The 144,179-nt window shown below is 37.9% G+C and overlaps 1 protein-coding gene across 1 annotated transcript; it reads right to left on the reverse strand.

Moving 5' to 3' along the window:
• Nucleotides 1-2,748: 2,748 nt before the first annotated feature.
• Nucleotides 2,749-77,944, reverse strand: SPIC (Spi-C transcription factor). Its single transcript, XM_044087195.1, has 7 exons — nt 77,933-77,944; nt 77,579-77,606; nt 47,080-47,173; nt 36,542-36,729; nt 32,903-33,011; nt 24,079-24,312; nt 2,749-4,024 (listed from the first exon to the last, which is right to left on the reverse strand). Exons 2-7 carry the CDS (start codon nt 77,579-77,581, stop codon nt 3,597-3,599), a joined length of 1,056 nt encoding a protein of 351 aa, XP_043943130.1. The 5' UTR covers nt 77,582-77,606; nt 77,933-77,944; the 3' UTR covers nt 2,749-3,596.
• Nucleotides 77,945-144,179: the final 66,235 nt, after the last annotated feature.

Genomic DNA, 144,179 nt, shown 5'->3' on the forward strand with positions numbered 1-144,179 from the left:
TATTGGAGTAAGGTCTCCACTCTCTCCTCTGCACATTTGGGGTGAAGGTTCACATCCACAGGTTTAAGGATTCGCTTTTCCATTGTAGATCTGAGGGAATTATCAAACTCAGGTCCTAACAGTAAGGAGCCTTTGAAGGGTGAGTCTATAAAGAATGCCTTGACATCTTTATTAAACAGGATGAGACAGAGACAGCAATGTTGGAGTATAGCTAAGCTAGATCATGCCATTGTGCCAGAACCATCTACTGAACTGTATGCTGTTCAGACCATCAAGATTGCCATCTGTGAATGCCATGGAATCATAGGCCTTAAGTATCTGCTAAGCTCGCTGTTAGCCATCTTTTCTATACCTCTCAACTGTACAGATTTTTGCAGAATGTCCAGATTTTTGCCTCATAATTTTAGTCTATTTCTCATAAAATCTGTTGTTTTCTGCAAATCATTAAGGACTGAATTCACTAAATACTGACAGGCATTTGAGTTTCAGGCTTCATAACTTCAGAAAAGGCTTGCTAACAAACACGTTTTATTCTAGCAGCTTTCTAAGTTTGCAAGAGCAATATTTAAAATTTGTCCCTATTTTGGGGCCTTTGTCTCTCCATTAATTCTGGCTTTGTCCAGATATCATGAGCTAAGAGATTGAGAGGTATTAATACTATATTTCAGCTAAAATGTTATACTGAAAGTATAGCACTTGCATGAAACAGTATAATGCTCTTATAATTAGCATGCAGGATATAAATACATGCTTTATTTGTCTACCGATCAGGGATGAATATTTTTATTTACTTTTATTTTATTTGCATTTGTTTTCTGGAGATGAGTACTAATTTCCATGGACTTTTTTCATATGCAGCCCAGGATCTGTATCAGGTTAAGTGACTTGGTCAGAGTCACATAATTAGGGAATGGAGGTAGAGGGAATTGAACCTTACACCACTGGATCACAGGAAACAGCTTGTTAACAGCTCCTTAATCCTCTAAGCCAACTGCCAATTTGGCAACTGAGGAGTAGAGTTCTCCATCAGGGCCCCTGCTAATACAGTGGCATCTGGCTTGGGGGCCTCTGCCCAGTACATGTACTCCTTGAGTGTCCAGAATATCCAGCTTGCCTTCTAACAGCAGAAGCCACCATATCAAGGGCCATTCCCATGTTTAATTGAATATGTCCTGAAGGGTATTCAACAAAGCTGCAGCCACTCAGGAGGACTTTTCTGCAGTTTTGCTTGATTTCTGTAGCATCTAAAGGAGACAGAGACAAAGAGAGTCATCTGACCATCTTCCTTTCTCCTAAATGAATTTTAAGCTCTCCCTAAAGTTTGTATTTCCTTGTGATGAAGGAAGGGATAGGTTCCCATCTACATCATCTGCCTCTATGAATATGAGTTCAGATTTCTGTGGGAACTCCGGGTGCCTGTTTTTAAAGCTGTTCCTGCTGTTGCAAGCCATGAGAAATTCTGATGAAAAGGTCCCTGAAGGCCTTTTCATTTGGTTCTGAAAATCAGGCGTGAGGTGGAGTAGGGAAGAACTACATTGATGGCAACTTTAAATGTGGTGGTGAAATCACTTGCTGAAGTGAGGGAGCTACAACTTACCAAGAAGAGGCTAGTGTATTGCAGAAGACTGCACTCTGCATTGCATGACCTTATCCTGTCAACTCAGTCTCCTGAGGTACCATGGAAATAGAGCTAATCCTTGCACAGGTAAGTAAGACTGTGGGAAGATGCACTGGTTCCTGAAAGTGGGATACCTGTGGGGCAGGTATCTGTCCAGCTGGAATTATTAGAGCCAACATCAGGTAACCTACCATCGGAAAGGCTTACAGCTGGTATACTGATGTTGAATAGATAGATGTCAACAGGGCCAACATTAAGTAAGCAGACAGTAAAGGGGGATGATACCACATAGGCAAATATAATACTAGGGCCAAGACCTACTAGATTGACATCAGCTGAATGCACAAATGAGGGACAGGTTAAACATCTGTGAGTAGATATAAAGTAAGAGAGAAACTGGAGTTTCATTCTTAGTATAAATGTGCTATTCTAGCTTTTTAATGCCAGCCATCCACTTATTGTAATCAATTTTTTACAGGGTAGGGGCTCACTGGATAGGAAAAGTTGAGATCACTGGCATCATGTGATAAACAATGTGACAGAGAAGAGAAATAGAGACAAACATAAGCTCAAAGATTTCTCAAAATATCTGTGCAGGGGATACAGTAACAACCAGTGATTGTAGTTTATGGTTTAAATATGCCTTCTTCTCTAGAAGTCTGGGGAGGGGGGTTCTCTAAGTTTTCAGCTATGGTGGTGCAAACTTATGGCACTTCTTACTGATCTGATGAAAACATCCTTAGTATCTACACTGAGATAATTAGATTTAGAATATGTAGCAGAAGAGACGGAGAGCCCTTGTTCCAGCTTTTCCAGGCTTCATGATGTGGATCCTTGAAATAGCCTTCAGGGGATGGTGTATAAGCCTCCCAGCAGGGAGGAAAAATGCCACTAGTAATACCCCTTTGGAAGCAGTGCTGAGGTGGTACCGCAGTGTAACAGAGCTTTTGAAATGTGGTGCACCCAAGAGGGTGCTTATTAGATGCAGATTACTGTTTCCAAACAGCAAACTCAGAACCAAACCCACACTACTCAGCTATAGAATGTGCTCTCAGAAGTGCCCACACCAACCCTTGGTTGGAAAACATGGATTCAGCCAAAAAAACAAAATGAGCACACAAAGAAGAAGACAAGAAAGATGCAGTCAGAATCTCATAGGAAGTCCATCACGTTTATCCGAGCCATCAAAGCGCAGTTCCAGATAAACAAGTGAAGTTCCAGATAAACAAGTGAAGTTTATCTGGAACTGTATCAGAAGCAAATAAGGTGTTAGCATTGTGTTTTTGTATGGCTGGCTTATCATGTGACTGAATTTGTCCTTCTATTTAAATGCGGAGAATGTTAGTCTGATTATGTGCTGATGAAGGGTGTAGACCTGAAAGCTTCCTAATAAATTTTAACCTGTGGTGACATCGGAGTTACATAAGAGGTACCCAAAAAAATTCAAAAAAATTTAGATGTGTCTCTGCAGGAGGAATTTATTTGCATTAGAACATTTATTGATAGAAGCCATAATGCAGTAAAGTTGAAAGCCCAGCCAAGGCACAGTTTGACAATGAAAAAAAGACTTAGAATAAGATAAAGAAATAAATAATATTAGAGTAATAAGTAGAAGGGAGAGGAACAAGCAACTAGAAGCATGAATGAAGCTCAAAAATGAAAATGTTTAACTCACAGCTAAAGAAAATAACATCAAAGCAGCCCTGGGCCATTCACTGCAAGTAGAAGCTTTCATAGTGGGGGAAAAATGTGTGTTATTTGCTAAAACAGTACATTATTGTGGTTTAGAGTCGGGTTAGTATTCTGGAGTGTACTGAGCAGTTCTAATGTCTGCTACCTCAGACCTAACTGCACTATGAAGTCAGGACAAATATTAATTTGCATGTAGAAAATCTTCAGCTACCATAAAATGTCACTATAGCATAATTACAGCTTTCACGTGTCCATTTAAAGAGGTCAGTCCATCTACTAGTTATTCTTAGTGGCTGATGTAACCTGTTTCATATTCTGGATTATACATAAAATTGTAATTGCAGTTCCAGGAATCACTGTTATAGAACTCCTGTTCTGTTGAAATGTGTTGGCAAAACAGAGTTTCTCTTCCCTGAAAATGTCCTGGAGATAGTTTCTGCAAAACCACAGCACTGAACTGGTATGTAAGTTTTCTTTTGATTTTAATAATCTCTCCTGTTCTCCCATAGTTCCTCAGTGCTCTTGCCATCTTCTGATAGGTCATGGTTTTGCGGTTGCCTTTCCTTTTACCCCAGAGTTCTGCTAGTTTCTCTTTGTTCTTGGAAATAAACTGAAAAATTCCATTTGTTTTATCAATCCATTGAATGCAGCTTGCCATATCTGAATCAAGCAAGGCTTCATGCAGATATTCATAGAGACGCAACTTTTTTCTTCCTATAAAGAGGGGAAAAGAGAAAGATTACATGAAATGGCAAAGATATTCAAATACATCGGGGGGCACAAACTGAGATACAAAGCAATATTATTACTATTAATTTATACTTCATGATGGCAGTGATACTGTGAAAGTTTGACGTAAGTTGAAGAAGACAATTAAAATATTAGGTCATCATAGCTGTAGTCCCATCAATAAGATCAATATACCTGTTAAATTTTCTGCATTCATTTTGCCCCCATTGTCTCACTGAATGATATATTGTAATTTCCTAAAACCAGAGAAATAGTTTGCATATTAAACATATACAAGTGTCTAAGTGTATTTATAGTGTATATATAAGTGTATATGTGTCTTCTATCCCTAGCTGACTCTTAAGCAACTTTCAAATCACTTTCTTTATACTTTAACTCAAAACTGAATATTGGATTAATGTTATATTACCCTGCAAATATTAGCTTTTGCATGGGGATTATTGTTTTAGTACTAACAATACCTGCTGTTCAGTGACATCCTTCTGCAGTGTCAGTAGTTTTGGAGTATGTGTCACTTTACATGTTTGCGAAACTGGTAGCTCCTGAAATACAATGCCATCCTTGTCCCATTTACAATACAAACACATTTTTCCATCCATTTCTAATCTATTCCTATATTGTTTTTGCATTCTGAGAACTGACTTTGTGACAGGCATTACTGCTAAGCCATAAATGTAGTATCTGCATTCATTAATCAGTGTGGATATTACAGTCCTACACGATCAGTATTTGCAAGTCTCAACTCCTGCCAGCTTGACCCCCTTCACCCCACCCTAGTTACAGCTCTGACGACAATTTTACTAGAAAGTTTGTCTAAGGATGAAACAGTTTTAAACACCTTGGCATGTCATAATAAGACCTTAAATGCAGAAGTAAGAAGCTAAAAGAAGCACACATGCAGACATACACACACACACACACACACACACACACACACACACACACACACACACACACACACACACACACACACACACACACACTAAATAAATCAATAAAAAATGCATGAAACTGCAATGTGGGTTTTGCACGTGCAAGGCAAAGCATGGAGTTGGGTGTATTGTTAATTAAGAGATAATTAGGTATGTTCTGAACTAAAGTAAAGAGGATTATGTCTGTGAACCATTACTAAATTGTTTCTTGTAGTCCAGGGTTTGATTCCCTGAGACTCCATTTGCCTACTGTGTGATTCTGACCAAATCACTTAATCTGACATATGCTTCTACATCACCTCAATAAAGGGACATTGTGTCCAGTTATGCTGCTTGAAGGAGACATTTTCTGTTAGCGTACATTTTCTGAAAAATATGAAGGCTAAATATCAAATGTCTGTCATTATTTAATGACTTCAACCCTAGTGGCTTGCTATTAAACTATTTTTTTTTATGCGGAGAAGAACAAAACTATGAGGCAAAATTCTAGGTGGGACGCAAAAAAAAACTGCAACAGAGGTTCTCTTTTCTCCATTGTTTCCCTTCAACACTGATGCACTGTGCAACCATGGGAACATGTGTAGTGAATTAGAAAATGCAGAAGAATAAGAAACAATGCAGAGGAACACTACAAATTATTTACGAAAGATAAGCAATGTCATTCTTAAATAATGTCATTGTACAATAGCAATAACCCAAGAGTGGGTGTGGGTATATTAGGATTGACCCACAGTTGGTTTTGTTTAATCATAGGTTCATAGGTTCATAGGTTGGTACTAGGCTATTAGCCCTAGGACCTATACAAGCCTAGCCATAACAATTCCCTGGCTATTTCTTCCCACACTATTTACTTCCCTGGACGCCTGTCTAACAGGGCGACTGATGTGATCCCCTGGGTGAATTTCCTTTCTCCCATCCAATCATCAAGGTTCCTTTTGAAGAGGGCTAAAGAGGCGCTCTGCTTGACATGTATGGGCAGTCTATTCCAGAGTCTGGGGAGTCTCTGGGTCAGGAACCTATCCCTCCAGCATGTTTTGTTTATTGTGATGACAAGGTTTAGATCCCTGGAGTGTGTGGCTCTGAGGGATTGGGATTTCTTTAAGTGTAGCATATCCAACAGCTCTGGGTTTGACATGGCCTTGTATTTTAAGCAGAGATCGCCTCTGAGTAGACGATATGCAACAGAGTATAGCTGGACTTTTTTAAGGCGGTCAGCATAGGGCATCTGCTTTAGGCCTGTGATTCTTTTAGTGAGGTATTTCTGTGGCCTTTCCAGTTGTTGCAGATGTCTTGAGAGGTACATACCAAACTGGGCATTGTATTCTATAATGGGTCTAATGAGGGATGAGTACAGTGGGACAATGACCTCCTTTTTTCTGTATGAAAAGCCCTTAGTAATGAGGTGTGCCACATAGGATTTCCTGACTGTTGTGGCAAAGTGGTTATTGAAGGTGAGACCACTCTCCACCTGTGTCCCTAAGTCTCTTATCACACTTTCGGTGTTTAGTGTACTGCCACCTATGTGGTAATTCACAGGTGCATGTTTTTTCCCAAAGGAGATAACTATGCATTTCTTGGCATTGAGCTTAAGCCCATGGCTCTGGCACCAAGCATCTTTTTCTGTAAGGCCTTTTTGTAGAGTATCCACATCATTTGGGGATTCAGTAATGGCTCCCAGTTTGCAGTCTTCTGCGAACTTTGTTAGCCAGAGTCGCTTAGTGTTGGCCTGTACTTCAGAGAAGTAGATGCCAAACAAGAGCAGTCCCAGGACTGAACCCTGAGGTATTCCACTTGTCACATATCTGGAGCTGGATTTGGAATCGGCTACTTTCACAGTGTGGGTTTTGTCAGTAAGGCAGTTGGCAACCCATCAAGTGACGTAGGGATTAATGCCCAGCTTAGTAAGTCTATTTATGATTCCAGAGTGGGGGATGGTGTCAAAGGCCTTGGCGAGGTCCAGATAGGCTGTGTGGACTGCCTTACCTTTGTCCACGGCTCTGGAGACTGATTTGATGAAGTCAATCAGGTTCAGGAGACAAGATCTGCCCTTCACGAACCCAAACTGGGTAGGGTCCAGTGTTTGAAGGTTGCCAATGTCTTTGTTTATAAGTTCCATGATAATACATTCCATGGCCTTGCAGATCAGACTCATCAGACTGATGGGTCGGTAGTTCCCAGGATCCAAGGTGGATCCCCCCTTGTGGAGTGGGATACCTGTAGCTGTGCACCACTCAGTGGGCATGAAGCCTGAGGTGAGGCTATGATTAAATATGACACTTAGGTGAGGTGCCAGTTCATTTTGTAGTTCATGTAATACACAGCCCAGGATGTCATCTGGTCCCATGGATGCTGTATTCTTAGCTTTGGAGAGTCCGTTTTTTACCTGTGTGGCCTTTATTACCGGATTATCAACTGTGGCTAAATCCTGATATACTCACTCTCACTTGTGGATTATTGCTTAACTAGCACATTAATCAAACATAAAGCCATTCATACATGTATTTGGTATCACAGCACCATGGAGCAATGACCATTGATCGATCTTGTAGTCAGGCCATCAGACTATGTTTTCTGGACACTCAGGTCAAGACCTGAGCTGAACACCAGTTCGTTCTAACTTAGCTGCACAGAACCAGGAAACTCAAATGCCTGCTGTGGTTGCACTTGTAATGTGGATTCAATGGTTCAGGGCAGAATGAATTTAACTCCCATCTCAGAAAGAGCTTCCTTATACCTGAGACATGGGATCTAAATGGACCTTGCTCAAGATATCAATGATTTAAGCAATGGTAAGGCACTGTGGCTGTAAGATGGTCAGTGCTTGTCACAGCAGTGAAATAAAGCCATCGATTTTATTTATTTATTTAACATTTGTTGACCAGGTTCATTTGACTGGGCAGATGCCCATTTTCAGCAGAGACCTGAGGAGAAAAGCTCCAGAAGATAATTACAAGTAAGACGTAAAAAGTACATAAAGCATAATGGTGCTAGCAGACAGTTTAATGGTAATTACTAACAGTTTCATCCTAAAACATAGTCACAGTGGAAGTATAAACATACAGTACAGCAAAAATTACAATACAGTTTCATCTATTAAATAGTCAAATTTACAGCTTCCAACAGTTCAACAAAACAAGATAGTTTTAGTATAATAAAATGTAATAAATTTTAGGGTACAATGGAGGATAAGAGATGGTGTGAAACAGAATTTTTGGGAGGAGGGGATTAGAAAAGGGACAGGTAGATTAAACTGGGTCAGTGCAAGAGTAGGTCCAAGATTTTAGTAGATAGTCTTTTAATTTTTTTTAAACAGTTTGTTAGAGATTGATCTTATTTATTTGTTTATTTATTTATTTACTTATTCATTATTTTTATTGACCAGGATATAATCAATATATAAACAAAGAGGCCTTCTATGAATTGATTGAGGGAAATATAGATTTTGGAGTTGACTAATAGGTACTGGCAGGCCAGAAAGGTAGAAGCTGCGACAGTCACCAAACTGAAGACTCTAGTTCATAGGTTCATAGGTTCATAGGTTCATAGGTAGGTACTAGGCTATCTGCCCAAAGGCATTTATAAGCCTAGCCAGAATGTGTTGGCTTTCGCCACCCCCTTAGATTAGTTCCCTGTGCCTCTGTCCAGCAGAACCACTGATGTGATCCCTGGGGTAAACTTTCTGTTTTTAAAAAAACTCTTTGTCAAGCTACTATTTGCAGAACAACACACGAATCACTAAAACGCTCAAATTTAATAAGAAGCTTTTGGGCTATCCACCCTTCATCAGCATATAAAACAATGAATATTCTTTGTTTTAAATAGAGGTTAAATTAAAAACACATGATTCAGCCAGCCTACCAATTGCTTATTCATACCTAACAATTAAAGCAATAACATTCAATTCCTATTTACATTTAAAATATCTAAATATCAAATACTTTAAAAAACATAAACTATAAAGCATAATTTATGTATAATATATAAATAATTCACAAAGAACATCAGATGAATTATAAACTTCCTTCAAATATTGTCTCTGTCTTTTTACCAGTATTGGCTTTAAGCTAACAGTGCTATTTAAGCCTGGTGGTGAGTCTGCTTGTAGCCTAACAATCCATTCATATTCTCTTAAATCAAGTTCATTATTTGTGTCACCTCCCCTTGGGTTAGTAGTTAATACATTTACCCCTCTGAATTTGAAAGTATGCGCCCTAAAATCCATAATGTGCTTAAATAAACCATTATTTGGTACCTTCCTTTTTATTTCTGACTTGTGCTCAATAATACGATGATTTAAGAGAATATGAATGGATTGTTAGGCTACAAGCAGACTCACCACCAGGCTTAAATAGTACTGTTAGCTTAAAGCCAATACTGGTAAAAAGACAGAGAGACAATATTTGAAGGAAGTTTATAATTCATCTGATGTTCTTTGTGAATTATTTATATATTATACATAAATTATGCTTTATAGTTTATGTTTTTTAAAGTATTTGATATTTAGATATTTTAAATGTAAATAGGAACTGAATGTTATTGCTTTAATTGTTAGGTATGAATAAGCAATTGGTAGGCTGGCTGAATCATGTTTTTAATTTAACCTCTATTTAAAACAAAGAATATTCATTGTTTTATATGCTGATGAAGGGTGGATAGCCCGAAAGCTTCTTATTAAATTTGAGCGTTTTAGTGATTCGTGTGTTGTTCTGTAAACTTTCTGTTTCCCATTCACTCATCAAGGTTTCTCTTGAAGAGTGTTAGTGAGGAGCTCTGCCTAATGTAGATTGGAATCTTGTTCCAAAGCATGGGAAGTCACTGGGACAGGAATCTATCCCTCCAGCATGTCCTATTTATTGTTGTGGTGAGATTTAGATCCCTAGAACGTATGGCTCGAGGGGATAAGCTTTTCTTTAGGTGGAGCATGTCCACCAGTTCTGGTTTGGACATAGCCTTGTATATCTGGCAGAGATCACCTCTGAGTAGGCGGTATGCAACCGAGTACAGCTGGAGTTTCTTCAGTCGAGCTGCATAGGGCATCTGTTTGAGGCCAGTGATCCTCTTGGTGAGGTACTTCTGTGGTCTTTCCAGCTGTTGCAGGTGTCTTGTAAGATACATCCCAAATGGGGCATTGTACTCTATGATGGGTCTGATGAGTGATGAGTAGAGGGGCACAATGACCTCTTTTGATCTGGATGCGAACCCTTTTGTGATAAGGTGGGCCATGTAAAAGGATTTTCTAACCACTTTGGCAATGTGATTATCAGAGAAGAGTTTACTATCTACTTGGGTCCCCAGATCCCTTATTATGTCTTCCATATTTAGGGGACTACCACATGTGGTAGTTTGTGGGTACTTTGCTTTTTCCAAAGGGGATGACTATGCACTTTTTGGCATTTAGCTTGAGGCCATGATTTTGACACCAGGTATCCGTCTCACTGAGACACTTTTGGAGGATGTCTGTGTCAGCTGGAGAGTCAATTATAGCCCCTAGTTTGCAGTCGTCTATGAACTTGGTCAGCCATAGTCCTCCTGAGCTTGCCTGTACCTCTGAGAAGTATATGCCAAACAGGAAGGGTCCTAGGACTGAGCCGTGGGTAATGCCACTTGTAACCGGTTTAAAGTCAGACCTAGCTCCCGCAACTCTTACCATGTGGGTTCTGTCCATGAGCCAGTTGGCAACCCATCTTGTGACGTAGGGGTTTATGTTCAGGCTGATGAGCTTGTCTATAATACCAGAATGGGGAAATGGTGTCAAAGGCCTTTGCGAGGTCTAGGTAGGCTGTGTGTACCACTTTTTCCTCATCTATAGCCTTGTTAACTGTCTCAAAGAAGTCCACCAGGTTTAGGAGGTATGATCTGCCCTTAACAAAGCCAAACTGGATAGGGTCCAGTGTTTGGAGGTCCCCAATGTCTCTGTTAATGAGTTCTATGATGATGCACTCCACAGCCTTGCAGACCAAGCTAGTCAGGCTTATAGGGTGATAGTTCCCGGGGTCTGTTGTGGCTCCACCTTTGTGGAGTGGAATAACCATTGCTGTGCGCCACTCTATGGGTACATAACCTGTGGAGAGGCTGAGTTTGAACAGTGTGTTTAGGTGAGGGGTTAGTTCATCTTTGAGCTTGTGTAGGATGCAGCCTGGGACACCATCCGGTCCCACTGATGCTGTGTTTTTAGCTTTGGAGAGGAATGTTTTAACCTGAGTGTCTGTGATTTCAGGAGTGCTACATTCTTCTGGTATGGATATGGGCCCTTTTGGGGGTGAGAGGGGGATGATGTTTGCACTGAACCTGTCTGCCAGGATGTTGGCAATATCGGTCGGTTCACTGTATTTTGTACCATTCTGCCCTAACTCTGAGCAGATCTGAACATTGCTACTTAGATTCTTAACATAGCTAAAGAATGCCCTGTGGTTATCTTTGGAGTCCTTGGTAAGTTTTCTTTCGAAACTCGCCTTGGATGATTTTATGAGGGATCATAGTTTCTTGCTGATACTGATCAGGGATGTCTTCCCTTCTTGGGATTTTACTCTTTTCTGTACTAGTTTCCTCCTTCTATAGTATAGCTTGTTTATGGCAGGAGTCCACCAGACTGGTTTCCTTTTCTTGGAGGAGTGAGTCTTGGTTTTGTTTGGGATAGCACGATCCATGCATTCTTGTAGGTGCCCATAGAATGCATTAGTAAAGGATTTTGCAGCTTGGACAATGTTATCCTTTAGCATGGGGGCTTTGAAACTTTCCACCTTGGTCTTAAGTAATGTGAAGTTTGCTTTTGAAAAGTTTTTCACTGTGGTTTCCATGTCAGGGGGTGAGGTCGGAATATGGATATCCAAAGTGATTTGTTTATGGTCAGATCTAACCAGCAAGGGGTTGACCTCTGGTGTGGAGCACGGGTTGCCCATGTTGGTGATGACCAGGTCCAATATGTTGTCACCTCTGGTGGGAGTGTTGACTAGTTGATCCGGGGTATTTGAGTTTATAAATTCTAGGAAATGTTGGGCAAGGGAGTTAGTACTTGAGTAGTTCTCCCAATTAATGTTTGGGTAATTGAAATCACCCAATGTTAGGGTGTTTGGTAGGACCTTTATATTTTCCAGTGTTTCCAGAAATGTGGAATGGGAGTCCTTGGACATGGTGGGTGATCTGTAGCAAGCTGCAATCTGAATTGCAGTTTTGCCTGTTGTTAGTTGCATGTGGATGATCTCTGAAGCATCATGCTGTGCCACTAACCTGGAGGTGTGGGTATCCTTGATGAATATGGATACACCCCGCCTTTTGTATTTCGGTCCGGGTTCTGTGGCCGAAATGTATGGCATGAGTTGTAGCCTGGTAGTGCTGGGGTGCTCTCTGGAGCCTTAAACCAGGTTTCTGTTGCTGCACATATATTGATTTTCTCCATACTGAGGAGTGCCTCGAGTGCATGCATTTTGAGGTTTAGACTTCTGGCATTGAGTAGCATTACCCTCAGTTTTTTGTTACTTGTGCTATTTATGGTGGTGGGTTTGTCTTTTGAGCCTTGCCTAAAAAAGGCACTATGGGGGTGGCAAGAGCACTGGCCAGTATTTGAAAGCCTAAGGGTGACAGGTGCAAGCCATCTCTAGCGAAGTAGAGTGGCTTGTCGAGCATGTCATCCCAGGCAGACAGACACTGGATCCCCTTTGAATGACACCAGAAACTTAACCAATTGTTGAAATTGATCATTTTTTCTTTATACTGTGGTATCATTCTTGGTGAGGGCAGGATGCTACTCAGGGTCAGGGTCATACCGGCCTGGGCTACAAGATCAGAGAGCTCTTCCATGTATTTTTTCATGTAGACCAGGGAGGTAAGGCTCAAGTCATTCACACCAACATGGACAATGACAGAGTCATATTTGTACTTGTGCTGGAGTGACCTGAGTGCTTGTGTTATGTGGCAGATCCTGGCACCCGACAGGCAGCTAACAGTAACCTTCTCCTTATTCAGCCTAGTGAGAGGGACGTCAGTGTGCCTGACTATAGAGTCATCTATTACTAGTATATTGGGTATGTTCTTTTGCCTTAAGGGTTGTGATTGCATGGCACACTGGTTTTGTGAAGCATGTGTTTCATGATTTGTGTTGGGCAGGTGGAGGTTGCTTGGATGTCTGCTTTGGAGGTCCCTGTTGCTTTTGCAGATTTTTATTTAGAGCCTCCAAGTATGTTTTTGTGTATTTATGTGTGTTTTTTGCTGGTGCTGGTTTAATGGGTCTATGTGAGACTGGTGGTGTGATGCAAGTATTTCCCTTCTCCTCTTGACTGTCTGATCCAGCCTTGGGTTGAGAGAGCTTAGCCTCCAGTTTGGCTGTATAATTGCATCTCTCACATGTATTAGTGTTTGGTGGTAGGAGGAGAGGGTTGTCTGTGTACATGAGGCAGTTGTAACATTGCCTCAAAATGCCCAGATTCACTAGTTGGACTGGAGAGTACGCTTGAAACTGCCCTTTGGACATGCCTGGATAGGTACAGTGAACTGTTTTACTGAATGGCTGGTAAGGTTGAATAGAGAGCCTTGTCCTTCTGTACAGTATAGGAGGGTCTAGTGTTAGGGTTTATAAGTGCTTGCTATGAGTTTTGAGCAAGTGCTGGGCTGAGAAATGAATGGCTTGAGTGCTTAAGTTGAAAGTTTGTCTAGTTCCAAGGGAAAAATTGAAGAGGAGACTTTGTGGAGCTGGGTATAGTTATACCCTAGCTAACTGGCACTGCCGGGCGTGCAAAACCGGGCAAATGCAGTATTTATAGCAGGGAAATGAAAGAGATAGAAATTAGCCTAAAATGGCCAATAAACTACTAATTTCTGGGCCTTAAAGGGGTTCTCACAAACATTTTCCAACTTAGGCTGATCTTAGCAGCTGTGCAGAAACATCAAATTCATGTAAGGACATTGCTAGGGGTAAACGGAACATTCCAAAGACTTCTAAATCCAGCAGACATGTCCTTCTCTGAGGAAGTAGTGCCAAAATAAGGTATTATGATGGGATCCAATTTTATAAATAAGGTTACTGCAGCAACCAAACAGTTCCACTGTAGCAAGGCTGAAGAAGTGGATAAGATCCAGCTTTAGATGCTAAAGGCGATGGACATTTTTCAGATGCCATGATTAATTTTCATTTTAGAATGCTGGATGGAATAGATGGAAGATGAGGAAAGTACACCTGGATTAGCAAATTTGGGTGGTAGTCTCCATTTTCAAAAATTGGGATAGGATGGTGTGTTGCAGTTCTAGCAGGATCAGTTTCCTCAGCCTTCCTGAGGACATCTATACCAGGGTGATAGAAGACATAATCTATGAGCCAAGGTTCTGATTCAGGAGGAGCAATGCTGTCCATCTTGTCCACGGAACGGTGGATCAACTCTTTGGCATCACACACATACTGGATAAGTCATGGGAATTTACCAGTTCTATCTGCACATGTGCCCACATAATCTTAAGGAAGGTGTTACAACAGTACATAGTTCCAAGACCAGTATTAGATGCCATTCATTCCCTGTATCTGTGGGGTCAGAACTGTGCTCACATTTCACAGTGGTAGGTGTAGGATTCTACTAAACGTGTGTCAGTCACCCCTCCTATTTGTTGTATTTATAACAACATAGGAAGGCATAGCTTAGGTATGACAGCATCCAGTTTAGAGACTTGAGGAGTACGCTTTATTCTATCCTGAGATGATGTTTCCCTCTACCCCTCAAATGACTGTTGTGATCATGAGCTTCCACTAGAGTGGTTCAGTGCACACTGTGACATGGAAGAAATGAAAATCAGACCCTTCAAATATGAGGATGTGGTTTTCAGAAAGAAAAAAGCAAATTACTTTCTGTACGGGAGAGGAAATAGCTACATCATGTAGAGGAGTTAAGGGTCTTGGAGTCTTGTTCAGCTCTAAAGATAAAGAAGATCTAGAGACTGAACAGTGGCTGGGGAAGAAATGAGTAGTGCTCCAGACATTGTCCCAGGTGGTGGAGAGAGAACGAAGTCAGAAATGAAGCTTCAAGTACTAGTCAATGTTCTCATCCCCATCTATGGCAGTGGTATTTGGACACTGGCTAAAAAGATGAAATCTCATACACGTGAGAAAAATGAGGTTCTTTTGCTGGATAGCTGGAGTCACTCTCTATGACAGAGCTGCAAACCTGACAACCCAGCAGGATCTAAATAAAGCCACTGCTTCTCACTGTTGACAGTAGTCAAAGGAGATGGTTTGGGCACTTAGTGAGGAGAATGTCCTCTGGATATCTCTCACAGGAAATGTACAAGGCACTGTCTTCTTGTAACAGGACCTGGGTCATACCAGGACACACTGGAAGGATTGTATCTCTCTCTCAGCTTGCCTATGAATGCCTATAAACCTTGCAGAATTAGTTGGAGACTGTTCATTGGGATAGGGAAGTCTAATCTAGCCTGCTCAACTTGTTACGACTGTGACCTTCACCAGGATAAATAGTTTATACGTTAAAGGGTAAGTAATCAGCAATCAGACTATTACAACCCTAGCCAATAACTCATATTCAAAAGTTCCCTGCAACCTCAAGAAGTCCAGTACAAGCTAGACATAGGGAGGATTTTAAGCTGCCCATCCAATTATCTAGGTTGACCTTGAAGGTGGCAAGGATGCTAATCTGCTTAACATGGAGCAGAAGTTTGTTCCAGAGGTAGTTGATATGCATGTCTTATTTATTTATTGATGAAGATTTAGTTCCTTTAACTTGGTATTTGAGGAAGCATTTGTTCTGTTAAGGAATAGAAGGCCAAGTTGTATCTTTCATGGTTTAGAAGGCTAGACACAGATCTCACAAGAGGAATCTATGAAAAACAATCTGTCCTGATAACTAAAATATTTGAGGCTGCTGATTTTTTTTTAGTTAGGAATCTCTGAGGTCTCTTAAGTTGATTTATATATTTAGACAAATATATACCAAAAGGGACATTATATTCAATATTCAATTTCATAAGATATAAGTAAAGGAGATTTAGGACTTCTTTGGATCTAGATGAGCTGTCTTAGCAATCAGATAAGCCAGATAGAAGATTTTCCTAACTACTGTGGATACATGAAGGTCAAAAGATAAAGAATTATCAGTAAGAATGTCTAGATCTAGAGTGATGTATTACCTATATTGTTTGGGAAACTGTTTGGTTTACCAAATTTAACTTTACTACATTTGTCATTGTCCTTGCTGCAATTGTTAACATGGTCTAAGCCGTGTTGGAGCACTGTGAGTCAGTGGAAAATCGAATGACAACTCCCAATTTACAGTCATTTGTAAACCTAGATAGCCATAGGTCAGGAGTGCTGGCTTGAAGGTCTGAGATACAGATGCCAAATAGGAGACGACCCAACATCAAACCCTGTTGCACATCACTGGTAACTTTTTTTTCCTTTCAGGAGTGGCAAATGCAACTCTAACCACATAGGTTTTGTCAGACAGCTAATTAGCTGTCCACCATACAATGTAAAGATTTATATTCAGATTTACGAGTCTGTCAATAATGCCTACATGAGGAATGCTACCAAAGGTTTTTGCCAAGTACTGATATGGTGTATGTTCTATGTAACCAGTATCCACTGCTTCAGTGTCTTTTTCAAATACATTAATGAGGTTAAAGAGACAGGACCTTCCTTTGACAAAACCAAATTGATGAAGATCCAGGGTTTACAGATTTTCAATGTCCAGATTAATGAGGCCTGAGATAATACATCCTAGTGTTAGATATGAGGCTAGACTAATGGGACTATTGTTATGAGGGTCCATGGTAGGGTGACCCTTGTGTAACAGCATTACATTGACTATTTTCCAGGCTTTAGCAATGTAACTAGAGGACAGTCTTAGATTAAATAGGTTAAATAAAGGTTCAGATAGGCCATGTTTGGCAATGATAATCAGGCGACTTGCTAGGTTATTTGGTCCCAGGGATGAGGTATTCATGGCTTTTAGATGGCTCACATGATTTGTTCCACAGTAATTAAAGGAGGGTGGGCTGTGACTAAAAAATCTGTGGAACAGCAGCAACTGTGGACTGGGTAAATAAAATTTGCACAAAATTTGTCATGATATTAGCTATTTTAATAGGATCAGAGTGGGCAGCATTATTTTGGACAAGCTCTGACCGTTGTTTGCTGTTAGTTCCTAATTTCTTGACATAGTTAAAAAAGTGTTATTTTTGATTTTAGTGGCTATTTTAAGTTCATGTTCAGTTTGAGGTTTGTTATAGTTCCTTTAAGCTGTTTACTAGTTTGCTTGAGTGTGCTATTAAAGAAAGGAGAAAGAAACTTCTTATAAGCATTAACAAAGATATTTGTCTTGTTATATAATGCATTGATATGGATATTCTACACTATGAGTTTGTTTTTAAATTTAGTAATATATTTCCTTTTGGTAGGGACTGTGTTGTTGATACAACTATTTAAGTGGGAGTTTAAAAAATGGATTGAAGGAAATGTATGGAGAAAAGATAATGACTACATAAATGACACCAACGTTAGCATATCGGTTAGGGTGGAGCAAAGCGGACACAAGCTGCCCTGGGCACAAGCTGCTAGGAGTCACAATCAGCAACTCTTTGATTTGACAGGACTGCAGTAATAGCTGCAGATGACATCACAGCTACTTAAATGAATGTGTTTGAAGTAATAGCTGCAGATGACATCATAGCTACTTAAATGAATGTGTTTGAAATAATAGCTGCAGATGACATCACAGCTACTTAAATGAATGTGTTTGAAGTATGATGTTAGTAAATACAGCAGGGAGTTAGTATGAGCACTTTGCTATAGTTTTTAGAATAACATTTTTAAAGTCTTCAACTCTGGAGGACTTCTCTAGGGAGTCATCAGACTGGGAATTGCCCAGTACAGCAACTGACTTAGTCACAGCTCTGAGAAAAATACCTGTAGAGCATATAGTTTAGTGAGGTATTCGTTTGTGAGAAGTGATAATGGAGCAATTCAATGCTACATTCTATGAGGCCTGTGTAATTGTATCTTCTGTTTGATATGTCAGTGTTACATGTAACGTACATGAGTTCAGAACTGAGCTGGTTTTATTTATTTTATTTTTCACTATTTGTTTACGGGGTAAGTGAACTGGTCTGTTCACCCTTTTCAGCCACAATCAAGCTCAAACAGCATAAAATACATCACTGTCTTTCAATCAACAATATTATATAAAAATAAGTACACAGCAAAATTCAGAACATAATGGTTAAGACTGAATGGTAAGACTGAATGCAGATAGGGTAAGATTCAAAGATCTAGACAGAGTGCATCGAGAAGAAAATATATTCAAAGTAATTCTCATTTTCATATGCAACATCGGCTTAAAATAGGCATGATTTCCTATCAGAATAAAACTATTTTAATCTGTTTCACACTCTATCAGAATACCTACTGAAGGCTGTCGTAAATACTTTGTGTCACAGACATATTTATGGGAGGAGCATCATTGTCTCATCCTACTGAAGGCTGTCGTAAATACTTTGTGTCACAGATGTATTTATGGGAGGAGCATCATTGTCTCATCCTACTGAAGGCTGTCATAAATACTTTCATTGCATGTTCAGTAAGGATGTTGCAACTGGGTACAAAGAGTTTTATTGAGTGCAGTAAACTGGTGATTTGGTACCACTAAGAGAACTGTGCACCAAGCTGAGGACCAGTATAAGGGAGCCCAGTCTTCTAACCTTTAGCACGCTAAACTTGAAGGTGATTATGTTAAGCAAGTGGATGAAATTCCCTGCATGAGTGGAAGGGTGAGGGGATTTATCCCACAAAAAAAATGTTGTTTTAATAAAAGCAGTCTTGTTTTTAGCAAGGTTATTTGCAAAAAAGCTTGTCTTTCACATTGCAGGTGCTGCAGGCTTGTCTATGACAGCATGATTTTTTGCTCTTGCAATATGGATCAGTCTCATACACGTTATACAAACACAATGAATGCAAAAATATCAACAACAGCAACAGCTGTAGGTATAAATGTCATACTGTTTGGAGCCATCTATGTGATATTCTTAAAGCTAAACTAGGAAAGAATCAGTCAGCCCTTATGCAGTAGATCACACCTGAGTTCCTCATAGTAAAGATATACTAAAATTGCAAACAGAAGGAGAATGTAACCCCAATATAAATGCCATATGTCAAGGCTTACACTTGAAGCATGGCAATATAGCCAGACTTTAAAGAACAACATAACCACAAATATCCCATAAAAGTTCCCTTGTCAAATTCTTCTGCTTCTAATATGCCTTCATAATAACTCAGATTGGCTCCACTTTTTTATTTAGGGTCATCCTTGACTCTTGGAACTTTGGCTGATGTTGGCTCTTCCTCGGCTCCTGCTTCAAGTGTAGGTTTCTCAGAGCGGGGTGGGACCACAGTTCTGAGGTTGTCCTTCTCAGTTCTTGGCTCCCATCCCTCTTCAGGGAGACCTGCCTTCCAGGTTATGGAGAGGGCATTGACCTCTGTAGGTTCTCGGCTGGGCCCTCCCATATCAGAGTATTATCCCGGGACCCCCTCTCACCGAGAGCTGCCACCAACCTCCATGCCTGGGCAGCGAGCACTTAAGCTTCAGGATACCCTGACACAGGGCCCCTCTTTTTCTGAGTCCTCCTCAGAGATTCCCATTGAGGAGACACCCTGGAAAAAGATGTGTAAACACTTAGATTCCCCTGAAGAATCTGTCACAGAAGATACGGACTTCTATGATGGGGAGGGTTCCCCTCAGTCACCCCTAGAAGATGTCTCCTTTGGAGGCATTATAGAAATATTGAAACAGAGGGATAATTGGAACCCCAAGACCCTACCTCTGAGGAGTCAGTGTACCTGCAAGCCTTTGGTGCTCACCCATCTACTTCTTGGGTAACTCCTCCTGCTGACAATCCTACTAAATTGATCATGCAGTGAGCTTGGAAGGCCCCTGATTCCATAGAGCCAATCCCTAGGAGACTGGACAAAATTCTTTTAGATCCATAGGACCACCAGCATTGGGCTAAGGGGTTAACAGTACATGCCATGGTGGTTGCTGCAGCCTCTAAAAAGGAACAGGGAAAAGAGAGTTCCACTGTTCTTCCTCCTAATCGAGAGACCAGGGAGATGGACAGATTCAGAAAGAGAGTGTATGCATCATCAGGCTTTGCTTTAAGGTCCTTGAATTTTATGGCACACATTACTAGGGTTCAGCGGGATTTGATCAAGGAGTTATCAGATACCCTTGCAGAAGCTATGTCTGAGGATGTCCAAAATAAAGCTGGCTACCCTGGAGTCTATTTTTAACTCATCCATGAGGCTCATCACACATGCAGCTGAAGGGATAACTAGGGTAGTGGGTCCCGGTGTTGCCATAAGGCGACATGTAGGATGCACTTGTGTGAGTTTGCAGAGTCATTTAATTCTTATTTTGTCAATGCTCCTTTTGAAAGATCTTCCTTGTTTGGACCCAAAGTCAGAGAAACATTAGCCAGGTGCAAAAAAGATGGAAAGACCCTATCTGAAGTGGGCATACATTTTTCTGCTCCCCAAAGGTCCTACTCTAGGAACCAGATGAGTGGCAAGATGTGGTTCAAAAAATCCCAAGGGCCTTTTCAGGACACACATCGAAGTGGCCCACAAAACCAGGGTACCAGAGAGTCTTTCTCTAGGAAACCCTATCAGTGCTCCTGAAAGGGGGCCTGATTGTCTACCTCTGAAAGCAGTCAGGGAAAGATTCTCTTTGCACTTGAGAGCCTGCCTGCAAATAACAACAGATACATGGGTGCAAAGGGTCATTGCCAAAGGTTACCATTTCCCCTTTACTCTCATTCCAATGTCAAGAAGAAGACTCCCTGATGTTCCACCCAATCAGAGGGATCAAGCAGCTCTGGAAATTCAAAGGTTGCTAGAAAACAAGGTTATCCAAGAAGTCCCACCAGACCAGAGAGGATCCAGGTTTTACTGAAGGTTCTTTTTGGTGCCAAAAAAAGACAGAGACTTGAGACCAATTTTGGATCTCAGCATTCTAAACAAGTTTGTTCAGCAAACAAAATTCTGGATGGTCACAGTACAGTCTATCCAACCCTTCTTAGAGGAAGATGATTGGATGTGCTCTATAGATCTTCAGGACACGTATTACCACATAAAAATGTAAAGCGCTCCAGATGGTCCCTCTGCTTTCATCTAAGAGCCAGTCATTTTCAGTTCAGAGTGCTGCCCTTTTCACTACAGCCCCCAGGTTGTTCACCAAGTGTTTGGCAGCAGTGACAGCTCACTTGAGACTGTACAGATTCCAGGTGTTTCCCTATCTAGACGACTAACTCATCACTGCTCCCACCAGGACTCTACTGCTTCAAGCAACAGATTTTGTTGTTCACCTGTTTGCTCATCTGGGCATTACAGTGAACCACTCAAAATCTTGACTAAGTCCATCTCAAGATCTAGAGTTCATAGGAGCTCATCTAAATACCACCACTTGTACAGCTTCCCTTCCTCTTCACAGGCTACAGAAGATAAGTTCCAAAATACAAGCCATTCTCTCCAACAACAAGGTACCTGCACTCTTAGTACTTCAAGCTTTAGAGTCCATGGCAGTAGCCATTACCTTAATTCCGTTAGCAAGATTTCACATTATACTACTACAGTGGCTTTTAGCATCGCTGTGGTCCATCCTGACCCATCCAGTAACTCATCCCATTTTAATCATCAGTCATTGCAAGAAGGACTTATCCTGGCGGATAGAATCTGAGGAAATCCTCTTAGGGTGTCCCTTCATTCCTCCTCATCCCAAGCTCATATTGACCACGGATGCCTTCCAGATGGGGTGGGGGGACATTATCTGGGAAGAACAGTCCAAGGCACTTGGTCCCTGATGGAGACCAATCTGCATATCAGTGTTCTGGAACTGAGGGCAGTGCTCTTAATGTTGCAAGCCTTCCAAGATCTCCTTCCTCCAGGCCCAATTGCAATTCAACTTGTAAAACACACAACGGCCAGCAATAGATGTCCCAAATGTTTTTATTACGAAAATCACATAGGATATAAAGATATATCCCCAGCTCCAAACCGGTTTCGGTTGCCCCTTCTTCAGTGGAGCATAAAAAATAAATAGAAAGCCAACAAATACACATGATACTATTTATAGTATCTGTTAACACCAGACCATCCAATCAGAGTGCAGTATAATTGTCTAATAAGACCTTAAACACCAGAAAGTTACATATATGCATTCAAAAATGGAAAAAGAAAATAAAAATAAAAATAAAAATAAAAATAAAAATAACAATGAAATACATAGTCAAAAAATTACATATTATATTAATGTGGTACTATATAGTGCAATCCCATATATAGGGAAATATATGTAGGCATATGTATACTGGTTGGTCAACAAGGTACAATAACTGTAAAAATAGGCTAGAGGTGATCATTAATACCAGGGGGAAATAATGCACCCAAATGTACAATCCAATATTTTTCCTTTTGTGTCAAAATATTCTCCCATCCTTGTTGGTGACTTCTGTCACCAACTATCCGATCAATAATAGTGAACCTAAATTTGGCCGTAGGATGTTTAACTGTGTGTTGGTAAAGGGCATTGGTGATTTTCTTGTTTCTGATATTACTCCTATGTTCCCCAATTCTAATTTTTAATGGCCGAGAGGTTTTTCCTACATAAAACACGGAGCATTGACAAGTGGCAAGATATATCACACAACTCATCGAACAGTTCCCAAAAAACTTTAAATCATATACCTTGCTAGTATTAGCACTACTAAAGGATTTTGTTTTATTTATGTCACTGCATGACATGCAGTGACCACAAGGAAAAGTGCCAGTCAATTCTTTACCCGTCATTGTTAATTGTTTATACCAGGCACCTCCACTACCATGATGTTTAAAATGTGAAAAAATAGAACTTAAAGTTTTGCCTCTTCTGTAAGAAAATTGACAACGTGTCCCAAGATGTTGTCTGAGAATCTCATTAGCCATCAAGATATTCCAATTTCTATCCACAACTCCTCTGATGATCTGATTATTTCTGCCATATGTGGTAACTAATCTCAAGACCATATCACCTTTTTTGTTTTTCTGACGGTCCTGATATTCTAGAAGCTGGTTCCTAGTTAGTTTATCAGACCAATATTTGGCAGATCTAATATCAAAATCAGAATACCCTCTATCAAGGAATCTATTCACAAGATCAGAACTGGCTAGCTCATAATCATCCTGACTGGAATTAATTCTTTTGATCCGGCGAAACTGAGATTTAGGGATGTTCCGGACAGTGTGGCGGGGATGCATGCTTGAGGCATGTAGCAATGTATTGTATTCAGGATATTTCCTGTATATTTTAGTGCCTAGTGTGTTATCAGGCTTCCTATACACATTGACATCCAAAAATTCAATGGTAGTCCTATTGCTATTAACAGTAAATTCAATGCCCCAAATGTTACTGTTTAGATAATCCACAAATTCTTTAAGATATTCCGTATCTGCCCGCCACACCATCCAACAATCATCAAGATATCTACGCCAGATATCCATTTCTACAATGTAAATGTTATGAGATGTATCATATATGAGATATTCCTCCAAGTAGGCCATGAAGAGATCTGCATATATAGGGGCAAATGATGCCCCCATTGCAGTGCCTTGTAACTGCCAATAGCATTCACCTTGGAAAAAGAATATGTTTTTATTCAGAACATGCTCACACATACAAATCAAAAGTGTATTGAATCCAGGAGGATATAAATTAGATTTTTCAAGCCAAAACTGAAGTGCTTGAAGACCAGCCCAATGTGGGATACTGGTGTATAGTGATTTTACATCTAATGTACAGAGCAGCCAGTCAGATTCAATTTCAGTCTCTGCTATAATTTGTAAAAATTGTGAAGTGTCCTTGATTCTTGCTCTCACATGGACAAGCAATGGTTTCAAATATTCCATCAAAAAAACTGAAAGTGGTTCAGTTAATGAACCATGACCAGACACAATGGATCTACCAGGTGGGGAGGTCAAAGATTTATGTATTTTAGGAAGTAAATACAGTATCTGTTTGTTTGGATCTTTAACCGTCAAATGTTTGACAATAGTAGTGGATAAAATACCATTCTCTACTGCACTACCCAAGAAATTATCAATCTCTTTTTTAAAAATAGGAGTAGGATCAATATCCATTTTCATATAGCATTTCTTATCAGATAACTGTCGTAATCCTTCCTGTGTGTAGTAATCCATATCCAAAACCACTACCGCCCCACCTTTATCTGCCTTAAGAATCGCTATATCATTATTGTTTTTCAATTCCTCAAGCGCCTGTCTTTCAGTTTCATGAATATTATCTTTAAGAATATTGAAACCATAAGGTGGAAAATGTAAGTCCCTAAGTACAGCCTGTTGAAAAGCTGTAACATGCGTATTAGCAGGAGGTTGGAATGTAGATTTTAAAAACCTAAATTCAGTAGATCTTTGAGCTATATTATTGACATTATCAGAAAAAAATATCTTTAAATTCAAACAGCGGCAAAATTCCAAAACATCATTGACTGTTTGGTATTGATCACAAAATAAACCAGGTACAAACCCTAAGCCTTTATTTAGGATTTCTGGTGTTTAAGGTCTTATTAGACAATTATACTGCACTCTGATTGGATGGTCTGGTGTTAACAGATACTATAAATAGTATCATGTGTATTTGTTGGTTTTCTATTTATTTTTTATGCTCCACTGAAGAAGGGGCAACCGAAACCGGTTTGGAGCTGGGGATATATCTTTATATCCTATGTGATTTTCGTAATAAAAACATTTGGGACATCTATTGCTGGCCGTTGTGTGTTTTACAAGTTTGGTTGGCCGTGCAAAGCTCTACGTGAGAGGTTTGGTGTGGTTGTACATGATTTGTACCTCTCTGGGAGTCATTTTGTTCCAGTTGTCGTGGGAGAAGACTCTTCACTTTGGGGAAGTAACTTTTTAGAGACGCCAACGAACGTTTGTATTTTGTTCCTGACATTCTATCAGGGTTTTTGCGAATTATGCGTTCATCTGTGGATTATTCATTTGTGTTGGAAGCTGGTGTGGTGCATTTGAGGATCGTATTTACCATTTTGGGTTAAGCGAACCAAGAAACAAGAAGCAAGCTTTAGCTTCACGTTAGGCATTGTGTATTTGAATCTTTGGACTTGGTTTGGTCGGAATTGGATACATTTTTTTCATTTCAGGTACTTTAAATGGGGATATATTTTGTCGGTGGTTGCTTAAGTGACATTTTTCATCTTTGAATTTACAATTGGACACTTTTTCGTGTTTGGGGTTTGGTCGTCGGATGTGACTGTGTCAAACGGCTTACATTTTTTTCATGTTTGGGGTTTGGACGTCTTGGCCGTTGGATGTGACTGTGTCAAACGGATTACATTTTTGCTTTTGGGAACTATATTTCAGGAACTTTCAGATCCAAGCACAGTGTTCTATCGGCATGGGACCATGATGGGCGTAATGAGCGGAAGAAATAGAGACTGATTTAATACACTTTCATATTTTTGTAAAATGTGTAATTATATTTTTGGTAATTTATAAATGTGTTTTGATTATTAGGTGGCAGTGCATTTAGGCCACATACTATATACTTATGGGGAGTGCTAATTGATTATGTGAGTGAGGCTTTGGTCTTGGCCACATTATAATTCAAGTTTTCATTCTTATATGCAAAAGTTGCCCTTTTGGCTTGTTTACGATTTATATTATTAGGATTGGGGATCCATTTTGTGGCAACTATTGAATTTAGTGGGATATCAAGGCATCTGTGGTTGCAAAATATATGGAAGTCTGTATTGGATTTTTATGTTTTATGTTACAGGAGATTATGATAATATTGCACATGTCTCTTTAGACAACTATATGCTTAAATTTGCTTCTAGGAGCAATTTTCCTTTGTTGGTTTCCACCTATTATATGGGCCTAGATTATACAAACTGGATGTATTAACACATATTTGGATTAAGCTATGGTGTTTTCATATTACTGAGCATTTTCGGGTACTTGTGTTAATACTATTGTATGCCTGTTTCATGTTACTTTTTGCAACGCTATCCAACTAGTTCATAGCCTGTTGGTTATTGTCTTTTGGTCATGTTATATAACTTAAGGGTCCCTTTATATCGAAGACTTATGATGTTGAAGGGGTTTATTTGATTTATGCAAGCACTCAACATTTATGTTTTACTATTCAAGTAGGACACATGGGTTTTGTGATATACCTAGATATTGGGGATATTATTCACATTATACAGCTATTGACATAGGATGTTGTACAATGTTTACAATATTATTGACCATTATTTGATACTCCACATACTGATTAGTGGGTCCTTGCCTCCTGGCTAATTTTTGGGATATTTTTCCTGAAAATATTATTGGTTGATACATTGGACATTTTGTATTTATTGTCTGATTAGTTAGGGTATGTTCACTCTATTTCATTTTTATGTTGCTAAGTTAGCTATTAGGTAGATGACAATATTCATTTTTGTATTATTATACAATTAAGGTGTTTTGTCATACCTTTTATGCCTTAAGGGTCTTATTATCTATGTAGGAACTTTTCTAATATGTTCTTTGTATTTTAGGTTTTTGTTTCACCATTTGGTGGACATACAAAATTGATGGTTGATTAAGACATTGGTCACAATACTGGTACTTATACAGCTGCTTTTGGGCTGATTTAATTATTAGACAATATTAATCAATCAAACCTATTACATTTAACATACAATTTAGTGGATCTTTTGTGTTTAAGAATTATTTTCCCGAACATAAGGTCCAATATTATTACTATTTAATAACTAGTATTATTGACCCATTACTTTGGTCATTTATGGTTTCACATTCATGACTTAAAGTGAAGACAGGAGTTCCTGGATATAGCTCATTTTTGTGCAACACTGCTTAATAATATTTTTTGATATTGGTTATTTGTTACTTCCCCTGAGATACTGGTATTTAATAACTAATTGGATCTACATTATTCCTATCATTTTTTGGGTAGGTTATTTCTTTGGGTTCTTTTTCTGTTCTGGCACCGCACCATTTTTCCATTTTGCCATACTTGGTCGGTTCATTATGAATTTGGACAGTATTTTGCAGGGTATGTGTGCTGATAGGGAGGATATCCAGGTCTTTGGACTGGAATCTATCTCAAGCAACAATATCACTGATCAACAGGCTGCCCCTTCAAGTAAAGGATGTCAATCTGCCTTCTTTAATCTAGAGAAAGCCCTTAAAGGGCTAAGAGCCAATATTTGGCACTTACGTCTTTTCAAGGCCTATTTACATAAAAAATTAGTCCCTCGTGGGCTTAGAATTAAGTTAAAACCCATGGTCAGCAGATCTGAAGAGAGGCTGACCAATGAGTGGTTTGAGGCAGCTCAAGAAGGATCTATGAAGTTTGTACAAATACTGTCAGATTATTATGAAAGGACAATAGATTCAAACATTACTGAGATTAAAGATCTCAGCAGTATTTGCAAACAATTTGAATCTAATAGCAACTATAGTACCTTGGTAGCCAATTTATCTAGGGAACTGACCCAGTATGACAAACTGACGAAAGAAAGAAAAATAAAAAAGTTCAATCGGGACGTCAATGATTATGCCAGGGGATGCCCTTTTGAACTACAAAAGTCAGTCAGATTTAAGGACATGACTATGGTTAGGGGCGGTGCCAGATCAAGGAAACGACCCAGACCCATTCTTAAAAATAAGGAGCAGATATATACCAGTACCTCGGGTGATGAGTCTTCCCCCACTGACAGTGAGGGTATTACATCTGATCACTCACCTTATAAAAAAAGAAGTAATATACCTACCCCTTTTGGGGTAAGAAGAAACGACGCGGGGGGAGGAAACACCATAATAGGTCCGGATTTGGAATCAATGGATGGAATAGTTCAAGCATTTCTAAAATAGATGAAACTGCATTTCATAATGTCCTTAATTTGTCTAAGGTTGAGCTTACTCTGGAACAAGAAGCAATCCTAAATAAAGGCTTAGGGTTTGTACCTGGTTTCTTTTGTGATCAATACCAAACAGTCAATGATGTTTTGGAATTTTGCCGCTGTTTGAATTTAAAGATATTTTTTTCTGATAATGTCAATAATATAGCTCAAAGATCTACTGAATTTAGGTTTTTAAAATCTACATTCCAACCTCCTGCTAATACGCATGTTACAGCTTTTCAACAGGCTGTACTTAGGGACTTACATTTTCCACCTTATGGTTTCAATATTCTTAAAGATAATATTCATGAAACTGAAAGACAGGCACTTGAGGAATTGAAAAACAATAATGATATAGCGATTCTTAAGGCAGATAAAGGTGGGGCGGTAGTGGTTTTGGATATGGATTACTACACACAGGAAGGATTACGACAGTTATCTGATAAGAAATGCTATATGAAAATGGATATTGATCCTACTCCTATTTTTAAAAAAGAGATTGATAATTTCTTGGGTAGTGCAGTAGAGAATGGTATTTTATCCACTACTATTGTCAAACATTTGACGGTTAAAGATCCAAACAAACAGATACTGTATTTACTTCCTAAAATACATAAATCTTTGACCTCCCCACCTGGTAGATCCATTGTGTCTGGTCATGGTTCATTAACTGAACCACTTTCAGTTTTTTTGATGGAATATTTGAAACCATTGCTTGTCCATGTGAGAGCAAGAATCAAGGACACTACACAATTTTTACAAATTATAGCAGAGACTGAAATTGAATCTGACTGGCTGCTCTGTACATTAGATGTAAAATCACTATACACCAGTATCCCACATTGGGCTGGTCTTCAAGCACTTCAGTTTTGGCTTGAAAAATCTAATTTATATCCTCCTGGATTCAATACACTTTTGATTTGTATGTGTGAGCATGTTCTGAATAAAAACATATTCTTTTTCCAAGGTGAATGCTATTGGCAGTTACAAGGCACTGCAATGGGGCATCATTTGCCCCTATATATGCAGATCTCTTCATGGCCTACTTGGAGGAATATCTCATATATGATACATCTCATAACATTTACATTGTAGAAATGGATATCTGGCGTAGATATCTTGATGATTGTTGGATGGTGTGGCGGGCAGATACGGAATATCTTAAAGAATTTGTGGATTATCTAAACAGTAACATTTGGGGCATTGAATTTACTGTTAATAGCAATAGGACTACCATTGAATTTTTGGATGTCAATGTGTATAGGAAGCCTGATAACACACTAGGCACTAAAATATACAGGAAATATCCTGAATACAATACATTGCTACATGCCTCAAGCATGCATCCCCGCCACACTGTCCGGAACATCCCTAAATCTCAGTTTCGCCGTATCAAAAGAATTAATTCCAGTCAGGATGATTATGAGCTAGCCAGTTCTGATCTTGTGAATAGATTCCTTGATAGAGGGTATTCTGATTTTGATATTAGATCTGCCAAATATTGGTCTGATAAACTAACTAGGAACCAGCTTCTAGAATATCAGGACCGTCAGAAAAACAAAAAAGGTGATATGGTCTTGAGATTAGTTACCACATATGGCAGAAATAATCAGATCATCAGAGGAGTTGTGGATAGAAATTGGAATATCTTGATGGCTAATGAGATTCTCAGACAACATCTTGGGACACGTTGTCAATTTTCTTACAGAAGAGGCAAAACTTTAAGTTCTATTTTTTCACATTTTAAACATCATGGTAGTGGAGGTGCCCGGTATAAACAATTAACAATGACGGGTAAAGAATTGACTGGCACTTTTCCTTGTGGTCACTGCATGTCATGCAGTGACATAAATAAAACAAAATCCTTTAGTAGTGCTAATACTAGCAAGGTATATGATTTAAAGTTTTTTGGGAACTGTTCGATGAGTTGTGTGATATATCTTGCCACTTGTCAATGCTCCGCGTTTTATGTAGGAAAAACCTCTCGGCCATTAAAAATTAGAATTGGGGAACATAGGAGTAATATCAGAAACAAGAAAATCACCAATGCCCTTTACCAACACACAGTTAAACATCCTACGGCCAAATTTAGGTTCACTATTATTGATCGGATAGTTGGTGACAGAAGTCACCAACAAGGATGGGAGAATATTTTGACACAAAAGGAAAAATATTGGATTGTACATTTGGGTGCATTATTTCCCCCTGGTATTAATGATCACCTCTAGCCTATTTTTACAGTTATTGTACCTTGTTGACCAACCAGTATACATATGCCTACATATATTTCCCTATATATGGGATTGCACTATATAGTACCACATTAATATAATATGTAATTTTTTGACTATGTATTTCATTGTTATTTTTATTTTTATTTTTATTTTCTTTTTCCATTTTTGAATGCATATATGTAACTTTCTGGTGTTTAAGGTCTTATTAGACAATTATACTGCACTCTGATTGGATGGTCTGGTGTTAACAGATACTATAAATAGTATCATGTGTATTTGTTGGCTTTCTATTTATTTTTTATGCTCCACTGAAGAAGGGGCAACCGAAACCGGTTTGGAGCTGGGGATATATCTTTATATCCTATGTGATTTTCGTAATAAAAACATTTGGGACATCTATTGCTGGCCGTTGTGTGTTTTACAAGTTTGGTTGGCCGTGCAAAGCTCTACGTGAGAGGTTTGGTGTGGTTGTACACCAATTGCAATTCAGTCAGACAATGTGTCAGTAGTCTGGTATATTAACAAACAGGGCGGAACCAAGTGTTACCCCCTGTTTTGAGAAGATGTGTGGCAATGGGTGATATCCTCCAACCGCTTTCTGTTAGCAATGCACAGCCCAGGGAGTTTGAACATGGTAGTGTGCAAACTGAGCAGATGCATTCTTCCTGCCTCACAAGTGAGTCTCAACCCCAGAGTGGTGAAGGAGATTTTCCATCACTGGAGCCAGCCTTGCTGTGACCTCTTTTCATCATCCTTGAATGACAAGTGTAGCAGCAACTTTACCCTAACCCCCACCCTCGGGGGGAGTCCCTGAGAGATACTGTCCTTCACGATTGGCCCTCGGCACTTCTCTATGCCTTTCCCCCTTCCCACTTATTCCTCTCTTCTTAAAGAAACCAGCAGGTTGAGAAGCAAGGTGATCCTCATTGTACCCTTTTGGCCTCGACAAGTCTGCTTCCCTTTTCTGTGGCCTATATCTGATTCACCCTCCATGGATTCTGGACCCAGTTCCAGATCTTCTGTCTCATCCACAGAGACTGGTGCACCCCAATCTTCAGAACCTCAAGCTTACAGCTTGGCACCTCCAATTCCATTAGTTACCAGGCAGAAAAAATTATTTTCTCCAGTCCAGAAAATTTTATTGGCTTCCCATAGACCTTCCCCAGGAAACTTTACAACAGCAAGTGGAAAAGATGTTCTGTTTGCGTGCACAATAATGGTCTTAACCCCTTCTCCACACCAGTTGAAAAGGAAATGGAGTTTTTAGCTATGCTTTTCGAATAAGGAGCCTCAGCTTCTACTATTAAGGTCCATCTAGCTGCTATTTCCAATTTCCACAGTAGGTCTGAAGACCATTCACTAGTTTTCCATAGAATGCGTAAAGTGTTCTTGAAAGGAACCTTGCGATTGAAATCACCATATAAAGACCATCTAGTTCCTTGGATCTAACTATGGTTCTGTAGTCTTTGGTATTTTCCCCTTTGAACTGGCGGCTACCTGTCACTTAAACTTTCTATCATGAAAGACGATTTTTCTGATAGCCATTAAATCTGCCAGAAGAATTTTCAAAATAAACGCACTATCGTCAAAACACCCATATTTGATTTTTCATAAGGATAGGGTTTCACTAAGAACCAACCCATCTTTTCTCCCCAAGGTGGTCTCGGAAACTAATATTAATCAAACCATTGATTTACCTGTTTTCTTTCCATTTTTTCCAACAAAGGTGAATATTGCTTACATTTGCTGGATGTTAACAGACAATTACACTTCTACCTCAACAGAACTAAAGAATTTAAAAAATCGGACCAGTTATTTGTCTCCTTTTCCTGTCCATCTCTGGAGAAATCTGTTTCAAAAGTTACATTGTCAGGGTGGTTAAGAGACTGTATTACTTTCATATGCAATAAAAAGAATCTCCAATTATCAGCGCCAGTGAGAGCACATTCTACTAGGCCAATAGCCACGTCTGCTGTTTTCCATTCCAAGGCTTCCATGGATGAAATATGAGCAGCAGCAACCTAGGCTACTCTGCATACCATTATCAATCCTTGCAAATTGGATTCAGGGGAAGGTCATCTTTGGCTCTATGGTTCTCAGGAATATCTTTCCATAAGGCCACCCAAGATCTAAAGTAGCTGGGGACTCTGTCCCAAAGGTCAAGGATAAATGAAGATTGACAACATCAGATTAAGAAGTTACATACTTATCATAACGTTCCATCTGTGTTGTTGATATTCACTTCTTCTTGGCACCCAACCCTCCTTCCCCCTCCTGCAGACTCCTTAAAGGAACGGACACTTGTCCTGGTAATATTTCAGGTTAGACCTTGGACATAGCCTCTTCAGTTCCACAAATATATTTCTCTGTCTTCCTGTGTAGCTGCAAACTCGATTTGAGGTAATCTGGACAGGGGTATTGTGGGTAGAATCTTAGCGCGAGAGTTTTTGGCTGATGCAAGCTGTGGATTGGCTGAGCAGGTTCAGTGTCCCAAAGCTCAATAAATGAAGATCGACAACACAGATGGAACATTATGGTAAGTACATAACTTCTTATTTTCTACCTTCATGAAACAATCATGGTCATATAAATTGTCTGTTAGAATAAAATAGTGAAAAGAATGATTCAAAGCAATACGCATTCAGGACAGTGAAGTAAACTAGATCTATGACAGAATGCATGATGTCATAGGCAGCAACTCTACAAACCTTTTCCTCCTCTTTGATGAAGCACAGCAGCAGAGCCAGCTTGGTACTCTGCTATGGTGTTCAACGAGTGGGTCACACTCCCCTCACAATGCAAAATAGTACTCAAATTCTGCAAGAAAAAAGCATCATGTCATTAATTTTCTAGGCTACCATCCCAGTTCTAAATCACTTGATACTTTTTAAAAATGCAAAATCTGTCAAGCTTTAAGTGTCTGTGGTAGTGGAATGAAGATGAATTATAAAGTGCCATGGCACATTCCAACAAGGGAAGTCTCAGCTTCCACCATAACTAAAGTCACATGATAGTGGCCTGCCTAATACATGCATGTACAGATTATACAAACATTTAAATCAGGTTGTTAATATATATATATATGGATCTTTTATAGCAGTCTTTTTTTCTTTACCAAGAAGCTGCTTCCACAGTTAACATGAAATAAACAAAAACAGTTCTTCTAAATCTGATCTTTAAAGTTGTTCTGCTGCAAGCAAGTAATCCATAGTGATCAAGGGGGACTGATGTCTTACTCTTACTTGTTACAGTAATTGGACCTCCCCCCGAACACAAGTGTCTCTTTTCAGGGGTGACTTTGGGACATTGCCTGGTTAAGTGACTTGCTTGGAGTCACACAGTGAACAAATGAAATCTGAAGAAATCAAAGCCAAGACTACAGGTTGAAGCTCAATGGCTGTTCAGTCCTGTACTTTCCTGTACTTTAAACTGTCAGATGTAAAAGGCTGGCATCAGCTGTCAGGCCATATACACAAAACAAGGTGCAGATGTATTCCATTGCAGTTACAACAGTAAGGAGTGCCACCATAGAATATTGCTAAACTTAATTGTAGAAGTTAAATTTAAAACGTGTCAAAAATTAAGGTTGTAGGTTTTTGTTGTAATACTGACACATCTGAGGCATTCTTCTCACACAGTAAGGTGCTAAGTTGAAACCTTCAGATACATCAGTTTTATATAGCTGTTTGCCATCTAGAATAGCTCAGGTTATTCTTATTTATTCATACTCTTGTTATTTATTCATACTCTCGTTATTTATTCATACTCTTGTTATTTATTCATACTCTCATTATTTAGTCATACTCTCATTATTTATTCATACTCTTGTTATTTATTCATACTCTTGTTATTTCTTCATACTCTCATTATTTATTCATACTCTCGTTATTTCTTCATACTCTCGTTATTTCTTCATACTGTTGTTATTCATACATGCATGCATTCATTTATCATTCATTAAGTGGACAGGTAGGCCGGACCTCAGACCTTTTCAGCATCAGCTCGAATCACAAGGGCAAGGGTAAGTACCAAAAGGCATGATTGTGAGAAGCAAGAGGAATCTAGCATACCTGCAGAAAACCTGTGCAGGCATGGAAATTCAGTATGAACTCTACATAGTCAGTGGACAGAAGTCTGCATTGAGATATGGACCTGAGAAACAGGGATCTTACCACGAGACTATTGTATGGTGTTAAAAACACCATTAACTTATAACTCTGGGGTGCATCCACTGGTCTGTGTTAAAAACATTACTTAGTTGTAATATTGGGATACAGAAGCCTGCCCCACTACCAAGTACCTCTTTCCACTACCTATTTCTACATCTTTTTAACACTATTTTATGTCACTATTACTTGAAACACAGACATTGCAGCCTTACATTTTAGTGAGATTTTCGATGATAAGAACATAATATGGCTACTTTTTTTCTTTTCTGCATTGTGTAACTGTATGCAAAGGAAAATTCAAAGGCGGTTTCCTCAAATCACAGAAGGAAGTTATCATAGCTTGCTGTCTATGTACATTTATTGTGCCCCCACCCAGATAACAGAACTGTGTACATATGACCATTGGGATATCAGCAGTTAGCCATTGCCTTTATTGGAAGAATACTGTAATGCCATCTTCTAACTCTGTGAGTGAGCTTACAGTTTAACAATGAAGTAAGCCTTTCCACTCTCACACCTGCAGTAAGGAACCTGTCAAGATTTTATACTTCAAATAGATGAAGTTTAAGGCACTGTTACTTCACAGCCATAACAACTACTGAATTTATTTGGGTCTATATCATTTAATCAAAATATGAATTAATTTAATATATATTCATCCAGCACTAATCAGTGAAATTCATTTCAGTGAACCCCAGACTTTTTCCCAGGGTTAGGAAGCACTTGGCCATCACTGCAACTTTTCCCTTTTCCCCACTGTAGTGTGAACTCAGAGGTGGATATATATATATATATATATATATATATATATATATATATATATATATATATATATTATACACATACATATATATATATATATATATATATATATATATATATAATTAGGGGGTGTGGGAGGTGAAGCCTTCCACTTGGATCGGTTTGATTTAGTGCGGTGTCTGTTCCGGAGTGCTGGTGGGCAAGCGATTCCTATCCCTGGTAAAACTTCTGGGGTTCATTGAAATGAGTTACACTGATTAGCATTCGATGAATATGTATTCGTCTAATACATTCTTTGATTAAGTGATATAGACCTTAGTATGCTTCCACTGTAACAAGTAATTCTTTGGAGGAAGTTCAGTAAGTCCTCTTTCTGGCTGGATAGCTTTCCTGGTGTGCTGCTTTTGCTAATGTTTAACTGAGGCATAAAACTTAATAATATTCGGGACAGTTGTTGATATCATTTGTCATAACAACATCACCCCTCCTTGTCTCACATAAGGTAAAGTCAGTTTGGAGCATCTCGACATGAACTTTCTCAATGCCGTTACTAAACGTGAAGAAGAGAGGAAAGAAAATGTGTACAAAACTGCATGAGATATAGACCCACAGATGGTAATGCTGATAGATATGATGTGCTGGTCCTGATCATTCTGAACTGTATTTCTGCTGATCCAAATGCAATCAAAGCTACAAGAAAGTTGGAATGACAGTGTTACCCTTATGATGATGATTATGCATGTTAATAAGTCATCTGTCATTGCATCTCCAACTTTTTGTTGTATATAACTATGGTTTATTTCAGGTTCTCATCATGCTAGTAAGAAAGTTCATCCTCTTAGACTGGAAAAAATTCTATGTTCCCTATGCGTATACAATGAGTAATGCACTTAACAATTTTTTGTTTTGTTTTTTATTTTTTTGTTTGTTTTTTTAGGCTGATCTTTTGACTGCCATGTTGGAATGTAGTTAGACTAATACAACCTAGTACAACAGTATGCCATTCAAAAATGTGATACAGCCAGGAACACAATAATAAACCAACCACAACTTTTATACTTTTATACTGTTAGTATATCTGTCTGGACAATCACTTTTCAATGTACTTGGTAGTGGACATGTATTTGTGTGTGTGTGTGTGTGTGTGTGTGTGTGTGTGTGTGTGTGTGTGTGTGTGTGTGTGTGTGTGTGTGTGTGTGTGTGTCTATCATTGTAATCAGTGGCTGATAAAGTGTATTATGAAGCTGTAAGTAAGACTGATGCCACATTTGCCATCACATTCTATAGTTTCCATCCCATTTCCTTGTTTTATGTCACACATGAAAGAAATACCATTATTTTAAAAAACAAACCCTGCTTACTTGGTTTAGGTCATGATTTCTACTTAAAGCAACATATTGTATTCTCTAGCCATACCAAAATCTTTTTAGTTTCAGTCTGACAGTGTGCTTCTGGAATAATATATTTTGTATGTTGTTCTTCTTTACTTACAGGCAGATCTCTCCAGTTGTAGATGGGTGTTTCCCCTGATGTTAAAGAATAGCAGTTTTGATGAACTCTGAACGATGGCTGGTGACTGTCAAGGGTCTGGAGGTATTTGTATTCTAAAATCAAATATAAATAAATAAATAACCGAACAAAAGTCAGTAATTTAATAGGCATTACTTAAAAACTAAGAGATGACACACCATCACACTGCAAAGACTACATGTAAATACGAAACTTGAGTTTACTTGGAAAGATGCAGTATCTGATGTAGGATACGTATGCATATTGCATTATCTAAATGCATAACTATCGTTATACAAATGATAGCCCTTCTGTGATATCTCTATCAATATAAGACGCCATTGCCCGAGTAATTATCAGAACTTGCCTCTAGTTTTTCAACACATTGAATAGTCCAGTTTATTTATATCTCTACAACAAAATACATTCTACAGAAAGAATCCTTAATTTTACAACTTCTGATACAAGACTTTAATAATACCATGTCAATAACAATCATACTTTTGTATGTTGTTAACATCTTCAAAGCGTATTCATTGGTGTCATACTATCTGAATATTTTATATGTAGTAGTGAAGCCAGACTCATACCTCAAGACCACGTCTGTCAATCCATCCATCTCCTTCCAGAATAAGTTTCCTTTATTCTGTGTTCATATACTCTAAATATGTAATTAAAGCTGCAGCATGCATGCAAAATCATCCTTCTCTTGGAGAGATGGTAATGCAATAAGCATCCAATACTATGCCCAAATTTGTCAACACCGGTGGATCATGTGTATACTTTTTGTCTGATTTATTTGCTTGAAGAATGCATACTTACTGTCTTTGAATTTGTCAAAAAGCTAGTCATTCAAGAATTAGTTTGTTCACTATGGCTTACATAATACATGCCAGGCTGTAACGTTGTTTATATGCAACAGTGATGCATTCAAACATGATAAACATCTATATGCAATACTCAAAATAATTTGAAAACCACAATTAACTTGTGATGCACTTGCCGAAGACATGAACTAAGTGACAAAGCCTCCCATGTTTTATTGCAAAAGCTATTTTAAAAATCTCTCCTCTTTCTCTCTCTCTTTATATATATATATATATATATATATATATATATATATATATATATATATATATACACACACATATAAAATGTATACATGTATCTGTGTGTATATGTATATATTATATATATATATATATATATATATGTATATATATATATATATATATATATATATATATATATATATATATATATTATAATGTATATATGTGTGACATAATCTGGTATAATCCTGTCTCATTTCCAACAATTCCAAATGGCTTGTTCACAGTCTAAGTGACTTACTTTGAAGAAAGGCCTATCTATAAAGCAGGCTTACACTACATAGGTAATGGACCAGATTCTAAAAGACTTGCTCTCAGTGTAAGTACTTAGACTGAATGTATCCACTAGAATAAGTCACTTTCACTGAGAGCAAGTCTTTTGGAATCAGAACCATTTTTTATATATATAATATATACATATATATAGGATCTATATTAGAACACTGAACGTTCAAAATTTCGAGTGTTCTAATATCGACCGGTTTTCATCCCAGGGAAAGAATTTGGTTGTCTGTTTCTGTTGCTTCGGTTTTTCAGCACTGTGGTGGAAAGTTACGAGTTGGGTTCAGGTAAGTGTGCGATTGTGTGGACGTGAGGGTTAGGGTGGGCTAGGTGAGTTAGGGTTAGGGTTAGGGCACGGGTCAGGTAAGTGTGCAATTGTGTGGACGTGAGGGTTAGGGTGGGGTAGGTGAGTTAGAGTTAGGGTGCGAGTGAGGTGACTGTGTGATAGTGACGGACCTTAGGGTTAGGGTTTGGGTTAAGGTAAGTGGATAGTTAGTGGTGTATGTATAGTTTAGTGTAAGGTTAGGTATAAGAGTTTAGGTGTATGTGTGTGGATTGCTGTTTGTTTGGTGTGCTTGTGTTGTGTGTATGTGTTTTGGAACAGCGAATTTCTTTCCCTAGGAAAAAATTTGCTGTTCTGAATGTTCGATGTTTTCAATTTTCGATTCCTAGGGTTCGATATTAGAACACTCAGCATTTTTAATGTTGGGTGTTCTACTATAGACCCTGTATGTATATATATATATATATATATATATATATATATATATATATATATATATATATATAGGTTCATAGGTTCATACTAGGCTATCTGCCCTAGGGCATTTATAAGCCTAGCCAGAGTGTGTTTGGCTTTCGCCACCCATTTTAAATTAATTTTGCTATGCCCTTTTTCGAGGTTAGTATACTGTGCCTCTGTGTAACAGTGACACAGAAATGATACCCAGGGTAAACCTACGATCTCCCATCCACTTATCAAGATTCCTCTTGAAAAGAGTCAATGAGGGACTCTGCCTAACCTGGACTGGGAATTTATTCCAGAGTGAAGGGAGCCTCTGGGTTATGAATCTGTCCCTCCAGCATGTCCTATTTATTTCAGTGCTGAGGTTCAAGTCACTCGAGCACGTAGCTCGATGGGATTTGGATTTTCTGAGGTGCAGCATGTCCATTAATTCCGGGTTGGACATTTCTTTATACGTCAGGCACAGATCGCCTCTGAGCAGGCAGTATGCCACTGAGTAGAGCTGGAGTTTCTTTAACCGGGCAGCATATGGCATCTGTTTGAGCCCTTTGATCCTCTTGGTGAGGTACTTTTGGGGTCTTTCCAGTTGCTGCAGGTGTCTGGTAAGGTACATCTCAAAAGGGGCATTGTACTCAATTATGGGCCTGATGAGGGATGAGTAAAGAGGCACGATGACCTCCCCTGATCTAGATGTGAATCCCTTCATGATTAGGTGGGCTATATAAAATGTTTTTCTAACCACTTTGGCCATGTGGTTGTCAAATGAGAGATTGCTATCAACTTGGGTCCCCAGGTCCCTAATTACTTCTTCTGTACTTAATGAATTACCACCTATGTGGTAATTTGTGGGCACTTTGCTTTTGCCAAAGGGGATGACTATACACTTTTTGGCGTTTAGCTTGAGGCCATGGCTCTGGCACCAGTTGTCTGTTTCTATGAGGCCCTTTTGGAGGATGCTTGTGTCGGCTGGAGAGTTGATTATGGCACCCAGTTTGCAGTCATCTGCAAACTTGGTCAGCCACAGTCCTTCCGTGTTGGCCTGTACCTCCGAGAAATATATACCGAACAAGAGAGGTCCCAGGACTGAGCCTTGTGGGATGCCACGTGTAACTGGTTTGGAGTCTGACATGGCTCCAGCAATTCTAACCATGTGGGTTCTGTCCTTGAGCCAGTTTGCAACCCATCTAGTGACATAGGGGTTTATATTTAAGCTGGTGAGCTTATCTATAATGCCCGAGTGGGGTATTGTATCGAAGGCTTTTGCGAGGTCCAAGTAAGCTGTGTGGACCACCTTCCCCTCGTCAATGGCCTTGGTGACTGTTTCAAAGAAATTGACCAGGTTTAAGAGGCAGGATCTGCCCTTAACAAAGCCAAACTGGGTAGGATCCAGTGTCTGTAGGTCCCCAATATCTTTATTTATGAGGTCCATGATGATCCTTTCCATAGCTTTGCAGGCCAAGCTAGTCAGGTTTATAGGGCGATAGTTTCCAGGATCCGTTGAGGCACCACCTTTGTGGAGAGGGACCACTGTTGCTGTACGCCACTCTTTGGGTACATATCCTGTAGTAAGGCTGAGACTGAACAGTAGTTTTATGTTTGGGTTTAGCTCTTGGAGTTCATGTAGGATGCAGCCCGGGACACTGTCTGGTCCCATTCATGCTGTGTTTTTTGCTTTGGAGAGGGCGGCTCTTACCTGAGCATCTGAGATGTCAGGGGGGGCAGCACTCTGCTGGGATAGATATTTGTCCTTTTGGTGGGGAGGGGGGGGGGAGTTTGCGCTGAACCTGTTAGCTAGGATGTTGGCAATGTCTGTGGCTTCAATGTATTTTTTGTCATTTTGGACTAATTCTGAGCATATCTGGGAATTCCCACCCAGGTTCCTAACATAACTAAAGAAAGCCTTGTGATTATCCTTAGTGTCCTGTGCAATTTTTCTCTCGAAGCTGGCCTTAGATAATTTTATGAGTGCCCGTAGTTTTTTGCTAATACTGATCAGAGATGCCTTCCCTTTTTGGGATTTTGCTCTATCATGTAGTAGCTTCCTCCTTCTATTGTATAGTTTGTTTATGGCTGGGGTCCACTAGACAGGACGTCTGCCTTTGGAGGATTGGGTCTTGGTTTTATTTGGGATTGCATGATCCATGCATTCCTGAAGGTGTTCATAGAATGCGTTTATAAAGGATTCTGCAGTCTGGGCCGTATTTTCCACAGGCTCGGGGGCTTTGAAGGATTCCACCTCGGTTTTGATAAGTGTGAAATTTGCTTTAGAGAAGTTTTTCACTGTGGTTTTCTGGGCAGGGGGTGGGGTCGGGATGTGAATATCCAGTGAGATTAGTTTATGGTCTGATCTTACCAGTGAGGGATACACTTCTAGTCTGGAGCATAGAGTACCCATGTTGGTGATGATCAGGTCCAGTATGTTTTCCCCTCTTGTGGGAGTGGTAACAAGTTGTTCCATAGCATTTGAGTTTATAAATTCTAGGAACCTTTGGGCTAGGGTGTTGGAGCTAGAGTAATGCTCCCAGTCTATGTTTGGGTGGTTGAAGTCGCCCAATATAATGGTGTTTGGAGAGACCTTCATATTTTCCAGTGTCCTCAGGAAGGCCGAGTGGGGTTCCTTGGTTTGGGAGGGTGGTCTGTAGCAGGCTATAAACTGGAAGGCAGTTTTACCCACTGTTAGTTGCACATGGATAGTCTCTGATGCTTCGTGCTGTGCCACCAACCTGGAGGTGTGGGTATCTTTGACGAATATTGATACTCCCCCTCCTTTTGTGGTTCGGTCCAAGTTTTGGGGCCGAAAAGCATGGTATGAGGTATAACCTGGTAGTGCTGGGGTGCTCTCGGGAGCCTTGAACCAGGTTTCTGTTACTGCACAGATATCGATGTTCTCCATGCTAAGGAGAGTTTCGAGTGCATGCATCTTGAGGTTTAGACTTCTGGCGTTGAGTAGCATTACTCTTAGTTTCTTATCCCTTGTGATACCTATGGAGGTGGGTTTGTCTTTTGAGCCTTGCCTAAAAAAGGCACTATGGGAGAAGCAAGAGCTTTTGCCAATATCCGAAAGCCCAGGGCTGACAGGTGCAAGCCGTCCCTAGCGAAGCATTGTGGCTTGTCGAGCATGTCATCCCAGGCTGACAAGCTTTGGATCCCCTTTGAATGACACCAATACTTAAGCCAATTGTTGAAATTGATCATCTTTTCTTCATATTGTGGCATCATTCTTGGTGAGGGTAAGATGCTACTCAAGGTCAGGGTCATACTGGCCTGGGCTACATGCTCAGAGAGCTCCTCTATGTCTCTTTTCATGTAGTCCAGGGAGGTATGTCTCAGGTCATTCACACCAGCATGGACAATGACTGAGTCATATTTGTATTTGCCTTGGAGTGACCTGAGTGCTTGTGTTATGTGGCGGATCCTAGCGCCTGACAGGCAGCTCACAGTGACATTCTCCTTTTTCAGCCTGGTGAGCGGGACGTCAGTGTGCCTGATGATAGAGTCACCTATTACAGGTGTATCAGGTGTGTTGTTTAGCCTTAAGGGCTGTGACTGTTCAGCACACTGGCTTTGTGAGCTATGTGTTGCACGTGTTTTGTTTTGGGGTAGCGGTTGCTTGGGTGTCTGCTTTGGAGGTCTCTGCTGCTTAGGCAGATTTTTATTTAGAGCCTCCGAGTATGTTTTTGTGTGTTTATGTGTTTGGTTTGCTGTCGTGGTAGGTCCATGTGAGACTAGAATTGTAGTGAGTGTGGTCTCCTTCTCCTCCTGACTGGTTACGCCAGTACTAAGTTGAGAGAGCTTAGCCTCCAGTTTGGCTATATGGTTGCATCTCTCACATGTGTTGGAATTTGTTGGGAGGAGGAGAGGGTTGTCTGTGTACATGAGGCAGTTGTAACATTGCCTCAAGATTCCCAGATTCACCAGCTGAATCGGAGAGGAGATTGACAACTGACCTTTGGACATGCTAGAATAGTATTGGGAATTCCTTTATAATTGAAAAAAAGGGCCAATGGGGAACAAGGTACTCAAGGGGAGTTTGTGAGGGTGTAGTGCTTTTAATTTTTTAGTGCTGACTTATATAATTGCTTTAGTGAGCAAGTGCCAGGTAACTTAAATGCAATGTGTTACAGGTAACCTAAATGCAAAAACGACAAACAGTAACTTTCTTTCAAGTGAAACAAGGAAATAAGTACAGTAAGCAATGCAGATATCACTAGGGATCCACAGAAGCGCTGAAAAGCCGTGTTTTAGGTGGAATTAGCGTTTCAGGGAAATAACAATCAAACAAACAACAAGCATACAAACAAAGCTAGATTCAGCAGGCCTGGAACTAGTCTATGCTACAGCAAACAAGGTGTACCAATTTCAGTAAGAAACAGTTCAAATATGCAGGCACTATAAGCCTTTAACCAGAAATTCCCAGCTCAGAAGGGCAGAGTCCAGCCTCTCCTCCCACAAGAGTGCAGACCACGAACCTTCTTAATGTAAAATAACTGGCCTGAAGCTCAAGTGCTTAAACCAGAACTAATAGACTTTTAGAATAACAGACACTGAGTCCTCAATCAGCAGTTCCCAACTTAGAAGGATGTAAGCTACCTGTCCTGCCACCACAGTGCAGGCCACAAACCTTCCTAATGTAAAACAACTGGTCTGAAGCCCAAGTGTTTAATCCAAAAGACTTAGAATGATAGCTACACTTTAATCAAGTTACTACCAAGCAGTAATAAATACAATTGAATATTTTAAAGAATGCCTGGATTAGTGCTCAAGTTATACAAACAAAGCTAGATTCAGCAGGCCTGGATCTAGTCTATGCTACAGCAAACAAGGTGTACCAATTTCAGTAAGAAGCAGTTCAAATATGCAGGCACTATAAGCCTTTAACCAGAAATTCCCAGCTCAGAAGGGCAGAGTCCAGCCTCTCCTCCCACAAGAGTGCAGACCACGAACCCTCTTAATGTAAAATAACTGGCCTGAAGCCCAAGTGCTTAAACCAGAATTAATACACTTTTAGAATAACAGACACTGAGCCCTCAATCAGCAGTTCCCAACTTAGAAGGATGTAAGCTACCTGTTTTGCCACTACAGTGCAGGCCACAAACCTTCTTAATGTAAAACAACTGGTTTGAAGCCCAAGTGCTTAAAATAAAAGGTTTAGAATGAGTTACACCAAGCAGTAATAAATACAATTGAGTACTATTAAGATGACGCAAAAGCAAAATAAAGTATAACGTGTGTGTGTATATATATATATATATATATATATATATATATATATATATATATATACACACACACACACACACACACACACACGTGTGTGTGTGTGTGTGTGTGTGTGTGTGTGTGTGTGCGTTTACAGATATATGATGCACACACACACACACACACACACACATGCACGCACACATACTTATCTGCATTTAATCTATATGTATACATCTACAAGTGTGTGTATGCATGTGTGTGTTTGTGAGTCTCTATTTCGGAATGTGCACATTTTATTATGCACATCCAATGTAAGACATTTCCTCACATCCCAAATATATTGTCAACAGCCAAAACAATCTGAAGCACTTCTCATGAACCCTATCTCAACCCCAGTTAAGCTATAGAATAAAGGAAACTAAATGCATTGCATGTACTAAAATAACCCTTTCCAAAACAGTTACTCCATTTAAATCAAACTCCTAGATGACATCCTGACCTTTGAGTAAAAAGAGAGTACGAAAACCTAATAAAAAATAAAATAAAAGCAGAATTACAACAAGCAAATCATAAAAGCAACCTGATAATATACAAATAAACTGAGTTATAATAAAGTGCCTAAAATTTTTGCTAAACTATAAAAGCCAAGATCACTCAGAACTTTAGTAGAAAACTGCCCATGAGACAGTGCATTCATAAAAATCTATAAAAACCAGATGGAATCTTGTTTAACATATATATAACTTATGCAACCAACATAACTAACACTTACCAGTGAAAGGAATGGTGAAAGGTAATTAAATAAAAAAGTAAAAAAAAAATGTTACATGGAAAATCCAGAGGTCTGGTTTCTATATGTCATGTTTTGTACTGTAAGATTAGGAAACTTGTTTTTTTTTTTTTTGACTTGTGATTTCACAAAATTCATTTCCAGTTGTTACAATGGGAGATGATAGTTTAATTAGAGCTCAAGAGAGGAAAAAACAAGGTTGTGTGGGAAGACAGTGAATAAGATGTTCTAATTACTTCTCACTCCTATTTGGATATTTTATACAAAGTAATGACAGAAAGAAAACATTGTAGGATGCTAGTAATGAAGTTAGCCCATTGCTATTTGTTAGTAGGTCACCAGGGGATGGACAAAAGTAAAGCAAGTATGGTAATCAGATTCTAGTGACCATTTATAATGAAGGAACTATAACACTTCTAACATTTTGTCCAAACTCTCAGAAAACAGAGCCCCATACTGGATTAAAGAGCCCATTTATTCTAACGTCTGTTTGTAGAGGTGCCATTTGAATGCATTCCTTTGGACATTGTGAGGCCCCTAGTAAACTCTAGCAATAGGTATCAATATATTCTACTACTAATTGACTATGCTAAAAGATTTCCAGAAGCTGCACCATTATGTAAGGCTAATGAACAGACTACAGCCAAAGAACTGGTGCTCTAGTTCTCCACAGAGGGTGACCTTAAACAGATGCTTACTGACCGGTGTGCACCCTTTATGCCAAGGGTACTGCATTGGTTGTGTCAGTGATTTAAAATAAAACAGTTGAAGACTAATACATTTAATAAAATGCTAAGATCTATGCTAAGCAAAGTTGTTGATGCAGATTGTAAAAATGGGGACCAATTGTTATCCTACTTGCTGTTTGCAATCAGAGAGGTACCACATGCTTCTTTTGGGTTTATCTCATTTGACTGTTTGCATGGCAGACATCCAAAGGTGCTGCTTGAAATTTCTAAGGACATTTGGGAACATGAAAGGATGCCATTTAAAAGCATAATTGAACACTATGCTGCTTTACAGGACAGATTAAAGCTAGTAATACGAATAGTAAGACAGCACACACAGAGAGACAGGAAAGCCAATATCATGTTTATAATAAGAGTATCCAGCTTAGATCATTTAATCCAGTAGATCAAGAACTAGAATTACTGTCTTCCACTGAAAACACATTTTTGTTCACATGGCAAGGGCCATGTGAGATGATAGAAAGACTAAATGCTGTAAATATGACTTGAGGCAGTCAGGAAATTTAAGCCATGGAGGGAAGTTGTCCTGCTAGATAGATGATAGATAGATACATAGATAGATAGATAACACACACACACACACACACACACACACACACACACACACACACACACACACACACACACACACACACACACACACACACACACACACACACACACACACACACAATCTGTATAGCTGTTTAATTATCTATCTATCTATAGATATATATATCTATCTATCTGTCTATCTATGGGTTTCCTCATATTGATCAAGTAGATTTGTTAAAAGCTGTTTGTCAATTCTGAATGATTCGCCAAACAGCTGATTGATATATTGAGAGTACTGTTAAGGGGGAAGGGATTATGAACTTTCCCCCACTACCGTGTGATCTCAGAAATGGTATATATAACTAGCAGGGGGTATGGGGGTGCAGGAAGGCTTGACCACCCCCGGCCAAAATTATTGTTTTTTAGCTTGCATGCTCCAGGATTTCATCAGCGCTTTTTAACTCTTCAGACCTTAATTGCTACTTCCTTCCCTTACAGAAATGTGAAATTATTAAATCTTCTGTATGTAATTAATTCCTAAATATTTTTTATGTGTGAGCACAGTGGAACTTTTCTTTCTGGACCTCTACTCAAATGGATTATCGCAGAAAATGAGTAGAAGTAAATAAACATTGTTTCTTTCTCTTTCGCTTTCTTTTTTCATTCCTTCTTTTTCCTATTCTACTATGTAACACCCTATTTTCAAGGGTGATATACAAAACAAACTTAAATATGTATCAATGTCATCTGTACGAGCATTACTACATTAAACATCAAAGCACATTCTTCACAAATTAATCAACAATCAACACATTTATAGCATTATGGGCCTTGTGGGTCTGGAGCTTAAAATTATAAGGGGTCTATTGATCTGATGTGACAACAGTAGAATATATGAGACTAAACTGTGAGCATACACAACATGGCATATTTCAGACATGTGGGCCTAAAGCTGTATCTCTATCAGCCCACTTATTAATCTGGTCCTGGATGAATTTGGAGTTAGTCTAGTAAACAAATATTCTACATACCTGGTAGATATGGGAGGCCTGCTTCTGAATGTTGCTGCAGTACTTCAAAGGCATCCTGGAAAGCCTGACCTAAAATATCTTGGTCAGTACAACTCTGTAATAAAAATATATATCAGAAAATGTTTTGTAACATAGTTTAATGTAAACAATGACATTTATTTTTGTTCATTAGATCAAGCAAATGTATCTATACCAGCTAGATCATGTGAGCATGGATGGCACTCATATTTCAAAAGAAACAAGGCTAGCTATTAATCTGTATTCAAACTGGAACCTTAGTTTGAGAGACAGCCTTACAGAACTATCTGCAAATATAAAGAGCTGAGTATATTTTTCTGTATTATTCTGTATTATAGAGCTAAATTGTTTGCTTAGATATCTGTTGTATATATATATATATATATATATATATAGAGAGAGAGAGAGAGAGAACAGTATATATTTTTTGGCTTTATAATTTGCACATTCCTCACATCTGTGTTGAAACTGTTTTTCCCCACCCCCTCATTTCCTGCCTTGTCTTCAGCTATATAATTGAGCTAGTGTTGTGTGTCCTGTTAATTAACAATCTGCATTCAAACTGGAACCTTAGTTTGAGAGACAGCCTTACAGAACTATCTGCAAATATATAGAGCTGAGTATATTTTTCTGTATTATTCTGTATTATAGAGCTAAATTGTTTGCTTAGATATCTGTTGCATATATATATATATATATATATATATATATATATATATATATATATATATATATATATAGAGAGAGAGAACAGTATATATTTTTTGGCTTTATAATTTGCACATTCCTCACATCTGTGTTGAAACTGTTTTTCCTCACCCCCCTTCCCAGTTCTTGGTTGTAGTTTAAATTTGGTGGCTTTTGCAGTGCCCACCCCACTGTAGATTTGATCTAAGACACTCCCCCAGGCCCATCTCTTTACCGCATTCTATCTAATCAACCCTTTCTGCACTTGCTTTTAGTCCTTTTTAATTTAATTACATTTTTTCAAACTGTGTGTGTACTAATATTGCTACATATTCAAGTGTGCCAGCTTGCACTGCATGAGAATTGTATTTACTACTGCTTTTGCTACTTTTCTGAAAAAAAAAATTCATCTGCTTTTACTGTACTTGTGATTCTTCCTACTTTATTTTGCTTTTGCGTCATCTTAAAAGTACTCAATTGTATTTATTACTGCTTGGTGTAACTCATTCTAAGCCTTTTAGTTTCAACACTTGGGCTTCAGACCAGTTGTTTTACATTGAGAAGGTTTGTGGTCTGCACTGTAGTGGCAGAACAGGTAGCTTACATCTTTCTAAGTTGGAAACTGCTGATTGAGGGCTCAGTGTCTGTTATTCTAAAAGTGTATTAATTCTGGTTTAAGCACTTGGGCTTTCAGGCCAGTTATTTTACATTAAGACGGTTCGTGGTCTGCACTCTTATGGGAGGAGAGGCTGGACTGTGCCCTTCTGAGCTGGGAATTTCTGGTTAAAGGCTTATAGTACATGTATATCTGGACTGCTTCTTACTGAAATTGGTACACCTTGTTTGCTGGAAATAAATAGTGTTGTAGACAACTGGACTGCCAGAACTTTTTTTACTCAGTATAGGGATTAATGACGGTTAATGTCTGATGGTCTGAATCAAATAAAATAACTCCTTGGAACAGATTAATCATGGTTTTCAAAACAGTGATATTGAGAAAAAAATCAAGTATTCTTAATTATATAAGCATTTTAGTAATATGAATATGCATTTTATACAGTTACTTGAGCAATTAAGTTAATAGCACTATACAATGACTTTTACGCAACATGAAGGGGAACTCAAAAATGAAAATGTGTATATTTATTTATTTATTTGCCATTTGTTAACCAGGTTAGTCCATCTGAGCCAATGGCCCATTGTCAGTGGACAACAAAGGAGAAAAGCTCCAGCAATACAAACATAAAAAGATAATATAGTTGGCAATATACAGAGCCCAAGAAAAACAGTGCAGCAATACAACATAAGCAAAAATTGCATATGCAGTAATCAGGTGAAACAAATAACTGTAATAAAAATAAAACAAGTTGAAGTAAATACAACTAATACATTTAAGTATTTACAATACTGACATATCTTTCCCAAGTAGCATAATGTAGTATTGTCTAGTGAGCAGATTAGTCATTGAATTATTAGACGTAGACAGGCAGTGAAAAGAAAAAGAAAGGAAATGCAGATTATGGATGATTTAGACAAGGACAGGCTTTTGAGTTCATAAAGTAGTGCTTGACTTCAGTTTTAAAGTTGCTGTAACTAGTAATGCTACAAATGTGAGGCGGTAGCCTGTTCCACGCAAGGGACACAGAGTATTTCTAGAGGAGTTTACTATAGGGTTTGTTGGGTTTATATATGTCTGGAAGGTGCTGGTCGGAACTGCGAAGAAACTGGGTTGGGGTATAAAGGAACACTAAGGTAGAGAGTGATGGGCAGGCTAGCTGTTTCTTGAGTATGGAGTGTGTGAGCTGCTGCTGGGCAAGTAGTAAGAGTTGGGGGAATTCTAGTCATAAAAGCAGTTTCAGAGCAAGGCAATGATGGGATGTATAAGGTTGGTTACTGGTGAAACTGGCTATGTTGTAAGCTTGTTCTAGTACGGAGAGGTCTGACTGGAGCTGAGTTAGGATAGGGGAGGCATAGATGAGATGTTACATATATATATATATATATATATATATATATATATATATATATATATATATATACAGACATGATATATATATATATATATACAGACATGATATATATATATATATATATATATATATATATATATAAATATATAGTGAATTTGTTTATAAGCACTTGAAATGGCTTGTTTAAGAGTATCTCAACTAATCTGGAATGCTTAAAGTCAAATCTGCACTGTGGAACTAAAAAAAAACTGTATTGAATGTATACTGGTCTGAAAATAATAGATGGACTTGTGTGTCGTGTTGTAGGACATATTAAAAAGTCTGCTCTGTAAAAAGATCTGATTTTAGAACAGCATTTAAGCACAGAAACATCTATGGAAATACCTGCCTGAGGTGCCTGTGAATAATTGGCAATGTTTGCTGAAACACTCTCTTTCTGCTGTGAAAGTTTAACCAGTTGGAACATAAAATCATTCAGACTGATTTAAAACTGTTTAAATCAAGTGTTTTCCTAATATCTTGCTGTTATTAAGTAAACAAATGTCCCCTGCTGTCCTCCAGAATTCAGTTTTTTTTGATTGTCTATCTGTTTTTCTTCAAGGAAGCTCGTGTGAGTAGCAGCTTTCCAGAAAATGAACAGATATAAATTTTGAAACACTCACCTGTTATGGAATGTTAAACTGCTTGAAGATAATATGATTATTGTGCATTTTAAAACTGTTTAAGCTGAGTGTTTTTCTTTTCATATTATCAGGCAGAGCAATCTCCACTGTACTGCCACTGAAAAGGTTTCAATACATCAGAAGCAGGCTGTTGTAAGTCACTGATTGGTTGTTGCATTATTTATAGACACCCTTCAGTAAGCATGCAAAGATGAAAACTGTATTCGTTTTTCTATATGCTTATAAACTAATTGGATTCATATTTAAAAACTACTACTGCCGGTAGTAATGCATGGGGTAAGCCGCGGTGGTTCAGCGGTAGCATTGTTGCCTCACAGCAAGAGGTTCTCCAGTTCGATTCTCAGCTAGAGCGCCTTCTGTGTGGAGTCTGCATGCCCTCTCCGCGGTTGAGTGGTGTTCAAAAGACATGCGTAGAATGGGCATGTCTTTGTTGAAGGTTGGGTGTTGAGCTGGCACCTCGGCACCATTAAAAAATCTACTGCCAATCATTAGCGGACCAGAGTTCCGCTGTGGCGACCCCTAACCTGGAAAAGCCGAAAGACAACAACTGCCGGTAGTAATGCATACTTTTATTTTCTACTTGGAGCTCCCTTTGTGCATTTAATTAATTCATTTGCTTATTTACTTACTTACTGAGGGAGTATTTGTGGTTACATTTGTAAACTAACCAACTGATTCATTTTACAGATAGAAACAATGTTAAAGCACATTACAAAAACAATGTAGTTAATAGCATAATATGCACAGAATGCCATTAAACAAAAGATGTGGAATAGCAAATTAAAGAACTAGAAAGTAAAAGACAGGCCATAACAATGGGCAATGAATTACAAAGTCAGATTTCTTATAACTCCTTGGATAACATTCTGGTTTTAAAAAAATAGACCAGAGTGGTTTGAAAGATGGAGAAACACCTACATAGCACACAACATCTGAAGTCACAGATGCTGAGCCTGTAAGGCAGGCATCAATCCAACCAAACATTTTTGTTATAGGCGACTCCATTGTAAGACATACAGGTGTGCCTCTTACCAGGCTGAGCAAGAAAAGAATGGCTGCAAGTTGCTTGTCTGGGGCCAGGATCCTTCACTTCATCTATGCACTCAGGTCCTTGAAAAACAAGTACCAGTATGAATCTGTCATCGTTCATGCCGGTGTCAATTATTTGAGGGGTACATCCCTGGACTATATGAAGAGAGGCATGATGGACCTCTCAGACTATTTGCCCAGGACAGCTATGAGCCTACCGTTGAATAGCATTCTACCTTTTCCAAGAATGATGTCATGATAAGAGCAAAAAATAATTGACTTCAATAATTGGCTTAGCTTTTAGTATCATTCAAAGGGGATCCAATATCAATCAGCCTTGGAGGATATGATTGACAGACCGTTCTGTTTCACCAGGGATGGCCTACATCTGTCCCTTATAGGGTTTTGATTATTGGCAAAGACATTGTCCACCTTCATGGTGTTTTTCAGGTAATGGCAACCTGATACACCTACCAACCTAATACAACAAGCAAAGGAAAATATGAAGGTGCTACTGATTAGTGTCAGGAGCCCAAACAAGAAACTCCACCCCCTGCAAGCCCTTCTCACCCTGGAAAACATCAATGTATGCGCAGTGACCGAGACATGGTTTAAAATAGCAGAAAGCACTCTAGCTGTGCTTTAAACCAGCTACTGTGCAGGAAGGGAGAAAATGTGGCAGTGTCTCAATCTACATCCAGAAGAGACTCACATCAAGGCTGGTAAAGCAGTATGATGCACTAGAGCTTCTTCATGTCCAAATAAGCACCAGAAAGGTCCTGTACCATATATTAGCTAGCTACGGAACTCGCTCTATGACAAAAGGAAGCCACAATGCCTATCTACAGGAATTAGAATCCCTCAGTATTAAAACCAATACCACTTTCATACGTGATCTAAACTACCCAACTATAGACTGGAAAACCTACACCACCACTAGTGCACAAGCACAGAGGTTCCTGGACTTTGTAAATACAAATGCCCTGGAACAATTAGTTCGAGTACCCACTAGGGGAATAACATCTTGGATCTTCTCCTTACTAATAAGGCAGCATCTTGCACCATCCCTTGCATATCCTTCTCACTTCTTAGGTCTGACCATAAAGCAGTTTCCTTCTAAATAAAACTGAAACCAGAGATCTCTTCCACCCAGGTCACCTTTAGAAATTTCTTTAAGATAAACTATCTACTCCTAAATGATATACAGGCAAGCTTCAAATCCCCACCAAACCCAGTTTAACTCCACTGAATATGCAGAAATGTACACCACCGCATTATACCGGCATGTAAGCAGCTGCAAAGATGCAGCTGTACCCCATAGGAACAACTGCAGAACAAAGCCCAGAAACAAACCCACATGGTGGAACCATAATATCAACAACCTTTAAAATAAAAGCAAAGAATTTTGACCAAAAGTAAAAAGAGTAATTCCTATAATGTTAGAGCCATTGTCAATGAAATAAACAAACAAATCAGGAGCTTCATAAAATTTTCTAAAACCAAGTTTCAGGTTAAAAATAGCTACCTAAGCCAAAGACAATCATAAGACATTTTTAGCTCTGTTCATAATCTGAAAAGCACAATGCAGCAATGCACTGAGCTGATTGTAAATGGTGTTACCTACACTGAAGCTGAAAATGTAGTAAACATACCAGCTGGTAAAGTTAGCTTGAACTTTACCCCTCTATCCCCTCCATCTGTCCCTCAAGATATACCTGAAACTGGCTCACCTCCTGCTATCCCGCAAGACTAATTCCTAAAACTGCTATCAAAAGCTAAAAATACTGTAGTGGTGGGTCCTTCAATATCCCAGGATGCATCTTAAAAAGCATGAAGCACAACTTAGCCACACTCCTAACAAAACTGTTCAAGCTCAGCCTCCATACAGGTTTTGTACCAAGCAAATGGAGAACAGCTACAGTCATTCCCTGCATAATGGCGGACCTTCTACAAACCTAGGCAATTACAGACCTATAAGTGTGACCAGCCTCAAATGCAAAGTCATGGAAAGACTTATCGTGGAATTAATCAATCAGGACACAGGGAACCTCCAAACACTGAACCAGTCTCAGTCTAGATTCATCAAGGTAGGCCATGCTTACTAAGTCCAGTGGATTATTTTGAAAAGGTCACCAAAGTAATAGATGAAGGCAAAACAGTACACACCACATACCTCAACCTGCCAAAGCTTTTGACACAATTCCCCAATCAGGCATAGTAGAAAAGCTTGATAACCTGAAAATAAACCCCCATGTCACCCGCTGGATTGATAACTGACTTACAGATAGGATGCAGATAATAAAAATAGGGGACATTATCTCCACAAAGAGATCAGTCACCAGCAGAGTCCCCCAGGGTTCTGTGCTGGGACATGTCCTGTTTAACATCTACTTTTCTGAGGTAAACGCCATTACCAAAGGCCTCTGGCTGACTATGTTTGCTGATGATTGCAAGCTAGGAGCAGTCATTGAAACCACAAATGACTTAGCTATCCTACATTAATGTTTGTCTGAAATAAATAATTGGTGCTAAAGTCATGGAGTGAAACAAAATGCCAAAATAAATGCATTATTGTACCATTTGGGACGCTATCTACCTCAGGCAACTACCAAACTGACAACATTCCCCTAAGAGTTGACCCAGTTGTTTGGGATTTGTGATCTTATGTGGACAATGACCTAACTTTTGACCAATATGTGTCTACTGATGTAAGAAAGCCCTTCTATATTGCACAGCTTGTAAACAAAGGGATTGTGTCTAGATCTAGGGATGTCATTGTTCCCCTTTACTCAGTCCTCATTAGTCCAGTCATTGAATATAATGCCCTCTTTAACAAAAGGAGACACTGCCAGCCCAGCTATCTGGAATTTTGTAAATAATTATATGTCATTTGAATATTAATATGATTTATGTAGAAGTGTGACAGAAGGAGATACTGCCAGCCCAGCTATCTGGAATGTTGTAAGTGGTTGTGCGTCATTTGTGAATATAAGCATGATGCATTTGCTTGTATTACAACTGTATTAGAACTGTATGTCATATTGTACAGATGTGTGTAGAAGAGATATTTTGTAAGATGCTGAGCAGAAATGTGTATACACTATTGCAACTGATTAGATGAATATGTACTTCAACAATAGGGACTGAAACACAAGAAGTTAACTTCAGAAGAACAGCTGGAAACTTAAATTACTTTATAACCACACAATAAAAGAGATGTTATCTTTCAGTTTCTGTGCAACAGGAGGTATAATGACTAGAACTAGAAGTTTTTGTATTGTCTTTAAGTGTGGAGGAATGTAAATCATTTTACGACATCCATCATTTGCCTTGATGTAAGAGAAGTCCTTGTTTATGTATTTTTACAGAGAAATGCTAAATGCTACCAGATACAGTGGGGGGGTTTCACCTGGGATAGTCAGATGACAAGAAGTGATGTCATGCAGCAAGTATCCCAGCAGCAATATCTGAGATATTAATTTAAGAATTTTCTGAGAAAGAGAGAGAGAAAAAGCGAGAGAGAGAGAGAGAGATAGACATTTTGTATTTTGCCTTTGACCTGACAGCATCAGATGGAAAACCCACTCACTACATCTGTCTTGCCTGGCACTGGAAGTATGTTAACTAGGGTACAGTAATTTCTCTTAGATGCAGTGATGAACATAGTGAAGTATATATAGCTTAGTTGTTTGTTTTCTTTATTTATTTGAGACTGTCCTGCAATGTTGTTTTAAACATTTCCTGTTATTTTGAACTCTGAAGTGACTGTGATTGTTTACTGAGTATTTTCTTGTTCTTTTATTATTTATTATTAAATATATTTAAACCTTTCAATTGTGGCTGGTCTGTCTAGAGAAATTTAAGCTTTTAGAGTTCTTGCATATCTATTTGGTGACACTGTGCAGGCACTCCTAATAACCTTGCTGTTGGTCAAACTACCATTTTGATTAATAGTAACATTACACAGTAAGATTAGACACCCTTTGTTAAGGGTCTTAAAGTAGCTGATAAGGAGTGACTGGTGGCAGTCCAAACTACCTTATAGTCTGGGAAAAAGGGGGCATAGCTAGTAAACCTGTGTCAGCCTTTCCCAGATGTGTCTGTGTGTTTGTGTATAACTCAAATCTCAAAGAGTGTGTGTGTGTGTGCCAGCTACTTGGGCAGGGACATAAAGCACTGGTTGGACAGAGAGGGTGCTGGAGGTCTTGGCCTGGTGAATCAGCTGAGATCTCAACTCTATAGCTGTGCCAGTCAGGAGTCTTTTGGGGATCTGGAGAAAGAAGGAGGAACTAGCCCCAGACTGACTGTGGTCTCCTTGTGCTCTTAAGGGAAATTGCACTTTACTGTGTCATCCTCCCAGTGTGTACTTCCCCCACTATTGCGAGTGGTGAGGATTGAGGCTCCTTGATTACTAGGCCAGTGGTGGGGCATCGCACCCTCTTAGGCATGTATCTGCCCAGACACATGCAACAACTAGAACATCTGCAGAGATACCTTACTAAAGGGATACAAAACTTAAACAACATGCCCTACATGGACTGACTTGAAGCCCAGTCACTATACTTAGTATCTTACAGACTGTTAAGAGGTGACCGTGTCTGGCATATAAGGCATCAGGAATACTTGTTCTAGGGATAAAAACCTCTTCTGCAACATCAACAGAATGGTTTGGAGGGATAGGTATATCTCGCAAAGGATACTGCTGCTGTGAAACAGAATCCCCATCCACATAAAACAAAGTTCATCACTGTCCATATTCAAGCACAACTTAGATCTAGGGATGGGAAACAGAAAATTTACTCCATGATTGCTCCCTATACTAGTAACGGACAGAGGCAGCTCCTAAAGGCTTTATCCCATGCATGGGTCCCCTCAAAGTATCTAGGGTATGATCCCCATTGCCCTCATTAGGATTACTATATAATTATCGACCATGGGATGAGTAAGGTCACTCTATAACCAAATAGGATGGGATATTTTGAGCACAAAAAGGGAAACTGTCTGAGCTTAAAATGGTCTGCAAGGGCAGCTAGTACTTATCTATGAACCTATGAACCAAAATCTGGAAATCCAGAGGTACCACTACACAGGTAAATAAGATAAATGTGCAAAAGCAACCTTTAAACAGGAAAGTTGCAACACCAAGAAAACATCAGTTTGGGACAAGAATGTGATATAAAAGAACTTGAGCAAGAGGAAGTGTGCAAATATTTGGGAACTGATGAAGGATGAACAATAAAACATGAACAAATACGAATAGAATTTAGTAAGGAATATTTTAGAAGACTTAAAATAATACTGAGCACAGTGTTGACATCTAGGAACAAAGTCCAAGCTATAAACTAATCTGTTTTTCCTGTCCTAACTTACAGGTTTGGAGTGACTGACTGGCCCCAAAAGGTGTTGTATAGACTAGACAGGAAAACAAGAAGGATGCTTCATGCTCACCAGATGATTTATAAAAATCATTGCATACCAAGATTATATATTTCTTGTTCTGAAGGAGGTATGGGCCTCCTTGAAATTGATTACATGTATAGATCTACAGTCATGGAACTGCATACATATTTGCTTACCTCATAAGACCCAATGTTTTGAAACATGAGGAGAATAAGTCTAAGGTGACTTCCCTGCTTAGTTTAGCAGAGGCATATCTGTGTCAAACAGGAATGAAAATCAAACCAGAAGTAGATAAAAATCAAGCGGCAACCGAATGTGCCAAAAAACAAAACAAAGAATATAAGGTGAAGGATCAGATGAGAAGGCTAAAAATGTGGAAAATGCATAAATATAGTTGCGAGTATAGAAAACTCTTGGAACAACCTCATATTAATCAGGATCGAACACAGGAATGGTTAAGGAGAGACGCATTTAAACCAAAAGACTAAAGGTTAATATTGCCATCCCCTAGATAGTGGAATATGTACACACTGGTTTACAAAATCCATTGAACATGTGGAAGAAACAGACAAATACAGGTTTTGTAAACAGATTTGAAAACAGTTGCACACCTTGTTGCTGGTTGTGACATGCTAATGGCAAGGACTGTATACAGAAAGGCATAATAATGGGGCAAGACCGTTGCATTGGGATTGTGCAAACATTATGGTATTGAAGTGGCTGAAAAACACTAGAAACATGAGCCACAAAGTATTTCGAAAATTATGAAGTTTATCTCACACAGGATCACCCATTACCAACAGTTCAAAAAATAGATGCAAGAAAAACAGCTATAGTGGCCCATGAAAAGGAGATAAAAGTAGCATTAATCATTGAAATCGCTACACCCAGTGACTACAGTGTCTTACGTACAGAGAGACAGAAAGTCATAAAATGTCAGGATTTCCAGGCAGAAACAAGGGCAATGTGGAAGAAGGATACCCAGACAGTTCCAGTAGTAGTAGGAGCAACAGGTCTTATAAAAAAGAATTTAAAATCATACTTAAATATGTTACGGATACATGTAACTCCACACAAATTGCAGAAGGAGTCACTACTGGGCACATTGCAGGTGTTGCAGAGAGCACTTCTGGCTAACATCAAAGATTAAAACAATACTAATTTCATGAACTTTAATCGTACTTTGACTTAGGAATGGAGTCCATTCCTGTCATAGTACTAGAAACCCAAAAGACTTGAAGAAATAAAAAAAATGGAGCAATAATACTACATAAAAGAACTGACTACCATTTGCCTAGTTGAGCAAGTCCTATGGAAATACCTGACTGAGGTGTGTGAACAACACAAGGATCATTAGACCCCCACCAAACTGATAATGTTTGTGGAAGACATAAAACTATTTCTGATAAAAATTTGAAGAAAAGCAGTGAAAGTTGTAGAGTCAAAAGAAAAAAACAGGACAAAATGTACAGTTAAATAAAAATCTGCACACTGACAGTCTCAGGCACCATGAGTACTGAGACATTACTAGTAACCACAGCACAGACAGATAGCAGCTACAGATTCTGTATAATCATAACACAGATTTACTTGCTTTTTTTATGTAATGACTTGTTTTGTATTAACTTTAATGTGGAGCATTTCTCCCTGGGCCTCTGCTGAAAATGGACATATATCCAGTTGGACTAGCCCGGTAAACAAATGTAAAATAAAATACAAATAAATAAAATAAGTACTGAGTCTTTACTAGTAACAACAGCACAGAATACTAGCAGCTACAGATTCTGTAGCACCATTAGCAGTGAGTCATTACTAGTAACAACAGCACAAGAGTAGCAGCTACAGATTCTCTAGCACCATGAGTACTGAGTTATTACTAGTAACTACAGCACAAGACTAGCTGCTACAGATTCTCTAGCACCATGAGTACTGAGTCATTACTAATAGCAATAGCACATGACTAGCAGCAACAGATTACCTAGCACCATGAACACTGTCATTAATAGTAACAAAAACAACACAGAAGACTAACAGCTACAGATTCTCTAGCACCATGAGTACTGAGCCATTACCGGTAACAACAGCACAAGACTAGCAGCTACAGATTCTCTACACCATGAGTACTGAGTCATTACTAGTAACAACAGCACAGAAGACTAGCTGCTACAGATTCTCAAGCACCATGAGTACTGAGTTATTACTAGTAACAACAGCACAAGACTAGCTGCTACAGATTCTCTAGCACCATGAGTACTGAGTTATTACTAGTAACAACAGCACAAGACTAGCTGCTACAGATTCTCTAGCACTATGAGTACTGAGTTATTACTAGTAACAACAGCACAAGACTAGCAGCTACAGAGTCTCTAGCATCATGAGTACTGAGTTATTACTAGTAACAACAGCACAAGACTAGCTGCTACAGATTCTCTGGCACCATGAGTACTGAGTTATTACTAGTAACAACAGCACAAGACTAGCTGCTACAGATTCTCTAGCACCATGAGTACTGAGTTATTACTAGTAACAACAGCACAAGACTAGCTGCTACAGATTCTCTAGCACCATGAGTACTGAGTTATTACTAGTAACAACAGCACAAGACTAGCTGCTACAGATTCTCTAGCACCATGAGTACTGAGTTATTACTAGTAACAACAGCACAAGACTAGCTGCTACAGATTCTCTAGCATCCTGAGTACTGAGTTATTACTAGTAACAACAGCACAAGACTAGCTGCTACAGATTCTCTAGCACCATGAGCAGTGAGTCATTACTAGTAACAACAACACAGAAGACTAACAGCTACAGATTCTCTAGCACCATGAGTACTGTTATTACTAGTAACAACAGCACAAGACTAGCAGCTACAGATTATCTAGCACCATGAGTAATGTCATTACTAGTAATAACAGCACAAGACTAGCAGCTACAGATTCTCTAGCACCATGAGTACTGACTTATTACTAGTAACTACAGCACAAGACTAGCTGCTACAGATTCTCTAGCACCATGAGTACTGAGTTATTACTAGTAACAACAGCACAGGACTAGCTGCTACAGATTCTCTAGCGCCATGAGTACTGAGCCATTAGTAGTAACAACAGCACAAGACTAACAGCTACAGATTCCCTAGCACTATGAGTACTGAGTCATTGGTAGCAACAAAAACACAAGACTTACAACTACAGATTCTTTAGCACCATGAGTACTGAGTCATTACCAGCAGCAACAGCATAAGACTAACAGCTAGTGATTCTCTAGCAGCAGGTGTACTGAGTCATTATTAGTAACAACAACACAAGACTAGCGGCTACAGATTCTCTAGCACCATGAGTACTGAGTCATTACTAGTAACTAAAGCACAGAAGACTAGCATCTACAGATTCTCTAGCACCATGAGTACTGAGTCATTACTTGTAATAACAGCACAAGACTAGCAACTACAGATTCTCTAGCACTGTGAACACTGAGTCATTACTTGTAATAACAGCACAAGACTAGCAACTACAGATTCTCTAACACTGTGAACACTGAGTCATTACTTGTAATAACAGCACAAGACTAGCAACTACAGATTCTCTAGCACTGTAGACACTGAGTCATTACTAGTGACAACAGAATAAGACTAGCAGCTACAGATTCTCTAGCATCATCAGCACTGAGTCATTATTAGTAACTAAAGCACAGAAGACTAGCATCTACAGATTCTCTAGCACCATGAGTACTGAGTCATTACTTGTAATAACAGCACAAGACTAGCAACTACAGATTCTCTAGCACTGTGAACACTGAGTCATTACTTGTAATAACAGCACAAGACTAGCAACTACAGATTCTCTAGCACCGTGAACACTGAGTCATTACTAGTAACAACAGCAAAAGACTAGCAGTTACAGATTCTCTAGCACAACATACACTGAGTCATTATCCTCGGTTAGATTATGCAAGTAATATGATCATGAAAGAAGAAGAATTGTTAAAAGAAATAATCAATGATAAAGCAGTACGTATAATGAAACTGGATAAGGGGAGTGGGGTGGTGTCAATGAATAAAAGTGATTATTTAGACAAGATGAATCTGTTGCTAATGGATGGAACTTATGAAGAGAGTTCTTTAAATGAGATCCATATAGCTTATCGGAGGATTGATTTAGCCTTGGATTACATGTTATTATAAGGTCAGATTAGTTTGGATAAACATAAATACATGAAAAATGAACACCCCATGATACCCAATATCTTCGGAATACCGAAGATCCACAAGGGCCTATTTAACTTGAAATTCCGGCCCATTGTGGATGGCCAATGATCAAAAACGTGTTTCATAAGTAAATTTTTAGATTTTAGCATGCAAAAAGGTTTAACATCATTCACATATATTACTGAGGATTTGTGGCATTTTGGGAGAAATTGGAAAAAATAAAGATATCCCAAGGATTAATCACGGTTGCTATTGATATGGTTAATCTTTTTTCCATCATACCACATGGTGAGGGGTTGCAATGGTTAGAAACACAGTTGATTAAGACTTGAGTATATGATCAGGATTCGATCTATAAATTTGTTGCCCTTATGGATATTGTTTTGAATAACAATTATATTCATTTTGAGGGACAATATTTTAAACAGTTAACTGGAGTGGCAATGGGGGAAGCGTGTGCCCCCATTTTTGCAAATTTTATTATGTCCCATTGGGAACAGTAATATTTAATGAACAGTGTTTATTGGTCGAATATTATACATTACACTAGGTTTTTAGATGATTTGTTTGTGATGTGGAAAGGCACTGAAACACAGCTTAATTAATTTTTGGTATATATCAACAGCACTGTGGAATTTTTATGGTTCACACACCATTATAGTAAAGAGCAAATATCTTACTTAGATGTGGATCTGACTTTGGATAGTAACAATAAGAAGTTATTTTCCAGGATTTACAGAAAGCCCACTTTCTCAAATTCTTATTTGGAATTTGGTAACTGGCTCCCCTTGCACCAAAAAAAGTCAATAGTCAAGGGACAACTGATGAGAGCGGCCAGAATGGTAAGCTTAGACTGTGATTTTTTTGGATGAAGATAAATTTATAATAAGTTTGTTTGCCAAAAGGGGATACCCCAATGAATGTCTGGATAAGATTGGTGAGGAAATTATAGGTAAATGCATGAATAGCATATATTGGCCAATATTAGGTGGTCAAACCATTACGAGTGGCGTGGTATCAACCACTAGACAAGACAACAACAGAGGAATGGGTTGTAAAGTCTATGGTTTGAGTTTTATCACAACATATAATTTAGATGCCAGTAGAATTTCTGAAGTAATCAAGAAAACCTGGGAAATTTTGAGTTATGATACTAATGTTGAGCAAAAAGTGGGGAAGGTCCCCCCAAAAATTGTATACGGAAAGGACAGATCATTTAAAAACCTTTTTGAGGTTAATGGTGGGAATACAAGTAGAAGCACTGATAGACCAAATGGAACTTTTAAGTGTGGGATGTGTAACTTTTGCGCACACATTTTGGAGACAGATGATAAATTTAATCTTAATGGTATGAACATTTTTATTAAAAGACATTTTAATTGTGGTAGTTCCAATGTGGTTTACATGGCGAAGTGCCAAACGTGTCCTATTTTTATATAGGAAAGACAAGTAGATTTTTTAAAAACCGAATTAGTGAACATAATACAGACATTAGAAAAAGAAGAATCACTAATGCCCTTTTTAGGCACATCAAGGAATATGGTGATCATAATTTTAAGTTTCTTGTAGTCAGAGACCCACAGGGTAAATTTGTAGACCTACACCTGGACATTTGTGAGCTGAAATGCCAATTGCGATTAGATGCAACCCAGTATCCAAGTATAAATGAGGCCACTAATATAGCATGCATTTTAAAGTTAAAACATTTATTAGGTTAAAATAACATGGAGTAGTATGTATTATAAGTTAATATGATGCATTTACGAGTTTATTCATGCTTATTTTATCTATATGTATATTTCTTTAAATGGAATAATGAATAAGTTAACTATGTGTTAATTATGTAACTGGTTTTAATTTATGTGTATTTAAGGGCTGGGTTAACTACTGTAAAATGTTCTGAGGAAGTCCCTATCAGGGGAAGAAAGTGCTAAACCTCATCATTAAATTCAGTTTTTACTCTGGTCCTTGGCTGAGTTCCTTGTATTTTACTAGTTATGTTTGGACAGTGATGTGCCAAGAAGAGAAGATAAATTAGTAAGCACCATGAGTACTGAGTCATTACTAGTAGGAACAGCACAAGACTAGCAGCTACAGATTCTCTAGCACCATGAGTAATGAGTCATTACTAATAACAACAACACAAGACTAGCAACTACAGGTTCTCTAACACCATGAGTACTCAGTCATTACTAGTAACAACAGCACAAGACTTGCTGCTACAGATTCTCTAGCACCATGAGTACTGAGTCATTATTAGTAACAACAGTACAGAAGACTAGCATCTACAGATTCTCTAGCACCATGATTACTGATTCATTACTATTAACAACAGCAAAAGACTAGCAGCTACAGATTCTCTAGCACCACTAGCACTGAGTCATTACTAGTAACAACAGCGCAAGACTAGCAGCTACAGATTCTCTAGCACCATGAGTACTGAGTCATTACTAGTAACAACAACACAGAACTAGCAGCTACAGATTGTCTAGCACCATGAGTACTGAGTCAATGCTAGTAACAACAGCTCAAGACTAGCAGCTACAGATTCTCTAGCGCCATGAGTACTGAGTCATTACTAATAACAACAGCACAAGACTAGCAGCTACAGATTCTCTAGCACCATGATTACTAAGTCATTACTAGTAATAACAGCACAAGACTAACAACTATAGATTCTGTAGCACCGTGAACACTGAGTCATTACTAGTAAGAACAGCACAAGACTAGCAGCTACAGAATCTCTAGCATCATGAGTACTAAGTCATTACTAGTAACAAAAGCACAGAAGACTAGCAGCTAGAGATTCTCTAGCACCATGAGTCCTGAGACATTACTACTAACAACATCAGAAGACTAGCAGCTACAGATTCTCTAGCACCATGAGTACTGAGTCATTACTAGTAACAACAGCACAAGACTAGCAGCTACAGATTCTCTACAGCATGAGCACTGAGTCATTACTAGTAACAACAGCACAGAAGACTAGCAGCTACAGATTCTCTAACACCATGAGTACTGAGTCTTTACTAGTATCAACAGCACAAGACTAGCAGCTGCAGATTCTCTACACCATGACCACTGAGTCATTACTAGTAACAACAGCACAGAAGACTAGCAGCTACAGATTCTCTAGCACTTGGAGTACTGAGTCTTTACTAGTAATCAATAGCACAAGACTAGCAGCTACAGATTCTCTAACACCATGAGTACTGAGTCATTACTAGTAACAACAGCACAAAACTAGCAGCTACAGATTCTCTAGCACCATGAGTACTGAGTCATTGCTAGTAATAACAGCACAAGACTAGCAGCTGCAGATTCTCTTGCACCATGAGTACTGAGTCATTACTAGTAACAACAGCACAAGACTAGCAGCTACAGATTCTCTACACCATGAGCACTGAGTCATTACTAGTAACAACAGCACAGAAGACTAGCATCTACAGATTTCCTTAAAACTTAAACCACAACTAACTGTAGTCCTGATATGCCTAGCAACTGCTATTTATGAATAAAATGCATATGAACATGGTGCTACATGACTTGAGCACTGTTAGGAGATTGTTAAACTCCACGTTTTCACAAATGGAGTAATTTGATATACTTGCTTCAGAATAAGTCATCTGTTTATATAATTAAAGGAAGGAAATATGCCAAAAGGGGTCCTTTTTACCAAAGTGTATAAAGATTATTATTAATGAAAAAAAAGCTCTGCCAAAATTATATTAATAACTAATCCATTGATACCTGGGCTTTATTTCATGACACGCAATAAGGAAGTAAAGAAGGGGACATCACTATTTGCTGCAGAGCAGGACATTAGACAATTTCAGTGAAATATTGCCAACTAGAAAACATTATTTAACTATATTAGGAGAGACAAAAAGTATAGATCTAGATGTACAATTTTCATAATGATAGATAGTGACTTGGTAAGTAATATGGCATTTATTTTTAAAGATAAATTCATCACATCTGGAGATGTAAAGGGACAGGGTACACCATGCAAACTTCTATAGGGAGTTTATTGTGCCATTATATTAATTTCCACTAGGATATTAAAGAAACAAATGCAATGAAAACTAAACATCAAGACATTTCCATAAATTGATACTATAAGGAATCCAGTAGTAATAATAAGGCTAACAGGAAAATGCAGGGAGACATATCATTGTCTTCACCAATATGTCTTCCCATTCCTTCATCTCACCTTGGTGGAAACTTGCTATAACCATCCTTTATGTAAGGGAAAAGGGTAATAAAGAATTGCTCATAATTATAGATCTATGAGATTTGTAAACTGCATCAGTAAGTTACATGAAAGATGCCTTATGGACCTACTGGCAGATAATTTGAACAGCCATATTTACCCTGGAATTTTTAGTCAGTATACTCGAAAACATACCTTGGCTGTTCATTGTTTCAAGCATTAATTCATATAGAGTGTTGATACGTGTGCACAAACTCATTGATCTGAGCAAGAGTTCTGACTGGGTTTTCCATGCTATGCTGCTAAGTAAACTGGTTGAATTTCAAATTGATAGTTATACAAGAGGCATGGTTGAGTAATAAGAATGATGTTTATTTATTTTATTTATTTATTATTTTATATTTGTTGATCGGGTTTGTCCGACTGGGCTACAAATGCCTATTTTCAGCAGAGGCCCAATGAGAAAAGCTCCAGCAGAAAATTAAAATTGTACATATTAAATACATATAGAAATACATTCATCAGTACCACAGATTACTGCATTACAGTGCCACACATTACATTCATCAGTACCACACATTATTGCATTACAGTGTCATACATTAAACTGTGGCAAGTGAAATACATAGAAATACATTAATCAGAGGGATACATTCATAATTACATATTATATACATAATAGTGCAATAGTTACATGGCTGAAATATTTTACTAGTTATAAGGAAATACAATGTAGACCAAACTCCAGAACATTACAGCACAGCACAAGGAACTCAGCCAAGGACCAGAGTAAAAAGTGACTTTAATGATAAGGTTTAGCACTTTCTTCCCCTGATAGGGACTTCCTCAGAACATTTTATAATATTTAACCTAGCCCTTAAATACACATAAATTGAAACCAGTTACATAATTAACACATAGTTAACTTATTCATTATTCCATTTAAAGAAATATACATATAGATAAAATAAGCATGAATAAACTCGTATATGCATTATATTAACTTATAATACATACTACTCCATGTTATTTTAACCTAATAACTGTTTTAACTTTAAAATGCATGCTATATTAGTGGCCTCATTTATACCTGGATACTGGGTTGCATCTAATCGCAATTACCATTTCAGCTCACAAATGTCTAGGTGTAGGTCCACAAATTTACCCTATGGGTCTCTGACTAACTGTTCAACTACCAAAAACTTAAAATAATGATCACCATATTCCTTGATGTCTTCTATGTGAGAAAGAGATTAGGCAATTGTATAACTATCCCTGGTTAGATTATGTAAGTAATTTGATCATGAAAGAAGAAGAATTGTTAAAAGAAATAATCAATGATAAAGCAGCACGTATAATGAAACTGGATAAAGGGAGTGGGGTGGTGTTAATGAATAAAAGTGATTATTTAGACAAGATAAATCTGTTGCTAATGGATGGAACTTATGAAGAGAGTTCTTTAAATGAGATCCATATAGCTTATTGGAGGATTGATTTAGCCTTGGATGACATGTTATTTCAAGGTCAGATTAGTTTGGGTGAACATAAATACATGAAAAATGAACACTCTATGATACCCAATATCTTCGGAATACCGAAGATTCACAAGGGCCTATTTAACTTGAAATTCTGGCCCATTGTGGATGGCCAGCGATCAAAAACGTATTTCATAAGTGAATTTTTGGATTATAGCATGCAAAAAGGTTTAACAACATTCACATATATTACCGAGGATTCGTGGCATTTTTTGGAGAAACTGGAAAAAATAAAGATATCCCCAGGATTAATCATGGTTACTATTGATATGGTTAATCTTTTTTCCATCATACCACATGGTGAGGGATTGCAATGGTTAGAAACACAGTTGATTAAGACTCGAATATATGATCAGGATTCGATCAATAAATTTGTTGCCCTTATGGATATTGTTTTGAATAACAATTATATTCATTTTGGGGGACAATATTTTAAACAGTTAACTGGAGTGCCAATGGGGGAAGCATGTGCCCCCATTTTTGAAAATTTTATTATGTCTGATTGGGAACAGGAATATTTAATGAACAGTGTTTATTGGTCAAATATTATACATTACACTAGGTTTTTCGATGATTTGTTTGTGCTGTGGAAAGGCACTGAAACACAGATTAATGAATTTTTGCTATATATCAATAGCACTGTGGAATTTTTACAGTTCACACACCATTATAGTAAAGAGCAAATATTTTACTTAGATGTGGATCTGACTTTGGATAGTAACAAGGAGAAGTTATTTTCCAGGATTTACAGAAAGCCCACCTTCTCAAATTCTTATTTGGAATTTGGCACCCCTTGCACCAAAAAAGTCAAAAGTCAAGGGACAACTGATGAGGGCGGCCAGAATGGTAAGCATAGACTGTGATTTTTTTGGATGAAGATAAATTTATAATAAGTTTGTTTGTCAAAAGGGGATACCCCAATGAATTTCTGGATAAGATTGGTGAGGAATTTATAGGTAAACACACAAATGGCATATATAGGCCAATATTAGGTGGTTGAACCATTATGAGTGGAGTGGTATCAACCACTAGACAAGACAATAACAGAGGAATGGGCGGTAAAAACTACAGTTTGTGTTTTATCACAGCATAATTTAGATGCCAGTAGGATTTCTGAAGTAATCAAGAAAAAGTGGGACATTCTGAGTTATGATACTAATGTTGAGCAAAAAGTGGGGAGGGTCCCCCCAAAAATTGTATACGGAAAGGAAAGATCATTTAAAAACCTTTTTGAGGTTAATGGTGGAATACAAGTAGAAGCACTGATAGACCAAATGGAAATTTTAAGTGTGGGATGTGTAATTTTTGCGCACACATTTTGGAGACAGATGATAAATTTAATCTTAATGGTATGGACATTTTTATTAAAGGACAATTTAATTGTGGTAGTTCCAATGTGGTTTACATGGCGAAGTGCCAAACATGTCCTATTTTTATATAGGAAAGACAAGTAGATTTTTTAAAAACTGAATTAGTGAACATAATACAGACATTAGAAAAAGAAGAATCACTAATGCCCTATTTAGACACATCAAGGAATATGGTGATCATTATTTTAAGTTTTTGGTAGCTGAACAATTAGTCAGAGACCCACAGGGTAAATATGTGGACCTACACCTGGACATTTGTGAGCTGAAATGGCAATTGCGATTAGATGCAACCCAGTATCCAGGTATAAATGAGGCCACTAATATAGCATGCATTTTAAAGTTAAAACATTCATTAGGTTAAAATAACATGGAGTAGTATGTATTATAAGTTAATGTGATGCATTTATGAGTTTATTCATGCTTAATTTATCTATATGTATATTTCTTTAAATGGAATAATGAATAAGTTAACTATGTGTTAATTATGTAACTGTTTTTTATTTATGTGTATTTAAAGGCTGGGTTAACTATTGTAAAATGTTCTGAGGAAGTCCTTATCAGCGGAAGAAAGCGCTAAACCTCATCATTAAATTCACTTTTTACTCTGGTCCTTGCCTGTGTTCCTTGTGTTTTACTAGTTATGTTTGTACAGTGATGCACCAACAGGAGAAGATAAAGCAGTAGGTTTGTTTATTGAAGGGAAGAAAGAGAGAAGAGAAGTAGAAGGTTATAGGGGAGTGTTTACGGGGAGAATTACATTGGCAATGTATGGATATGATATGATGGATATGATTCAAAGCACCCTGCAGTGATAAGTTAATGATATGATTCAAAGACCCCTGCAGTGATAAGTTAATGATATGATTCAAAGACCCCTGCAGTGATAAGTTAATGATATGATTCAAAGACCCCTGCAGTGATAAGTACCTCATTTATTTGTTTATGCTATGGATTTATCAACATCTAGGCATATAAAGTGCTGGAACACACTGAAACCATAAAACTGTTGTGTGTTATATAAGCTACATTAGAAAGAGTAATAGGAAGGAGGAGCTATACTGTAAGTAATCCAATAGGAAACGTTGTTCAAATGGATAAGGACATATGGAATGAGGGAGGGAGGAGCTAGCGTAGTGGGTATAGCAAAGAAGGTCAGTACAGAAGAGATGGGAAAATTAACAGAAACATGGTACTAGCCCACAAGAAGACTGAGACAGGAGCACAGGAGCTCCCTCGGAAGAGAAGAAGGTCAGAAAAGGAGAAGGTAAAGACTAAAGGATGGATGTATGAATTCACAGGATAAAAAAGGGACAGAGTAGAACAGTAACTAGCCAGTAGCAGGCAAACAGATTTGTAAGAGGGGAGGAGCGTAAGAGATGTAGCATTGAAAAGCGGGTGATTAGACATGACAGGTGTTAGTAGTAGGTGCTAATCAGGAATTGTATCACCAAAGGAATCCAAATGTTAGAAGGGGGTAGAATAGGTCTGGCTACACTGGAGATAGTACCAAGACTGAAATTGGAAAGGACAGTGAAGGTTGTAGGAAAGGTACTAGAAAAAGATAGGGTCATGCCCCATGTTGTGTTTCATAACAGGACCAATAACCTGGTGGCATTAAGAATGGAGAAAATAACTTTGATGGCAACAGTGGTGGCCCAAGGATGGCAGAAGCTTTGACACTGAGCTGGTTACTTGGAAGTCCTATCTATACCTGCAGCCAGCATGCCAAGGAAGCTATGAATCAGGATTGCAATGCATGCTTACAACAGTGGAAAGAGGAGATGAGCATATATGAGGTGGTAAGTTACACAGAATGGCCTAGACCGGAATTTTATATAAAAAATATACTTCATATTCCTCACTTTTTACTTTTTTTTAAATTCTCCAAATATTTATGATTTCCAATAATGTGACACAACTGGACCCCTTTCTTAAGTCATGGTACTATTAAAGTTCATAAAACTATTATCACTTCAGTATTTGATGTTTTTCAAGAGTGCTCTTCATAGCATCCAGAATTGCCTCCTGCTGCAGTTCATATGGAATTACATGTATCAGGAAGCACATTTGTTGTTAACCCCATTGCTTTCATGACTAATGGAACTGGGATCTTTATTCCATATCGCTCAAGTTTCTGCATGCATATCCTCGTATTGTGACTTTATGTTTCTCAGCACACAGGACACTATAGTCACTAGGTATACCTGCTGATGTTTTTGCTACTCTAACCTGTTTTTTTCTTGCTTCTACTTTCTTAACTGTTGGTGTGGGATGATGCCATATGATCAGAACTTCATTTTCATCAGTTCCTTGTGGTTCGTGTTTCCAGTGCTTCTCATCTAATTGTATGTTTTAGCATTTGCACAGTCCCCAATGCAGTAATATTGCCACATGGTTGTGTCTTTCATTATACAGACCCTTAATCATGAGTCTATCACAAGTAGCAACAAGATTTTCAACTGCTTCTAGTTTTATATTACAGAACTTGCATTTGTGTGCATCTTCCACCACTTCTGTAGACTTTGTTAACCAACAATGTGTAGCCTGCTAGCTTGAGCTGACATTATTAGCCTTTCATCTTTTGATTTAAAGGAACCTCTCCTTAACCATTCAGATGTCAAATCTTGATTAACACAGAGGGAAAGAGTTTTTCAGGTATATTTCACAGATGAAGACAGCGGACATTAACTTAAGCAAGCTGATCAAAAATGAAGAGGGTGTTAATAGATGACTCGGAAACATCTGAAGTATTTAACAAGTTATTTTTGTTCTCTTTCAGTATGGAGGCATCAAATGACTGACAAACAGCTTCAGATGTTTCATTGACTAACAAAGGTAACAAGACATGCAGGCAATTAGAAATCAGTTAATCTGATGGTATTGCCAGGGTAAGTGATGAGGCAGGAAAAGTGATGAAAATAATTCTGGGAGAATGGCTTGAGATCTTTTTTTAAACAAAATCATGCTTCGGGATCCAAACCAGCATGGTAACAATGCTAAGATGAGTTATCAAGCAAGCCTCATGAAATGTTATGGCTATAAGACAACAGAAATGGATGAAGGAGAGCCAATGGATGTGGTCTGTTGGGCATAAATTGAGACCTTACCAGGGAAAGGATGGAATTAACTAGAAAACATCCATAGAAGGGCTACAAGGATTGTTAGACAAATGAAGTGCAAGAAGTAGCACCGGTGTCTAGAATTATTCAATTTGATTTGTAAGGGACACTAAAAGAAAGGGGGGATGATATGACTGCATGACATGTAACATGGGTACCTGAGATGTTGAAAGTGTGGAACTGAGGTATCTAGATAAAAGAGAGTGAAAAGTTATCAGATGCACTTGAATATTACTCTAATCTGAGCCAGCGAAAGTGTGTGTTTTTTTCTGAGAGAGCATTGTGGATGCTTGGAACACATTGCCTAAGTGAATGGTGGGTTTTGAATTCACCAGGACTATCAATATGTCAGTTTGAAATACTTGAGCAGCCCTAAGTGAAATTGGCAGAAAAACACATATTGCAGTATGCAAATTGATTAGAAAGAACTTATGTCTACTTTTGATCTCACATTAAGCAATGCAATGAAATATAATGCAGTATCTAATACATATAGGTAAGGGGTGTGTGGAGCTGCTGCAAAAACACTAAATGTGCAGTTGTTCTTGTTAATGATTGAGGGTGTAATTGTTTGGCTTTAGTTATTTTTGTTAGTGCTTTTATGTAAGTAAACATTTTCGTTTCAGTGCTTTGGCATGCAGTGTTTTGTGTTATAGATATTTCAATGTTAATCATATATATGTGTGCATGTGTGCGTGTGTGCGTGTGTGCATGTGTGCATGTGTTTATATAAAAGTGTGACATTACTTTTTATTTGTTTTTCTGCTCTGGATAGAAGGTATGTCTACCAAAGGTAGTGTGATATTGCTTTTTATTTGTCAATCCATCTAGTTATTTAGATAATCTATTTGTTTATTTGTTAAATCCTTACTTAATCCTCTATTTATTTAAAACTGATAACCATGAAATTCACATTTTTTATGAGGGGAGATAAAATAAGTGAAAGGGACAGAATATGAAGCACAGCTCACAGGGGCTAGCAGCACTAATAAATCAGTGCAATAATTACATCAGTGTGCAAAAGAGTATGGAAAAGGCAGAAAAAGTATATAACATGCTACAGAAGCACTGCAAAATTGATTTATCAATAGCTAAATAAAACTTATCGACTCCTGCTTTGATGAGGGTAACTTAGCAAATGGAACCTTATTTGCTGAAGTATTTTATTTAGGATGAAAAAGCTATATTTTCTGCCATGTACATTTCTGGAAGGCAGTCTGTATGTGTGTGTGGGTGTGCATGCATGCCCATATGGATTTGTGTGTCCCAATGCTCCAAGACTGTTGTAATTGATCAACAATAAATGTTTATATAAGGGGGATTCAATAGATACAGTCATCTGTATAATAGGTGAGGAGCATTCTGCACCATCAGAAAAAAATGCTACTTTCTAATGCAGTGTTAAAGTAATCTTCTGTTTAGAAAACTGCTGCCATCAGGCTGGTTTTATTGAAACAATGGCTGCTCAATCTAATCAAGTTTATCAGCTGTGCCTCCATCTAGCTCTACCTTCAACTAAATTGATTTTATCTAACAATTTTTTAATTACCTTTGTACTTCCCATTTTTTGACCTAAAAAGTGTGTACACACACACACACACACACACACACACACACACACACACACACACACACACACACACACACACACTTAGCATATCCAGAAGGTGTAGTGATCCACATATTATAATAATGTTTGGGTAAATGAGACCCCCTGTATGAGAAATGAAGAAAATACACCCAAATAAAAACTGGTCTTTAAAAAAAATTTGCCCAAATGAATTTGAGACTGAAATTTTCAATCAAATGTACATTTAGGCAAGTATTTCATATGAGTATTCTATCAGTTAGCTGACTTCTGACAAGAATATTTGATCGAGTCCATTTGGACAATGCACTGCATATGAATATCCTATAAAGTCATAAAGGAAAAGTTTCATAGTGTGTAAATTATGGCTTTAGTGTGTTCTGTCATCTAATTTTGTTTTTATTAGAGTCCACAAGTTCATGGTCTGTGGTGCAAATTTCGACATTTTTAACATGCATGCTATGAAAACTGTTTCAATTCATGCAATTATTTTTTAAAGTTTTCGATCACCATTAATGTTATCGAATATCTATGATATTCCAAATATCTCCACCCTATCACTTGAATACTGTAAAAGTACACAGTTTTGCTTTCAAAATTGTAACAAGATTTATTGGCTATGGGAGTCAGAAACTGGGGACAATGTAATGTTTTACTATGCATCTTTTCTGTTTTCTCTGAGCGTGCATGGCATTGATTTAGTATCCATTAAGAGAGGGTTGTGGGGGGACATTGTTTCCACATTGAAGATGTAGAGGGGCTTTCATCCTGCAAACAAATGTTATCTAGTGGAACTAATTTTGTCAATGGTTGGGTATGTGATTAAATCTGTGCATTCTATGTTTTAGTCATAATTACTTGCATTTTCACTAAATGAGATGAGATTAATCATAATAAATCTGATTTTATTATCACCAGATGCCAATAAAACCATCACACCTTTGATACATGTAATTGTATGTGAAATAATTCTTACTGGTGTTTGATACATTTTGGGACACAATGAGAAAACATTAGAATGACTAGAAACAAATCAAAGCTGTCTATCATGAGGAGTTGTAAGGAATACTGCTTTCATTGCACTGGAATGAGATTTGGTGAATCCACAAAATCAATCAATATATATATATATATATATATATATATATACAGAGAGAGAGATTCACTTTATAATCTCGAAATACTGAAATCTCAGATTTCAGTATCCCGAGACTATAAAGCTGAACAGTCACAATACCAAAACCCCAAAAGCGCGAAATTCAAAATTGCAACTTTTAAATAATCCCTCCACCACACAAACATACATACACCTTCCTCCCCACACTACAATAAACCAATAAAACACACACATACACAACCACACAAAGACACACACCTAACCTACATATAAGCAAGGGGGCATGCCCCCCCGCACCCACCCATACCCCCGCTACATATATATATATATATATATATATATATATATATATATATATATACTAACTCTGAGGTTGCACTAAATAGACAAAGACACTAAATCCACCACTACATACTCTATATTCCTCTTGCACAAACACACATCACATACTTACAAACACAACCACTCTCAACAGTTATACACTCACACCCACACCTACCTACCCTAACCTACACCTACCTACCCTAACCTACACCTAAAGCTTCCCAACACACTCACATACACTCGAACTCCTACCCAAAACCCTTAAAAAAAACAGCACTTACCTGAATCTCCAGACATATCCACACAACGGCAGCAAACCATATCCCACAGCACACTACACCTTACCAACACAGTAAATCCCACGTAGCGCGCCAGCACAACCACGGATTCGACATTCCGAATTTGAGCAAGTGCAATTTTACTCAACTGCGCTTTCGGCACTTTCGTCTCGAGATACTGAAATTTGAGATTTCAGTATTTTGAGATAGTAAACTGCATATATATATATATATATATATATGTGTACATATATATATGTATATATATATATATATATATATATGTATATATATATATATATATATATATATATATATTATTTATTTTTTTTTTAATAGAGCATGATGAGGCAAAATGTACAGTTAAGATTATAGAAACATTAATTGCAGCCACACTCATATTTGAGCTACTTCTCAGCTTATGTTTTCATGGGTGACAATTTGTTATCTGCTGATATAGTGTAGAGACATTTTCTGCATTGCTTGTGCCTCAGTCCTCTTCTCCTCTTTTTATAACTTCATATTTGTGATTTGTTCTGAAGATACACACCTTTCAAATACTGACATGATGCTAAATTTCTCTAGTGCTAAAACATTCTGTATTCATTTGTGGTGAATTGGTTATGAATAGTTATGTGAAAATAAATCCTATTTCAACCCCACTCTAAACTGACACAGTCAGACTTTTAACAATGACATAACATATGCGACTTTAAAAAACAGTCAGTGACTCATAGAGCAACCTTTTTTTTTATTTGTTTGTTTGCTTTTTTTCTTACTGAGTGATTGATTGGTGTGATTGATTAATTTATTTAATTCATTCTGTCAGCTTTTAAAGTGATCTAGTATTGCACTTCACATTTAACTATCCTACTGCTATACTTACCTTTCACCTGAAGAACAGTCCCTTGTCAATGGTTCTGTGTCATAGAAAGACTTTTGATAGTTATTAGCTAGAAGCTGTCATGCAAGCCCTTCCTTTTCAAGTGCATATTCATTTCAACTGTCCAGATTTTCCAAGAATGTACAGATTTTTTACCTCATTTTTTTTGTCTGTTCCTCGTAAAATGTGTGGTTTTCCTGGCAAATCATTGAGTGCTGAAATTATTAAATAATAATACAAATTTGACTTTCGGACTTCATATCTCCAGAAAATGCATATTAACACAACACCATTTATTCTAACAACTTTCTATGTTTATAAAAGCAGTATTTAAAATTTGGCCCTATTTTGGGGCCTTTTTTACCCTATGATTTTTGGACTTTTCCAGATTTCTTATACTTAGAGGTTGACAAATATGCATGTCATCCGGATTAAAGAAATTAGTGTTGTGTTTGCTATAAATTATTCAATATAATGTAGTTAGACTCTGTATCCTTCAGAAAATGCATGCTAGATTTAAGCTTAATGTTAAAGCTGACTGGCAGCATATGTTTTACAATTATATAAAACTTAAAACATATTGGGATAATATGAATTCTCTCTTACAGTCTGTTTCCTTAATGATAAATTTATGCTGACCAAATTTCCTATTTTATTTGATACACCTATCCCCACTTGGGTCACGAAAATAAAATACACTGTTTTATGGAGTATCTTAACATTAGGAAGAAAAGTCATCACTGCGAACTGGAAGAATCAGATGACTCTTGTCATCTTAAACTTATCAGGATCAAGACAATAACATCTAGAATCATCTCTTCATATAATATATGGTTGAAATGCAAAGAACTGCTAGATAAACAGACTTTAGTAATTAACAAATTAACTAACAACTACTCATCACATTTCTTTTTCTGTTTAAAAAGCTTTGTTTTATAGTAGACACCATTGTAAATAGTTATTTTGATTGTTTATTATTGTTCTTTTTGATATGTATATTTGTTTTATAATATTCCTGTTATGGTGTATTAATGTTTTGTTGTTAAAATTTTCAATAAAACAATTGAGGGGAAAAAGAAAATGCATGCTAATGCAAAACTTGTTATTCTAGCAAAATTCTAAGTTTATAAGAGGGATATTTTAAATCTGTCCATGGTGTTGCACCTCAACCTCTAAACACAAGAAAAATCTGGACAAAACCAAAAATAAAGGGTAAAAATCAGGGACAGGTTTTAAACATTGTTTATATAAACTTAGAAAGTTGCTAGAATAACAGGTGTTGTTTCGTTCAGCACGCATTTTCTGGGGATACGAAATCTGAAACTTAAATGTATGTCACTATTTAATGATTTCAAACATTGATTTGCCAGAAAACTACAAATTTTATGAGGCACAGACCGAAAATATTAGTAAAAAATCTGGACATTCTTCGAAAATCTGGACAGTTGAGGTATATGCCTTTGCGTGACCATCACCCCCACACACACACACACACACACACACACACACAAGCATTTTTTTACCTTGTCCAGAAATTTGCGCTAAGAGGTTTAGAATTATTGTGAATGCTACCAGTTATAGCTCAATTAATAAAACTTCTCACATAAACTAAACAATTGGCTAATACAACACGAACTCTGGGAGATAACCAGTCAATAACTTGCTGAAAAGCTAACAAAATTGACCAGGTAGTTTTAAGTGTCTGTTTTAAAAAAAGTAATTTACACGCATGATCGGTGCTGTTTCAATAAGTGACATGAGAAAATTAACAGACCTAATCCATTAAATAAGTAAATCAGTCTAATATTTAATCCAGTATATGTTTTTATTTCGCTTTTTATAATCACATTTACCGATCTGTCGTGCCACGTGTTTTGCCAGAATAAGTGAATATTCAGTTCTCAGTACCTCTAATGGTCTGCAGAAAAAAGCGGGAAACGCAATCCCACCAGAGCCCACGTTTTAAACACAATTTGGCTTCATCAGTCACCTGCCTCAAACTGTCTGCATGCACAACTTCAAAAACTACACTCTGTCGTTATGTTAACTTAAAAACATAGACAAAAGTATTGCAGACTTACCATTGTGGGTATCCCAGCAGATGAAATGCTGTAAAATAGAAAAAAATAGTTGTTGGCAGATTTAGTGAAAAACTGAGACTGTTTTGTCAGTCTCCCTTCAGTACTAACAGAAGCATTTAAAAACAAGAACTACTGTGCACGTGACGACAAAAGCCTGAATGAAACTTTACAAAAGCGAAGCCAAATTTACCTTACTTCAGCACTTCAGCATATACCAAGTTTAAGCAGGAAAGTCACAAAGCCTGAACATCAAGTTGCAGAGTACATTTGGATACTATTTGCATTACGGTAATCAGGCGTTTTAAAATGTTATTGCATTGGTTAGAATTGCAAATGACTTTACAGATCAAATACCTTTGTTTTGCCTTTTTCAGATGTAACATCGGAGGGAGTTTGCAGCAGTTGTTTAAATCCTTAGCACTTTCAGGCGTCATCCAAAACGTCAAAATAATGTAAATTTGAACACACCTAGGGAGCAAATCGAGGAAGAGCAAGCAATCTTCACAGCCAAACAGTTGCGAAGTGCATAAATAAAAGTAATCAGTGCTTTCATACATAACCCCCCCCCCCCACACACACACACACACACGAAATTCACTTCCTAAAATCTCTTCATTGCAGACTTGCAGTCCAACTTTTGTAATTGTTTCAAGACAGCTTTTACTGGAAAAAGTGCAAAACTGTAGGATAATGAACATAGTGCTGTAACGTGTAACTATCACTTCACAAACAGGCATTAGGACAAAATGGGAAAAGTGTAGCAGATTCTTATCTATATGTTATTAAAAACATCTGTCATCAACTCATACCTCTCAACTGCCCAGCATGTTTTAGAATGTTCATATTTAGCCTCATATTTTGTCTGCTCCTCATAACATTTGTGATTTTATTCTAGCAAATCACCGAGGACTGAAGTCACTAAATAAGCTAAGGCATTCATATCCCTCAGAAAGGGCATGTTAATTCAAAACTCCTTTTATTCGTTATTATGTTTATGCAAGCAATATTTAAAATGAACCATCATTTTGATCCCGCCATTATTCTTGGCTGTGCCCAGAATTGTTGCACTAACACGTTGAGAGGTGTGCGTTTTGTTTAAAAAACACTTATCCGAGTGATATTAGCATCATCTCGTTATTTTAATAGGAAAAATGTAAATTGTTGCTACTTGGTTATTAATCGCACTGTGTCAAAAAGATCTACAGAAATTAAGCAACCTCACTTTTTATACCTAACAGATACAGAAATTACTTTAAAAGCAGTAACATTGGTTTGCTATATTCAAGAAAGAAAAACGGTATCAAAACATCGGATTAACTATTTCTATTGTATCACAATGGGTTGCAGATTTTGCGCAATTTAGGAAAGCTAAGCAACATTTTATTTGGAAGACAGACAAAAATGAAAAGGTGCATTTTGGATAGCTTAGTTCCAGTGTCGTAACTGTATCTTTCAGGTTAAAAAATATCTGGTGAAATTGATGCGTGAAAGCATACATCTTACTTGTCGTCCCTGATTTTGACTCAAATTTTAAATCCGCCCCTCTTAAATTTGGTGACTTTTGGGAAAAGGTGGTAAATTACACTTAATAAACAAAAACGAAAACTGCTCGGATTTTTCACCTACAGAAATCGGGTCAAAGCAAAAAAATAATTAGTTAACATGACCCAATTTAGGGACACTTTTTACACACAGGTAGGCTATTAATAACTTAGAAAATTGATAGAAAAAAGGTGTGAATTATTGTGCATTTTTGAAGTAAAAGCGATAAATAACTGTAACGATTATCAGAATATATTGACTACAATCCATATGTCTCAATTTATGAACATTAAAAAGCATGGCGTATCCTTGTAAAAAATCGCAGCAGAGAGTCAGAAAGAGGGGCACTTTCTTACTTTTCAAGACAAAGTATTTTCTTATATTAACCTCCATTCGTTAATTGATAATGAATTTTTGTATGAGCTAAATGTAGTTATTTAATGATATGTATTCCCATAAACATGTCGATCTTTACGAAGAGAAAGGGTGAGTATATGGGTAAAATCATAAGTACACTGCATAAATGAGTGGCTGAGATTAATTTTGTCATCTACCCCATTTTCTCAAAAAAAAATCTAGTTTTGAAGAGGACGGAGTAAAATTTAGAGCCAAATTAGGGACGCCCCTAAAAAATAGAAACAGTTGAGAGGAATGTGCTTCATTGTGAATCAAGTGACTACCTCTCAAATGTCCAGAATTTCGCAGAATGCTCATATTTTTGCCTCATATTTTTGGTCTGTTCCTAATAAAATTTATGTTTTTCTGGCAAATCACTGAGGCTTGAAGCCACCAATTAATGACATACATTTGAGTTTCACACTCCATATATTTCAGAAAAATGCATGCCAACATACATCCTGTTATTCTGGCAACTTTCTGAGTTTATAAAAGCAATATTTAAAATTTGTTTCAATTTTTGGGCCCTTCATAGCTCTCAACCTTCCATTTCCAAAATGAGGAACACTAGCCCTCATAATGTGAAACAAATGGGCAAAATGTGGGACACATACTAACGGCTTACTAACAATAGAAAGGCCATAGGATGGTTAAAATATGCTGGTTTTACTTATAAAGAAGATGTTTTAACGAATTAATATGATTAATTTCTATTTACCATGGATTTCACTTAAAAAAATTCCTAACACTGAATGTGTGACAAGAGTCTTTCAATGTGGAGCTTCGAGGAACTTTGAGGAACATGAACTTTTTAAGACCCCAAATGAAGTACGTTCCTCGTGAGGCACACTTGAGAGGTATGGGGCCCTTATCCTCCCATTATTTAATCTTTGACCAGATTTCTTGCTGGAAAAGGTAGAGAGGTATGTTGAAGTCTGTAGACTGCTTTCCCGATTATGCGTAACTAATTTGTATGAGGAGTTGCTAGTCTAACCTGCCTTGCTTACAGTTCTATGTGCAAGATATTCAGATTGAAAAGTTTGTGATTTTGGAGCCACCACCCAGACTACTACTACTACTACTATTATTATTATTATTATTATTATTATTATTATTATTATTATTATCTTCCTCTTTTCTCATGGGCAAAGTGATAAAGATCAATTAAACATTTCAACATTTTTTTGGTTCATTGCACACTGAATTATGTGTCCAGATTTTTGCTGAATGTCCAGAATATTGTTTCATATTTTGGTCTGTTTCTCATAAAATTGTGGTTTTCTGGCTAATCACTGCCAAATCATAGATGGTTAAAGTCAGAAAATAATAACAGACATTGAGTTTCAGACTTCATATTCTTCAGAAAATACATGTTAGTCTATCAACTTTCTAAGTTTGTAAGAGCAATATTTAAAAACTGTACCCCCATCCCCATTAGTTATAGCTTTGTCCAGATTTCTTGTTCTAAGAGGTATGTTAACAACCAATGCACCTTTAAAATTATTAGTATTGATAGTGGCCCAAATATTTTAGAAGTTCTAGAATGCATTTCTGTCCATAGTCAGTTTGCACCCTTAATCTTTCTTTCCAACAAAGCTGATAACATCGGTCTTTTCCAATGAAAGTCAAATAAATTATATGGTCGCAATAATCATTATTCCCTTTAAAAAGCCAAAAGAAGGACCTTGTTGCTTGGACTCCTGAAAACCATTTTCTCAGTTCTGAGAACTTTATTTACTTATTTGTTACATTTCAGAGACTTTATATGACTCACTGGACCAAGACCTATTTTTACGAAGGTAGAGCTCATTTAAATGTCAGAGCACATGCGAATCATCTACCAAGATAGAAAAAAATAATTTTGTGTGTGTGTGGAGGGGGCGGGTCTGCTGAAGTTTGAAAGTCAATCAAGCATACCTCTTGACCTTTCTATTTATTGAGACTTATTAGTGAAGAAAGCATGAATATAACTATAGGCCTAAGAATATTCATTTGCAATAAGTGCAAATTTTGAAATATGTTGTATAGTAAAGGACAGAGAACCAGAATCAGTGATACATTATTTATTTGTATTATTCATTAGAAAGCTGTTAGAATAAATTAATTCAATTAACACCCATTTTCTGAGGTATATGAAGTCTCTAGATGCAATTGTTGCTTTTTAGTGACTCAAGTCTTTGGCTTTTTGCTACAAAATCACATATTTTATCAGAGAAAGAGCAATAGTTTTAAGGCAAAAATCAGAGATTTCACTGAACACCAGGTACAGCTGAGAGCTGTGTGCTGCATTATAAAAATATTTTACTGAGCATTTGCAGTTAACTTAGGGGGAACCAACTGAAGCTGTGGAAACAAACATCTTGTTTAAGCACCTTCGTCTATTTTCACATTTTCCCTACTAAAAAATTATAAACTGATCACTGGCAAATTGAGGTATTTCATATAGGCAATATTGGTTGAGTTATATACCTTAGAGCAGTTAAAAAAGGTAGGAATCATTAGACACTCCAAGAAAAATAAACTCCAAAAATAGAAAAGTAGCATTAAATACCTAGGTACATTATAAACAATGAGGGCTAGAAAGAAACAGAAATATCAGCTGCACTTATATTCCTAGAACATTTATTTCACAATTAATAAAATGTGTGAATTGTGGCACTGTATCAATAAAACAAAGGCCCTTATAAACAAAAATTCGCTGCATATCACATCAATTATTATACTAAAGCTATCAACAGGTATTATCTGCTTCAGTTAGTATTGTTAGTGGTGCCACCATTTATTAAAGCTGTAGTGATTCTGTAACAGGTATTATCTGCTTCAGTTAGTGTTGCTAGCGGTACCACCATTTATTAAAGCTGTAGAGATTCTGTAACAGGTATTATCTGCTTCAGTTAGTATTGTTAGCGGTACCACCATTTATTAAAGCTGTAGAGATTCTGTAACAGGTATTATCTGCTTCAGTTAGTATTGTTAGCGGTACCACCATTTATTAAAGCTGCAGAGATTCTGTAACAGGTATTATCTGCTTCAGTTAGTATTCTTAGCGGAATCACCATCTATTAAAGCTGTAGAGATTCTGTAACAGGTATTATCTGCTTCAGTTAGTATTGTTAGCAGTACCACCATTTATTAAAGCTGTAGAGATTCTGTAACAGGTATTATCTGCTTCAGTTAGTATTCTTAGCGGTACCACCATTTATTAAAGCTGTAGAAATTCTGTAACAGGTATTATCTGCTTCAGTTAGTATTCTTAGCGGTACCACCATTTATTAAAGCTGTAGAGATTCTGTAACAGGTATTATCTGCTTCAGTTAGTATTGTTAGCGGTACCACCATTTATTAAAGCTGTGTATATTCTGTCATGATTGATCTGCCTTGGAATGAAAAGAAGTGCTGCAATTCTGATAGTAGATGGTTCTGGAGGTTTGGAACTGCAATACCTAAAGGTTTGTAAAGTTACTTCTTGTCTATTAAATGATGGTGTGATAAGACTGCATCTCAGGTAGGAAACTAGTCACTCTCAGAACTGTCTTCTGAGTTTTTGCTCCCCTAATCCATGCACAGCTGAAAATCTTGTCCTTGCTGATTTCAAATGGCTGCTGCATAACATACATGTCTTAGAAACCACAAATGTAACAATCCTATGTAAGTACTTTTTATCCTGCTCAAAGTGTGTTAAAGATATAGCACGACTTCTCCATAAATTGCAGTTACAAAGATGATGCACCTAAACACACCCAGGATCAGAAATTTAGACAGAAAAGTAAGCGTAATCTGCTGTGAATCTGCTTCGTGATGTAAATCATTTTTAGACTGAAAGTACCAAAACATAGCTTCAGCTTTATTAGTAGTACTTTTTTTGCACCATTTGCACCCCAGTACTGGTTGTTCAGTAGTCCTGTCCTAGCCAATCAACCTATTTGTTTCCCATTACTGGCATAATGGTTGACAGGAAGGGGCTATCATTTAGGCAGCCATTAGTGTGTAGTTTGTTTTCTATTTTATGCCATAATTCTCACACAAACACACACACACACACACACACACACACACACACACACACACACACACACACACACACACACACGCAGTAAAGTGGCAGGGAGGGAGGGAGAGGACTTGCAGTTGGCTGATTGGATAGGTCATCTCCTCACTTCTCCAGGGGAAATTCCACCAAGCAGCCCTGGTCACCTTTCTAATGCATGCTAGCCCTAACCCTAATCCCATCCTTAAGCCCAACCCTACAGCTTACCTTAGAAAAAAACCTCCTGTAACATTACCACTACATAAGACATTCAGGTATACACAACATGTAAAAGCAAAACAACACTAAGCTACCCCTTTTCCTAGCCCTTACTCTGACCATAACCCACAGACAATGGCATATACATCTTATTGCTAAAATGCCTGGTATATCAATAATCTTTGCCATTAACATCCTAAAGACATATTTACTTTCTGCTCAGACACACAACACAGACAACAACACACATGTACAACAACAAATTTGTCCTTTACATTAGCCCTTATTCTAACCTGCAAACACATACACACTGCTGCACCCTAATTATAAAATATTTGGTATAGCTAAAACGTTTGATATTAGAACAGAAAAACACTTACCTTCCCCAATCAAATTTCCTCCTTTTGGCATCAACAACACGTAACCAGAAGGCCCATCAATCAAAACTATAGTCAGCTAAATTTCCACACACTTCACTCTGTTGACTATATGACTAAATAGAGTGAATGTGGTCCACAAATGTATTTCTTCTTTCTTTCTTTTTCTTTCTTTCTTTCTTTTTTTTGCTTTCCTTTCTACTCTTCTGAAGAAGCATTGAAGGCAATGGGTCTTATAGGGTAGCAAAATAATTTTAAGTTAGATTAGCTAGTACATAATTTAGGTTTTCCTAAATAGACAAGGAGCCTTAGCTTTGCTTAATGGGACTAGTAAGTTTGTTTAATGATGATTTGTTTAAATGCTTATGTTAACTTATGGTGTCACTCTTTTGATATTGATTTACTTATTTTCTAATAAAATATAAGCTTAAGAATTTTGTTTGTATATAAACTGTATAATTCACCAGAGAGTATTTTAAAGAAACAAAATAATTAATTTGAAGACAAAATTTTAATTGTTTTACCTTTTAATATTAATGGCTTGAATAGTGGTTATAAAACAGGAATTTAGGCTCCTAGGTTTCTGGGTTCTTATTAAGTGTACAGTCACATCACTCAGTACTGGTGGAAGAACTATGATGCTCTTCAGTGAAGAATATGCCAAAGGGGGGATTATATTGAATGATTGACCTGATAAGGGGGGATAAAGTCAGACTATAACTTCTTTATGCATTTATTTATATTTTATATTTGTTTATTGGGGGTAGCGGGTTCCTATGAAAAGATCGACAACTTGAAATTTCGAAACTGACTTCACCGACAACTGAAATCGCCGACAACGCAAATCACGGACGTTTCCGAGGTAAGGGATGTAATATCGCTACCCATGCCTACCATGGTTTAGTAAGTGTGGCAGTGTTATGCTACCATGGTAGGCATGAGTAGCGAATTTACATCCCTTACCTCGGAAACGTCCGTGATTTGCGTTGTCGGCAATTTCAGTTGTCGGTGAAGTCAGTTTCGAAATTTCAAGTTGTCGATCTTTTCATAGGAACCCGGGGTGGCACACTGAACTCAAGTGACTATTTACAGACTCAGCCTGGTTGAATAGGATCACATAAGAAATTAATAAAACATACTGGTTTTGTCAAGCTGTTGTAAGCTGCAGAGAGACTGGCCTACTGCCCTGCTGTGATATTTGAAGAAAATGTTTATTTTCAATTGTCTTCTGCACGTGTGCTTTAATACATATCTCTGTAATCTGTACAACTGTTTTTAATCTCCTTTTTGTTATGTGATAGAGCTGAGAATCTTTTACTGTTGTGCCCCTTTCAGTTTGCAGTGAAATCTTGTCTAGAGAGGGCTAGTTGTTTTCTTTGTGAGAGAAAGTAATCAGACGGGTTTAATTTAGCTAAGGACATTCCTGAAAACAGTTTTTTTTTGATTGGGCTGGTTTCTGTTTCTCTGCCTTTAATAGTCAGTGTTTTAAATCAGATATACTTGTTTTCTCAAGCTGTTGTAAGCTGCAGAAAGACTGGCCTACTGCCCTGCTGTGATATTTGAAAAAGATAAGTCTTTATTTTCAATTGTCTTCTGCACTTCTGTTTTAATACATATCTCTGTAATCTGTACAACTGTTTTTTTCCACGCACCCTCCCAGTTGTTTTTGTGGTTTTATGTCTTGGTGGCTTTGAGTTGCCCACCTCTGGTATAAAGTTGATACTGGACACTCCCCCCAGTGACATTACATCAGCTCATTCTACTGTTTCTAGTGAGAACTTAGCAAAGGCCCACCCCTTTAGCTTCTGAACCTCGAAGTATCTCATTTTTTCTGTCTCTTCACTTTCTTCTATAACAAAAAAAAAACTGTTCCTCTCTCTACTTCATTTTGCTGTTTGCCATATTTATTACTGCTTGCTGGTAGCCTCACTAAATTGATGTCAGTATTCTCCTGAATTGTTGCTTTATTAGTGCTGTCTGTTACTGTTGTGATTAGTGAGCTATTGTTGCAAAGCAATCTACTGATTAACTCTATTTCATTGCTATCCACTGCATTTCATTACTGTTTAACTGTATTTTACTGCATTGTGTTGCTGTTTAACTGTATTTTTTTCATACTGCAAGTGCTAGTCTTTTAAGTTAACTGTTTTTCTAAAAAAAAAAAAAGTTCTGGGCTTGTTTTCTGCCTTTCCTTTTGCTAGAGTAGTCCAGATACAAATCTGCGTTTTCCAGGACTGTTTTGTAAGTTTCTGAGTTCCCCAGACCCTTCTGTGTTAGAGGGAAGCCTTCCAGCTTATCAATGGGAGTGGTAAGCACTAGGCAGCCTATCTATCACAAAAGGAGTGGTTTCCGTCTCTGTAATTGTAGTTTTATTGGCCGTTTGGGCAGTTTTTTCTATCCCCTTCAACTTTCTCTTCTCTCTTGCACTTTAATTAGCTTATTCACCAGCACTTCATCAGGCTTTTATAGCAATTATTGTAGCACACATAGGTGCTATCAGCACTAGATGTCCTATAAGGTAACAGCTCTAGTACATAGTAATGATGACCATCCCTCCTGGCATGTCTAAAGGTCAGTTTTCTGTGCTTTCTCCTATTAACCTGGTGAACTTGGGCATTCTGAGGCAGTATAGCAACTGCCTCATGTACACAGACAACCCTCTCCTCTTACCTCCCAACACTCAGACTTGTGAGAGCTGCGCCTATATCTCCAAATTGGAAGCTATTCACTCTCCAGCCAAGACTGGAATAACTGGTCAAGAGGAGAAGGTAAACACCTGCACCACACCACATGGAGCACATAGCCCTCCAGAACACCCACCATCACAGCCCTCACATAAAAACACAAACCACACAGCCACCTTCGCAGAGGTCTCAACAGAAACCTACCCAAACAGCAGAGACCTCCAAGGCAGAAACGCACTCGACCTCCACAACACAGCACAAACCACAAGACACATAGTGCACCTACACAGTGTGCCCCTCAACCTAAGCCCCTAAAGCAAAACAGGCTGCCCAATACAATAACCATAGGTGACTCAATAGTGAGGCACACTGATGTCCCACTCACTAGGTTGAATAAGGAGAAGATAACAGTCAGCTGTCTATCAGGTGCCAGAATCTGACACATAACACATGCACTCAGGTCACTCCACAACAAGTACAAGTATGATTCTGTCATTGTCCATGTGGGTGTGAATGACCTGAGATGCACCTCCTTGGACTACATGAAAAGAGACATGGTGGAGCTCCCAGATTATGTGGCCCTGGCAGGTATGACCCTAGCCGTGAGCAGCATCCTACCATCACCCAGAATGATACCACAGTACAAACAAAAAATTATTGACTTCAACAATTGGCTAAGTTTCTGGTGTCATTCTAAGGGGATCCAGTATCTGCCTGCTTGGGATGACATGATTGACAGACCTCGATGCTTTGCCAGAGAGGACCTGCATCTGTCACCACTGGGTTTCCTGGTACTGGCTAAGGCTCTTGCCAATCCTATAGTGCCTTTTTTAGGTGGTGTTCCAAAGACCAAATTACCACCACAACAGCTATAAATAAATGCAATCTGAGGGTCATTCTGCTCAACACTAGAAGTCAAAATCTCAAGATGCACTCGCTCGAAGCACTCCTCAAAATGGAGAACATCAACATTTGTGCTGTAATGAAGACCTGGTTTAAAGCAGCAGAAAGGACCCCTGCACTACTAAACTATAACTCATTCCACACCTTTCGGCCCCAGAACATGGACCAAAGCTCCAAAAGCGGTGGTGTCTCCATATTCATAAAGGATATGCACATCTCCAGACTAGTAGCCCAGCATAACACAGCTGAGATACTCCAGGTACAACTAACATTGGGTAAGATGGTGATTCAGGTCATAGCCTGCTATAGGTCCCCAACCATGTCCCAAGACTCTCACTCCACATTCCTATGCACCCTGGAAACTATTAAGATCCAACCCAACATTTTCATACTAGGTGACTTCAACTACCCCTCCATCAGCTGGGAAAACTACTCATGCACCAATGCACTGGCATTCATCAGTTCCAATGCCCTGGACCAGCTCATTCTTACCTCCACTAGAGGAAGCAACATCCTTGACCTGGTTATTACTAACATGGGCAACTGTTGCTCTACACCAGTAGTCAATTTCTCCCTGGTTAGATCCGACCACAAACTAATCACTATAGAAATCCACATCTCACCCACACCCCCCACAAAGGTAACCTTCATGAAAAACTTCACCAAAGCTGACTTTGGACTCCTAAAAACAGAGGTGGCTAACTTCACAGCACCCATGCCAATGGAAAATAGGTGTATGACTGCCAAATCCTACACCAATGCACTGTACAAATACGTACATAAATGCATGGAACTAGCCATACCCAACAGAACCAAGATGCTCTCCTCAAAAAAAAGGAAGCTAGTCTGGTGGTCACTTGCCATTAATAAACTCTACAACAGAAGAAAGAAACTGTTGCAGAAAAAGGTGAAGTCCCAAGACTGTAAAAGTTCCCTTATTGGCCTCAACAAAAAGTTAAGATCCCTCATCAAAACCTCCAAAGCCAGCTATGAAGGCAGAATTGCAGCAGACACTAAAAACAACCACAAAGCCTTCTACAGTTATATCAAGGATCTCCATGGCAATACCCAGATTTGCTCTGAGTTACTACACAGTGGTATCTCCTATACTGAGCCAACATATATTGCCAACATACTGGCCGACAGATTCAGTGTCAATTCCCCCCCCCCCCCAAAAAAAAAGACCAATCTCAGTACTGGAAGAATGCTAGGCACCCAACATTACTTTAGCACAGGTTAATGATGCATTGTCTAAAGCCAAGAACACAGCTTCCATGGGACCCGACAATATCCCTGGAAGTGTTCTACATGAACTACAGAGTGAACTGGCACCTCACCTGTGTGCTCTGTTCACTCACAGCCTCACCTCAGGCTTTGTCCCTACCAAATGACGCACTACTACAATCATCCCTCTCCATAAAGGAGGAGCGACTACAGACCCTGGAAATTATTGCCCATTAGCCTGACAAGTCTGATATGTACGGCTATGGAGCGCATCATCATGGACCTAATTAACAAGGATATAGGGAATTTCCAAACTCTAGATCCCATGCAGTTTGGTTTTGTGAAAGGTGGATCATGCCTGCTCATCCTGGTTGACTTCTTTGAGTCAGTCACCAGAGCAGTGGATGAAGATAAGGCAGTTCATACAGCCTACCTCGATCTGGCCAAGGGCTTTGTTACCATTCCTCACTCAGGAATTATTGATAAACTCAGAAAACTAGGCATCAACCCATATATCGTTAGGTGGGTTGCAAACTGGCTCACAGATAGAATTCACAGTGTGAACGTAGTGGACTCCAAGTCAGACTGCCGACCAGTTATGAGTAGAGACTCACAGGGATCGGTCCTGGTTCCTCTGCTGTTTGGTATCTACTTCTCTAAAGTCCAGGCCAACATGAAGGGACTCTGACTGACCAAATATGCAGACTACTGCAAGCTGGGAGCCATTATTAGCTCCCCAAGTGATGCAGACATCCTACAGAAAGGCCTCACTGAGACCAATGACTAATTACCACATCAATGGTAGCCCACTGAACACTGAAGGCATTATAAGAGATCCGGGGACACAGGTTGATAGCAACCTCTCCTTTGACCACCACATTGCCACTGTGGTCAGAAAGTCCTTCTATGTGGCACATCTTATTACCAAGGATTTTGCATCCAGGAGGAAAGAGGTCATCATCTCTCTCATTAGACCAGTCATTCAGTATAATGCCCCATTTGGCATGTACCTCACTAGATACCTGCAACAGTTGGAGAGGCCACAAAAGTACCTCACAAAGAGGATCCTAGGCCTTAAACACATGTCCTACATGGACAGACTAAAAAAAACTTCAGCTATTCTCTGTCTCATATCATCTACTAAGAGGCAATCTCTGCTTGACTTACAAAGCCATATCTGACCCAGCTCTGTTAGAAAACGCTACATTGAAAGAAATCCCAATCCCTCCACACCACATGTTCCATAGACCTCAACCTCATTATCACAATCAACATAACATGCTGGAGGGACAGGTTCATAACTCAGAGACTACCCATGCTCTGGAATAGACTTCCCATACATGTCAAGCAGAGCACCTCACTAGCCCTCTCCAAGCGAAATCTTGATGAGTGGATGGGTAATAGAAAGTTCATCCCGGGGATCACTCCAGTGGCTCTGCTTGATAGAGGCACTGGGAACTAATGACAGGAGGCACAATGGCAGGGCACTTCTATGGGCTAAGCTTGTAAAGGTCCCAGGGCCATTAGCCTAGTACACACATATGAACCTATGAACATATTTATAGATATAAGGATATGCTATATGTATATTTACAGATGCAAAAATATGCTACAACGTTTAGTTCAAGAAGGGTTTTAAAGTGTCAAAACATGGATGGAAAAATGGAATTATGCTTAGCAGTACATTTTGGATAAGATGTAGCCATAATAAGTGAGATGGAAAATGCTATAGGAATAGCAGCATATCATTATACAGGTATGAATACATTAGAAGAGGCAAGTGAGAACAACTGCAGGAAAAGATACCATGTGGAGAAGACAGAGAAATAGACAGAGGCATGTAGAGGTAATAGGAGTAAAAAGTAAAGAAGTGTGAGAGATATAAAGGGAAGAGGGAGGGAGGATAAATAAGAGGCAGTAAGCGAGGGGATGACAAGATGACATAAAGAAAGAAGAAACAGGGATAAAGAGGTGAGAGGCAAAGGAGTGTGCATTAAGGAGATAACATGAAGGATAAAGATTACTTACTACTCTTAAAATGAATAAATCAGATATTGTATTTTTACAAGAAGCATAGTTAGCCTGGTAAGATATACAGAAAACTGGATTTAATAATTATACAGTCCTAGTAAATTTCTCTTTAAAGAGAAAAATGACTATAATGTTATGAAAAAATAAAGCTACTATGCCTAAAGTAAAATATTAATATAGTGACAGCAAGAGAATGTTTGCAAAGCAAATACTGAATATTAAAATATAATGTTTGCACTAGCTAATATGTATTAGATACCAAGAATTGGAGTTAATATGCAAAAAAAAAAAAAAAAGATTACAAGTGTCAGATAAAGTTCTTAACAATTGCTTGTTGAATATAAAATACCACCATTTTTTTTTACTCTGTATAGTTATGCTTTTAGGACTCAAACACACATGGATAAAATTTGTATTTTTGACGATTTAAGTACAGATAAAAAAAAAAAACACCAAAAATTGAGCCACACAGATAAAGAAGTTGAATTAAGCTCTCTTTATAGTCATCTCTGGTACCTCGGCAATTCGCTTCAAGGATAAATTACAATCACATTCCAGATCCTTATATACAACAATGCCCCCTACTGATTAGTTACAAAATATGATTAGTTACAAAATATTTCAAAAGCGCACTTCTTCACCATCATAAAGCTGTCATATTTAAATATATTTAAATGCATAATTAGTTAATTTGTATTACATTTAGGGACATAATTGTAATATTTAATTGTGTCACCTAGAAAGTAAGACAGCTTTTGAATGGTATTTTAATATGTGAATGTTATAAAGTGGGGATGGTGATTTTGTAACATGTTTATGATTGTGAAGGTGTGCTTTTGAAATATTTTGTAACCAATCAGTAGGGGGCATTGTTGTATATAAGGAGTTGGAATGCGATTGTAATTTATCCTTGAAGGTGAAATGCTGAGGTACCAAAGATGATTATAAAAAGAGCTTAATTCAACTTCTTTATCTGCAGAGCTCAATTTTTGGTGTTTTTTTTTTTTTTTTTGTGGATTGTTATTTTGTTTTAGTAATTTAAGTACAGAAACAGATTCTATGAAAGTGTTTGCATTTTGGCTGATCTCAATTCTTTCAAATATAAATTTACTTTTAATTGCAATGGTTTAACAACCATCAGTAGATTTCTCTCATATATTATGACGTAAAGAATTTAATGATTAGTTAAGAAAAAGTGAATTATAATTTAATAGTAGAGAAGAAAATAGTGTTATATGATGGGACTCTAATATGTCATATGTTTATGGGAAGATTAATAATTTTGCCATAATAAAATTACAGCATGAGATAAAGACTTAACTGAAATCTAGACAGAATTTAAAATTTCAAAATGTAAAACTTCTTTGAGAGTTAAGACCATGTATAAAAAAATCAGTTAATATTAAATCATGAAACAGAAATAAGTCTAGAACAGTTGACTCTATAGATGTATTCAATAACTTCTAAGGACTTACATAGACTAACAACTAGGTTTAAAGTTTTAGCTGGAGCAAAGTAAACAAAATCCACTCACATTCCAAGAAATTAAAGTGTTAAGGGTATAAAGGATATTTTACTGACAATGAACAGATATATGAAAACAGTTATAAGGAAGGAAAGAAGGAGGGCCTAGATAAAAGTGTTGGTTTCATTTTAAAATGATAATATAACAGATAAACTATCAAGGGAAAACAGAAACATTTAAAAGCCTATAAATAATTTGGAAGTAAATAATTACAGTAAAAGAAAACAGAAAAGAAAATAACTCTGTTTTTTAAAATACTAGTACATAAAATGGAAATTCTCATTTTAGAAATATATGCTGACAGTTTCTTTTGTGAACCAAGATATAGATCCAACCCTATTTGTATCATGAAGGCCACTTTCATTGTTAAATGCACATTATAAAATATTTATGCCAATCTTGTCTAATAAATTAAAATTAATTCTACCCATAAAATAGGCTCAGACCAGTCACTGTTTATTGCTCGAAAACAAATGCAAGATAAAAATCAAAAGATTATTAATCTTAATCAATTATGCAAATATTAATAATCAATATTTGGCAGTTGTTAGCTTAGATATCAAACAATTAACATGACTTATTTAGGATTTTAAGGAGGGAGACATATATAGTGACATCCAGACCCTGGGCTGAGTATGTTTCTTGTGTGGTCTTAAGGGAAATTGTACTTGATGCAGAGAGGTCAGCATCTGGAAATATTGAGTTTATCCATTTGTATTTCCAGTGCACATCCCTCTCCGGTGTCAGTGGTGAGGATTCAGGCTCCTTGATTACTGGCCCAGCATCACATATATTGGTGGACATTACATATTGGTAGCAGTAGTGGGCATCACAGCTAAAACTAGGTAATTTAATTTCAGAATATTTTTTTCAAAAAGGTAGCTCAGACTGACCTTAAGCTTTTACAAACTGATAAATTCTGTGGTATCAAGAAGGAGGCAGCAGTATTCCAAACCCAACATTTATTAGAACAAGTTTATTGCTTTCATTCCGTACATCACATATAACTTCTTCAGAACTAAATCTGTTATTAATGACACCTCTTTTATACATAATTAAAATGACATGATATACTGTTAAATCCAACCTACCAATTAAAACTGATTGCAAGGTAAAACCATACACAAGGATAAAAATGGAAATAACAATGAACTATGTAGCATCATAATATTTCAACTTTAAAGCAGAATTAATAGCCATTGAATCATTCAAACCTGGAAAACACATTCCACTAACTAAAATTTGCCATTTTAATTCACATTTATTAAGGTGTTCTCCTATAATAAAAACCCTTTTATCTTTTGTTAGTTGCTCCATAACTACAAAAGCAAAACCGTGGTCCTTATTTTCTTGTATGTGTCTGAAAATGGCATTTGTGGTCTTCAATTTTTGTATATCTTGCATGTGTTCATAAATTCGATTCCTAAGCATCCTCTGGGTTTTCTCTATATAATAAGCAGGACACTTACAACACAAAGCTCCATACACCACATTTTTTGACTCACAACAACAATGCCCTGTGACAAAATATTCTTTATTTCTAATTACAAGACTACTGGTTGCCAGATGTTTTTGCATTGTGTACAGTGGCCACACAACATTCCTAGGGGTCTGTTACTAACTGGTTGATTTTTCCTAGAGCTCTCCAATAATGTTTTGAAAGACCTATCTTTATTATAAACCAACATGGACTTATTACCTACTTTCTTGAGAATCATATTATCTACTTTAAAGATCTCCCAGTTCTTTATCAATCACCTATGACTTTGCTATCCAAGTTGAATGTCAAAATAAATGCTCTATTATGATTAACCTTTAAAGTTCTAGTGTTGTTTCATCCATATTATGTATGTTACTGTTTGCACTCAGTATAGGACAATAAATACCATGTGTTCTCTTGAACCCTACTTCTTCCCTAATTTCTGTTAAAAATTCTTGGGGGTACCATGTCCTAGAAAACATACCCAAAAATGCCTCACACTCGGCAAGAAAGGTATCTAAATCCAACACCATTCTTGCCAAACATACTAGCTGCCCTTTTACTACAGCCTTTTTCTGGTATGTAGGATGCCAACTATGAAAGTGAAGGCAATTGTTAGAGAAAGTAGATTTTCTGTAAATAGTAGAAATAAATCTAGCCTGTGCGCTATCTTTTCTTATTTCCACATCTAAGTAGTTGACACTTTCACATTGAATTGAATAACTAAACTTTAAAAAATTTCACAGTGTTATTAAAGAATTCCAAAAACGTACTTAATTTATCAGTAGTGTCTCTGCACACTAAAAAATGCCATCCAAAAATGTATATATCCTGACCAGTAGTTACTAAATTCACTTTTAAATAAATAATTTTCCTCCCAGTAGGCCATGATCAAATTTGTAAAAGCTGGGGCGCAGGCAATACCCATAGCTACTTCTGTATTTTGTCTAAAATATTGCTTGTCAAAATATATGAAGTTGTTTTTAATATCAACTCCATCAAAGTTACTGCCACACAAATTTTATGTGTGTCCATTTATGTTACCTCTTTTAACTGCTCTTCAAACCATTGTGACCCCAGCGTGTGTAGTATTACTGAATACAAATTATTTACATCAACAGTGGCAACAATTACATTTTCATCAAACTCTAGCTCTTTTATTAAGCCTAAAAAATGCCAGGAGTCTTTACAAATTTGACTTATTCTGTTAACACTACTCTTGACCAAGTAGTCCACATATCTCACTATATAATAAGTTTTGGTCTTGTTGGCATCTACAATAGACCTAAAAGGAGGATCATCTACATTTTTATGTAATTTTGGGATACCAAATATCCCTGCCACTACTGTTTTATCATTATATATTCATACTCACGTTTGACCAATTGTCCTTGCATCAACATGTCATAAAGGCAGCTATCTATAAGGTGGTATGCCCTATTGATTTCACTTAAAGACCTTTCAGTGTAAGTTTCATCATTCAATATACTTTTCATTTTACTTATGTACTGAATGTTGTTTATTATAGCCAAACCTCCCCTATTGTCTAGCTTCATGACTCTAATAGAAGAATCATTACATGTGTCATTTAACATTATCTTCTCAATTTTAGGTAGATTGAAGCTTTTATTTTCACTTGGTTATGATAAAATACATCTTTTTTCAAACATTTGCATCTGAACATTCAAGGGGGGATTGAAACAACTAGGACAGCTTAACTTCAGCATGCTGTTGCTGTTACTGTTTTCAGGAAACCATAAGGCTAGATTTAATTTCCTTACAAACAATATCAAATCTAAAATTTCTCTACTAAGTTTGCCCTTCTTGCTGGGACAAAAGAAAGTCCTTTAGCTAACAAATTAGCATGACCTTCAGTAACTGTTTTATCTGAATAACTAAACAAATTAAAGTATTTAAAAGTGTTGCTTACTATTTGCAGTTTTCATTGGCTGTAGGTTTCATCGGTTCTTCTAGCTAATTACATTGCTGCCAATAATTGTTTTGTTTGTTGAAATTCCATTTGGGTTTGGCTCCATGTTGAATGTAATTTTTCTCGCTCATCTGTTGATCTTCCCCATGTTGCTTCATGCTGCTGACTCTCTCTGATATCCTGACTTCTAAAGGGGTGGCCCCTGGGACTGTTGCATTTTTATTTCTTTGTGCTGTGACTTCTTCCTGTTGATTGGTGATTGGATCATTACCTAGACCGTGGGAATGGCTACCATGGTACCCTACCGGCCTAGGATATGCCTCATGTTTTTGCATAGGCTTCCAAATCTCTCCTAAATTTCACCAACTTTCTGTTGAAAATGTTACTACATGAATTGTCCACTGATTTGAACATATTTAAGTAACTGATTTCATAATGTTCAAATAAGACATCTTTTTTGATGGAATTATTCAGCAAGTCCACCTCTTTTACTAAATGATTTATTTGAATGTTGTATTTTATAATCACTTTCATAAGGTCACTGCCCACTTTATCAAAAAATTTTACCAGTTCCTTATAATATTCAGAGTCATATTGTACATTATTAGGTAGCTTCCAAAAATGAAGACCCTTGGGCACAATATTACTTTCAATATTTTTCCTTACATAATTGTTCTCTAACTGCAATTTCTTGAATAAAAACAACTTTCTTTCTAGAATTTTTAATTGATCTACCATGGAAGCACATTTGTAGTCAAATTGCGGATTCCTAGATGCATTTGTCTGGAAATCAAAATGATTAACTTTGCATACCTCATATTCAAACATCGGCTATGTTTGAGATGCACCCATATTCACTCTAGGTGTAGGTTGAGTGAGAGGGAGACTGAAACATTCCAAGCTATTAGATACTTCTCATCTTTGTATTGATTGCCCTTGGTGAAAGGAAGAATGAATTTCTAAATACTGGCTCACCTGCTGTAAAGTAAGGTCTCCCATAATTTTAACATGTTCTTGCTCATTTGAACTGTTGTATCAGAGGTTTTACAAGTATGAGCTTAACTTCTTCTCTTCCAGTATCCTCTGTTAAAATATATGCATTTAATCAGTTACAACACAGTCAGGACCCACTACTGGCACATTTTTGTAACACAAGAAACTTTACAAATACATTTTTCAACATAAGCATCTATACAAATCAGTTTGATATACAAATATATAATTATTTACAACATTCCAGCTAGCTGTGTTTGCATATGTTACACATCCACTGCCAAACTTCTCCTGGCATAGCTGGAAACACCTCACATCATCACAATATATATTTTTTACTAGATTTTGAAGACCAGTTCAAAACATTGCAGAGTTTGTATTTAAAAAAAAAAACAAAAACAAAATATGACTTAAATAGAAGAATTGAAGCAAAAACCCATTCATCATTATTCAACTATATACATTTTATATAACTGACTGAATCAACAGCTAAGTTAATTTTATCTCAATTATATACACTTTTATAATCACACAGATCATTTATATCAAATTCTTACTGGAATAATCTAAATCAAACCAATTTTCCAAATTTTATTGACATAAATATGGCCATAATATTAGGATTATCTACAGAAATAAAATCATCTTTATTTTGAAATACTTTTACATGAAAACTTATATGTAGGGTTTTACTCCCTACAGAATTCAGGTCATATAATGAAAATAGCTAATGCTGGAGATGCAATATAGAGGTTAGGCCTGATCGACAGCACTTATTTTATGACTGCAATATGTTAACAGAATTTTGGTGAAAATTTTAGTCATTTCCTCTGTAGTTAGATACATTTCAATTAACTAAACAATTAGTCCTCGTTAATGATCTAACTTCTTTGGGTATTAGAAAATATTGACTACCATTTAGAAAATATTGACTATCACTTGATGTTTCTTTGCTGGGGCATGTAAAACAATAACTAAAAGCTGGAAAAGTCTACTGCACCTCGTATTTCTGAATTTCTGAATATAACCACTATTGTTCATGAAAATGAAATTATTACTATTACTATGAAATCTATACCATCTATTAATCAGAGATTGTGGCCTAAAGTTTCTTTATTTTTGGATAATTATTAGTATGCTACTCTGTGTCTTCCCCCTTCTTTGAAGTGCATGTGGTGGTATAGCAATTTCAGAGTTGGTTCTAAATAGAAAAGGTGCAGTGTAACTTAAGAGTGTAGAAACAAGTTTTAGAATTTGCTATTTTTTTTTTTAATCACACTTTAATTTTCAAAGTATCAAGACATGCAGCATTAGGTCTTGCACTCCCAATAGTGAGATTAATTTTAAATGCATGTGCTCATGACTAAGACACGATTCCAAACTAGCCTACATTTTTAAACAAACTGGTCATTACTACCGCTTTATTGATGATTTGTTTTTTGTTTAGAAAGGGACTGTAGGTGGTTTGGGTGCATTTATACATATTTTGAACGGTAGTACTGATTTTTTGAGTTTTTCTTATGTTTATAGTGATTCAAGTATTGTTTTTTAGATTTGGAAGCATTTAAGCATGTTGACACTTTTAAGTTAGGTTCTGTTACTAGCTACAACAATGTGGCTATAACAGTTTGTTACATTATTCTAGTATGCACTCAGCATATATGAAGCATGACATCATAAAGGGGCAGTTGGTCAGATTAAAGATGTTGACCACAGACAGTGCCTTTTGGACAAGTTTGTGGATGAGTTACATGATAGATTTAAACACAGGGGCTATCCTTCTAGAGTTGTTAAAGAACTTTTGCAGAAGGAAATGATGTATGATGCTAGCACTTCCAACATAAATGATTGGTCAACCTGCATGCCTTTAGTACTCACTATTGATAGTGGGGCCATTAGAAATATTATTAGTAATAATTGGAGAATTTTAAGAGCAGAAAGTGAATTAATGTCTATTTTGGGATCAGAACCTCACTTTATTAATAAGAGGGTGAAGGATTTTAAAGAATTATTGGAAAAGGGACATCAAGAATTTGAAAATGGAGGAACCAAAAGTACTTTTAAATGTCTTAATTATAGTTTCTGTGGATACATTAATGAGGGCCTTTTTTTGAGGTTAGTGTAAGTTGTAGGATTTGGCCAGTGCCTGGTTTGTTCAATTGTGGCTCCACCTTTGTGATTTATTTGGCAAAGTATTCATTGTGTACAGTATTCTACATGGGGAAAACCAAGAGACAACTAAAAATGGAATGTATGAACACTACTATGCCATTAAAAACAAGAATGTTGACAATGCATTAGGAAAACATGGTTCTTTATACCAGAGTCACATTACATTTGTTTTTGCTGTTAGTGACCATGTACCAGGTAATTTTAATGGGGACAGGGAAGCAGAGTTAGATTATATAGAACTTAGGTGGCAAGTATTGTGTAATGCTTATAATCCACCTGGTTCAAATGCTGGTCTTAACTACAAAACAGTTTTATATAGAAAACATTGTTATGATAAATGTAAATGAAATGTTATGATTTTTTTGTTTTTTAGATATGATTTGAATGCAGGAACTAGTTATTGGTACAACTTTTTTATCAGATTTGTAAGAATTCTTTAAGAATGTTTATGCAATTAAATGATTAGTCATTTTGATTGGTTGATATTTAATTAGTTGAGCTATATAATTCACTATTGGATGTAAATTATTTGTCTGAGGAAGGCCTTCTTGTGAGGTCAAAAGCACTTAACTTTTGGTGATTAAAGATGTTTTTACATTTTTCCACTGGCATTCCTCTTTTTGTTTTCCATTTTGGTGATTATTGAGTTTTAGCCTATATCTTTATTTATTACTCTACATTCAGTTTATATACATATAATGTATTTCACAAAACAGCAACTGATCTCAAATTTCGCAGGATTTATGCACAGACTCTTCTTGGTAAATTGAGCTAGATGCAGCTGCCTTCAGTAGACTGCCAGATACAGGGCATTATACTTATATACTGCCCACTTATAAATATCTTTGTTGCCAACAATACCTTTGTCTCTATTCACTACTGTATGACAGACTATGTCATTCAAATATAATTAAGTTTTATTGCCAGTATATATTATCAACATGGATGTTCCTCTCTGACCAACTGTGCAGGGTTCACTTGTGAGCTCTATTCACCATTTCTTTTGTGTTTGTGCAGTCTTTCCATGTCTCTATGAGTTTTCTCTAGGTAATACAATTTCCTCTTTTTCCAGAAACCTACCATTTGGCTGGATACTTTAAAATATCCCTATATATTCTATTTACCCTTGCTGTCATGACCTAGCTTATTTTTAAAAATAATCCAAGACAGATGTGATGAATTAGCTGGTTAAAAAAATGAATAACTTATATGAAAATATTATTTTCTAATATGAATACATTTCTCTGCCAATCCAATTTCCTTGTCTGGACAATTTGGCTGCGCACAGAATAACTATGTATGATGCCTAATAACAGTGCAGTGGTGGGCAATATCTCGCACAGCTGAACAGAAAAATGCAGCTACACAAACTACTATCTGGTAGTGCCGCTGTATGCGTTTTATATTCGGATGTGCATGATTTTAACATTCACTTCCTTTAGTTTCTTTTACTGCTTATCATCTTCCTTGCTGATATAAGTATGTTACTCTCTGAGGGATTGTCATAGTTCTCTATAGGCTCTATAAAATAACACTTAGATGAGAAAGTGTTGACTATCTGACACTATTTAACCCTACATACAAATATAACATTTTATATCTAACATATGTAATTTTACTAGAAATACCTACAGTTTCAGCCCTGACAGACTTGTGACTGTCATTAGCATCAAGTCTAATAAGTCTTCAGTTGATTTTCTTAATCCCTAATGATGCCTCTACGCTTCTAAGATTGCTTGTTCATATTTACATTAATAATTGCAAAACAATGCATTATACAAGCGACTGAAAGATGAAATATTTTGTCTTAAAGCTTATGTGAAGGGCAATAAAACTGCATTGATACTTGGCCTCTGTGTAATGCAGCTATGGAGATACCAAAATTAACATTTTCCATGTTTATTATACTTTACAAAATCCAGTTTAACATATATAATATAATAAATACTACCACTGTGAAGATTAATTTGTTCTGAACAGTCTGGCATTTATACTTATTTATAAACATTTATTATTCTAGAGGTATGAAGATGTGTTTGCTCTGTGAATCTACAATTTGATTTTCCCATAAAACATAGGATGCATCCATCAGAAATTAGAGCACAAACATCTACAGCTCCATTGGAGGGAATGAGTTAATGTCCTTGTTTGAGTATACTAATAAGTACAATAACAGTTTTGAATGTATGCTCGTATGAGCTCTCTGAACCACTGATCGGATAGTCTCATACTTTGCTCTCAAGATGAATTTCTTTACATCCATGTCTCGATCACATGATAACATGATTACGATTGAAGACCTGATCATAGCCCTCTATGTGGCACAGCAGTACAAACTACATGATCTGGAGTAAGATAGATGAAAACATTTCCTAAATATAAAATATGTGTACTGTGTATTATTATAATGCAACATGATGGCTAGCAGTGTAACTGTGTAACTAAGCGGTTCTACTCATATTATGTTACACAGAACAGCAATACGGATAAGACATACTGAAGAACAATGGCAGTGCATGCTGGGATGTACATGCATGAAAACAAGACAAACAAAAGGATGAGCAGTAATAATTAAGTGCTTATACAATTAGAATTAGACAACCATAGGCTAACCCGAATCAGGGCAATAAACTGTGAAATGCAGTCAAACCTTAATATCGCAATTGACCTATATAGATTTCACAAGAAAAATAAAAGCAAAGAGTATTTGCTGTTGAATAAACAATGTACCTTTAAAGATGGTTTGGCATGGACGGATCCTCCAGGACTTCTGGAAGTTGCTTGTCTCTTCATCTATTAAATTTTATTTTTGTGACATTAAAAATGATTTATAGTGTAGTTTGATAAAAATGCAACCTAAAGTCCAAATGAAAAAAAAAGTGGTAAGGTATTCCAGGTATAAAACATCAGCAATATTGGAAAGTGAAGTATCTGTGGTGGTACAAGATGGAATTCTGGTCAACCATGTGGTCTCGTGCTTTGTTGAGAAAAAAAAATGTCTGAAAATTGGTTTTAAGGCATGAAAATTACTATGAAAAGCATCCGGCATGACCTGAGACAGTTAGCAAATAAGTTGAAAAATGGAAAGAGGATAATTGTGAATGTTTGCAAGAGCAAGCAGATGCTGTCTTGCTAAAGTATCAGTGAAACTGAGGGGGTTAAAGATAAATCAATTGAAGTATATTGTCAGATGGTATATCTTCAATAGCAGTTTGTGAGTTTCCAGAGCAACGTTAGATTATACAATTTACAATTAATAGGAGTTCATGAAGGAGGAGAATGTTTTAAATGCTGAATTTGTGAAAGAGAAAATGATAATTTACTGTTTTTTTTTTCCAAAAAAGTTGCTGAATATTGATAATGCATGTAAGTTGCTACTGATTGCTGCAGACAAGAGCAATGGGAAACCTGTGACTGAATCTGTTACATTTGGTGTCCTGGTATAAGGGAGAGTAGGTGCTTTGGCAGATTTGGAAGCTTGGTAAAAGTCTGTGCCTATACCCTGCTATCAATCTCTTTCAGGGAAGACAGTCTTCAACTTGCAGTCAAAATTTCTGCATGGTATCAACCTAGTTTTCTTTCGCTCCATAGTTATTTGCTCCGAATACATTGGTTCTTTCTCCAGTAAATTCCAGCCCCCTTTTGCCTATTTTCTATGGAGAGAAAGGCAAAGAATCCAAATTCCTACTCTGTCCTTATTTCTGAATTACCTCTCCCCATACCTTTTTATCATTGTGACTTCCCACTTTGATTTGTAACCTTCTACTTGTCCTATGTATATGAGCCTTAACTGTGTAGCTCTAAACTATTCCTTCAAATCCAGTAGTTCTAAACCATATAGTTCTATGGGGAGAAATAACTTAACCCACCCAACTCTTTGCCTCTTAAATAAATAAATTACTTCATCTCTTTATTAATTATGGTCTACAACTTCTCTTCTGGTTGCTAAAAATATAGACAACTAAATGGACTTGAAGCATTCTCACTGCTTGTATCTTACACCTATATTCTTAATTAAGATCTTCCAACTTCTCAATTTTTGCATAATCATTTGTTTAGTCTCTTCATACATATCCTTAGCTGCCATAATAGAATCCTTTGTAACCCACACACCTAAATACATTATCTTTTTATGTCCTCACTGATATGGGCATTGCTGAACAAATTCATCTCCAGGTACATATTTTACCATTTTAGCCTTTGTTTCATCTTCTTTTATAGTATATTCAGAAAAGAAAAAAAAAGAAACTGAAACTGTGTCAGAACTGTTAGTAGTACAAGTTTTATTAATATGTTCAATATGATGCCCACAAGTGCACTAGTAAACTGATAGTAGAAATGTATGTAGAGTTTAAGTATTACTCAACACATATTGATAGTACAGAAGGTGAATATTACAGTTTAAAATGGCTAATTGGATTACCTAATAAATATGGCTGCTTTAATTAACAGAATGATGTATTACTGGGAAAGTGAGGCATGGGCAATGTTTATAAGTAGAAACAGTTGTGGCCATGTGTGATATAAAGTTATGATATGTGAACGTGTAGATGACTGTAGATAGGAGTGGGAGAGTAGAAGTTGATAATGTCTTAACATGGTCACACAAATGTATATTGGAGGATTTAGATGGCTTACTGGACTCTTGCACATACATTTCACCATCTAATTTTTATATGGGGAAGAACAAACACAGAGGACATTTATTCCATGGTATTTTATTTTATCAGATCAGGAAGGTATGTACATTTACTTTAAGATATTAATCCTTTGGTGGTAATATTGGATTATTAAATAGGGGCTGGAAATGATACATTTAAGAAGTGTTTTTCATGTGGGGGAGCAGTTGTAAAATATGCTAAGTTAAAAATGGACAGAGATAAAGAATATGAATTTACAAGTTTATGTTTTAGAGGAAAAACTTAATAGCTTGTTTAATGAGTTTCCATTTTTACACAAATACTTGCATTTGAGTGCAGAAATAGGTTAACTGTTTTCTAGTGGCTGATATGCTTTAATGCTTTTGGATAATAAGTTTAAGGTAAGTTTAATTTGATTGGATAGGTACACTAAATATCTAATATATGGTCGTTTAAAAGCTCACAGTGATATAATTTTTATATAAGATGGCAAAAAATCCAAGGGTGAGGTTAGACTACAAGAAAAAACAATTCTTGCCATGTTATTAACTTATAGTATTTAAAACTTCATTGATGTTTAAAAGTTGGAATATACGTTGTGATGATGTGATCACCAAAACAAAAATGGATTCAATTATAATAAGGAGTGACTGAAAAGATGAGAGAGAGGCCTAGCATAGAGTCTCTTGACAGCAAATCAAATATAAGATTGCTTGCAGAAAGCAATGATGTCAGTATTATTATGGTTATGTCTCCACTGATAATATGGGATAACGCAAGACTTGGAATGAATGAGCAGACATAACAAAGATTCTAAGATGTTTAGTAATAACTTCAGTGCTTGTATTATTAGTGTAGGTGGTATATAATAACTCCATACACTACTGAGTAAGATAAACACATGATAAATGATAGATGAATCTGAATTATATATTTTGTATATACTGTTCTCCAATCATGGCATTATTTTTTGCATGTTTTATGTGTTTATTGCTGTGAATGGACATGCATTTAGAAGTTACGGCTTCATGTGTGATATGTTCAGTATGCAGTAAATAGTAAAGATAAAATTCTTTAAAAATTAAAAACGAAATCTGATTTAGAGCATCGATCTGATGGTGGCTGTTGAAAGAGGCTAACCAGCTCCTGTGGTGATCTGAGCTTTCCTGTCACCAAAGAACACTCCTTTTGTATGATTTTGAGGATCGATAGTTGGCTTACATTTCTCCATTGCTGGGCAGATAAGTTCCTTTCAGGAAAAAAAAAAACTCCCATTATTAATTTTATGACGAAAACAGTATCTTTCTAATGAAAATATTGTTTTTCTAGGAATTTGCTTATTTTTGGACTTTCAAGCAACATTTCTGTAGTTAAAGAAGCATGGTTCTTTTATTTATGTGTAAACTTTTCTTTTTACAAGATTTTCTCTAATTTTTATTAACACAGATTTTATAGATTGTTTTTAGTGGCTGGGGCAAGTGTGTGCTGTAATTGTTACTGTTGTCTTTATGGTAAAACCACTACTTTTTTATATGTACCACTTACAGACTGCTGCTGTCATCATTACCTGGCTTTCAGGCTTCTTTCTTGGCTTTACTATGGATAAGCTTACCCATTCATCAGTTCTTATATACCCGGTCACAGAAAGAATAACAGTTCCAGACAACTTTTGTCTCTTCAACATGCTGCTTCTTTGCCTCAGCCGCAGATGGGTTCCTCAGACCAGTTATCTCCTTCCTTCCCTGAGTTCCTCTGGTGTAGTCCCTTTAGCCACCATGGACTAAGGATTAGATACATCCTCTGCAGCTGGTGGAGCATTCTTGGTGGGCATAGGAGAACTACTTTTGTCAGTCTTGGAGGAATGAGTGGGGAATGCTTCTCTGCCTAACTGCACTAGGGTGCTTGTTTCCCATGGTGATGTTCCTGACATGGGTCAATCTGCTTCTATGGATGTTCCTGTTAAAAAAAAATAAGCAGAAAGTTAAACATTTATCTTCTCCTGACTCTGTTACTTTAGATAGAAAGATTTATTGGGCTTAGCTCAGGGCTTAGTTCAAGCTCTTAACCCATCTCATTCTAGATCTTCTGGTAAGACTAAATGAATTCTTCATTTTCACAAGATTACCAGTGTGATGAACAAGGAACAGATTTGAGTGGAAAATTCTGTTATTTATTCTCAGGCAACTGATTCTGACTCTGAGGAGAGTATTTCTACTGATTTTTCCCTTGGAGGCATTTTCTTTTTCTGAAACCCTATCTATGATGAGCCTGTATTTTTTTTCACAGTGAAGACAAAATAATATTCCAATTTCTTTGTAAAATCTTATAATTTATTATAATTGGAATCCCCCCAGTCTACTGCTGCTCCACCTGTTCTTTTAGCTTCAAAGTTATTGTTTTTTTACAGCCTGCAACATGCCTGACAGCCAAAAGGACTTTTTAAAGTTTCTTGGTCTTATAAATATTTGCTTTTTAATCCCAGATCTGACCCTGCAGTGATTTTCTTCTACAACTAAACATTTGGTAAATGCTAATCTCCCCTGACAGGAATAGAAAGCTTTTGATAGAGTTGGGAAAAGAGTTCATTCCTCTGATTCCTTTGCCACTTTTATTTTTATGATTCTTAACTGCAAAACACATATGTTATAGTTTTTGTTAACTTCTTTTGAAAATATAAGGAACATTGCTAACACTTTTACTTCTGCTTAGGGAAAAGCTTCTCTAAATGTTCTTATTGTCTCTGTTTCTCAAGTAACCAAACATTATTTGAACTGTGCTTATGAGGCAGCTAATGCCTCTTCCAGATAAGTAGTCACTGTCTCTATTATGAGTGGACTTGCAGAGAAACATTTTCAAAATTTGTCTGAAGATGTTAAAGCTGACATTTTGAATGCTCCCTCGATAGGGTGGTTGTATTGGGACCATCTGATGCTGATGTTATGAATAAAAGTGATGTGAAAAGGAAACTGATTCAAGGGGTTCAAGGACATTTGTCAACCTTTCTTAAAGGTTTCATCCCTAACTCAGGCTCCTTTTTATAAAAAGCAAAATAAGCAGTCTCAGGAAACATCTGGTAAGCATATGTTCAAAAACAAATGGCAAGGAGGCTCCAAAGAGATGCGGGGAGTCTCCCAGAAATAAGGACAGCCCAACAACTCTGAATGATTATATATAAATTGGAACCCTCTATCATTCCCACCCTGGATATCCTTTACAGTCTTCCCCCAAATCTGGCTTTCCATTTCTCTATTTTGGCAATGGATCATCTCAGACACATGGGTCTGAAAGTGATCCATCAGGGTACAAATGGCTGTGGGAATCCCTACCTTTTTTGGGGGGTTCCTCTTCATCCACCAGATCAAAGTTATTTTTTACCCCTGTCATTCATCATTTGTTGGCGGAAGGGTTAATAGATCCTGTTACTAATTCCCTGATGGGGAAAGGTTTTTATTCAACAATGTTTTTGGTACAAAAGAAAGAAGCTTCATGGAGACCAGAATTACCACTTATTCTCCCTTCCAGTTTTCTGATAACTCTAGATTTAAAGAATGCTTATCATCACATTCCTGTAGCGGCATGTTTCAATTTTTTAAGGTTTTCTGTATCTGAGTTATGCTTTTCTTTTCACTGCATTACCCTTTAGGTTATCCACTGCTTCAAAAGTGTTCTAAAACTGTCTAGCTGCAGTGATAGCCTATTGTAAACCATAAGGTATTCACATTCTCCTTATATAGATGACTTGCTTTTCTTTCAGTTGGGTAAGACAGCTCCTTTACAGGCTGAGGTTACAGGAGAGCATTCTAAAGTCTTGTTTGACTTCTTCTCATAGACTTGTATTCCTGGGGTGTCTCATAGATACATCAATTCGAAGAGCTTTTCTTCCACAGGAAAAAATGTATATCTATATATTTATATATATATATATCTATATATATATATATATATATATATATATATATATATATATATATATATATATTTCTTTTTTTTTTTTTTTATAGAGTTTTACCACTCAGTCCAGGACTTCAGCAAGTGCATTTCTCAGGATTTTAGGATTTATAACATCTATGATTCTCATGATTCTTCTAGCCAGAAGCCACAAGAGAACAATTTGGTGGTACCTAAAATTAAGTATGGTCCAAGCATTAATACTCCCTAACATTTCCAATTCCAGTTTTGTAAAAAGGGAACTGCTCTTGTGGAGAGATCAGTTTTATCTAAATCCAAGTCTCCCATTCTCCCTTCCAGCTGCAATACAGTCTGTAGCAACAGATGCCTCAGAATTTGCTTGGGCTGTGCCTTTGGGGATAAAAGCGTGGATCTTTGGAATAAAAAAGACTGATCAAATCACATTAACATAGGAGATTGAATCAGCAGGGGTCTTCCAGGATTTGATCCAGCTGTGGGGAACACCTCAGATAGATTTATATGCCTTCATTCACTACAAACAACTGGCAAAATTCTGTTCCAGGACTCCTTGCAAGGAGACTTGGAAAACAGATGCATTCTCATTTCCTTGGATGAGAATTTTCTGTATGCTTTTCCACCCTTTACATTGATATTCAATGTCATTCTGAAGATTCATAAGGAATATTCAAAGATCATTGTGTTGACTCCCTCCTAGCCCAGGCAAGAGTGGTTATTCCTTCTTTTAAAAATGGCCAAGATCAATTAACTCAAGCGTTCTCACAGACTGAACTGACTCACACAAGACAGTGGTTGGTTGATAATCCTCGATTTGAAACAACGTCAGCTAACTGCCTTGATGATAGAGTTTTATTAATATTTTAGGTACCTATTTTCTGAGAACATGCAGCAGGTTTTAAAGGAGGCAAAGCAACCTGCCACTAGGAAATCATACAATAGGAAATGGAAAATATTTTCTAGTTGGTGCCACATTATTTCTCTGATTCTATAATATTGGTCTGCAGCATTATATTCTGACCTTTGTTGCTCCTCTGTGAAGGTTTATTTGTTGGCCATTTCATAGGTTCATAGGAGGTTACTAGGTTAGCGGTCTTAGAGCCCTTACAAGCCAAACCATGTTAATCCTAAGTTGCTTCAGTTGTCCTTGGTTAGATGGGCATAAGTCACAGAGTGAATCTATGATAAACACCAACTACCCCTGTCCATGAGGGGGGAATTTGCAGTCTCCCATCCATTTGTCCAGGTTGTACTTGAATAGGGTCAGTGATGCTTCATGTGAATTGGAAGTTTATTCCAGAGTAGATGCAATCTCTGGGAGATATAGCTGTCTGTCTAGCATGCTCTGTTAATGTCACAGGCTAGGTTAAGATCCGTAAAATGAGTGACTCTTGTGCATTTGACTTGTGGATGTGCAGCATATCCACTAGAGCAGGGTCAGAGACTGCCATGGAGGCCAGGCACAAGTCACCTCTCAACAACCTATATGATATAGAGTGCATTGACAGGCCTTTCAGTCTATTGATGTAAGTCATGGTTTGGATGCCCTGTATTTTCTTGGTGAGAAACCTCTGTGGTCTCTCCAGCTGCTGCAGGTGTCTGGTGAGGTACATGCAGAAGGGAGCATTGTACTCTATTAATGGTCTGATGAGGGTCAAGTACAGTGAAGTTATAACATCCTTAGACTTGGATGCGATGCCATTACTTATGAGATGCACAACATAGAAGGCTTTCCTTACCACTGTGGAAACTTGGAGGGAGAAGTTTAGATTGCTTTCTACCTGTGTTCCCAAATCTCACACCACTGGGTTTGAACTTATGGGGGTGTTGTCAATATTGTAATTAGCAGGGAATTCCACTTTGCCAAAGGGGATAATAATGCACTTTTTTGCGTTTAGTTTTAGAATGTGGCTTTGGCACCAGTCATTTGTTTGTGTTAGCCCCTTCTGTAATATGTTAACTTCATTGGGGGATTTGCAATCATCAGCAAACTTGGTAAGCAAAAGGCTGTCTACTTTAGCCTGGACTTCTGAGAAATAGGTATGCCAGTGGTGATGGGTCTACTGGTAGAGCTGAAGTCACCAACTTTGACAGTATGTGTTCTGTCGATGAGCCAATTGGCTACCCATCTAGTGATGTAAGAGTTAATTCCCACCTGGGAGAGTTTCTCAATGTTACCTGATTGGGGGATTGTGTCAAAAACCTTGGCTAGGTCAAGATAGGCAGTATGAAATGTCTTACCTTCACCCAGAGCTTTGGTGACTTTCTCAAAGAAGTCTACTAGGTTTAATAAGCATGATCTACCCTTAATGAAGCCAAACTGGGTTGGGTCTAAAGTTTAAAGGTTTCCTATATCCTCGTTGCTAAAGTCCATAATGATTCTTTGCATGGCCTTGCAGATGAGGCTGGTTAGACTTATGGATCTATACTTCCTAGGGATGGTTGATGGCACTCCTTTATGCAAGCGGATTACTGTTGCTGTTCTCCACTCTGCTGGAATAAAGTCAGTTCTCAGGCAATGGTTAAAGAGAATGCCAAGTAGGTCCACTAGGGTTTGTTTTAGATTGCTTAATAAGCAACCTGGGATGCTATCAGGTCCCATTCAGATCATGTTTTTGGCCTTGGAGAGCAGAGATGTGACCTGATCTCTAGAGATACTAGGTAGAGGACTGGTGTCAGGAATGCTTTGGGGGTATGGATGGTGGGGGCAGGGGGGGGTGAAGTTTTCACCAAATTTGTCAGCTAGCAGGTTGGCAACTTCCTTCAGTATAGTATGAGTGGTACGATCCACTACCAGTTCGGCACATAGCTGGGCATTCCCTTTTAGATCTCGTACTTAAAGAATGCCTTATGATTATCCTTAGCTAGGGATGCTATTTTACCTTTGTAATTAGCTTTAGAGGACTTTACAAGATTTCTTATTTGCTTGTTAAAGTAATGGAGGGAATTCTTCCTCTGGTGAGTCTCTCTTGTTTTTATATACAGGGCCAGCCTTAGCCGAAATGGTGCCCTAGGCGAAGTACTGCTCTGGAACCCCTTAAGCCCCACCCACACCATAGTCATAAAACACCCCTATTTGAGCCACACCCACAGAGTCACTCCAAGAAAGTCACTCCAGTCATCTCCTTAAATTATTTAAATGCATAGGAAGAATAACTACATTACAAGATATCTTTAACTGCAACTACCTCTGCATAGTATTTTCTACTTTAAATACAAGAGCCGGATCATGGTCAAATAGGGCCCTAAGCAGGGTAATAGACTGCCCCCCAGAGCAGCCTCTCCTGCAGCAACCCCTTCTCCCCAGCAGCAGCCCCCTCCTCAGTTATTCCATTGTTCCATTATTTAGTTATTTCTCACCAGTTACCATGCATGCTGTTCTCTGATTTGCTTCTACAGTGATTACAGATATTGAAATAAAATAGCACAAACACAGGTAGCCATTTACTAACCAATACAGTCTCGCAATGAAAACAGACTTAGCATAAGCAGTAAACTTCTCTGTCCTTGAAACTCACATTCATTGAAATGGAAAAACTCACATTCATTGAAACAGCATGAAAACCCACATTCATAGAAAATGCATTTGGCCAGTGAAGAATTAAGTTTATCTTTGGGCTGTTTTTAAAACTCCTTACACACATTTTTAGGGCCATGCATACATGTATTTATTCTTTGATTCACCTTCCTGATTGCATTGAATTATATTCCTTGTATAATACAGCACCACTTGTTAGAAAGTGTTTTAAATTTGTAGTTTTAAACATTCTTTTAATAAACAATGAAACAAAATGTATTGAACCAATAACTACCCATTTCAGAAAATTTCAACCATAAAAGGCCACTCAAGACTTCTGCCACTACAATCCACCAATATTACTCCATACGCACAATCTCTGCAGAAGTAAAATTATCTGAATTCCACATTAAAGAAATCTGTAACTAATGAAGAGGTTGCTACTGGCAAAACAATTTCACATATCAATGTTTTATCTACAAATTCAGTGCCTGCTTCCCTTGAAGAATTGCCTATATTACATTAAAAAATTGGTAAGTTGGTAATATTGCAATAGGAAATGACCAACAAGTTCATAGTCACTAGGCATCTCATACACTACAGACACCACGGCTATACTTAATACCTGCTTAGATATGATCTTGATGGAACTGCTCACAATTTAGAAAAACAGGACCAAATGAAATGTAACATTTAAGCCAGGTTCTCAAGAGTTAAAATAACACATTTCCAGGAATGTTCAACTTAAACCATTTTTTGTCATGTAGCTCACACTCACTTTATTAGAATTAATTCCTTAAACAATGTATTTATCTGGTACAATAAAAATCCCAGAGTCTGTTTGATCAACATGATTAAATCCTATGCCAGAAAGGAGAGGGTCTAAAGAAAAAAAAAACTTTCTAAGACAAGACAGTTACTCTACGGCAGACTCATTCTGAGCACTTATCCTTGTAAAAAGATACTCTGTCATAAATAGGAAAATAGCCCAAGGCTGTTATTCTTCTAAATTTCTTCAAGACTGCACTTGTTCCATCTCCCCAGTCTAGTGCTAAACTCATTAATATTGTCAGGAAGTGCCTTAATAAGGCTGAGTATGAAGGACAACTGCTACCAAGAACCCAAACTTTTCTTTGAGTTCTGGATTTCAAGATTCCTCAATCCTTTCAACATTTTCAAAAATAACTTATTTTGACCTAACAGCTGACAACATTTTAGGTCTACAAAAGACATCCTTTGAAAAACTATATTTAACTTTCAGATTTGCATAGCTTATCTGTTGGCTAACAATCTCAGCTGTAGAGCTAATCCCAGCTCATACTTTGATCAAGAGAAAATGCATATCGAGCAGAAAGTTCAAACAGCAGATTCAGTAGCAAAACCCGATTCAAGCCCTTATAAAGATTTGACTTTTTTCTTAATTACAAATGATTACACATCTCATCTAACTGTTCATATGGGGATTTTGCCACACAGCATTTAACTATGGACTGTCACAGATATCATAGGATGTTCGTATTTATTGTTTTTTTTTCCAAACGTTTTATATATTCAATGTATTATCAGTCCTAATGCCCACATAACACCTAACATCAATACATGTATCATCCTTTTTCAGCCATTCCATCAAGATGCTAGTTCTGCAAAGATGAAACAGCAGACTTACAGCATAGCACAGGTTCATTTACACGCAGTTTACTTAATTCCACATGGCTGAACTTGACCTCTTTTCCATCACAACCAAAAAATAAAATAAAAGACAACCCCCCCCCACACACACACACACACACACACACACACACACACACACACAAAAAACGCATTAAAAAAAAAAAAATATATATATATATATATATATATATATGCATACATATACACACACAAATAAATATATATATAGCTATCTCTCTCTCTCTCTCTCTCTCTCTCTCTCTCTCACTCTCTTTACAACTTTTAATAAACCAGCATGAAGACTAGAGGAGTAAAACAAACTTGAGCTCTAAAGCATACACACAGCTACTCTCACATAGCAATACACATACATACCTACTCTCTCGTGAAGCACACACACATATCGTCTCTTTCATACAACAACTAACACCTAGTTTAAATTCCACACACTCCTACTCTCTCATACAACACACAGACATGCACCTTTTCTCTCATATACACACACCTACTCTCTCAAACAGTAACACACGCTTTATCTCTCATACAAATAGAACAAATTAATTTAAATTCCATACATACAGATATACTTTCCCTCACATACAGAAGCCTGGTTTAAATGACACAGACACACATACACTTACCTTCTTTTTAAAATGAATGGCCACATGTGCACACATACAATTAACCCCTCTCTTAACTGAACTACTAGTTTAACTTCCGCGCGACTGCAGAACATCTTTACATCTACATTGGCGTGCATGTATGAGAAGCACGCATGTTCCTCCTTAAAGAAGAAGACTCGTTATTTAATTGTTGAAGCCTCCTGGCCAGCCTGGAGGCTGCAGGCACAAAAGTGGGAGGGTGCTCGCCCCTCCTCCTTGCCCTATTGTTCCGCTGCCCACATAATGAAAAAAGTAAATCAAAATGAATAAATACCTGCAAATTGCGTCCTTTACATGGCCGGCCTGTACAGTGCCCTAGGCAGTTGCCTAGTTTGCCTATGCCTAAAGCTGGCCATGCTTATATATACCTGAGGTCCACCAGGGTGGCTTGTTTTTCGGAAGGATCTGGTTTTAATCCGGTCAAGCACAGATGAGTCTATACTACAGTTGTTTAAGTGAATATACAGGGCATTTGTGTACACTTTTTGATAGGATTCACTGTTGTCTGTGATTACAGGGGGTATAACACTTTTTATACCATTACTTAGTAAGGCAGTAGTTTGCTTTGGAAAACTTTTTTAGTTTTTTTGCTCCTGTGGTAGTGACAAGTTCAATAGTTACTTCGAATGAGATTGATTTATGGTCCGACCTTATCAGGGAGGGCATCATACAGGGAGAGTGCAGTGACCCCCCCATGTTGGTGAGTATTATGTCTAGGACACTTGAGCCCCTTGTGGAGGTACAGACTACTTGTTCCTTCCTGAGCATTTGTATTGACAAAGTCCAGGAACCCTGGGTGAGCATGTTTGTGTTCATGTATGTCACCCAGTCAATAGAAGGATAGTTGAAATTTCCCATGACTAAGGTGTTTCAACATGTCTGACCATGGATTCCCCTCTTTCAATGCATTGCAATGTCAACATGTTTTTTAAAGAGGTTTTGCATACTCATTCACCTAGAAAACAGATGGCTGTTCCTTGGCATCTTAATTTTGTTTTGGAAAAATTAACTTCTGTTTCATTTGAACCAGTTGATCAGACTGATTTGAAGTTCTTGACATGGAAAAAAAGAGTTGTTGATTGCAATGACTTCTTTAAGAAGGGTTTTGGCGTAGCAAGCTCACATAGTGGGACAACCTTATGACACTTTCCACAAAGACAGGGTTTCTTTGAGAACTAATCATCCATTTATGCCTAAAGTGGTATCTAAGTTTACTATGAGCTAAGCTATCCATCTCTATCTTTTTTTCCAGAACCTAAAATGACAGAGAAGAGATTGTTCATACTCTGGATATTCACGGACAACTCAGTTACTATCTTGAGAGAACTAAAACTTTCAGAAATTCTGATCAGTTATTTATTTCTTATGAATGTAAGTAAAAAAGGACAGCTAATGTCAAAGCAAACAATTTCCAAATGGTTGTCCCATGCTATTTCCTTTTGTTATTTCCACTATAACAAGCCAATTCCAGGCAGGGTCAAGGCACATTCTGCTAGAGCCCTGGCTTCCTCATTGTTTTTTGGAAAGGGGTTCACTCTAGAAATATTCTAGAGGCAATTACTTAGTCCTCTGGACATACTTTTGCGAAGTACTACAAACTATATGCCTTTCCAGGACCAGAACAGGCTTTGCTAGGACCATTGTCCAGGGATTCTTGGAGCTTCATCCTTCTTCCTCCCAAACATTAAAAGATAAGGTATTCTACCCATATAGCTAAGGCTACTGCAGCTGTGATGCAATGATGAACACAGTGCAGTTGTGTAAGTAAACTTAATGCTGCAGTAGCCCCTCTCTCCTTCCATCTCCCTTTTTTGTGCATTTTGTTTGCCAGGATGTGTACATTGATTTTTATTTACCTAGCATTAACTACTTTCAGAGTTCTAGCCTCCCTCTTTCAGTTGGCATGAAAACTCTGAAGGACTTGGCACCCGGACAGCTGATTTTCTCCATCTCTTTTCAAGCTGTCAACAGTCTGGGCACATAGAAGATGCCCTTAAGCTTTGGAAGCTGATCAGCTGTTATATCCTAGACAGGCTACAACCCATATACCTAAGGCTACTGCAACCGTGATCTTTTAGAACATCTACTGTTACTGTAAGTTAACTGTACTCTCTTTTCTTTCTGTTTAAGAATGTTGTTTGGATGTGGAAACCTTTATTTTGCAGAGAAAGCTGAATTAGGATTCCTGTATCTTCTTCCTTATTCTGGAATATGGACTTGATTAACTACAGACAAACCCCATAAGTAGTAAAAAACATTTTTACAGAAGCTGTAGAGAAGAAAAAATATATTTTATTTCTCCAAAACAGTACAATAAGACAACCTGCTTATGTGTCATCTGCAGATACAGAATATTTTAGTGACAGTAAAAATTAGTCTACAATCTTCTTCTTCTTCTTTCGGCTTTTCCCGGTTAGGGTCGCCACAGCGGATCACCTGTCCGCTCATGATTGGCAATGGAGTTTTTATGGTGTCGAGTGGTAGAAGGCTATTTAGATGTAGTCAGAGTCATTCTATTGTCAACTCCCTGTTTACAATATGGGTTTTAATTCTTCCTTGCACAATCAGTTATTAGTGTGTATATTTAATTGGTCTATTCTATATTTTGACTCATTTTTCTTTTGCCTAATTTTCCCTTAAGAAAGAATTTTCATCAATTCCTTTACAAAGGTTAGTGGCTGATGTCTTATTATATTGTGAGACACAAAAAAGGGATACTAACAATGTTGAGGCATCAGAAAGGGCTATCATATCTAGCCTTCAATATTAAAGAGACAATTTCAGATGGAATCGCTTCCCACAATTGTACCAATCTTGTATTACGTGCAGTACTAAGCAGCCCTTCTTGCTCAATACTTCAAGAAATTAGGAAGCCCCTACTTTCCTTTCACCTGTTCCCAAGTACTCCAGTTACTATATACTTTCATTTGATTTCAGTATATCAGTTTTGTCTACCTACTTTTCAAATTACACAACCCCATCTTTTCCAGGACCCCAAGCATAAAAAGTTATCCATGGCTTAATCTCCTCTGTTCTGTAGTCATAGGACATCTCAAACTGATTTGAATTTACTATTCTTAACTTAAGCAGCTTTTTCCATTGACAATCATATTATTCACAGAAATCAGAGATAATAATTTTAGTTGAATACCATTAAAATAAGTCTCCATGATTAATTGGGGCATTCAAGCCTCCCATCTCTTTTTCAAGAATAATTTTATCTCATTATACCTAGGTCAGCCACAATCCCACACAAACTCTTTTTATTATATTTGTGTACACCTTTAAAAATCTCTGTGATTGTCTACTGGAAATGTTTAGAAGACATACAAAACAATGGCAAAAAAATGCACTTTCTGGGCCATTTCACCCATTTATAACCCACCATCTTTTTACCTATGGAAATCCTAACTTTTTCCTTAAATCTCCATATGTTCTAACAAAAGATTGGCCAGAGGTATTACTCAGCCATATGTTTGGGTATCTGACATAGTCTACATGCCATAAATATGGATATTTGTGCTTTGTTGCTAAAGCTAGAGTGTAATTCACTCTGAACTTGTTTTTATTTAATTACTGCTATAATCTGAGACTAGCATGCACAGCTAGCACAGCTGGCATAATTATCAAGGTCATCATCTCTCATGCCCAAGAAACAGAGTTCTCTGTTGACCTCTAGCCATTGCCTACATGGAATTGCATATGAGTAGTCGGAGAAGGTACAGAGTCCTGCAGACTTTGAGTAAATAATATTAACAGAGTAGGAAAATAAATGTGGATTCATTTTAATAGTAAATGTGGGAGGTAAGCAGCAGCTGAGAGCAGAGTGTTGAATTAAAAGTGATGTAGTTGAGGCAGGAGTTAAGTGATGTGTCCAGTGAAAAAATGCTTGCAGACAGAGTTTTGATGGAGGTGTAGGGAAAGAGGAAACTTGTTTTGCATGGGAGGATTGCCAGAGTTTGGGTGCAAGAATGGAGAAGGAGTGGTCAGTACAGTGCATTTTGATTTGGGAGGGTCTATAGTGAGGGACTTAATTGGTTGAGTTTGCAGAGGTTGTAGAGGGTAGTTTTATTATAGAGTAGTGCCTTTTTTAAGAAAGAGCAGTCTCTTCAGATTACAAACATAGTCCATCAAAATCAAAATTAACATTCAGGTCCATATTGTTCCTGCCACACCAGGCAATCAAAGTGTGCACCTAATTCCTGTAGTTGTGTTCATCCCCCCACTAATGAGACCCATGACTGTGGTATCATGAGCAAATTTTATAATATGCTTTGAGTTATGTTTTGCAGTATGGTCATGGGTGAGGATGGTGAATGCCAAGGGACTGAGCACACAACCTTGGGGAACACCAGTATTCAGGACTATGCGTTGAGAGGTGTTGCTTCCAGTGGATGTCTATTGGGGACTACCAATCAGAAAGTCAAGAGTCCAGTTACATAGGTGCTTGTTTATCCCGAGTTTCATGAGGTTATCCACCAGTTGCATCGGTATCACAGTGCAAATGCAGAACTGAAGTTGATGTGCAGCAGCCTTACATAGTTGTTCCTCCCTTCAAGGTGTTTTAGTGCAAAGTGTAGTGTGTCTGAAATTGCATCTACAGAAACTATAGACCTGTAAGCACACCAGTATTATCTGCAAAGCAGTGGAATGCATTATTATGGAATTTATTAGCAAAGACATAGGCAGGCTACAAGCTCTGGATCCAAGCCAGTCTGGGTTTGTGAAAGGCAGAGCCTGTCTCATGACCCTGGTGAGCTTCTTTAAACATGTCACTGATGCATTAGAATTAGGCAAATCAGTTCACACTGCTTACCTGTACCTGGCCAAAGCCTTTGATACCATCCCACAGTCAGTCATTATTGATAATATTATCAATATATATGTAAACCACTATGTTACCCAATGGGTAGTAGCCTGAGTAATGGACAGAACTCAATCTATTAGTGTGGGGGGCACCCTCTCATTGGAAATAGTATTTACCAGTGGTGTCCCACATGAGTCATTCTTAGGACCACTTTTTTTATATTTATTTATCTGATGTCAAGAGTGACATAAGGGGCCTGGGGCTGACCAAGTTTGCAAATGACTACAAACTTGAAGCTGTCATTCACACAATATCTAACTTCCAAATTCTTCAGGAGGGATTAACACACACCATTAAGTTGTGCCTGGACCATGGCCTAAAAACGAAATGCCTAGAAATGCAGCATTATGTTCTTTTGGGAAAAACTTGGCACCCCTGCACCTACCACACAGGTGACACCCTTTGAAAGTTGGTTCAGTCATTAGGGACAGGGGCACTTTCATTGACAATGAACTATCCTTTGATCACCATGCAGCCACTGTTAGAAAATCCTATCACCAACCAGACCAATCACCAGGGGATATTTCTTCTAAATACTTAGACTTAGGGACACAGGTGGACAGTGGTGTCACCTTTGATAACCACATCACCACAACAGTCAGGAAATCCTTCTATGTGGCACACCTCATCACTAAGGGCTTTTCATCCAGACAAAATGAGGTCATTGCCCCACTGTACACATCCCTCATTACACCCATCATAGAGTACAATGCCCTGTTTGGTATATACCTCACAAGACATCTGCAACAGCTGGAAAGGCCACAGAAATACCTCACTAAAAGAATCACAGGCCTAAAGTAGATGCCCTATGCTGACCGTCTAAAAAAACTCCAGCTATACTCTGTGGCATATCGTCTACTCAGAGGCGATCTCTGCTTAACATACAAGGCCATGCCAAACCCTGAGCTGTTGGACATGCTCCACTTCAAGAAATCCCAATCCCTCAGAGCCACATGCTCCAGGGATCTAAACCTTGTCATCGCAATGAACAAAACTTGCTGGAGGGATAGGTTCCTGACCCAGAGACTCCCCATACTCTGGAATAGACTGCCCATACATGTCAAGCAGAGTGCCTCCTTGGCCCTCTTCAAAAGGAACCTTGACGATTGAATGGGAGATAGGAAATTCACCCCGGGGATCACGTCAGTCACCCTGGTAGACAGGGGTCCAGGGAAGTAATTATTGTAGGAAGAAATATCCAGGGAATTGTTATGGCTAGGCTTGTATAGGCCCTAGGGCCGATAGCCTAGTACCAACCTATGAACCTATGAACCTATAAATATAAGGAAATTATCATCTGTCTCTACTCTTCCTTCATCAGGCTCATAATAGAGTATAATGGACAGTTTGGTATGTACTTGTCTATGCATACGACCCATCTCGAGAAAATGCAGCATTTCCTCACTAAGATAATGAAGGGCATGCTTTCTTTGAGCTATCCAGACCACCTTAAAGCACTGTCTCTTTCTCTCTCTCTTCTGATTACTACAAATTGTGAGAGGTGACCTCTGTTTAGCCTATAGAAATTTGAAGGATCTAGTCCTATATAACCTCCTGCACATCTGCAAAACTAATAATACCATACACACCCTCTCAAGAGATTAAAATGTAACTTCAACCAAAACAAAACTAATAATACCATACACACCCTCTCAAGAGATTAAAATGTAACTTCAACCAAAACATAACTAATAATACCATACACACCCTCTCAAGAGATTAAAATGTAACTTCAACCAAAACAAAACTAATAATACCATACACACCCTCTCAAGAGATTAAAATGTAACTTCAACCAAAACAAAACTAATAATACCATACACACCCTCTCAAGAGATTAAAATGTAACTTCAACCAAAACAAAACTAATAATACCATACACACCCTCTCAAGAGATTAAAATGTAACTTCAACCAAAACAAAACTAATAATAACATACACACCTTCTCAAGAGATTAAAATGTAACTTCAACCAAAACAAAACTAATAATACCATACACACCCTCTCAAGAGATTACATGTAACTTCAACCAAAACAAAACTAATAATACCATACACACCCTCTCAAGAGATTAAAATGTAACCAACCAAAACATAAATAGGATATGTTGGTAAGATAGATGTATATTCTCAAGAATCACTTTTTTATGGAATAGACTTTCTTTGAATATGAAACAAAAACTCCATGAACCAGAGACAGAGATTGTGCTGAAGGCACCCATACCTAAGAATTTGTCACTAATTAAATCATACTTAGAAATGATAAATTATTAGTACAAGTCTTTAGCAAACCTTGTTACATTGTATTCATTAAAATGCATTACACAGGAATGGGATGGTATGGAAATAGACTGAAGATTCCAAATACACATTCATTGAAATTAGAAGGATTGTGCCAAATGAACTGTTTACTCATTTTGATCTATCTTTGCATATTAGTTCAACACCCGATTCTTCATTTTATGAAAGTAGCTTTCTTCTACTGCATAACACCTGGACAATACAGAAAAAAACACTGCATTTATCCCATAGTCCCTGATCAAATTTGAGGGCAACTACTCTCACATAGACAGAGAAGTCTTCAGCCTATTTAGTGGTGCATAAAAAAGTTTTAGCCTGGATGGCAGAAAGCAGGGAGGAGGTTTTTCTTTAAACTGGGAGGAGCATTGTGAGGTTGAACAGGGGCACTTCCTGAAGATTCCTGACTCCTGGCATTGAAAGGCCCAGCCAGATCTTGTTGTGGATGTGGCCTGAAAAAAGATCAGCTGAAGACTTTCTGTGGAGCTGGAAAAAAGGCCAAGCCAAGGCCTGCATCTGTGATATTTATTTTATATCCTGGTTGCTGTGAGGGGCCAGTCTGTTGTGGGACTGAACTTGTGAAGTAAAGATGTAGCTTTACCCCTATGAACTGCAACCTTGAATAAATGCTACTGCAGATAGTGAAATAATGAGCTGTGTTTTTATGTTATCCTACAAATAATTGCGTGTTTATTTTTTATGTCTGCTTGCACTGTGTTATTAGGAATTGACACTTCTGGGGAATACAGGCAGTTTGGCCAGGGACTTATCAAAATAAGCTCAGCATTGCTCTGCTGCCGAGTGTACAGACTGACCTAACATTTACTGTGAAATTTGTACTCCAGTGGCTGCTTACTGATTTCCAGTTAAGTTGTTTCTTCAACAACCATGAAGGAATCATCGAAAGCCTTAGTGAATCCTGAGATAGAAAGTATTTAAAAAGCTTCCTCGGTTGCAACAACAGCAATTAGTAGGGCTGGCAAATGCGATTGTGCCCTCCCCCCCTGCCAGAAAGGAAAAATGAAGACATTGAATCATACTTAATAACTTTTAAAAAGTATGCCTTACATGAGAACAGGAACGTGTCAGCACAGGCTAAAATTCTTTCTTCCTAGCTAATGGGAGAAGCATTGAAAACTTATATAGATATGGAGGAGGTAGATTACGCTGACTACAAAAAGCTTTAAAATGAACTACTTGTGAGGCTGGAGTAACCTTAAAAGTACAAACCGTAAAATTTTATAACTGGACTGTCACTGCTGATAAATAATGAAAGGTCAGATGGCTGAGTTAAAACACATAAAGCTGTAGTCAGATCCCAACAGACTAATAAAATGAATATGTTACATATTTTAGCAGTCAACAAGAGTATTACAAAATGATCCCCAAAACTCTGGCAAGTTGGCAACCTTAGTAGAAGGCTTATTAGTTTTTTGATGTAGAAACAAAAAATGGACAGCACTCAGACAAATGAGGTGAAAAGATTTAAAAAAATCAATACATACAAAAACTAGCAGATTCAACACCCCACAGGCAAGGGCCAACAACGGAACACAAAATGAACTAGAACAACACAAGGTCCGCTTGTACGGCAAGGTGCAATGGCCAAAAAAAAATATCCAACATAGAAAGAAAAAATAGCCAGCACTCAGACAAGTGAGGTCAAAAGATTTAATAAATCAATATATTCAAAAACTAGCCTATACAACACCTCACAGGCAAGGGCCAACAGCAGAACACAAAACGAAGTAGAACAGCACAAGGTCACTCATATGGCGAGGTACAACGGGAAAAGAGAAATCCAACATAGAAGCAAAAAATGGCCAGCACTCAGACAAGTAAGGTGAAAAGATTTAATAAATCAATACATACAAAAACTAGCAGATACAACACCTCACAGGCAAGGGTCAAAAGCGGAACACAAAATGAACTAGAACAGCACAAGGTCCGCTTGTACAGCAAGGTTCAATGGCCAAAAAGAATTCTAGTGTAGAAATAAAAAATGATCAGCACTCAGACAAGTGAGGTAAAATGATTTAATAAATCAATACATACAAAAACTAGCAGATAGAACACCCGACAGGCAAGAGCCAATGGCAATACACAAAATGAATTAGAACAGCACAAGGTCCATTTGTACAGCAAGATGCAACAGCCAAAAAGAAATCCAACGTAGAAACAAAAAATGTCCAGCACTCAGACAAATGAGGTAAAAAGATTGCCTGAAGAAAAAAAATACGAGTGACTCAGCTTTTTTTTCTGATTCATAAGAGGTCAAAAAAGTTAAAAGTAATTTCAACAAATTCTCATTTAAGTAAAATATTGTTTCTACAGTTCACCAATTATATACCTATGTTTCATGTGCTGGTGAACTTAAGGCTGTCAATTAGGAAGCAACAACCTGTTAAAACTTAAAATAAGATAATTTTTTTGCAGGAGCCAATCCCCATGGATGTTACATGTGAGGGACTTTTCCAAACCACACTGATTTATTTTGCTATACAAGTCTGAAGGTAAATACCCTCAGGGAAAATTGCATACACTGCTCCCCTAGGGAGTATGGTCGTACCATTTACGAACAAACCATGTTTATGACCACTGACCTAATGTCTGCAGCCACATGAAACACGGGAAGAAAGAAGATCAACAAGCTTTAATATTTCATCCTTCCGAGGTGCTCAGTGATGAGAGTTATATTTCAATAAAATATGTCTTCTAAATTATGCTTTGCACTTTAGTCCTTGAAGATTCACTGAAATAAAAGTACATTACAGAAGAGCAAACATTTTTAAAAAGTATTGCAGTAGAAGAGATTTTCCAGGAGGTGTGAAATTATTAAAATATTCTTAGTCTTGGCTGGAGAATAACCGCATTTTTTAAATTAAGCATTTCCAGACGTTTAGCTGTACAACCAGTACAGAGCAGTTGACATAGCAAAGTTTTGCATCCTTATTTTATTGTGCTTGAATTTTTATAAAGCAATTAAAATATCCACACTAAATAACTTGACTTTATGGAAGCAGTTTTCTCATTAACAATCATTCAAATTTCCTAGCTACTTGTTCAATTGCTATTTTTATGATATTTTGATTTTGGTAATTTTCTTGAAAGAGGAAACACAAAAAAGGAAATGGGTAGCATAATTTTACTTTTCAGCTACACTAAAACTAAATGTAAGGTAATGCAGGTGACTTGAAATGTGTGGAGTATATGAGTTGTTATCCACATGTATATGGGCTCTCTGTCAACTAATAAAGCTTTTGAAAATGAAACGGTGTTCTCAGTTTTGTTTCCAACAAAGGCTCAATTTGCATTAAAGATTCAGATAACTCATATTTCAGCCCTGCTCTATGGGAGTGACTTGCCAGTAACAGAGATTTTATTTCAATTTCTGATGTTTGCCAGTAACATGCTTTTGCATACATTGTTTACAATGTAAATTATGTATTTTCAGCAAATATTTTAAAAAGAACATGCCCTGTTTACAAAAAACTTACCACAGTTAGTGTTAAGGTCATGTTACCACAATGTATCCCTTCTGCAATATTCATTCTTTCTCACTACAAATTAAATAGTACGTCTAGCTACAGTTTCAAAAATCTCATAAAACCTAGTAATTATATTAGGAAGAATTGCTTAGGATTTCCATTTAGACATTACTCAAACCTGCTAGCAGGCATTCTTAATTAAAATTATGAAACATAGATTTATTTCACGTGGGTAGCTTCACAGAAATAAGGTTTTAAATTCCTTCACATAATACTGAGAGTGATGATTTTTCTGTCCACTCTTAAGATATTGCAATTAAATGTTGTTTAATTATGTATTCTATAATTTTTTATAAAGATCTGCTCAGTCATTCATTATAAATTAATCTTATTTCTCATCTCTTAAAGCAACAAAATAACTTGGTCATTCCTGTCATTATGTAGAGGACTGTAGGCCATAGCACAAGACTTGTAATGGTGTCATGTGATCAATAAAAAGTTCATCCATAGAATTTAATAAAATGCTCACCACTTCCACTAATTGCTCACTGCAGGTTGGTCAATTAGCATAATGGTGAGAAAATGTGATACAGACACATGTATGAGCACAAAGAGAAAGATCTCATTACTGGCTTTCTACTATGTCTCTAAATTGAATGCCAGCTCTGTCAGACTTGACCATGCTAGTGTTTTCCCTAGCAGCCCATGCTTCACTTTAACAAAGGTACCTCCTTAGCAGGGCTGGATTAATAAGAGGGCTGATGGAGCTACAGCTCTAGGCCCATATGTCTGAAATAGGCCCTGCTTTTTCTACTTCCAGTTCAGTCTGAAATCATGTTGTATTGCTTCACCAAATAAGAAGACCCATTATAATTTTCAGCTACAGCCCAATGAGGCCCAAAATCCTTTAGAAATCTTTCTGTGCACTCATCAGCACAGCAGAAGCTTGTCATAATAAGGCAGAAACATGCATGTCCACAGCTAGTGGGGTCTGCTTTACTGGCTTGAATGAATCTGTAAAGACTTAAAAAGGAAAAAAAAGGAAAAAATAATTGATATTCAGAAGCCATACAGCCAAAACACTTGATGTCCTTAAGGGTTCATTCGCATATATCCCATAGGCCTGTATTACAGGAGGCTTAAGGTATCAAGCAGTTAAAACTCTAGCTTGGCTATTTTTTTTTTTTTTTGGAGTTTTTACTAGCTAGTTTGTCTGTGTGACCTTTTTACTCTTTGATTTGGATGTTAGTTGGGATATTTTGCAGACACCTTAATGGTTATGGACATTAGCTGGATTTAAAGACCCTGCCAAATGGTCCACTTATGCTGTGCTGACAAGTTCATAAGAAGGCAAAGCATGCATGTTCACAGCTAGTGAGGTTTGGCTTTATTGGCCTGAATGAATCCTTAAAGACTCAAAAATGAAAAAGTCATGTACATTCAGAAGACATATAGCTAAAGCACTTGATGTACTTAAGGGGTCATTCACATATATCCCATGGGCCTCTGTTACAGTAGGTTTAAGGTATCACACATTGAAAACTCTAGCTTGGCTAGGTTTTTCTTGTAGTCTCTCTCTCTCTCTCTATATATATATATATGTATATACATACACACACACATTTTTCTAATAGTGCCGCATTCATGCCCCTATAGACACATCTATGCACATACATACAATAACACACCCTCATCCCCACACTTTTGTTGAACTAACCCACACTGTGAGTACCCCTGTTGGAGTGAATGGTTGACCACTGTGTTTTATGGTGGTCACGTTTTTCTGCTAGAGCAAAATTTTAATCAGTTGAACAATTTCCTGAATCTGAGTGACTAAGCCATGCAAATCAGAAGCAGTAGACGTTTCTAGGGAAGAAGTAGTAGACCAGTCCATGAAGTGGAACTGTTTTGTGCAATGTGGAAAACATTCAGGTGAAGGCTTTCATATCATGCTAAGCCTTTCAGAATTCTGGGGCATGAAACCTAAAGCATTTAATAAAGTGAAAACTCCATAGCATTAGTTAACATAGAGAATCTGAAATGTTACCTACACTGCCATTTATCAGCAATATGTACCAATGACTCTGTGTTGTCTTCATTATACCCCTGTTTCATGAATTCTAGAAGGATTGTGCAAGTAACATATTTTTTTAATTGAAATGCTTTGATTCAAACACTTCATAAAAGTTAAAATCAGGCACTAATAACAACAGTAGCTATGGATGCATTATATTAAATACATGCAAAACATATTAATTGCCAGAGCACAGCATAAAGAACATTCAGGTCAGGAAAATAGTTTTTTCCATATATGTGTGTGTGTGTGTGTGTGTGTGTGTGTGTGTGTGTGTGTGTGTGTGTGTGTGTGTGTGTGTGTGTGTGTGTGTGTGTGTGTGTGCGCAAATGAGCAAAAAAAAAAAAAATATATATATATATATATATATATATATATATATATATAGATACATACATATATATATATATATATATATATATATATATATATATATATATATATATATATATATATATATATATATATATATATACATACATACACATGTACACTTTGTTGAACAGGTCAGCCCTACTAAGCAAATGGCCTCAATGGCCTCTTTTCAGGAGAGACCCGAGGAGGTATTCAAATTAACTAAGGGGAAATTTTGCTAGGGCAATGGAGAAACTCCCCTACTCTTCTTGATAAGTGCCATTGGCTCTTTTGCATCCAAATGAGCTACCAGCAATTTCTGCAGATGGAGCATTGGCTTAATGTCTCATCCAAAGGATGACACACTCATCACTGATTTTCTTTTACTATTGACTCCTCACTGACTTTGCACACAGCAAGTTAAAATAATGCTACCTTCAGCCTTCACTTCTTACAAAGCAGTTAATACCTCTGCAGGACAAGATCTTCTCTACAGCCTGAAGACTTGTTACAAAGGGACTTCACAAATAGCCTAGCAAGTCACTCAAACTCAAAACGAGTGAGAAATAAATTTGGAAGGAGTGAAAATCTTGATGTGTCCCTGTAGTAAAACAGCACCCTAACTTCTTCAAGAATTCATTGTCATAGGATTATGGGTTCATAGGAAATACATGACAATTATGTTTTTACAGTACCCCGCCTCAAGACAGAACTTCCTGAATTAAAGAGGGACAGGCCATTTAAGCCAAGTGTGGATTTGTGAATACCCTTCCAATCATCCAGTTCCCATTTGATAACATGTCATGCTGCCTAATGTGTAGTAGGAGTCTATTTCAGATGTGGGAAAAGTGCTATGTGATGAACCTATCTGTCCATCTTGCTTTATTTATTTGCTGATGAAGATTAAGATACCTGGTTCTAGTATTTGTGGGAGTATTTCATTTGATTTATGAACATAGAAAAGAGCCAGGACTTCTGGGTCTGTATTGGCTGGGAAGGCAAAGCAAAGATTTTTCCTCAGAAGCCTACAAAATACTGAATACTGGGACAGCTTAGGGTAGCTAAGCCAATGATATTATTAGTTAGATACTGTACCTCTGGGGTATTTTTAGTTGTTTGATATATCTAGGAAGGTACTTCCTAAAGAGGGCATTGCTTTCAAAAACTAGCTTAATCAATGCTGAATATAAGGAGACAATTACCTCTTTCAGTTTAGATGATATCCCCTTGGCAATCAGCTGCGGTAGGACTTTCTGACTACTGTCATTACATGATGATCAAAGAAGAGGGAATTGCAAGTGTGAGCTCTTTCTGCAAGATTTCTGTGTCAGAGTGTGACTTGACAATGTTTTCCAATTTACAGTTATCTGCAGCAATTGTCTTGGCTAATGATCTGGAGATCAGAAAAGTAAATGCCAAACAAAAGGGAGCACTGTGGAACACAACTGGTGACCTTCATACTCTCTCATAAGGCACCTGCTAAGCACCCTGTGAAGTCTGTCTTTTAGCCAATTTGCTCAATATCTTACAACATACAGATCTATTTGCAATGCATTAAACTTACTACCTATGGTAGCATGGGTGAGAACCAGGTTAAAGTATGTTGACACTTGACAAATTCAAACTGTTGTGGGTCTACCCTGATGAGACCTTTAATATCATAGTTTATCAGGTCAGTTATAATATGTACCATGACTTTGCAAATCAGACTCATCAAGCTGATGGGCCTATAATTCCTGGGGTCAGTGGTGAGACCACCCTTGCAGAGTGGCATCACTGCTGTTGCACACCAAACCTCAGGGATAAAACCAGTGGCTAAGCTCAGGATAAATATTTTAAGGAGTGGCTGTGCCAGGGTTTGTTTAATGCTGTTTATTAAACAACAAAATATATTATGAGTTCCAGTGTAGAAGCCGTAACTTGGAAGTTTTCCACACTGTATATTTTAGCCTTGGAGAGCAACTTTAGCACATGTACTTTAGTGATGATGGGGAGTTTGAGACCTTCAGGGGATAAGTTGGCTTTGGATAGTCATCAATGGAGTAAAATATGCACTAAATGTGTTTGTTAGTATGTCTGCAATATCTACTGAGTCAGAGTACATCTGAGTAGGCAGTGCCATTATGAATAAGTTAAGCGCAATATTGGATGTTATTGCTTAGTTTATGAACAAAGTTAAAGAAATAATTTGTAATTAATAATAAAAACAACAAAGAGGCAACAGACTCAAAATATACCTGAAATCAAAATCTGAAGGCTTTGCTGTGGAGCCAGATGGTTTAATAAAGTTTTATCTTTTGGGTCTGTTGCTTCTTTGTTGTTTTTATTAAATAATTAAGCAATAACCCATGCCTGGGTGTGGGTAATGCTGGATTTACTCACGTTGGTGTGGTTTGGTCACGAGGGCGAAGCCCGAGTGGCCAAACAAAGACAACCGTGGGTAAATCCAGCATTACCCACACCCAGAAGTGGGTTATTGCTATTATACAATGACATTACTTAAGAAAAAAAAACGTACTTTTCTTAAATAATGGCATTGTATAATGCCTCCTTGCTGCCCTTCCGCAGCTATCCAGTATTCTGTGGCAGTTCTGATGTACTGCGCATGCGTATGCTTATGTAGTACATCAGAACTGTGTGTGGAGGCAACGAAGAAAGGAAGATCTCCGTTGCTTTTAAAAACATGTCTCGCTATGTTAAACTCATTTAACATAGCGAGATAGCTTTAAAAAAAGAAACTGAGATCTTCCTTTCTCCGTTGATTTTTTTAAAACTGTCTCGCTATGTTAAACGAGTTTAACATAGCGAGACAGCTTTAAAAAAAGCAACGGAGAAAGGAAAATCTCTGTTGCTTTTTTTAAGATATCTCGCTATGTTAAATGAGTTTAACATAGCAAGATAACAGCAACCGAGCTCTTCCGTTCTCCGTTGCTGTCCAACAAAAAAAAAAAAGACATACTAATGGAAAAAGTCCGGGCGACTGGACCTTTTTCCATTAGTATAAGTCTGATTTACAATGTGCATGCTGACCAATCAGCGTGCACATTTTGGAATATTAATGGGGGGGGTTGTTGTATAATTTGTAATTGTCCTTAGCTTCAGATACTAACCTAAGTTCATGGGTTGCCTTAGTACATTAAATAACATTTTTTCAAGGTTTTAGCCATTTTTCTGGTGTTATCCTTTATTTAATATTTTTTTTACTGTTATATACTTTTAAGCTATTTTCTTTTTTTTACTTTTATCATAGAGTTTATTTTATTAGTGGACCACCAGGTGGTTTGGTTTTAAATTTCTTGCTATGTTCAGATATGGTTGGAACTGCCAATTCTATACATTTATTTAAGCAGGCATAGAACACTTGTGTAAAGCTAGTTGCTATGGCAACATTTGGGGTAATACTGATGTAAGTGAATTCTGAACCATCATCATAGTATTTTATGAGATTTGTATATTTGAATTCCTTGAATTTTGAGATACTGATATCAGCAGGTTTAGAGATTTTAAAGGTAAATATCAGAAGTTTATGATAAAAGTAAATCAGGGAAAGAGTTACCAGGAGAATAGTGCTTGAAGAAACTGTATTCATAATGACCAGGTCATGAATATTATATAGTCAAATAGGTTTATTAACAATCTGTAATATATTCCACTTATCTGTATATGTGATTTTTTAGGTGTACTAGTTTTTTACTCTGTAAAGGCTATATGCCGAGGCGCTAAGAGGATTCTGTGTTTTATTAAAGAACAGTCTTTGGAGAAACTCTGTGGTTTTTTTGAAATTTTGGAACTTATTGGGATATCTGGCAGTGCGTGGTTGTTTTCTATTTTCCTCCTTGGACTGTGGTATTGGTTATTAACAATCTGGTCTGGGGATTTTTTTTTACTAAACCTATGAACTTTTGAATATGTCCTACATTTGAAGTACAGGTGCTCCAGTTTATTGAGGGGTATTTAAAGTGTCCCAAAATAATGGAGTTATTAATTATAGGAAGTTCAAAAGGTGCATTTAGGAACATTACATGATTGTCTGGGGGCAATGAAGGTGTCCAGTAACAGGCTATAAACTAATTGCTGATATTCTTTCATGTGAGTTTTGTTTGTGGTTCTCAGAGAATCTGTATAGAGATGAAAGGGTCCCTAACAAATATGGTGGTGCCATTACAGTTGCCATCTGGTCTAAAGGCATAGTACGTATAAAACTTGGGTTTGTAAGGAGTATTTTCTGAACATTTAAACTAAGTTTCAGTTATTACACAGATATGAATACATTCTAAATGTAGGACAGAATCAAGGCTGTGCACTTTATTGCTGAGACTTCTTGCATTGAGCAGAGCCACCTTAATGTAATCCTGTTTTGGATTTGATATGTGAGTTATACTGAGATGTCCATTAGCTGGACTCTGCAAAAAAGAAAAAGACAAATAAGACATAATAGGGTCAGTAAAGGCTTTAGCCAGTATGTGGAAGTCATGGGATGACAGGTGCAGGCCATCCCTGGCAAAGCAAGTAGAACTGTCAAGCTTCTCATCCCATGCTAACACATACTGGATCCCCTGGAATGAAACCAACTATTTAGCCAATTTTTGAAGCCAATTATCTTAGAGAAGGAAGGATTCTACTCTGGACCAGAGTCTTGCCTACATTTGTGACATACATGGAGAGTTATGATATATGTCTCTCTGCATATCCCTCAGGGATTCATGTGTCCAGTCATTCACCTTACATGAATCATCACCATGCCATAGATGCATTTGCTTGGTGAAAGAACCTTAAGGGCCCCATAGATACCATGGATCCTGGCACCTGAAAGACACTTTACTATCAGAATCAATGTGTCTATCTATAGAGTCACCAATTACTGAAACATTTTTATTTGTAGACTGGCCTGGTATACTGGATTTGAGTTGATTAAAATCCTGGTCACTGCTTGTTGTAAGTGTGCCAGAAGTGGATATGTTGTTAGATTTTCACTGAGATCTATTCTTCATGTGACTAGGAGGCTTTGGCAAGGATTTTTTACAGCTTCTGCATGAGATGTCTCAGTGTGAGTTGGTGTTATGGAAATGTGTGTCACTCAATGTGTGTGTCTGTGTGTTTCTTTTCTTTTTTTTTTTTTTTTTTTATGGGACTGGGGTCTCCATGTTAGTGAAATCCTTACATTTCTCACCAGCAGTACTTGAATTAAGTAAAAGTTCATCATTTGTGAACATCAGGCAGTTAATACACTACCTAAGGATATTATGTGTTACCAGGCCAGCAACAGAAGGTAGGGAAGTAAGCTGACTTACTATTTTATTCCAGAGATTTGGAGAATTTAATTGATAATTCACAGAGTACCAGATCCAATAAAGCTTACAGTAAGTTTACACAAAGTGTACACTGTTCTGAGTGAACAGGCAGCATAGGCATAAGTTACACCTTCTTACTCCTAATTTTAGTTTTCCTACCAATATTCTTGTAGCATCAAATACTGACTGGGATTCATAAGGGTTACACATAGTGTAGACTACACGTATGCTTAGTGTAATCTTTCTGAGTGACTAGAAAGTATAAAAAAATGTGATGAGTTTTATTGAATACATATCCTGTACACTTAGTGTAAGCTTTATTGAATCTGGCCCAGAAGCACTGAGCTGTTAAAAGATCATTTTGGGGAACAGGAGATGCACAAATGTGAGTAGCTGTCTGTGCTCAGGATACACTAATTATAATACAAATAGGACCTGCAGAGGTAAGTAGTATAAACAAAATTATGAACCTATTCAGCGCACAATGAATGGAACAATAATGAACTCAACAGAGCAAAACAACCAATAGCAATACGTACAATTTCTGCCTCTATAACAAGAAAAGCTAGCCTTATTATCTTTTTTCTGCCACCACAAGTAAACTATTCAGTTAAAGGTCACTTAGTCTGGTGTCTCTCTCGTTTCAAATTTGTAGAGCCAGATCAGATTTTAGCTGGTCACATGTGGAACATTTAGCTCTATGTGTAGCTTCTTGTAGCAAATTAGATGCTTATCTTACTAAAATAATTTATTTTTAGTAAGCAATGTCAGCAAGAAGGAGCGCAGCAGAACCCACTAACTAACAGCACTATACTTAATTTCTGCATCAGTAGCAGGCAATGCCCCATTTTACCCTATATTCTCTTTTCTGCTACCAGCAGGAAACTACTAATTTAATTTAAAATCAAGTCACTACTAATTGCTTTGTTGCAGAAGCTTCTTGGCATAGAGGGTTACTTATAACCTAAGTATGACTCTGCTGTCTCAGCTATTAGAGGAACTAGTTTTAAGTTGACAGAATGAAGAAGCACAGCTTGCTCACCTCTCTCTCTCTTTCTCTCTAGATAAGGACTGAGGGGCAGATTCCCAGGGTGTGGCTCAGTGTAGAATCCCTGATGAAGATCAGGGATCACTGAAGGTACTTTGCCATTACTGAAAGTAGGTGAAGCTGTTGAGGTGACATCTCATGAAAGCACTTATTGCATGCCTACCCCTTGTGTTGTAGCAGCTATACACAGTGGATAAGGTAGGACCATGCAAATAAAAAATGATCCCAGATAGGATGCAACACAGTTTCCAACATTTGCCTGAAAGAGAGGGAAAGGAATGGATTTGCAGAGTTGGTGACATGGAGACTCGGTAGTTACTGGGAATCAACAGTAAAAACATCAACAGATGTAAACCTATAAAAACAACTGTATTATCTAGGCTATTACATACATAGCCTTTCAACCAGTTCATCTATAAAATCTGGACAATTCCAAAAATAGGACAGGTGGCTTACATCCTTCTAAGTTGGGAATTGTTAGTTGAAGGCCTAGTGTTTTTTCTTATTCTAAAAGTCTCTTAGTTCTGGTTTAAGAGCTTGGGCTTCAGGCCAGTTATTTTACATTAAGAAGGTTTGTGGTCTACACTCTTGTGGGAGGAGAGGATAGCCTCTGCCCTTCTGAGCTGGGAGTTGCTGGTTGAAGGCTTATTGTGCCTGCTACTTTGGAATGTATTTTTTTTCTGAAATTGTTGCACTTTGTTTGCTGTAGCATAGACTAGAGTCAAACCTGCGGAATCTAGTTCTGTTTGTAAAACTTGAGCACTAAACCAGGCCATCTTTTGTTGGAGAGGGTTCCCCTGCACCCTAGTGGCAGGTGTGTGCAGTTAGAGCTCATCTGATTAGAGGTTGCTGGAACAGGGCTCAGTTTTGAGCTTTTTTATTGGTTAATTTGTTCAAATCAGTTTACTTTCATTTGCTACATAAGTGCTGTTCTTCTGCAGGTTTGTGCTTGTTTTAGCAAAGCTGCACAGAGTCTGGTGACCAGCTACTGCTCTACTTTATTTATCTGATCACTCCAGGGCATCTGCTGATCTCTGCAAAACATAAGTAGAATTTTTCACTGTATATTGCACTTTTGAGCTGCATTTTTAACATATCATTGCTTATTTGAATTTTTTTCTGAAATTGTTGCACTTTGCTGTAACATAGACTAAATTCAGACCTGCTGATTTTAGTTCTGTTTGTATAACTTGAGCACTAAACCAGGCCATCCTTTGTTGGAGAAGGTTCCTCTATACCCTAGTGGCAGGGGAATGCAGTTAGAACTCGTCTGATTGAAGGTTGCTGGAACAGGGCTCAGTTTTTATTGGTTAATTTGTTTAAACCAATTTGTTCTCATTTGCTACATAAGCACTGAGTTTGCACAGGTTTGCGCTTGTTTGCCCATCCCACACTGCAGTGCAGCAGTGGGCACCATTGGTGGTTATAATTGCAAACACTTCTGCCTGCAAATTTTCCCTTTGTACTGTGCTGGTACTGCATTGGTGAGTTCTCATGATTGTCCCTCACTGATAGCTGATACATTCAGCAAAGCTACAGAGGTACCAGCACAGATCCTACCCACTAGCCCTTCGTATTTTTTGTCCAGTTCTCATGTCCTCTACTTTACTTGGTCCTTCCTGTCCTTTCCCTGTTTTCTGACCACATCAACTCATCTAGCATGATGGATGGACAATTTCCAGCAGTCTCTCTATCCATCCTGGTTAACACCTAATATATCCCACACCTGTGTCTCATCAGTTAAGCCCCTAAGACATAACACAAAAACAAACATCTTAGTCATAGGTGAGTCAATTGTGAGACACACAGATGTCCTTTTCACCAGGTTGGATAAGAAAAAAGTCATGGTCAGCTGTCTAACAGGTGCCAGGATCCACCACATCATACACGCACTCAAGTCTCTCAACAACAGGCACTGTTATGACTCCATCATAGTCCATGTTAGTGTGAACAACTTGAGACATACCTCACTGGACTATATGAAAAGAGATTCCACTGTGCTCTCTGATTATGTGTCTCAGGAAAGTATGTCCCTAGCCTTAAACACCATTTTACCTTCGCCTAGGATGATAGTTCTATACAAACAAAAAATGTTTGACTTCAACAATTGGCTTGGTTTTTGGTGTCATTCAAAGGGGATCCAATATCTGTCAGCCTGGAATGACATAGTTGACAGATCTAGATGCTTTGTGAGAGATGGTCTTCATCTGTTATCCATTTTGGTTATTGGCTAAGGCTCTTGCCACCCCATAGTACCTTTTTAGTGAATTTCACAAGAATAAAATTCTCAATGTAAAAATACGCTCTAAAAACAACCTCAAGGTTATACTGCTAAATGCTAGGAGTCTAAACCAGAAACTGCACTCACTGGAAGTAGTCCTCAGCTTGGAAGATGCTGACATTTGTGCAGTCACTGAGACCTAGTTTAAGGCTGTGGATAGCATCCCAACTATACCAGATTATATTTCTTTCCACACATTCAGAGTACAAACCAAAGGCATAAGAACTAAAGGAGGTGGCATATCAATATTCATTAAAGCTAAATACACCTCTAAATTGGTTAAACAACATGAATCCCTTGAATTACTTCAGGTGCAATTGACTGTAGGTAAGACCCCTCTTGAGGTCATTGCCAGCTATAGGACCCCCTCTATAAATCAGGGCATCCACTCAGCCTACTGGGATCTACTCCAGTCAATCAAGATACAACCAAACACGCTGGTTTTGGGTGACTTTAATTATCCATCCATTGACTGAGTAAATTATAGGTGTTTTAACTCACCTGCCCAAAAGATCCTGGACTTTGTTAACTTCAGTGCTCTGGACCAAAGGGCTCAAACATCTTGGATCTGGTGCTCACCAACATGGGGGACTGCTGCACCAACCCCAGTGTGTGGCCATCCCTGGTGAGATCTGACCACAAATCAGTCTCGCTAGAAGTAACTACAACACAAGACCCCCCCCCCCCAGCAACAACTAGACTAAAAAACTTCTCCATGGACTTTAATTATCCATCCATTGACTGAGTAAATTATAGGTGTTTTAACTCACCTGCCCAAAAGATCCTGGACTTTGTTAACTTCAGTGCTCTGGACCAAAGGGCTCAAACATCTTGGATCTGGTGCTCACCAACATGGGGGACTGCTGCACCAACCCCAGTGTGTGGCCATCCCTGGTGAGATCTGACCACAAATCAGTCTCGCTAGAAGTAACTACAACACAAGACCCCCCCCCCCCCCCCAGCAACAACTAGACTAAAAAACTTCTCCATGGACATTGACTTCAACAATTAGCTAAGTTTCTGGTATCATTCTAAGGGGATCCAGTATCTACCTGCTTGGGATGACATGATTGACAGACCTCGATGCTTTGCTAGAGATGCCCTGCATCTGACACACCTGGGTTTCCGGGTATTGGCTAACGCTCTTGCCACCCCTACAGTGCCTTTTTTAGGCAGTGTTCCAAAGACCAAATTACCACCATAACAGCTATAAATAAATGCACTCTGAGAATCAAGCTGCTTAATGCTAGAAGTCTAAATCTCAAGATGCACTCACTTGAAGCACTCCTCAAAATGGAGAACATCGACATTTGTGCTGTAACGGAGATCTGGTTTAAAGTGGCATGAAGCACTCCCTGCACTACCAGGCTATAACTCATTCCACACCTTTCAGCCCTGAAACATGGAGCAAAGCTCCAAAGGCAGTAGTGTCTCCATATTCATAAAGGATATGTACACCTCCAGACTAGTAGCCCATCATAATGCATCTGTGATACTTCAGGTACAACTAACAGTGGGTAAGATGGTGATCCAGGTCATAGCCTGCTATACGTCCCCAACCATGTCCCTAGACTCTCACTCCACATACCTAAGCACTCTGGAATCTATGAAGGTCCAACCCAACACTCTCATATAAGGAGACTTCAACTACCCCTCCATCAACTGGGAAAACTACTCAAGCACCAATACACTGGCCCAACGCTTCCTGGAATTCATCAGTTTCAATGCCCGGGACCAGCTCATTCTGACCCCCACTAAAGGAAGCAACATCCTTGACCTGGTTATTATTAACACGGGCGACTGTTGCTCTACACCAATAGTCAATCCCTCCCTGGTCAGATCCAACCATAAACTAATCACCATGGAAATTCACATCTCACCCACACCCCCCATAAAGGTAACCACCTTGAAAAATTTCTCCAAAGCTGACTTTGGGTTCCTAAAAACAGAGGTAGATAACTTCATGGCACCCAATGCCAATGGAAAATAGCTACATGACTGCCAAATCATACACCAGTGCACTGTACGAACATGTACATAAATGCATGGAACTAGCCATACCCAACAGAACCAAGACGCTCGCCTCCAAAAAAAGGAAGCCAATCTGGTGGTCCCCTGCCATTAATAAATTCTATAAGAGAAGGAAGAAATTGTTGCAGAAAAAGGTGAAGTCCCAAGACTGGAAAAACTCCCTCATTAGGCTCAACAAAAAGTTGAGATCCCTCATCAAATCCTCCAAAGCCAGCTATGAAGGCAGAATTGCTGCAGACACTAAAAACAATCACAAAGCCTTCTATAGTTATATCAAGAACCTCCATGGCAATTCCCATATTTGCTCTGAGTTACTTCATAATGGTACCTCCTATACTGAGCCAACAGATATTGCCAACATACTGGCTGACAGATTCAGTGCCAACTTTACCCCCCCCAAAGGACCAATCACAATACCGGAAGAATGCCAGGCACCCAGCATCACTGCAGCACAGGTTAAAGCTGCATTGACCAAGGCCAAGAATACAGCTTCCATGGGACCCAATAATATCTCTGGCTGTGTTCTACATGAACTACAAAGTGAGCTGGCACCACATCTGTGTACCCCGTTCAGTCACAGCCTCACCTCAGGCTGTGTCCCTGCTGAATGGTGCACTGCTATAGTCATCCCTCTCCATAAAGGGGGAGTAACTACAGACCCTGGGAATTATCGCCCCATTAGCCTGACGAGTATGATATGTAAAGCTATGGAGTGCATCATCATGGACCTGATTACCAAAGATATAGGAAATCTTCAAACTCTAGACCCCACGCAATTTGGCTTTGTGAAAGGGAGATCATGCCTGCTCAACCTGGTTGACTACTTTCAGTCAGTTACCAGGACTGTGGATGAAGGTAAGGCAGTGCAGTGCATACAGCCTACCTCAATCTGGCCAAGGGCTTTGATACCATTCCTCACTCAGGAATTATTGATAAACTCGCCAAACTAGGCATCAACCCCTATATCACTAGGTGGGTTGCAAATTGGCAGATAGAACACACAGTGTGAAAGTAGCAGACTCCAAGTCAGACTGCTGACCAGTCACGAGTGGAGTCCCACAGGGATTGGTCCTGGGTCCTCTCCTGTTCGGCATCTACTTCTCAGAGGTCCAGGCCAACACAAAGTGACTCTGGCTGACCACATTTGCAGATGACTGCTAGCTGGGAGCTATTATTAACTCCCCAAGTGATGCAGACATCCTACAGAAAGGCCTCACTGAAACCAATGACTGGTGCAAAACCATGGACTTAAGCTTAATGCCAAAAATGCATCATCATCCCCTTTGGTAAAAACTCAGTTCCCACTAATTACCACATCAATGGGAGCCCACTGAACACTGAAGGTGTTATAAGAGATCTGAGGATGCAGGTTGACAGCAATCTCTCCTTCGACTACCACATTGCCACTGTGGTCAGAAAGTCCTTCTATGTGGCACATCTCATTACCAAGGGTTTTGCATCCAGGAAGAAAGAGGTCATCATCTCTCTCTACTCTTCCCTCATTAGACCAATCATCGAGTATAATGCCCCATTTGGCATGTACCTCACTAGACACCTGCAACAGCTGGAGAGGCCACAGAAGTACCTCACGAAGAAGATCCTATGCATTAAACACATGTCCTACACGGACACACTCAAAAGACTCCAGCCATTCTCTGTCTCATATCGCCTACTTAGACGTGATCTTTGCCTGACTTACAGAGCCATGTTTGACCCAGCTCTGTTAGAAATGTTACATCTAAAGAAATCCCAATCCCTGCATACCACATGCTCCAGAGACCTCAACCTCATTACCACAATCAACAGAACATGCTGGAGGGACAGGTTCCTCACCCAGAGACTGCACATGCTCTGGAATAGACTTCCCATACATGTCAAGCAGAGCATTTTGCTTTCCCTCTTCAAGAGAAATCTTGATGAATGGATGGGTAATATAAAGTTCACCCCTGGGATCACTCCAGTGGCTCTACTTGATAGAGGCACTGGGAACTAAAATCTGGCGGCACAGTGCCAGGGCACTTCTATGGGCTAGGCTTGTAAAGGCTCCAGGGCCATTAGCCTAGTACACACCTCTGGATCTGTGAACCTATGGACAATTACAACCTCTTGTGTGACAGTATAAATAGCTTCATATCCCCCCCCAACCCCCACTGATGGAACAGATGCCTATCCTGAGTTATACACCAATGCTTTATATGAGCACCTGTACAATTGTATTGACTCTGCCGTACCTGATAGAACCAAAGCAAGATCTTCAAGGAAAAGCAAACCTGCCTAATGGACAACTGCCATTAACAGGCTATACAATAGGAGAAAGAAATTGCTGTCTAAGAGTAGGAAGGAACAGTCTCAAAACTGGAACCACTCCCTCCTCAATTTAAACAAGCAAATAAGAATCCTAGTGATGTCCTCCAAAGTTAACTACAAATTCAGATTAGCTTCCCTAACTAAGGATAACCACAAGGCATTTTTTAGTTACATCCGTAACCTCAAAGGTAAGGCCCAGATTTGTGCTGGACTTGTAGTTTATGGTACTACATATACAGAACCTGTAGATATAGCAAGCCTGCTGACTGACAGGTTCAGTGAAAACTTCACTCACCTGAACTCATCACAAATACCCCAAAGCATCCCTAACACCTGCCCCCACCTAGTATCTCTAAGGACCAAGTCTTAAACCCCCTCTCCAAGGCCAAAAACACAGCCTCTGTGGGACCAGACAACATCCTGGGCTGTGTTCTACATGGGTTAAAACAGGAATTAGCATCTCCATTGGGCATGCTTTTCATTCACAGCCTAAGCACTGGCTTTATCCCAGCAGAATGGAAAACAGCTACTGTCATCCCTTTGCACAAAGGGTTACATCCATGAACCCCATGAACTATAGACCGTTTAGCATGAACAGCATTATCTGCAAGGCCATGGAATGAATCATCATGGACCTTATTAACAAAGATATTAGATATCTCCAAACACTCAACCACACCTAGTTTGGCTTTGTCAAGGGAAGATTATGCCTGTTAAACTTGGTGGACTTTTATGAGACAGTCACCAAAGCCCTAGATGAAGGCAAATCTGTGCATACGGCCCACCTAGACTTAGTCAAGGCCTTGACACAATCCCTCACTCAGACATCATTTATAAACTCACCCAACTGGATATCAACCCATATATTGTCAGTTGGGTTGCAAACTGATTCACTGATAGAACTCATATGTCAAAATAGGGGACTCCATCTCCTCCAGCTGACTAATAACCAATGGTGCTCCATATGGATCGGTTCTGGGACCCCTGCTGTTTGGAATCTACTTCTCCAAAGTACAGGCTAAAACTAAAGGACTGTGGCTGACAAAGTTTGCTGATGACTGCTAACTGGGAGCGATCATTGAAACCCCTAGCGATGTCAACATCCTGCAAGAAGGTCTTATGCAGACTAATGACTGGTGCCAAAGTCATGGTCTTAAACTTAATGCAAAAAAATGCATTATTATCCCCTTTGGCAAGGGCGATGTTCCTGCAAGCTACCACATCAATAGCAATACCCTAAGCACACAATCAGTGGTGAAAGATCTGGGCACATAGGTCGATAGCAACCTAAACTTCGAACATCATGTCTCCACAGTGGTAACAAAGGCATTTTATATTGCTCACCTCATAAGTAAGGGCATTGCCTCCAGAACAAAAGAGGTTATAACTCCCTTGTGCTCTTCTCTCATCAGGCCAATAGTAGAGTACAACACTCCCTTTAGTATGTTCCTTTCCAAACACCTGCAGCAATTGAAGAGACCACAAAGGTTCTTTACAAAGAAAATTCAGGGTCTTCAAGATCTGTCTTATGTGGACAGACTGAAATGACTGTCACATTACTCTGTATTATACAAACTGCTCAGAGGCAACCTGTGCCTTACATACAGAGCAATCTCTCACCCAGTGTTATTGGAAATGCTGCACATTTGCAAGTCAAATGGCACATGGGTCACTTGCTCAAAGGACCTTAACTTGGTATGTGACATCAACAGAACTTGCTGAATAGACAGATTTGTCTCACAGATGTTGCCTCACTTTTGGAACAAGCTTCCTATTCATGTTAAGCAAAGCCCATCATTGGCCCTATTTGAGTGTAATTTAGACAATTAGATGGGTAACCAGAAATTCACCCTGGGAGTTCCACCTGTGTCCCTCTTGGACAGGGACTATAGGTGCTGATTTTAGGGTCTGCTTGAACCAGACACCCTTGGGAACTTGGGTTGAACTTGGCTAGGCTTCTAAGGGCCCTAGTGGCGTTAGCCTAGTAACCTCCGATTATTCTATGATCCTATAATAATGGGGGGACAAAGGCTCAAAATCGGGGACAGATTTTAATTATTGTTCTAATAAATTTAGAAAGTTGCAAAAATATCAGGTTTTGCATTTTCTGAAGGATATGAAAGTGTGAAATTCAAAATGTCTGTCATTATTTAGTGACTTCAATCCTCAATGATTTGCCAGAAATTTTATGAGGAACAGACCAAAAATATGATGTAAAAATCTGGACATTCTGTGAAAATTTTGACAGTTGAGAGGTATGATTAATTGTTTGCATCATCTTGAACCTATATGTTAATGGTATTAAGAGAAATATTCTACTGTGAAGTACATTACTTCTAAAATCCCCCCTCCCAACTTAGTTTTAGTTCAGCTACTTTTTGGGATTGCATTTTGGTCTAGGAAGATATTTATCAGGTAAAAAGCCGACGACACTTGGAACCTTAAATATTCTTCTTCACTTCTGCAGTGTGAAATAGAGACAGAAATAGGCAACATGAGGAAATGGTCAAACGTGTGTTTGGCAGTTTACATTCATTGACTAAATTCTCCAGGTGTGTGCCATATGGCAGAATTGGAATTAAAAATGCTTGATCTGTTTGGCGATTTTACTATTATCCGGTGGCTTTGTTGATCTACCAGGGATCATGTGGCAACTGATAGCTGGCTGCCATCTTTCTGAGGGATTCACAGCATGCAGGAACTGTGTAAATAAAGTCACAGGCTCAAGCTAAATGCCAAAAAGTGAATTATCATCCCCTTTGTCAAGGGAGACATCCCTGCAAAGTAATACATTAACAACAATTTCTTAAGTACCCAATCCTTTGTAAGACATCCTCGGTACACAGGTTGGCAGCAACCTCTCCTCTGACCATGATATTTCCACAGTGGGAAGGCAAGCCTTTTACATTGCCCATCTCATCAGTAAAGGCATTGCCTCCAGGAAAAAAAGAGATTATAACCCTCCTGTAATCCTCCCTTATTAGGCCAGTTATAGAATACAGTATGCCCTTTGGTATGTACCATGCCAGGCACCTCCGAGAGACCTATGAGGTACCTCACAAAGAAAATTCTAGGTGTCTAACACCTGTCCTATGCCAATAGACTAAAATCCCTGCCACTATATTCTGTGTCCTACAGACTACTCAGGGGTGACTTCTGCCTAGCCTATAAGGCAACCGCAGACCCTGCCCTGATGGATATGCAACACATTAGCAAGACAAATGGTACTCACTGCACTCACTCTAGTGACCTCAACATGAGAAGCGACAATAACTGAACCTGCTGAAGAGACAGACTCATCTCCCAGAGGCTCTCCTACTCTGGAATAAGCTTCCAATCCTAGTCAGACAGAGACCTTCACTGATACTCTTCAAGCAGAAAATGGATAAATGGATGAGAAATCGCAAATTCACCCCTGGGGTTTTACCTGTGTCCCTTCTGGATATGGGCAGCAGATGTTGAGTCAGGTCTACTAATTGTACCATTAAAACAGGGAAATAACTTGGCTAGGGTTGTAAGGGCCTCAGGGCCATTAGCCTAGTAACCTCCTATGATCCTATGTGATATTTTGGTTCTAATCATCCAGGTGTACCCTCCTGAAAAAATATAGCTACCTCCTTTAAAGCCCTTCATCCTTATCCAAATATTACATTCCACATCTGTAGGGCTGCTACACCTCCAAGAATGTAACGATGACCTAACCTACCTGCCTAATAATCTACAGGAGAATGTGCAGATTAAGTTAAGCAAATAGTTCTTACCTGCTGTCAGAATCTATTTATTTGAAGACAAAAGCTCAGAGGAATATGAGAATTTTTGTATGTTTATGCAGATTAATCACCAAAGGCCAACAAGTCTGCACCCCCCCCCCCACACACACACACACACATTATTCTTCTGTGCTGGTATACAGGGCAGATCATAGATGAACAGTGCCTCCTCTCTACTGCTATGGGAGCACTCCAGTCAATCATGCAGCCTGTTATCAGACCTTATTGCATCACTGCTAAAGTCACATGTACATACTGTCACCATTTCAGTACATTGGTGCTCACTTTATGACGAATGCTGTGCTTTTGTGTAAAGTCATGAGACATGGACAGGAGAGAGAAAAGATAAATTTTATTTTTTACACATTTTTCTCTTTTCTATAAGATCGTGCAGGCTATAAAGTACTATATATTGAGATAAGGAATGTGTGGGCACGACCCCCAAATCTAGGGGTGCAAGAGGCTCAAAAACAAATAGTTTATAGCATTTTATGCTGTTTTGTACAGCAATATTTTAGGATTGTAATGTTTTTGCTGTTAGATATTTTGCATCTCAGTTAAGGGATGCATTATGTTTCATAGTAAATCCACTGCTGCAAATCTTGCCAGCAGTGACCAAATATCAATGAACATATGGAAGGTAGTGGGTCTTTAAGTGTCTGACTGCTGGGAAGTCTTTTTGTCTTACCTGCCTAGCTTTTTCCTGTCTTGAAAACTACCGATCATATCTACTTAACACTAGGCATGTAAAGCAAGCCCATTGAAACCATAAAAATACTTGCCTGTCTTGCTGTTTTTTCTGAATTTCCCCTAAAGCCATATATACTAGCACAGATGTACTACTGATACAGGCGCGGTAATTCCTTAATGTGTTT

Source organism: Protopterus annectens, chromosome 11.part0 (genome assembly GCF_019279795.1).
Source record: "Protopterus annectens isolate FY-2018-M chromosome 11.part0, PAN1.0, whole genome shotgun sequence".
In the NCBI taxonomy this organism is placed as follows: Eukaryota; Metazoa; Chordata; order Ceratodontiformes; family Protopteridae; genus Protopterus; species Protopterus annectens.

Coding starts and splice junctions, on each gene's coding strand:
- SPIC (XM_044087195.1), bottom strand. Junction 36,730..47,079: donor AGGCCTCCCATATCTACCAG/GTATGTAGAATA, acceptor ATTTGATTTTAG/AATACAAATACCTCCAGACC. Junction 33,012..36,541: donor CTGAAACTAAAAAGATTTTG/GTATGGCTAGAG, acceptor TTTTTCTTGCAG/AATTTGAGTACTATTTTGCA.